This window comes from Ruditapes philippinarum, unplaced genomic scaffold (genome assembly GCF_026571515.1).
Source record: "Ruditapes philippinarum isolate M1 unplaced genomic scaffold, ASM2657151v2 ctg7911_1_1_1_1, whole genome shotgun sequence".
In the NCBI taxonomy this organism is placed as follows: Eukaryota; Metazoa; Mollusca; class Bivalvia; order Venerida; family Veneridae; genus Ruditapes; species Ruditapes philippinarum.
Window position 1 is genome coordinate 1 of NW_026864956.1, and position 108,846 is coordinate 108,846.

The following is a 108,846-nucleotide window of genomic DNA, read 5'->3' on the forward strand; positions in this document are numbered from 1 at the left end:
CTCAGATCTAAATCTTATATCATATTGTTTATATCTATAATCTATATCCCACTTCTAAATCTGTATCTTATAGTTTATATCTATATCCCACTTATAAATCTATATCTAATTGTTCATATCTATATCCCACTTCTTAACCTTATATCTAATTGTTTGTATCAAAATTCTTGCATATCAGACAGGATTATCTACTGTTTACACCGGTGCAAGAAAACCCTGTCCTACAGCCCCCCCCACCTCCCATGTTAAACAAGTCGCATGCTTTAAATGACATCATTGCTGCGCGCATTTTATGAATGAATTGCATTCTTAGGATGACGTCAACCGTTAGGAATGAAGTTCTAAGTTCAAGGCTACTATAAGAAACAAGAGGGCCATGATGGCCCTGAGGTCGCTCACCTGTATATAGGCCCCACACCCCCGGGCCAATTTTTACCCAAGGGCTTTTATTTGTTTAATTGAACAGACTTGGTAGACACCCAAGAAGATGTTTCATGCTAAACATCTAAGTTCTAGCTCATTGGCTTTTTTAAAAGAAGATTTTTAAAGTTTTTACTATACACATATAGTTAAAAACAATGACACCCCTGGGGCAGGGCCAGTTTTGACCCCCGGGCGTTTATTTTAACAAACTTTATAGATATTTACTTAAAGATGTTTCATGCTTATTATCTAAACTCTAGCTATTTGGGTTTTTCAAAGAGGTTTTTTAAGTTTTTGCTATACACATATAAGGAAAATCAATAACCCCCAGGGCTTTTATTTGAACAAACTTGGTAGACACCCATTAGAAGATGTTTCATGCTAAATATCTTAGCTCTAGCTCTTTGGGTTCTTTAAAAGAAGATTTTTTAAGTTTTTACTATATGCATATAGGGAAAATCAATGACCCCCTGAGGCGGGGCCAATTTTGACCCCAGGGCTTTTATTTGAACAAACTTGGAAGACACTCATTAGAAGATGTTTCATGCTAAATATCTTAGCTCTAGCTCTTTGGGTTCTTTAAAAGAAGATTTTTTAAGTTTTTACTATATGCATATAGGGAAAATCTGTGACCCCCTGGGGCGGGGTCAATTTTGACCCCAGGGCTTTTATTTGAACAAACTTGGTAGAAATTCACTAGAAGATGTTTCATGCCAAATATCTAAGCTCTAGCTCTTATGGTTCTTTAAAAGAAGATTTTTTTAAGTTTTTACTATACGCATATAGGGAAAATCAATGACCCCCGGGGCGGGGCCAATTTTGACCCCAGGGCTTTTATTTGAACAAACTTGGTAGAAATTCACTAGAAGATGTTTCATGCCAAATATCTAAGCTCTAGCTCTTACGGTTCTTTAAAAGAAGATTTTTTAAGTTTTTACTATATGCATATAGGGAAAATCAATGACCCCAGGGGCGGGGCCAATTTTGACCCCAGGGCTTTTATTTGAACAAACTTGGTAGACACCCATTAGAACATGTTTCATGCTAAATATCTTAGCTCTAGCTCTTATGGTTTTTTAAAAGAAGATATTTAAAGTTTTTTCTTTTGGTTGCCATGTCAACCAGAGTTCTGCATGGAATTAAATTCTTTGAACAATTTTTAAAGGTGACCACCAAAGGAACATTCCTGTGAAGTTTGGATGAAATTGGCTCAGTGGTTTATGAGGAGATGTCATTTAAAGCAAAAGTTTACGGACGGACGGACGGACGGACGACGGACGGACGACGGACGGACGCCGGACGGACGGACGCCGGACGAAAAGCGATCACAAAAGCTCACCCTGTCACTTTGTGACAGGTGAGCTAAAAAGTGCATAATGAGAATATCAGGTTTTGTAGTTTCTGTTCTGAAAATAATTGATATGTAATATGTAAGAAAAGAATCAAACACCGGCTGTCGGTGCAGACATGATTATCTAGCTCTCGGGTAACTGTTCAGCGAAAAAACTTGGCAGAGCCTTGTTACCGCCGTAAACTGTCACTCTCGAGCTAGATATTCCTGTCTGTACCGTTAGCCGGTGTAAGATTCATATAATCTATACCACATTTTCTAAATCTTTATCATATTATTTATATCTATATCCCACTTCTAAATCTTATCTGATTGTTTATATCTGTATCCTTACTTCTAAATCTTATTTCTTATTGTTTATATCTATATCCCACTTCTAAATCTATATCATATTTCTGCATCTTGTATATCACACTACAAAATCTTATTGTTTATATCTTATTGTTTATATCTGTATCCCCCTTCTAAATCATATCTTATTGTTTATATCTGTATCCCCCTTCTTAATCATATCTTATTGTTTATATCTGTATCCCCCTTCTTAATCATATCTTATTGTTTATATCTATATCCCACTTCTATATCTATCTCTTATTGTTTATATCTATATACCACTTCTAAATCTACATCTAATTTCTGAAATCTCATGTCTTCATCTTATATCTTACTGTTTATATCTATATCCCACTTCTAAATCTATATCTTATTACTTATATCTATATGTCACTTCTTGACGCATATATTAACAGAAATTAACAGATAAGCCTTCACTATAGACATTTACCTCACAATCTGTTCCCTCGTATCCACGGTTACATGTACATCTGTAGCCAGATCCAGGGACATTGGTGCAAGATCCATGTTGGCTGCAACTGTTAACATTACAGAAAGCTTTCGGACTGGCACAGTTTGTTCCTGAAAACATTAATGACATTATCACTTTAATATGTCCCTTCTTTCAATTGAAAATTTGATACTGGGGCTCTGACAATTTTTTTAATCTTGCCATTTTGCAGTTTGAGGGATTCCATCTTTCATAACATTTTTCTGATATTTTATATTTGTAACAGAGTTTTGTTAGTATATCATGATTCTTAGGGTGGAGCAAAGGCTTATAAACGTTACACTGAGATTAGCATAATATTGCGTGTTATAACAATGTAGCAGTGTAATTGTTGATAAACCCATCAGTGCAGTATTATTAAAAATTCATATCATGACTTTCCCATACAAATGTGACCTTTGAGCTAGAGATCTGATTCTTGTGCACAACACAAGGTCATCATGTCCAACACATTTATACATTGTTATTTCAAAATTCATCAGAACACTCAACACAAACATCAATGTACTTTTATGAAAAAGTGTGACCTTCACCTTTGAGCTACAGATCTGGTGGAACTTTTGGTGTGACACAATGTCCAAATGTGCTATACATTTATGCAAAAAATGTTTCAAAATTCATTATTAAATGAAAGATTTAGACTGGACAGCAAGTGTGGACAGACCAAAGGAAAGAAGCTGTAAATAACTATAGGCTTCTCCCATTTTTTTTTTTTTTTTTTTTTTTTTTTTTTTTTTTTTTGGTAAGGAGGAAAAACCAATACAAACACCTCACTGATCATTCATAATCATCTTTGGCTTAATCTGATAGATATGCTTTATTTATGTGTATTTGTACACAATATAATAAAATAAACTAACTCAACAAATCTCAATTACAAAAATGTATTGTATGTTTAGTTTTTCAGTGTAATTAGTCAGACAGACAGACAGACATACTGGTGGAAAGGGCAAAAGTTGCGATTGCCATTATAACACATTTATTCTTGAAAATTTCCAAATGTGCATTATTGCTACAACATATGGTTCTATATACATACATCCTAATAGATTTATTGTTAATAACGATATATTGTATAATAATTGAACAACAACAAAACTTGGAAAAACAGGCCAAGATAGTTTCCCTACCAAATTAACTTGTCACCAGAATATATTTATCCAAGACAATCAAGAGGTCAGATACTTTATAAACATGAAATGTTATGATCAAATTAAACCTTACCTTCATAGAATTCGGTACATTGGCACTCATAGCCAATAATTTGATCCACACATGTTCCACCATTTATACATGGGTTAGTTGCGCATGAGTTAATATTGGTCTGACAATTTTTGCCCGTGTAACCGGTTGTACAACTGCATCGATACCCACCGAACATGTCGGAACATGCCGCACCATGCTGGCACGGGGTAAGTGAAGCACAGTAATCGGTCTTCTGTTTACAAGTGAAAGACCTGAATACTGAAATATATTTCAAGGGTCAAAGGTCAAAATCTGAATTTATTAATGTAGGTAAATATCCATAGTATGCCTTAATCACAATGACTTTGAGCTTTGTTACTATTGCATAAAAAAAACACCATAATATAGATGATGAAACAACCTGATATTGACTTAATAATAAAGATACCCCTATGAGTATTGTAAAACTAGCCATAATTTTAAATTGGAACTAGATCTACTTGTTGTTAAAATCAGGTTTTATAACAAATTTTAACATTCAAAGAGTAGAAGGCATAAAATCATGACAGAATGTTGTCATTAACTTAATTATAAAAGGCTTAGCCACTAGTATATGTCAGACCAGCTTGTACACCCATGAAGTCTAACTAGGCTTTATACTGCTGATAGCTAGATCTTTTTGTATTCTGATATTGAAATCCCTCAACCTTTAAATGGACTGGCCCAAAATTCAAAGCAGGGTAAATCCATTACAAAAATTCTGGGAGTTAAGGATAAATTCTTAAGCTGGTATTTTGATGCTTAATGTACTCTTAAACAGCAAGTATCAGTAATTTATGTACCTCTGCTCACAGAACACTTAAACTGAATATCATAATCTTGATTTGCAAACGGATACGAGAGTGTTTTTAGTTCCTGGTTGCATGTAAGACCGCCTGGTAAGTTTCTATTATCCAAGCATGTAGCTCCAACTCGGCAACATCTCGTATATAAAGGTTCAGTGCCTCCACAAATATCTAGTCCGTACTGAAACAAAGTATCGCAAATACTATATGCTATATTCTAACAAACTTCATAATATTTTCCTAGTCAGAAGAGTATAATACTACATGAAATATGCATGACATAATAAAGAAATGTTAATGCATCATTTGATATCATATGTGATGACAATAGACAAAGTTTTAATACATGTAATGACACTTTTCTGCTTGGTAATAGTATGATACGTTTTTCTCAATTCTAGTTTCAGCAGCATTTTTAAATGGAAACATATAATATATCAATTTTCCCTACATTTTAATTCAATAATGCACAGTTTATTGCTTAAATATTTTGTTATCAATCACTCCCGCATATCAATCATCATGATTATAATATATTACAGCCCATTTGAACTCAAACACTGCATTATATTACAACAATGCACTCAAAATTGCTATGCATTTCCTACATAAAATTATCTTAGACATGTGTCAAATTAACATAAACTAAGACAAAAATGTAACAATGCCTATCAATTGTCCTTACTTTTCTGATATTTTTTGGTTTCATCAATGAAAGCCTTTTAAAAAATCACTTTTTTCACCGATGAAAATACACAAAATTATACAAATTCATTAAAAGCTACACATTCCTAAATATTTCATGATTTCACACACATTTTTGACATCACATAATCTTGACTTCACACACTTTATTTGCCATGATATTTCTTGACACCACACACTTTATTTGTCATGATATTTTTTGACATCATACACTTTATTTGCAATGATATTTTTTTATATTACATATTAAAAGTTTTTTGGTCTACATGTACTTACATCTCTCAGAGTTGCCAGGATATATTGAGGTATAATAAGATAGTTCATTAATTTCACAAACATTTTTTGCCATTACATAGTTTATTAGTCTACATGTACTTACATCATTCAGAGTTGCCAGGGTTTCAGAGTCAGCAGGGGATGAAGGAGTAGGTATTTTCAGACTATATCTTGGTGTATAGAAGTCATCTGGAATAAAGAAACCAACACAAAAATTTAACACCACATTTGGCAAAAGTCTTATCTTTTGTCTGGCTTGTAAAGTTTGTCTTTCAAATTACAGTCATGTTTTTGTTGTTTTTTTTAATGTTGTTGTATAGGCTTTATTACTTCTTTCTTAACAGAGATATATTCTGTTCATATTATATAAAAATTCAGTGACAATTTTTCACTTTGAGCATCCTGAGTACTGATCACTGTCAGTTGATTGTCAAGGGTTGAATGTAGTGGTGTCACATTTATCTGTTTAAACAGGTACAATTGGTTTTTAGCTAAAAACCAGTGAGAAAATTCAATAACCAGTAACTGAGGTTAGTATCTGGCAAAGGGGCGAAAAAGGCTTTGAATTGATTCTAAATATTACCTTAGTTTTCTTATAACAAGATTTGACAATAGTTTGTATCTTAGTTGTACTCAACAATTTTTTTTTTCCAGTCTGATCGAATACAGTACAACCATAGTGGAAAATAGTTACTCCATATTCGGATATGTATTGTAATCATTTTGAGTACAACAAAACATGAACAAAATGTCATATCTTGTCATAAAGAAACAATGTTTATGTTGAAAATCTAAGGATTTTATAAGTACAGCCGGTTAAACATTTAACACGGTTCTTACGTCGCGGTTTAAATGATTAGCATTTTTTCTAACCGTGACACGCCTAGTTGTATGGGATATCTCTTAAAAGGTAGCAGGCCCTCAGTGGGCTGTACTATTTCTTATAAAGTACCTACAATTAACTTTTTTTTTAAATATTCATACCAACATTTTGAGTGTCATATGATTATTTTCCAGCTTTACTGGTGGAAAGACTTCAGATGTCCCTTCGTGCATAATTTCAGGCACTATAGCGGGGGAACCTGAGGAATGCTTATTTTTCATTACATTAACATTTCAATACAAAGGCCGGTTGATGCAACATTTCCTTTGAAGGTTTAACTTCAGGAACATAGTTGCCATAGCATTTCTTTTTATAGCATGTGAAATTATCCTTTAAATTGCACAAAATTAGAGGTTTGTAAACTGAAAATGTGTCATATGTATCATACCAAGAATACTTGTTAATATGGAAAAAAATTTCTTATTTTTATGTCAGTTAAACTTTATTTTGATCATGAAATCGTTTCATTCACTCTAACAGACTTTATACAAAAAATATACCCAGACTACTGTACTAGCTACTTTCTGTGTTATGTCAAACATTGTCATACTCAAACATTAAGCTAACATGTGAATACACACAGTGTTAGTGAAGCCTTACCAGTTGGGTTGATGACATATTTTGTGTACAGATGCACATTTGAATTGGTGCCAAATGTTAGGGATGTGTCAGAGCTCCAAATGTAACATTTGTTGGTATTCCAATCAAATGCAAACAGGTTGCAGCGAGTTGTAATGCTAGTGCATCTTATCCTACATTCTGCTGCAGTGTCCACATCACTTACAGCAGTAAAGTCCTGAAGATTTGTGGGTGCTCTGTTTAGCTGTATCTGGTACTGAGCATAACTTCCCTCAGCATCTGAAAAATTGAAACAAACATAAAAATGGTTATAAAAACATCGATATATTGAAGGTTTATAACAAAACTGTTGTAAGTCCATCTTATTTCATATAAGTTACTGCAAATTTGCAATGAACTTGTAATGAATTAGTACTAGTAATCTGTTTTATGGGTTTAGCTTTTCAATGGGTTGTGAAATGTTTTGTTATCCCCCACCCCAAAATACTATAAAGATCATATGGCAATTATACTATTGAAGAAACAACTCAGATGCCATGTCCATGCATTGTTTTAAGCATATACATGCATCTTTGTAGAGCCACTGGCCTTCCGTATCCCTCCAATGAGACAATTATAAGTCCATGGAAGATTTGAACTTACAGCACTAAAAAACAAGTCACTTTAACCATATGGCCATGCAAGTAAAGTATCTTCCAAACTATAACGCTATATCACATAGCTAGGTTTGGAGTAATGGCCTTATGGTCTAGGTGTTAGCTTTTGAAACATCATGGGTTTGTGCTATTAGGTCTACTTTTGCTGTAACATCTACAAGTTATTTCTGGAAGGGGCTATTTCCTCATTTGACAACCAGTTATTTCTATAAAGGGATATTTCCTCATTTGACAACCAGATATTCTATAAAGGGATATTTCCTCATTTGACAACCAGTTATTTCTATAAAGGGATATTTCCTCATTTGACAACCAGATATTTCTATAAAGGGATATTTCCTCATTTGACAACCAGTTATTTCTATAAAGGGATATTTCCTCATTTGACAACCAGATATTTCTATAAAGGGATATTTCCTCATTTGACAACCAGATATTTCTATAAAGGGATATTTCCTCATTTGACAACCAGATATTCTATAAAGGGATATTTCCTCATTTGACAACCAGTTATTTCTATAAAGGGATATTTCCTCATTTGACAACCAGATATTTCTATAAAGGGATATTTCCTCATTTGACAACCAGTTATTTCTATAAAGGGATATTTCCTCATTTGACAACCAGATATTTCTATAAAGGGATATTTCCTCATTTGACAACCAGATATTTCTATAAAGGGATATTTCCTCATTTGACAACCAGATTTTTCTATAAAGGGATATTTCCTCATTTGACAACCAGATATTTCTATAAAGGGATATTTCCTCATTTGACAACCAGATATTCTATAAAGGGATATTTCTTCATTTGACAACCAGTTATTTCTGGAACAAGATATTTCCTCATTTGACAACCCATTATTTCTGGAACAGGGTATTTCCTCATTTGACAAACAGTTATTTCTGGAAGAGGATGAGAACAACATTTTTGAGTGCCTTTTATATAACAGATTAAACTGCTATTTTTTATACAAGAGCACTGCATGCGGTGTTAATTCTTGTCTGTTACAGTCAACAACATATCAATAACCAATTTTACAAAACATTTAAGTTAAAAAGGGGCATAACTCCAAACATATAGCTTTCAGAAATATGACCCTTATCTAACAATGCCACCTGGTCATGATAAGCATGTATTCCAAGTTTCATTTTAATAACTTTTAAGTTTGAATAATGGGCTACATAAAGATATTGGAGAACAATTACAAGTCAATTCTTTCTTTGAAACAGTGTAGCTAAAAGTGAATTTCCTAGACAGTTCCAGCTTCAGGCACAAGTATATTGTTTATGAAAGAAGTTAACAAATCCCAGAAATATTTCAGAACTAGAAAAGGTCAACTGATAAAGAATAAAGGGAACACTATTGGTGAATTTCATCAGCAAAACTTACCATAGGTATATTCTGAATTACAAATGCACATATGTTTATTTGCTTGATAATCATCAACGCAAGATGCCCCATTGTCTGACCTCCGACAATTGTTAGATGTACAAGTATCCTGACGCACTTCACAGAAAACTCCGCTGTAGCCAGATGGACAATTACACGAGAAAGAATTCAACTGATTATTACACACACCTCCATTGATGCATGGATTTGAGGCACATTCATCTGAAATTCAAAAATTTATTCATCATTAGTAAACTTTCAGCATTTATAGTGGTTGATAGGCCTGCTCATTATTAAACATTCTTATATAACATTCTTATTTATTTCATGCTTTCCAGTGTTTTATTGTAATATATCAGATGATTATATCCTGATAAACCACTAGTGAAATTTATAAAATATAATTTTCACTGTAGCCGGACTATATCTGAATGCGGATGAACTAAATGGAATAATTTAGGCAAAAATAAATGCCGTCGTACGTAAATTTTGCTTCTTTAGGAAAAGTAAGTCGAACTCACCATATATCATGTTAAACAAGAACTGTCGGAGGACAGTAACGCTCGACTATTCGAAAATTTGTCACAAGGGTGTTTCATTGAGTATAATAATGCTTACCTATATGAATACATAAAATTGTACGAAAAGGTACAAACCCTTCAAGTTTCAATACAATCACAGAGAACAAGTGTGTGAAGTTTCTATCCATTCCCTTCAGTAGTTATGGAGATACCAGCTTACACACAAAAACTTAACCAAGAATTTCTAAGATAAAAAGGGGCAAAATTATACAAAAAAGCAAATCAGAGTTATGGGACTTGTGCCAATCATCTTAGATAATCACAGAGACCAAGTGTGTGAAGTTTCAATCCATTCCCTTCAGTAGTTATGGAGATACCAGCTTACACGCAAAAACTTAACCAAGAATTACTAAGTCAAACAAGGGGCATAATTATGTAAAAAAGCAAATCAGAGTTATGGGACTTGTGCCAATCATCTTAGATAATCACAGATAAAGAGTGTGTGAAGTTTCAATCCATTCCCTTCAGTAGTTATGGAGATACCAGCTTACATACAAAAACTTAACCAAGAATGTCTAAGTCAAAAAAGGGGCATTTTTATGTAAAAAAGCAAATCAGAGTTATGGGACTTGTGCCAATCATGTTAGATAATCACAGAGAACGAATGTGTGAAGTTTCAATCCATTCCCTTCAGTAGTTATGGAGATATCAGCTTACACGCAAAAACTTAACCAAGAATTTCTAAGTCGAAAAAGGGGCATAATTATGTAAAAAAGCAAATCAGAGTTATGGGACTTGTGCCAATCATCTAAGATAATCACAGAGAACAAGTGTGTGAAGTTTCAATCCATTCCCTTCAGTAGTTATGGAGATACCAGCTTACATACAAAAACTTAACCAAGAATTTCTAAGTCAAAAAAGGGGCATAATTATGTAAAAAAGCAAATCAGAGTTATGGGACTTGTGCCAATCATCTTAGATAATCACAGAGAACAAGTGTTTGAAGTTTCAATCCATTCCCTTCAGTAGTTATGGAGATACCAGCTTACATACAAAAACTTAACCAAGAATTTCTAAGTCGAAAAAGGGGAATAATTATGTAAAAAAGCAAATAAGAGTTATGGGACTTGTGCCAATCATCTAAGATAATCACAGAGAACAAGTGTGTGAAGTTTCTATCCATTCCCTTCAGTAGTTATGGAGATACCAGCTTACACACAAAAACTTAACCAAGAATTTCTAAGTCGAAAAAGGGGCATAATTATGTAAAAAAGCAAATCAGAGTTATGGGACTTGTGCCAATCATCTTAGATAATCACAGAAAACAAGTGTGTGAAGTTTCAATCCATTCCCTTCAGTAGTTATGGAGATACCAGCTTACATACAAAAACTTAACCACAGGGACGCCGAGGCCGACGCCGACAAATGGGTGACTGCATTAGCTCGATTATTCTACGAATAGTCGAGCTAAAAAGTAACAAAATTAGAGAAATTTAACAGAACTGTATTTCAAAATTGATGATGTGACGTCATGATATGATGACGTCACAAAGGAGAATGCGCGACGTTACGCGGCAAAATCAGTAAAAAATACTGAAAATCACTTAAAAAGCATGAAATAAACAGAAAATTTATTTGTTTTTAATATAAGATTGAAATATATTTCATTCGTGAACACCAGCTATTATATTTTCACTCGTGGCTACGCCACTCATGAAAATATTGCATCTGGTGTTCACTCAGTGAAATTATATTTCAATCTTACATGCAAAACAAACAAATATCCTCTATATAACATTCTTATATAACATTCTTATATAAAAGAACTTCTATGTGCCAAAGTTTATTAAGTCAATCTTCTCACTGAGTCAAAGTAAAATGAAAGTTCAGATTTTTTTCGAAAATATTCATTATAAACCTATATGAGACAAATTTTGGTTAAGTTATTGCCCTTTCCTTTTGTGACACCTTTTGTAATTTACATGTAAATGCCAACAACTGGAAATATTGACATTAAGTTGAGGCAGATATCCTGATATTTCTTATTTTTTGCACAAATCCCTTCAACTTTGGACATACTGAAGTTCGATCGATATATCGATATACCTGCTAAATATTAATCCCTGCATGCTTCTGTATGTATATGAATAATATACTTAGCAACAAAATGGCAGATATCCTTGCTTCAATTTCTTACCAATCATTTACATTTCTCAATCTTTTTATTAGTCATTTTGGGATATCAACATTTCTAATATTTCTTGTTTAATTTGTACCAAAAAAAAGCTATTTGAAAATATCATATAATCAACTTTATCAGCTTGATTCCATAAAACCAACACTAGGAGCCTCAAAACTTACAGCCATGATGTCTTAATACAGAAGTTTGTCATCATTCCTATGTAAGCTGGAAACATTTATACTTGGTATGAAATTCCACATAGACATAAAACAATTTTTCATCATGGATGATAAATGTTCAAGAATCCAAAATGAAAAAGAAATATTTTACTAACCAACATCTTCTTGGCATTTTTCGCCTGTATATCCGGATCGACAAACACATCTGTATCGTAAATTGGAGTCTCGGCTCACGTCTTCACAACGGAGTGTTCCAACAGCATTGCATGGTGATGGGTTACATATTTCGGCACTCCTCTCGCAGCTTTAAAAATAAGTAACATGCAATCAATGTTAAAATATCACTCCTGATTTTTTTTATTATCATACAATCATGCAATTATACTGCGCAGGTTTCAATATTCATACTGTATTATCATTGTTTCTTTACCTGTAACATTTGTTTGTACATTTTATTATCTTTTATCGTATATCATAACCCTACTTTTGTCAATAACCCTATACAGACAGAAAATGAAGTTATCCATGCAACTAGTGCAGACCTAAACCAGTCTGCATATACAATATATGCTGTCTGAACATAGTCTGCAATATTTGTTACTGACACAGTCAAATTTTCCCTTCAAATAATCAGCGGTATAGTCCAGATTGAAATACGGCCAAGTCCATTTTTAGATATTTAGCATGGTAAGGTTAATATATAACTTGAAGCACTCTTCACTCATTAGTACAATTTTCAAGTTTTCATATAAGTTAACATGAATCTTGTGGTGTACAGCTTTAATCATTCATCTTCAATTATTCATTATAACACAGTATCTCCTCTTACACAGCATTACCTCTAAACATGCTGTGTACCATTAAAAAATTTTAAACATATCATGATTAAAACAATGTGCTATATCTATCTATGCAAATTTGAAGAATTTTCTTTTAATAAATCTTTAAGATAAAATTCTAAGGAATAAAAAACACAAAATCTTGTTTTGGCCATTTACAAGTTTAAAGTAGTTTCAGAATGACATACTTTAAAGTCATGCAAAATTTATTCACAGGGAAAGCAGTATTCGCTAAATTACATGTACATGTTAAAAAGCCACAGACATTTCATGCATTTTAAACAAAAAAATACACAAAAATCACGTCAGAGTGTTTAAGTACATCTGAAACAAAAGCTGGCATGACATGATATCTGATTATATACTAATTAGATTTTCTGTACAGAGGAAGAAAAAGGGTGCTGGATTCAATTCCTTTTATATACATTTTATATTTAAATACATTTTTCTCAATCAGTCATGTAGGGAGCAGTATCTTTTGTCAGTGGGGCAGCACTTTTTAACATCCAGTTGATTTTTACATCCACTTTAACGTATGTTTTTGGTTGTATTGCAGCGGCCAGTATATACTTTGATATAGCCAATATAACATAGAAAGACATTGACATTATTTTGAAACCAATCTGAGAGCTCCTAGAGTTATTTTTTCTTCAATGTACAGGTGTGAAGGTTTGATATAAAAACAAGATTGCATTTGAGAAAAATGCTATGCCACCGCATTAATACAACACTAAATAGTAGTGTCGGAACAGATTTTCTTTGTTTCTATACAATTTTGAAGATTGTCATAATGCATAGATCCCTGACCTATCTAATTCTTATTATCAGATTAGTGGTTAAATCTGTTGTTTAAACTCAATAAAAGATCAGAGTAGGAATATATCAATGCACTTGAGTCTAGTGAATTTGGTGGTGAAGGTCATATTTCACACAGCCTAAATTTCATGACTACATCAAAGGACAACATAGTAAGACACTTTGTCAAAATCTAGGTCAGCTGAAATCAAAGTTCACTTAACATCTTAATCTGTACACATGGTTCAAATTTCATAGCTGTACATCAAATGACAAGAAAGAAGGTCACATCATCAAAATCTAGTTCACCTGATATCAAAGTTCAATTTTACAACTAAAACTGTGCACATGGTCAAAATTTCATTGCTGTACATCAAAGGAACAAGAAAGTAGGTCACTGTCCCCCTTGGGCAAGGCAAAATTTTGGACCCAAGGGTTTAATTCAAAACAATCTTGATACAGGTCCACCAAAACAACATTTCAAGTCAAATATCTAAGCTGTAGCTTTCTCCTATTCAGAAAAGATTTGTTTATTTTCTGTTTTTTACTATGTGAACATAATGAGAATCACTGCCCCTGGGGCAGGGCCAATTTTAACACTAGGGCATAATTAAAACAACTTTAGTAGAGAACCCATAGAATTATATTATAGAGCAAACATCAAAGCTCTATGCCTTGTACCTTTCAGACAAAAAATATTTCTTTTTTTTTTTTTACTATATGTACATAGTGAAAATCAATGACTCCTGGGGGGGGCCAATTTTGACCCCTGGGCTATAATGTGTACAATCTTGCTAGAGGTTCACTACATAATGTTTTCATGCCAAATACTTAACTCTAGCCTTTGTAAATTTAGAGAAGATGATTTTTTTAAGTTTTTACTATATACATATAAGGAAAACCTATGGCCCATGGGGGGGGCTAATTTTGACACAAGCGCAAAATTTGAACACTTTGGTAGAGTACCTATAGATGATATCATTTAAAAATATTCAAGCTCTAAGCCTTGTACCTTAAGACAATAAGATTTTTTTACTTTTTACTATATGTATATATTTGAAAATCAATGACCCCGGGGCAGGGCAATTTTGACCCCAGGGCTATAATTTGAACAATCTTTGCTAGAAGTTCACTTCACAATGTTTCATGCAAAATATCTAACCTCTAGCATTTGCTAGAAGAAATTTTTTTTACTATAAAGTTTTTACTATATACATATAAGGAAAACCAATGACCCCCGGGGCAGGGACGATTTTGACCCCAGGGCTATAATTTGAACAATCTGAGTAGAGGTCTACCAGACAATGCCTTATGCAAAAATATCTAAGCTCTAGGCCTTTTGGGGTCTTTACAACAAGGTATTTTAAGTTTTTTACTATACCGGTATGTACATATAGTGAAAATCAATGACCCCCGGGCGGGGCCGATTTTGACCCCAGGGCTATAATTTGAACAATCTTGGTAAGGGTCTATCAGACAATGCCTTATGCAAAATATCTAAGCTCTAGGCCTTTTGGGTCTTTACAAGAAGTTATTTTAAGTTTTTTACTATATGTACATATAGTGAAAATCAATGACCCCCGGGGCGGGGCCGATTTTGACCCAGGGTTATAATTTGAATAATCTTGGTAGAGGTCTACCCAGACAATGCCTTATACAAAATATCTAAGCTCTAGGCCTTTTGGGTCTTTACAAGAAGTTATTTTAAGTTTTTACTATATGTACATATAGTGAAAATCAATGACCCCGGGCGGGGCCGATTTTGACACCCCAGGGTTATAATTTTGAATAATCTTGGTAGAGGTCTACCAGACAATGCCTTATACAAAATATCTAAGCTCTAGGCCTTTTGGGTCTTTACAAGAAGTTATTTTAAGTTTTTTTACTATATGTACATATAGTGAAAATCAATGACCCCCGGGGCGGGGCCGATTTTGACCCCAGGGTTATAATTTGAACAATCTTGGTAGAGGTCGACCAGACAATGCCTTATGCAAAATATCTAAGCTCTAGGCCTTTTGGGTCTTTACAAGAAGATTTTTTAAATTTATTCTTATAATTCCTATTGGTTGCCATGGCAACCAGATTTCTGCATGAAATGAAATTCTTTGAACAACTTTGGAAGCCCTTCACCCAAGGATCAATCCTGCCAAGTTTGGTTGAAATTGGACAAGTGGTTTTTCACAAGAAGATTTTTTAAGTTCACTATATAATCTATATAACACACACACACACAAACAAACACACACACAGGTGAATCGCTATATGCCACCGCATCGCAGATGCTGCGGTGGCATAAAAATCCCCTGTATCCAGCAATTTTGGTTACAAATATTCAGCAATTTTGGTTATAGTACTATGTAGATGGATGTTTTATGTAAAAACAAGTGCCAAGTTCCAATGAATATCAGCCATGCCCTGCGGAGTAACCTTGATTGACCCAGTGACCTATGACACCTGGTAGAATTTATCAAACTTCATTTGCCTGTGAAGACTTAATTCAAGAATAACCTGAAAATTTCACCAAATGAATACCAAAATTTAACTTTACCAAGAGCAAAAACATGGAAGTACTAGAAGCATTGTCCCGGTAGTTTTACAATGAGATTTGGGGCATCCGAGGGGACGAATTGCCCAAAGATGAGCAAGAGACATGTTTATATCGAGACTGAGCAAGAGAATTGTAACACCAGTATTCAGAATTCATGCATTATCACCTAAACACGTAAAGCCAATTTCTGCCATGCTCATTGCTTAATCATAAATTCCACCATTGCTTAATCATAAATTCCAAATGCCATTTACTGAATGATTATTGCAGCTCAAAGAGCAATGTACATTAATTGACAATTTAAAAAAAAAGTTCTGAAACAACAATTGTTTATAACAAGTGCCAAACTTAAAATTGCTAAATGCTTGGCATTTAGTATTAACCACTATAGCACAATACTTGGCTTTCAGCATATAATATCTGTTTAGGGTACATTATGATCAGCAGCAATCAAGTTAACAAACTAGTAGTGGATTACATATAAAAATATATATTTTCTCAACAACATGTACTCAATTATTGTAAGATATCAAGTGCTTCACCAAGTTATAAATTGCACCATCTGCAAAAACTGTGATAAACAGCAAACTGACTATCCATATTCACATAATTCTGGTAAAAAAAAATGACAATTAAATCTTAAGAGTAATATTACATTATGCTTTTTTACACTTTTGTGTGATATTGTTTCTCTCTGCCACCAGTATTTTTAGCTAGATCAGACAACACAGATGAGAATGCTGGCATGGCTATATATTGTAAACTGTTTAATTATAAATAAAAAAAAGAAAATCTCTAGAAACAGCAAGTCATATTCTCTCAAACATTGTTTGAGCCGGCGTCATGACAAAACCAAACATAGTGCGTTTGCGACCAGCATGGATTCAGACCAGCTTGCGGCAATTCCACGCAGTCTGATCAGGATCCATGCTGTTGGCTGTCAGTTTCTCCACTTGTAATAGAGTTGGTAAGCGAACAGCATGGATCCTGATCAGAGTGCGTGGAGGCACAGGCTGGGTCTGGATCCCAATGCTGGTCATAAACGCACTATGTTGGTTTGTGTCGTGACGAGGCTCATTTGTTCTTTTGCATCAAGAAGAAGAAAAAAGAAACCACTTAAAAATGGACTGTTATAAAGTTGGCAAATCAAGGAACACTTTCCACCATGTGGTATGCATCCTTTTTTCATGAATGTAGTTCTAAAGGGTAAAGAAAGCTGTCAAACATTAAATGTTTTGATACCCACTACTAGTTCATTACTTTAAAGGGACTCAACTGAGGTTTCATTACACAACCGGAATTGCAAAATAATTTTTTTTGAGACTAATGTTGATGTAATTTTAGACCAATACTTGAGTGCAAAATTTCAGATCGTCCCCTCACTCAGTTTTTCTAATTGTGAAAAATGATCAAAATTTGAAAAATGTTGCAAGGCTTTTTAATTATAATCAGACTATAATAGCACAATCATACTATTTTCAATTTATTCTGAATATATATCTTAAATATCTTTTGCAAATATTTCTGTTTTAATTGCCCAAGCTGATACATTTAAGAAATTCAAATTTTATGTTTTTGGGCTCTGAACCTCAGAAGAGTTTCCTTTAATAATGTTATGCTGTTTATAATTTTGTTTATTGTCTAAAACTCAAACCCACTTGTTGCTTTATTAAAGTAAAAGACAGAGTAAACAAAAAATTAAAAACAATCATTATATACATTACAATATTTCATTTTTATAAAGGTTTAAAATGTAGTGATTAAAACATTTCAATATAAATTGTATAACTTTGAAAAGTTTTGACAAAAATGAAATATGTAAATAACAAAGCAAAATTGACAGTCAGCATTACCTGACATTTAAAAGAAATGCAATTTCAAAATAAGGAGAGTAAACTTATAAGGAAAATTCTGTGGGTTATAAAAAATTCAACAGATTTATAAAAAATTCAATGGGCTATAAGATTCCATGAATCATCAAGAAATTTCATGGTCTATAAAGAAATTTAATAAGAGAGATCTTTCAAAATTGAACAAGTATTTCCAATTATGAACTGAATACCTTAAATGGTAAATGAGAAAAAGGAAACCTTTGCAAAAAAAAATTTTTTTGAAGTAAAAACAAAAATAATACATATTATCGCAGGATTATCATTCTGCTTTTGAAAATGTTTTTGAAGTAACTTTAAACAGTTTTTCTGTTGAAAATAGACATTAACAAAATGTTTAATCAGGGTAAAAAAATGAAAAAAGTGATTATGATTATCGGTCCTTCGGTCCTTTTTCAATAATGGCTTTTTTTATGATAATGAAAAGTGAGATTAAAGTACATGGATATTGCATCATCTGTAAAATATATAGACCATAACAAAAAGTTAACCCAATGCAAATGCCAACAAAATAGTCATAAAAACATCTCCACTTATTTTCTTTTTGAATATGCCTAGACATAAAAACTTAACCATTCATTCAAAAACCTGGTCACTTCAATTCAACTTTTGTTCAAATGTCATTGGCTGGTGTGTGGAGGTGGTAACTGCATTCTAAATCAAAGACTTAAACCTGGACCAGTGGCATATCATTCCACAGCTGAAGCTACCTGACCATTTCCTTTAAAAGCAATCAGTGCTATACTATAACACAGGGTTCCGCCACTCACCCATTATTTGAAACTAATCGTCAAATTTCTAACGAGTTGTCAGTCTGAGGGATAATTTGTAATGGCTTTTGATCGAAATGTACAACCATTTTTACTATTTATTCAGTGTCCAACACTTATATACTTACAAATCTCCAGTGAAACCTTCGGCACAGCAAACATTCAAAATGAATTGAGTCTATTAATACAATGGCCACCATTTTTACAACTTGGATTTGAACCTGTTTGGCATTTTTTCACCAAAGTTTCACATCTTGTTCCAGTGGCAAAACCTGAAAAATATATATACATGTACTAATATTAATATGTTAGATAGACCTTAATTGCTCTCCAAAATAAACGTAAAATCTAATCTGTTTATAAGTAACAGTAAGGGGTAACTTTACAAAACAAGATTGGGAAAATGTTTTCAAGCCGGTATTTTACATCTTCATTTTCACTTTAAAAATAAACATAGAAGTGTCTGGGGGGTGAGGTGTCTTGCTACCGAACATAAGTACCGTTATAGTACACATGTGAAAATAAAGAAATATGTAATGGTCATATTTACACAGAAAACGGCGAAATCATATGATAACGTAACAGAGGATATTGAACGAGTGTAGGTTCAATATTGAACTTTGAATGAGCTGTAATAAAATCATTTTAGGTGAGCCTCACCTCTGGCTTGCATTTTACCTTAGTCAATGAGTTGAATAATTCAGGAATGAAGCTACACCAATAGTATACTCAATTTATCACATACCCAAAATAAGAACTTTTTTCAGAAAAAAAAGAATCACTTTTTCATTAGCACGCTTAAAGTGTAACACTTACATTAAGCATGTCTTTGAAAATGCAATGTTTGTATAGTGTTAGTGCTATGTTTATATGGTACAAATGAAATCACATCAAATATATGCACTGATGTTTCATAACAATTTTAAGGGGTCATATATTTGTGATAAAACTAAAAAGGTGGCACTAACCTCTACAATCACAAGTGTAGGTATGTGATAAAAGGTGACACTAACCTCTACAATCACAAGTGACGGTATGTGATAAAAAGTGACACTAACCTCTACAATCACAGGTATGTGATAAAAGGTGACACTAACCTCTACAATCACAGGTATGTGATAAAAGGTGACACTAACCTCTACAATCACAAGTGACGGTATGTGATAAAAGGTGACACTAACCTCTACAATCACAGGTATGTGATAAAAGGTGACACCTCTTCAATCACAAGTGTAGGTATGTGATAAAGGTGACACTAACCTCTACAATCACAAGTGTAGATATGTGATAAAAGGTGACACTAACCTCTACAATCACAAGTGTAACCAGCAGCAGTGCTTGAACAAATTCCGTTGTTATAACAAGGATTTGATCTACAGTGATCAACTTGAGTCGAACATCTTGTTCCAAAGTATTGGCCTGTTTTAGATAAAAATAAACAAACATTTAAAGCTGAAAAGTCATTCCTGTCACAATACAATACAATATCTTATTAGCTTCATAGGCCACCAAACCAGAACAAAATATAGTTTTCAAGTAATTTGTTTACATAAGTACACAATTATATAGCAAAGTTTTGAATAAAATTTACTAAAGAAAATATAAAATAATACAAAATTTCCCTGCTATAATCATTATCATAAATAAACCTAACAGATATCAGACATTGATACCCAATGTATGTAAATACCTTTTTATCCATTTAGACATAATCATGCCATTAAGGATATTGGGGTACTAAGTTTTTCCTAGGAACAATAGACGTGCCATATTGTCATAAGGATTATATCAAAATCCCACAATTTATGACAATACCTCACTATTTCACTTTCTCAACCAACCTTGGACTATATCATATGACCTTAGCCAAATGGACCTAATTTTTTTTCCACATTTTTTTCACATAACACTATGTTTCACAATTTGGAACAATTGTAACTAGAACTGCCACTATCATGGCGTGAATACCCCCGCATACCACTTTGTCAGAATCAACAGTGGCCATTTAGAGCTCAAGGACAACCTCCCTGCCAAATCTGAGGTTACTAAGCCAGTGCATTGCTAAGTTATGTATTCTACATGCTTCAAATGTGAAAATGTCAAAATCAATACATTGCTGACAGGACATTCTTTAACAATTGAGAAGAAAAGCTTTTTTTTGTCAAGGTCCCTGTGACCTTGACCTTTGACCCAGTGACCTCAAAATCAAAAGGGGTCACCTTATAGTCATGATCAACATCCATGCCAAATATGAAGACTGTGGGTCAAAGGAATCTTAAGTTAATGGGTGGACAAACTTTTTGAAGTCAAAGTCCCTATGACCTTGACCTTTGACCCAGTGACCTCAAAATCAAAAGGGGTCATCTACTAATCATGATCAACATCCATGCCAAATATGAAGACTGTGGGTCAAAGGAATCTTAAGTTATTGGGCAGACAAGCTTTTTGAAGTCAAGGCCCCCTGTGACCTTGACCTTTGACCTGGTGACCCTCAAAATCAATAGGGGTCATCTACTAATCATGACTAACCCTCCATTCCAAATATGAAGACTGTGGGTCAAAGGAATCTTAAGTTATTGGGCAGACAAGCTTTTGGAGTCAAGGCCCCTGTGACCTTGACCTTTGACCTGGTGACCTCAAAATCAATAGGGGTCATCTACTAATCATGACTAACCTCCATGCCAAATATGAAGACTATCGGTCAAAGGAATCTGAAGTTATAGGGCGGACAAGCTTTTTAAAGTCAAGGCCCCTGTGACCTTGACCTTTGACCTGGTGACCTCAAAGTCAATAGGGGTCATCTACTGATCATGACTAACCTCCATGCCAAATATGAAGACTGTGGGTCAAAGGAATCTTAAGTTATTGGGCGGACAAGCTTTTTAAAGTCAAGGCCCTGTGACCTTGACCTTTGACCTGGTGACCTCAAATCAATAGGGGTCATCTACTAATCATGACTAACCTCCATGCCAAAATATGACGACTGTGGTCAAAGGAATCTTAAGTTATTGGGCGCGACAAGCTTTTTGAAGTCAAGGCCCCTGTGACCTTGACCTTTGACCTAGTGACCTCAAAATCAATAGGGGTCATCTACTAATCATGACTAACCTCCATGCCAAATATGAAGACTAAGGATCAAAGGAATCTGAAGTTATTGGGCGGACAAGAAAAAACCGACGGACAGCCGGACGGCCGGACGGACGGACAAGCTGATTCCAGTATACCCCCTTACAACTTTGTTGTGCGGGGGTATAATAAGTTACATGAAAAAATAACTCTCAATGCATACAGAAGTTTTGCTTTTGACAAGCATTTACGTCTGACCTCTGAATATGACCTTGTCTTTTAACCAAAGAGACACGGTTCATGGGTGGACACTATGTCTTATGGTGGTGATCATTTGTATCAAGTTAAAATGAAATCCATCCATCACAGTAGAAGATAATTATGATCCTGCAAAACCTGCTCATTTCTTCATGTCTGGTAAGTGACCTTGCATATATGAGCCGCGTCACAACAAAACCAACATAGTGTGTTTGCGACCAGCATGGATCCACACCAGCCTGCGCATCTGCCCAGTCTGATAAGGATCCATGCTGTTCGCTAAAAGACCCTATAACAAGTAAATAAACTGATGCGCAGGCTGGTCTGGAACCATATGCTGGTCGCAAACCAATTATGTTGGTTTTGTCTTGACGTGGTCCATATTTATTTGATTATGCTTGGAAGACCCAGTTTCATGACTGTGAACATTTCTTATAAAATGTAACACTACCAAACTTTCAGTACACACATTTTTATATTTTTTCCCAACTTTTACGCTCTAATTGCAATCTTGATCTTGACTGTATGGACTGAATTTTGCGCACAATACACTGGCTAACAATGGTGAACATTTGTGCCAACTTATATTAAAATCTCTCAATTCCTGTAGAAACTTTGACACAATATTCAACAAATTTGATTTTAACAATAAAATTGTTTACCTGGTGTGCAATCACATACTGGTTCATTGTTTCTAATGACACAGTTACCTCCATTTGAGCAGTAGTTATTACATAGGGTACCTGTAATATACACAATTATTGAAGCAATGGTGTATAATAAATTGTCCAATTCTGACAATCATTTAGACGTTAGTATTGTTTTATCCTTATTTACTTTTTTGGCATTTACCTCTACTTAGTGAATTAATTTAGACAATTTTTAGTTCGATATCTGATTGTGCAGAAAATTTGTAGCTTATTTGACAATATCTATTTCGATACATCATTACACAGAAAATTTATAGCTTATTTAAACTTCACTCCAGCGGGCTTCCTGGTTCTAAAAAGTATCATATGACATGACAGGGCCATGATCTGATTCGGGCTCAAACCCACAATCCCTGGGCTGAGAGGCATTTTTACAAACAGGCCAAAGCTCCACTATACTTTTTCAACTTCCGCTCCTCCTAAGCTCCCCAGGTGTATACATGCCTCTCAAATATAGCAAAGCCTCAAAAGCTAGTTAATAACCTTGCTGCCATAATATCCATGTAGTTAAACTAACTAGTCTATAATACTGCTGACTGAGCAAATTTTTAAAATATTCAAGATGATATCTCTTCAAATCAATAGATGTAATTGACAACTACAAGTCAGTTCAGTAAATTCAGCAGATCATACATCCAGTACTTACCAGCGGCAAGGCATTGGGTAGATGAAGTCAAACCAGTTTCTGTAGAATACGAGGAACTTGGTGTACATTGATTACAACTATCTTGCCCTTTCTGGGACTGATAGTGATTCCTGGGACACTGCCTACATGCTCCATTCTGATTATAACCATTGAATGAGAAATATCCTTCATCACATTTTCCTACAGAAAAAAATTTAAAAAAGAAGAAAATAAATAAACAGTAAACAGTAACAAATACAGGGCAGTTATAATAGATGGGTTTTTTTTTGTATCATCACACAAAGTAACTTCTCATATACATGTAGCAAGAGCTGTCCTTATGACAGTAGGCTTGACTATGGTCATTGCTTGACTGTTGAAAAAAGGGGCATTACTCTGCAGAATAAAGATAATTCAGAGTTATGGAACCTTTGCCCATATGTTAGAGAATCAGTGATAACAACCCATCACTTACAGTAGTTTTGAAGATGGGGGAGGGGCAGGGGAGGAAGAGAACAATAGCACACATTTCTCTTTGAATAGTAGACCTAGGACCAAAATGTCACGTTTCATATATATCAATTCAAAATCAATATATATATCCTCTATAAAAGGAATGTCACATTCTCCAGGTTACTAAAAATACTCATGTCCGCAACACTCTATAAAAGGAATGTCACTGTCTTGAAATTCTGCTGGTTCTTATTTACTATATATAACTATTTTGAATTTTTACAGCTTTACAATACAAAGATGTTACTTATACTTACTTATGCATTGTGAATCGAAAGTTGATGTAGTTGTGGCGGTTATCATATCATTATTTATACTGCAAGGCGTACAATCTGTGGCTCCGAATGTTGATGAATACCTGCCGATACCACAAGGAGTACACGGTGCCTTCCCGGTGCTTGAGTAGAATCCTGGCGGGCACTTGGCTGATTAAAAAAAATTCTTATTTATAAATATATATCACTGTTTGAAAGTAGGATAAATATAAAATAAGACAGTACAGTATTGATACATCACATTGTTGGCTTTGATAAATAATTTCGAAGCAGCAAACTTTAAGACTCGGTTATATGAAATCTTTTCAAATGGAAATATGTCAAAGGTGATCTCAACTGAGCCAAATGACCATCATTATAATACTTCATGATGTTAGTTAAGACAATATTCATTTGTCAATCATTACATTTACATTACCAGTATATACTTGGCCGAAGCAAAGTTACAAATAATTTTCAGTTTTGAAAAAAAAAAAATCAATTTGACAGGTTAGGCCTAAAAAAAATTGTTTTTGTTAGGGTTACACTACCCTACCAAAGAAAATAAGCCTGACCCTACCATTTTTATTTAGATCTGTTAAAAAAAAAAACTAGAAATGTGTCCATAGGACACGGGTGCCCCCACCGTGCCACTGTTCTGTCAATCTTATGACTCCAGGTCAAATATTTTTTGAAAGCTAAAAATCTTTACCTAAGTAAAGGGCAAGAACTTTACAAATACTGAATAAATCCACAAGCAAACCCCAAGGTGCACAAGTACACATGCTGACCAACATTCTTGTAAACTTTCAGGCCTACAAGTCAAATACTTTTTAAGCTGAGCAACCTTCCCGTAAGGTTTAATGACTCTATGTCAAATCCTTTTTGAGTTACATGCGACACAAGTTGAAAATTGAAAAAATTTTCAAAGTCAAGGGCAATAACTCTAAAAATACTAAATAAATCCAGACAAAAATACCCAGGTGCACAACTACATATGCTGATTAATATTCCTGTAAAGTTTCATGACTCTAGGTCAAATACTTTTTGAGTTAGGTGCGACACAAAAGAGAACGGGCGGACAGACGGACGAACGGACAATGGTAAATCTAAATGCCGCCACTGAAGTGGGGGCACAAAAAAATATTGCAAAATTAAAGTGTGTTTAGAAATCATGTTCTTGTACCATCAGGGGACATTATCGGAAGTTTCATTGCTAAGGTATAATTGAATATAATGAATAGTTAATCAGGCATAGTAACCACGAGTCTTCCTTTATGAAAATGAGCCAATTTTTAAATACCCAACACCATAACATAACATAACATAACATATTCTTTTTTTGGCATAAAATGACAATACACATTTATAGCCAAAACAGTAAACAATCATGTAATGTAAGAACATGATATAAAATATAAATACCTTAACGAATTTCAATGTTTTACAGAGAAAGTTCTTGTTGCTACAAAATTTGAAAAAATACCAAACACCAATCAATACCATACAAATCAGAAAATGAACATTTTCTCTGGATCAAGATGTTCAAAAAAATTCTACCTACCCTATTCTTTTAGAGCATGTTACCCTAACAACACAATTATTTTTTTTTGGCCTTATATGGAATAATTTCTATCCATTCTTGTGAAGTGGAAGGTAATACGAGACAATGACCACTTTCTCCTAGATGCCCCTCAATATTTCTACAGGATATAATTCATAATAAAAAAATTTCATGCAACTTTATTCAGACTACTATAAATGTACTTACATCTGCACATAGTTCTTGCTGTAGCACCAGCAAAGAAAGTTGTATCAGTAGCAGGACAGGAGGTACAAGAACCTTCCTCATTTGAGTTGTATGTTCCCTCAGCACAGTTTACACACTGGCTATTTATATCTCTTGAGGTACCTCTTGGGCACTTTACTAAAATCAAGAGATTAACAATATTATTATATATTTCCCTTAGCACAGTTTACACACTGGTTATTTATATCTTCTGAGGTACCTCTTGGGCACTTTACTAAAATCAAGAGATTAACAATATTATTATATATTTCCCTTAGTACAATTTACACACTGGCTATTTAGATCTTTTGAGGTACCTCTCGGGCACTTTACTAACATCAAGAGATTTATAATTTTATTATATATTTCCCTCAGCACAGTTTACACACTGGCTATTTATATCTCTTGAGGTACCTCACTGACAGTTCATATTAAAATTTTTTTCTAGTTTCTACCGCCACTCATGAAATATTTATTTTCATACCACTCGATGAAAATAAATCATGTATTTATAGAAAAACCTTGAATATCCTCTATATGTATACAATATTTTCGCTGTTAATTAACTAAAGGAAAATAAATGCTTGTAAAAATATAAAAAATTTATTTCAGTACAGATACATATATATTAGGCACACATTTGAATGGGAATAGCCCCAAGGGTTTATAAATTTATTAAGAATTACACTTATTTTGATTTCTTTCATTTTCTATTGGGTATAATGACTTGCACCAACAATTTAGTATACAGGTCATATGGCAACTTTCCAGCTTTAATAATGGAGGAAGACCTCAGGTGTCCCTCATGTGCCTCTCAGCTGCCCCTCTGTATATTAGCTTTAAAATGGAGGAAGACTTCCGGTGCCCCTCTGTGCATTATTTCAGGACTACACCTACTTATTTTTATTTTCCTGTTTTTTTAATATTTGTTAAATACTACTCACTTCTGAGTGAACTGATCTCGACACAAGGATACTGCCCGGCATATGTTGTTGTAAAACCTGTTGGACAGGTTTCACATTGTGTTGAACTTACAGAATACTGACCAATAGGACAGGCTGTACATGGAGCTAAACCTGTTGAAGATGTAAACCCTTGTCTACATGTTGCTGAAAATATAGAGAAAAGAAATATATCAGTACAGTAAACTCACAAGTTTACTTAAACTTTAAAGTAGAAATTCCCACTTCCACACCCCTAAGAATGAAAGGGGCGTTTCAGTATGTACAACTGATTAGCATATGACCACTCTTCCAAGCGCAATTTACTATCTTAATTCGTCTTCTTTATCATAAATTTAATATATCTAACCAACACTTTTATTCTCTACATTAGGCACTAACCAAGTACACCCAAAATTGTCTATTCTACACACTTTCAAAAGCACTTTCTTTAAACAGCATATAAACACACTTACCTTGAGCTTTTTTTACCAACAGGTAAATTATATATTTTAGACACTTACCATAGCATTGACTACTTGATGTTGCTCCTCTAATATAAGTACTTGTCCCAGCTACTGGACAAACTACACAGGTGTTGGATAATGTGTTTACACTTCTGTATGTACCTATTTGACATGGTTCACAGGTGTTGCCATTCAGCTGAGTCCCTATTGTGCATGGTACTGCAAAAATTGAAATCAAAGTAGCTACAAGTAACGTATCAAAATTATGTTAAAATACTTGATTTACATTTTTTGGTGTTACCTTTCAGTTGAACAGTATTGGAGTTTTATTCCTATGGGTAATTGTCTAACAAGTGTTCATGGGTTTCGTAACAATAATACTCAACTGTTTTTTTCTGAAATTAACTGCCAACAACTCCACATAAATCATTTTAAAAACCTATAGTAGATGAATTCCATTAGATGTACTGAAGTTTGTCCATCAAATTAGCATGGATACATGCACCCTTCCTTGGTTTATACACATAAAACTGACAAAAATAGACCTAAAGAATTTATTACTGAGCTTCTTTTTTTTTGGCTGGGCTTTACATCACACCAACACGGTATAGGTCCTTTGGCTACTTTTGCAGTTTTGCTGTAGGAGGAAGACCTTGGATGACCTATGTTTCATTATTTCAAACAATAACCGGTACTGGATTCTTACTCACAGCCATCAGAGGGGCAAGTGGTTTGTAGTCAATGACCTTAACTACTTGGCCACGGATGCATTACTACGCTAAATGGGCAAGTTTTCTCAATTTTTATACCCTAATCCAAATGTTGTTGTCTCAAAACATGGATTTCGTAATAACTACACATGCCTTTTATCTTTGATTTATACCTATAGCTGTCCCTAGTTTCTTCAGAATTATAACAAAAAACATACAAATGTGATGTCACATCAAAACTTCATCTCCTTTTCCAGCAAAATAAAACAAAATATAATTCATTGCTATATATAAATATATACAGAAATATGTAAAACTGACATAGAATAAAAACATTCTTTTTTAGGTATTAAGAACATCATTGGAAAAGAAAAATGTATACAAAATATTTACCATCATCGATAGTACTAGATACACAAGCATCTATGCTAGTGGCGCCATCTCCATTTGTCGTCTGCCCAAATCCACAAGACTGACATGTCAAACTGTCAGATCTGTAGCTACCTTTCTGGCAAGTTAAACAGGGACTAAATCCAGTTGTAGAAATTGATCCAGTACAAGGGGCTGTTAAAAAATGATAGGCATTTTATAAAATAAGTACTTGATGATTATGTTTAAAATCTAAATCAATGAAATGTTGATGGTTTGATTCTAAAAATGATAACAAATTCATAGGAATTTAAAAAGTTAAGAAAGGGGAATAATTCAGTAAAATTCTGGTACAGGGCAGAGTTATGGGTGTTGGTTCTCCATTTATGATAGTCAAGACATGCATGAAGTTTTTATTTAATATTTTTATTATTGTAGACCTAGAACTTACATTAAAAACCCTTGTTAGGAATTTGTATATTTCACAAGGGAGGGCAACTCTGTGAAGATTTAATCTCTTGCTACAGTTATAGGCTTAAAATTATTACCTAGAAGATATTCATGAAATTTCAAGGAGAAATTCCTGTGGTAAATAATATATGAAGTTGCAAGCAAAATCTTTAAAGCATGTCTCCCTTTCCAAGGTGAGTAAACATTTGTTGAGTTAAAGTCCAGTTGGAAATACTTGTTAGAAACTTATATAAAGTTTAAATAGCCCATAAAAACAATACTTTAAAATTGAAAATGGCAGAACATAAGCAGTACATACCGATACACGATCCACTATTTAAGGCACCGGGATATCTTGTTGTATAACCAGTGGGGCATTGAATGCATGAAGCATCTGCATAGTTCCTGTATGTACCTTTTGGGCATATTGAGCAAAATTCTCCGTTAGACTGCGTGCCAGATGGACATCGGACTGTAAACATTAGAAGATGTAACCAAGTTATCATACAAATGATGACAGGATTAAAAATGCAATGATTAACAATATTACCAAGAAGAATAATTAAGAATTCAATAATACAATTATTTGATAGAAAATCCAATAAAGTCAGTCTGGTATGGAAAACCAATAAAATAAGTCTTGGATAGAAAATCGAATAAATAAGTCTTGGATAGAAAAATCAAATTAAATAAGTCTCGGATAGAAAAAAACAATAAAATAACTGTTGGATAGAAAATCGAATAAATAAGTCTTGGATAGAAGAATCGAATCAAATAAGTCTCGGACAGAAAAAAAATATAATAAAATAAGTCTTGGATAGAAAAACCAACAACATAAATCTTAACACTTGTGTTAAACTTGTCAAATTAAGGGTTCCTGGCAAAACCAATCTGAGTTCTTTGTTTTAATTATACCCTGGAAATTTTAATGTCTATTTTTTGGGGAACTATTAACAAATTGCTAAAATTGGGAAAATGTATTTACAGACAAAACAAAGTTTTTAGAAAAAGTTTAACACTGAAAATGTTGAAAGTATGAAAGTATCAATAAAGGTTGATTACTAATAATGCAACAATAAATTGTTCCTCAAAAAACAAGCTATTGTAGTTAGCTGTATTTTTGTTTTTACATTTAAATCTTTCAAATTATTCACTCTTATGATATTATACAACACTTGAATGTGACTGTCCAATAATTAACTGTAGATCTCCTAAATTCTAAGTCAATTTATTCCAGATAGATCTATCAAAAGTTGTCAGCAGTCGTCATTTTTGCATTTCCTTTAGAAAAATTTTATAGCTATAATCTGAGAATTATTTTCTGAAATTTGGAAAAATTATCCATAACTCAACCATTGGCATATATATAATTACAAAAAATTTATTTTACACACAATGGTCTTGCGTTACTACACCTCAAGAGCTACTTACCACATTGTTCATTATTAGTAAGGGACGCAAAAAATGGTGCGGCACAGAATAACCCCCGGCCTGCGCCTTCAGCTACCTGATCCCATTTTAACTCCGGACAGTTTCCACTGGCTGGAATATTACCACTCAAAGGATAAGTGTTGCCGATTCCATCAATATCATTGAGGAATGAGGTCGCACACTTCTCATATATAGAAGTGTCGCTATAAACTATGGTGTAGGAAAAAATCATTTCAACCTACAAGGGAAAAAAAGATTCTATAACAAGTACATGTACCAGAATAAAAACAACTTTTAGGTGTGTCTTATAAGTGATTGTGTCTAAAAGTGAGTGTGTCTTATAAGTGAGTGTGTCTTATAAGTGAGTGTGTCTTATAAGTGAGTGTGTCTTATAAGTGGGTGTGTCTTATAAGTGAGTGCATCTTATAAGTGAGTGTGTCTTATAAGTGAGTGTGTCTTATAAGTGAGTGTGTCTTATAAGTGGGTGTGTCTTATAAGTGAGTGTGTCTTATAAGTGGGTGTGTCTTATAAGTGAGTGTGTCTTATAAGTGGGTGTGTCTTATAAGTGAGTGTGTCTTATAAGTGAGTGTGTCTTATAAGTGGGTGTGTCTTATAAGTGAGTGTGTCTTATAAGTGGGTGTGTCTTATAAGTGAGTGTGTCTTATAAGTGGGTGTGTCTTATAAGTGAGTGTGTCTTATAAGTGGGTGTGTCTTATAAGTGAGTGTGTCTTATAAGTGGGTGTGTCTTATAAGTGGGTGTGTCTTATAAGTGGGTGTGTCTTATAAGTGGGTGTGTCTTATAAGTGGGTGTGTCTTATAAGTGAGTGTGTCTTATAAGTGGGTGTGTCTTATAAGTGAGTGTGTCTTATATAAGTGAGTGTGTCTTATAAGTGGGTGTGTCTTATAAGTGAGTGGGTCTTATAAGTGAGTGGGTCTTATAAGTGAGTGTGTCTTATAAGTGAGTATGTCTAATAAGTGAGTATGTCTAATAAGTGAGTCCGTTTTATAAGTTGGTATATCTTATAAGTGAGTGCCTCTTATAAACAAGTGAGTCTTAAAAGCAAGTATATACAGTAATTTGTAATACACGTTACAATAAGCAGTTGTAACAAAATCTTCAGTTTAAGATAAACAAGAGGGCCATGATTGCCCTGAGGTCGCTCACCTGTATATAGGCCCCCCAACCCCCACCCCCAACGTTGCAGGGCCAATTTAACCCAAGGGCTTTCATTTGCACAAACTTGGTAGACACCCATAAGAAGATGTTTCATGCTAAACATCTAAGCTCTAGCTCATTGGGCTTTTTAAAAGAAGATTTTTTTTAAGTTTTTACTATACACATATAGTTAAAAACAATGACACCCCTGGGGCCGAGCCAGTTTTGACCCCAGGACTTTTATTTGAACAAACTTTGTAGACACTTACTAGAAGATGTTTCATGCTTAATATCTAAACTCTAGCTATTTGGGTTTTTTCAAAGAAGATTTTAAGTTTTTGCTATACACATATAAAGAAAATCAATGACCCCTGGGGCGGGGCCAATTTTGACCCCAGGTCTTTTATTTGAACAAACTTTGTAGACACTCACTAAAAGATGTTTCATGCTTAATACCTTAACTCTAGCTATTTGGGTTTTCTCAAAGAAGATTTTTTAAGTTTTTGCTATACACATATAAGGAAAATCAATGACCCCCGGGGCGGTGCCAATTTTGACCCCAGGGCTTTTATTTGAACAAACTTGGTAGACACCTATTAGAACATGTTTGATGCTAAATATCTTAGCCATTGCTCTTTGAGGTCTTTAAAAGAAGATTTTTTAAGTTTTTACTATATGCATACAGGGAAAATCAATGACCCCCCGGGGCGTGGCCAATTTTGACCCCAGGGCTTTTATTTGAACAAACTTGGTAGACACTTATTAGAACATGTTTCATGCTAAATATCTTAGCTCTAACTCTTTTGGTTCTTAAAAAGAAGATTTTTTAAGTTTTTACTATATGCATATAGGGAAAATCAATGACCCCCCGGGGCGGGGCCAATTTTGACCCTAGGGCTTTTATTTCAACAAACTTGATAGACACTTATTAGAACATGTTTCATGCTAAATATCTTAGCTCTAACTCTTTTGGTTCTTTAAAAGAAGATTTTTTAAGTTTTTACTTTATGCATATAGGGAAAATCAATGACCCCCCGGGGCGGGGCCAATTTTGACCCCAGGGCTTTTATTTGAACAAACTTGGTAGACACCCATTAGAACATGTTTGATGCTCAATATCTTAGCCATAGCTCTTTGAGTTCTTTAAAAGAAGATTTTTTAAGTTTTTACTATATGCATATAGGGAAAATCAATGACCCCCCAGGGCGGGGCCAATTTTGACCCCAGGGCTTTTATTTGAACAAATTTGGTAGACACTCACTAGAAGATGTTTCATGCCAAATATCTAAGCTCTAGCTCTTATGATTTTTTAAAAGAAGATATTTAAAGTTTTTTCTTTCGGTTGCCATGGCAACAAGAGTTCTGAATGGAATTAAATTCTTTGAACAATTTTAAAAGGTGACCACCAAAGGAACATTCCTGTGAAGTTTGGATGAAATTGGCTTAGTGGTTTATGAGGAGATGTCATTTAAAGTAAGAGTTTACGGACGGACGACGGCCGGACGCCGGACGAAAAGCGATCACAAAAGCTCACCCTATCACTTTGTGACAGGTGAGATAAAAATTGCCATTGGTTAAAAAATATGTTCATTTATGGGTAGAGCAGTAATTGTTAGTTCAAATCCCAGTAAGCAATGATGCATTTACCCAGCCTTTTCCTGGCCATTTTAAGAAAAACCACCTTGCCCAGTTTGGGAAATTTTGTGTTGTAAAATTGCTTAACTTAGAAAAAATATATGGTACTTTTTTTGCAACTTTTTCTTACTCAAGTACCTGCCAGTGCATAATATTATTAAATTCATAACAGAACACCCTAGTCCATCTGCCATGAGTAACACTGGAATGATGCCGTATGACATTTACATACAACCTATATACTAAAAACATTTGAAATATAGACGATATTGGATGGATGTAAATTTAACACTAAATTTATTGAACAAGTTGAATAAAATCATATTATGCAAGCCTCTGGCAAGCATAATATTGTTTAATTCAAAGCCAAGTTCAATGCTAATATAAGTGTGCTTTAATGCTATGTTTGTACATGTATATAGCAAATGACATCACATGAAAGTGTTATTTCAGTACTGTAATATTGATTTTATTAAATGGCTTTATTACACTCCTGGAGCTTGGTTTATGCGAAAAAACACATTAAGAGCACCGCTAGGCGGAGCATCATATGCCCGAAAGTGATTTTTTTTTTTAGTAAAGATGAAGCATTTGTAAGACAGGGGAGTAAAATAAAGTATTACCTCCTTCAAATAACAATCCTCCTTTGAAGTTTCAATATTTTAATCTTTGCTTAAATGACATCAGTTTAGATTCTCTATGATAATGAAAATATAATAAACTGATCTGATCTGAAATGAAACTTACCGTTCTTCCATTAGTTTGAATAGTCACGTCGGTGCTATCTGGTAGGAACGAAAGTACAAAGTCTGCATTGAATGGACCGTAATTGTTATCGCAAGAATTTTTCAGACGTGTTGTCATTCTGTCTAGGATTGAGGGTGCACCAGCCGACAATGTAGTTTTATAGCCTGTTATACATGATTGTGGAATGCTGGTAATTGAAGTGCTTTCTGGTACATATTCATACCTCATTTTCCCAATGAACTGTTTACTTGTAGTATCATCATCTGTATAACAAATATAACAATAATTACGACCAATGAGCACTCTGACAAGCATAGTCATCCATAGTTACAGATAAACTAAAAATATTTCCATTCCATTCAAAAATTCTTAAAGATAAAATTCGACATAAATCCTAAGATAGAACTTTCAAAATTATGACACTTGTCCAACCACTACACATTGTCATGATAAGCAAGTTTCATGTTGATACCTTTAGAAATGTTTGAACTAATGTGTCAAACAATGTGTTACATTAAAGTTTTTGAACAACCACAAAAACCATGGTGGTGGTGTTGTTAGTTTACCCTCCAGATCACCACAGGGAGCCACTCTGAATTTACCAGAGCACAGGTCAGCACTCGCATTGTTCTTGGGTAAGTTGTCAAGCCTTTTACCAGTGTTTGTTGCCTTCACAAGAAACTAATAACTTCTGTACATACCAGAGCAGAGGTACAGTGCAAATGACTGTAGAAAGGATTTCATGAACAATCACAATAAAGATTTCATGATCAATCACAACTAAAGTGACCTGGGACATCCAGGAATTGAACCCGGGTCACCCAATTCACATTCCAACGCTTTACCTAATGACCTAATCAAAAGGCTTCCACAAAGACGATGCCACAGCAATCATAATAGCTTAACTTTGTCTTGAAACAGGCACAAGCTAGAAATGAAAGCATGTAGGTAAATTTTTAATTCTCTACAAGTTTTGTAGTAAGTTGTATCTTTATTTATCAATTTATATATACAAACTTACCACGTGCACAATCAGGTATGTAAGTGTTAAAGTCTCCGCCATTTATACAGGATGATGTGATGGTATTTTGTGTTGTCGAGTAGAAGGAATAGTTAGGATTACAGGTGAGCTCGCATGACCATCCATTAAATGTTTCAGTGCAAGCTTTAGCTCCATTAGCTGGTGTAGGTAACGCCAATGGTGAGCATTCCTCAGCTTAAAAAAAAACAATGTTAGAATACATGTAATTGGTTAATGAGAAAATATATACATGTATATCCAATTATCGCACAATTCACAAGATTGACAAGGCAGAGCAAATTTCACAGAACACCCTCCCACCCCCAACAAGATCCAGTCTCACAGGACCACCTTAAAAAGTTTTCTGTAATTATATATTTTGTACAGTCAAATAAAATGAAATAAAGTCTGGTATATCACACTTAAAATTGGATTATATTGTATAATTTGCTAAGAAAACATGTTTCAAACTGAATATTTAAAACACCATAAAGCTTTTAGTATAGAATTACTAATAAAATGTTTAAAAAATTTAACTATTCAATTTGTTTGTAAATGACAACAAGATTAGAGTGCTTAATAACAGTCTACTGATTTAAGTTATTTATGTTAAAACTGGTGAAAGAAAACACCCACCGTTATCACATTGCATTACTTAAAGACCCCCCCCCCCTGCCATGCCAACATTCCTCAAACGAAAGTCCTTAAAGTAACTAACTAACAGCTAATTGCATGACAGAAATTGGCACTACAAAGTATTTTCTGAGTCCAATAAAAGCAGTGGTTATCAGAAACAATTATATGTGACAAAGATAACTAATAAATAACTTTCAAATAATTTTTTCAAATGTTTCATGGAGCATGAATTTTCATGTAACCTGAATTTGTAAAAAAGACTAAATAAATAAATTCTGACAATGTGTCTGTTTACCTATAATTGCCACCTGAAATGAACACACTGAAGGATTTCCTGCATTGTCAGTAACTGTAAGGGATATTTGTCTCACTGTATTTAGTGCATTAAAGTTAACATCAATGAAGGCCGGTTGATATGATCTGCTAGCAATACCACTGAGGTCAGTTGCAGTTCCAGCATATTTAGCATCATTAGCAAAAACAATCCTCCTTTCATCATCTCCTGTTGTAATTCTTTCATATGCAGAAGTTGGGCAAGCCAGAGTTGGTCCGGCATTATCTAAAAATAGAGCAAACAATGTTCATTTACACATGGCATAGTGACTTTATGCAGAGATAGTTTAACTAACAACCACTAAATGCTGCTAATGGCATAACTTAAAACCGCTAAATGCTAGTTATGGTTTAGCTTACAACCACTAAATGTTTGTGATGGTATAACTTAAAACCACTAAATGCTAGTGATGGTATAACTTAAAACCACTAAATGCTAGTGATGGTTTAACTTACAACCACTAAATGCTAGTGATGGGATAACTTAAAACCACTAAATGCTAGTGATGGTATAACTTACAACCACTAAATGCTAGTGATGGGATAACTTAAAACCACTAAATGCTAGTGATGGTATAACTTAAAACCACTAAATGCTAGTGATGGTATAACTTTTAACCACTAAATGCAAGTGATGGTATAACTTACAACCACTAAATGCTAGTGACGGTATAACTTACAACCACTAAATTCAAGTGATGGTTTAACTTACAACCACTAAATGCTAGTGATGGTATAACTTACAACCACTAAATACTAGTGATGGTATAACTTACAACCACTAAATGCTAGTGATGGTATAACTTACAACCACTAAATGCTAGTGATGGTAAAACTTACATTCACATAATGCTGGTAATGGTATAACTTACAATCACTAAATGCTAGTGATGGTATGGTTAACCAGCACTGAAAACTGGTGATGGTATTACTTTATACTAGTAAAAGCAATTGTGGCATAACTTTCCACCTTATTATGCTAGAGATGGTATGACTTACCACCACTAATTTACAACCATCATATGCTGGGAATGACTTAACCTACCACTTTGATTTGTTAGTGATGGAATGTATTACCAGAACTTCATACTTGTGATGGCATAACTTACCACCACTGAATGCTTTTTATCTGAATACCACTGAAGGCTAGTGATGATATGATTTACCATCAATGAAGGCTAGTGATGGTATGACTTATCACTAATGAAGGCTAGTGATGGTATGACTTATCACTAATGAAGGCTAGTGATGATATGACTTACCACTAATGAAGTTTAATGATGATATGATTTACCACAAATGAAGGCTAGTGATGGTATGACTTACCACTAATGAAGGCTAGTGATGATATGACTTACCACTAATGAAGTTTAATGATGATATAATTTACCACAAATGAAGGCTAGTGATGATATGACTTACCACTAATGAAGGCTAGTGATGGTATGACTTACCACTAATGAAGGCTAGTGATGATATGACTTACCACTAATGAAGTTTAATGATGATATGATTGCCACAAATGAAGCTAGTGATGATATGACTTACCACTAATGAAGCTAGTGATGGTATGACTTATCACTAATGAAGGCTAGTGATGATATGACTTACCACTAATGAAGGCTAGTGATGGTATGATTTACCAATAATGAAGGCTAGAGATGATATGATTTACCACTAATGAAGGCTTGTAATGATATGACTTACACTTATGATGGCTAGTGATGATATGACTTACCACTAATGAAGGCTAGTGATGGTATGACTACCACTAATGAAGGCTAGTGATGGTATGATATGATTTACCATCAATGAAAGCTACTTATGATATGACCCACCACTAATGAATGCAAGTGATGATATGACTTCAGTTACAATTAATGAAGGCTATAAATGATATAACTTACCACTAATAAAGGCTAGTGATGATATTACCATCAATGAAGATAAGATTTGATATGACTTGACATCATCAAAGGCTTGTGACCCTATCACTTACCATCAGTGAAGGCTAGTGATTAGAGTGAAATTTTATAAAACAGCAACTTTACTTATAATATCATAATACTATAATAATTATTATTCTAGTCCTGATGATTATCTAACCGAAACAAAAGATGATTCTTCTATTACTTAAATGCTATCAAGATCATAATATATCATCTAAAAATGTTTTGAGTTGTATACAAACCTGTTTTATCGGCTGCAGCCTATGATCTGAAGCATGTTATATTGATCATGTTAAAGAATGGTTAAAATGACAGGATAAGGACGATACAGTACGACAATACAGTCTGAACATCATACTGTCTAGAAATTTGAACTTACCATCAATACATATTGGAAATATGTCACTATTAGACCATGATTGTCCATCATTGCAGCTCACTGTTGTTGAAGCACCAACATTTCTTAGAATTTTACCAGAGTTACATGTAATTGTAACATCCCAACCAGCAGATCGTGTACTTGTTGCTGCACGTCTTGTACCAGAAATACTTCCATCGATAGGTGCAAGAAGAGACAGCTCAGAGCATACAGGGGCTGTTCAAATAAAAAGAAAAACTCAGAGCATACAGGGGCTGTTCAAATAAAAAAAAGAAAAACTCAGACCATACAGGGGCTGTTCAAATAAAAAAAGAAAAACTCAGAGCATACAGGGGCTGTTCTAATGTCACAGCAGACAGCCAAGCTCGACTAATAAAATACTGGACGCAGTAAGGAGGACAAAACTATGAAAGAAAAATCAATTATGTATAATTATGTATTAAGTTATAGTAAAAAAATAACATTTGTTAACATAAATTCCAAGATCAAGGGGAATAATTCTAGAAATAGTCATGCTAGAGTTATGGACCTTGCCACACAACATTTGTGTAATGATAAGAAATATATATTTGAAGTTTGAAGTAGATACCTTAAAAGGTAAAGAAGTTATTATATTTCTTAAAGAAAATCCTAAGTTCAAAGAGAGATAAATCTGTTAATATTGCTTCAAGAGTTATGAACATTGTCACATAAAATGTAATTGATGAGAAGGAATAAGTATTTGAAGTTAGAGGTAGATACCTTTAAAAATAAAAAAGTTATAATAAAAAATAACATTTTTCTAGTAAAAAAAAAAAGTTTATGGGGAGATAATTCTTGCAATATTGGTGCTAGAGTTATGAACCTTGTCACATAAGATGTGGATGATGATAACGTAAATATATTTGAAGTATGAAGTTGAACCCTTTAGAAATAAATAAGTAACAGTAAAAAATAATATTTTCTATGGAAAATTCTAAGTTCAAAGGGAGATAAATCTGAAAATATTGGTGCTAGAGTTATGAACCTTGTCACATTAGATGGGGATGATGATAAGGTAAATATATTTGAAGTATGAGGTTGATCCCTTAAGAAATAAAGAAGAAACAGTAAGAAATAGTATTTTTTGAGGAAAATTCTAAGTTCAAGGGGAGATAAATATGAAAATATTGGTGCTAGAGTTATGAACCTTGTCACATAAGATGGGGATGATGATAAGGTACATATATTTGAAGTATGAGGTTGATCCCTTAAGAAACAAAGAAGTAACAGTAAAAAATAGTATTTTTTAAGGAAAATTCTAAGTTCAAGGGGAGATAAATCTGAAAATATTGGTGCTAGAGTTATGAACCTTGTCACATAAGATGTGGTTGATGACAAGGATCATATATTTGAAGTTTGAAGTTGATACCTTAAGAAATGACAAAGTTATAGTGAAAAATATTTTACTGCACCAAAACTTTAATCTAAAATCTGGACGCGGACGTGGACGCCGACGCCGGGGCGAGTAGGACAGCTCTCCATATACTTCGTATAGTCAAGCTAAAAATTAGGTCAAACTTTTCAATGTCTAAAATTTCAAGTTTCTACATCAGTTTAAAAGTTATATGAAGATATGTTGACCTAACTGTACTATTTCAGTAAAAGAAACTAAAACCTTGATACATTCCAAAGTAAATATAATTTTTGTCAGATTTTAACTCACACTGACTCCTTAAAGGTGAAATGGCAAAGTTCTTGCTTTAATGCTGAAGGAAGTCATCAGAGGCCCCTCAGTGCAAAATTGCATTATTTCTGGTGAATTTAGGCTCTTTTAAGATGAACAACAAACCTTATGTAAGCTATCTAGTTCTTCACATAAAATGATGCAAATTTCAAAAAAGTATTCAAACTTAAAATAGTAAAAAATGTGAGGGATCTGAGATTCAAAGTTTGCATGTTTCAACACTCTGACAAAAAAGATTTTCATCTACATGTAATTCTATATTAAAAATGACTTGAAAACAGTTTAACTTATTTCCCTAAAACTTGAACTTCATGTCATTTATGGAAAATAAAGTTAACAGCTTCTTTTAGCTCCCATGCACCTTAAAATTTCCAATCTCCCTCACAGTAAACCATTCAAAATGTTTGTGGCAGGAATCAAACACACAATGTTGAGGTGCAAGAGGTATACTTAATTCAACAGCGCTAGCTACTCAAACATAAAGAACCTCTCGCACCCAACCCTTCACCCCTTTTTCACTCATACAACAAACCCAAACCCATACACATGCCCACAAACAAACCCATACATGTGCCCATACCCAAACCCATGCACATACACACAAACCCATGCACATGCCCACAAACAAACCCATACATGTAGGCATACCCAAACCCATGCACATACACACATACCCATGCACATATACAAACCAATGCACACACACAAGCCAATGCACATACACACACAAACCAATGCACATACACACACAAACCAATGCACATACACACACAAACCAATGCACATACACACACAAACCAATGCACATACATGCACACACAAACCATGTACATACATAACCACACAGGCACAAACACTTTACAAAGAAAAAATATGAAAGGTACTTACGAACAGCTGTATAATCAAAACTGCAGGACCCAGTGTTTCCTGCTGTATCTGTCACTTGAACTATTACCACCTTTGGTCTGTACAGATCTGTCTCAGTAAATGTATATTTCTCCGGAATAAATTGTGCATTACCATATGTGTTTAAATCATTTACACCAACTGAATTTCCAAGATTGGTCGCAAAATCAAATTCAAAAGTTTCACCTCTTTGGTCTAGATTAGAAATTGTGGATGACGATGGACAAGAAACAACCGGTGAAGTTACATCTGTGAAAAAACAAAAAGAATATGACATATAAGTAAAGTAGGCAATTCTGTCACGAGCTTAAATTTGTAGACTTATTATGACATGAATATAGCAATCATTATCACAATGTCTTTTCAAGTGGTGCAATAAATAGGGCTAACTTGTATTGAAATACATTGCAAAACAGTCATTGCAATACATTCAATTTGATTGTGATTAAAAAAAAACAACATTCTATTTATCTTTTGAATGATAAAAACTCTAAAAACAATCTTCCTCTTAAAACGTTTGACAGATAAATGTACAGAAATGTATTCAACACTTTGAAGTCTTTGTCTAACACAAAAATAAAGGAAATTTTGCAGTATAAAATAAGAATGAAATGGTAAATATGATAAACAGGTATTCAATCAATGATATACAAGTATTAAAACAATGGTATACCAGTATTCAAACAATGATATACCAGTGTTAAAACAATGGTATACCGGTATTCAAACAATGATATACCAGTGTTAAAACAATGGTATACCGGTATTCAAACAATGATATACCAGTGTTAAAACAATGGTATGCCGGTATTCAAACAATGATATACCAGTGTTAAAACAATGGTATACCAGTATTCAAACAATGATATACCAGTGTTAAAACAATGGTATACTGGTAATCAAACGATGATATACATGTATCAAACAATGATATACTGGTACCAGATTTAAAACAATGGTGTAACGTTATTCAAATGATGATATACAGGTATCAAACAATGATATACAAGTATTAAAACTATGGTATACCCGTATTCAAACAATGATATACCAGTGTTAAAACAATGGTATACTGGTATTCAAATGATGATATACATATATCAAACAATGATATACTGGTATTTAACAATGATATACTGGTATTCAAACAATGAAATACCAGTATTAAAACAATAGTATAAAAGTGTTAAAACATTGATGATATACCAGTATTTAAACAATGATATACCAGTATTCAAACAATGATATACTGGTATTCAAACAATGATATACCAGTGTTAAAACAATGATATACTGGTATTCAAACAATGATATATCAGTATTCAAACAATGATATACCAGTATTCAAACAATGATATACCAGTATTCAAACAATGATATACCAGTATTCAAACAATGATATACCAGTATTCAATCAATGATATACGGGTATTCAAACAATGATATACCGGTATTCAATCAATGATACACGGGTATTCAAACAATGATATACCAGTATTCAAACAATGATATACCAGTTTTCAATCAATGATATACAGGTATTCAAACAATAATATACCGGTACCAGTATTAAATCAATGGTGTAACGGTAATCAAATGATGATATACAGGTATCAAACAATGATATACAAGTATTAAAACAATGGTATACCGGTATTCAAACAATGTTATACCAGTGTTAAAACAATGGTATTCTGGTAATCAAATGATGATATACATGTAATAATTTTACATGATTATCATCATTTAATTAACAGAATACCATTGTTTTAACACTGGTATAACATTGTTTGAATACCCGTATACCATTGTTTTAATCAATGATATACTGGTATTCAAACAATGAAATACCAGTATTAAAACAATGGCATACCAGTGTTAAAACATTGATGATGTACCGGTATTTAAACAATGATATACCAGTATTCAAACAATGATATATGGTATTAAAACGTATAAAGAAAGAAGAATCATAGAACATTTGTACAATGAAACAAAATCAATACCTCTCACACATGCTGGTATCCAAGGAGTGTTGCCCCAACTTCCGCTAGAACATTGTACTGTTTTTGTCTTACCATCTTCAAATGTGTACAAATCATCACATGTTAATACACATGTCCTTGTATTTCCACTGAAAGTGCATTCCTTCTTAGCATTTAGAGGGGTGGGGTAAGAGATCTCACTACAAGGTCGTGCTGAAACACAAACAATTTTAATACTTAATCTATTTAAATGCAGACAGGATTTTCTGACAAAATATTTATATAATTATATGTTATTAAACATACATGTATATCCCAACCTTAGTGCAGTAGAAAATTAACTCCTTAAATAATTCAATAGACATAAACTTGTTATGGCTCTAATGTGACATGATGGCAACCTTTTCAAAAATGCTATTATAATCACAAAAATAAATTATTTTTATTTAATTTTTATTATCTTTTTTTAGGGGGGTCAATAAAGTTCATAGGAAAGGAACTTCCAAGCTTTACTGGTGGAAGAAGACCTCAGACACCCCTCTGAACATTATATCAGGCAGGAACACGCACCTGATTAAAATCCGACATTATTTTAGCTAATATACAAAAGAATCCAAAGTCCCCAGGAGGATTAGAACCCACAGCATTAGGAGCAAGTATAAGTTTAAAGTCAATGACCTTAACCACTCGGGAATTCACAACTATTCACGCTGATAGAACTATTTTTTTCAAATTATTAAAACTATAGTAGTGACATTATCAATTGTTGACAGACCTACTGTCCCCAGTTATTATGGAACCTTTATTTAATGTTGAAAAACTACCCTTTCCAGAGTTGTGTTGTTAGTCAAAAGTTATGTTGACAGACCTACTGTCCCCAGTTATTATGGAACCATTATTTAATGTTGAAAAACTTCCCTTTCCAGATTTGTGTTGTTAGTCAAAAGTTATGTTATATGTCAGTGAGACTAAAAATTTTTGGCAAAACGTTAAAAAAGATTCAAAGAAATCTTAACAACTTGCCAATTATAAGTGGTTTCCAGGACAGGAAAATAGTAAAAAATATAAATGTACGTTGACCTACCAAATGCGATAAACCTTAAAAAAAAGTATGTCAGCTTGAATTTTCGTGCAGTATAACTAGTCTCTATACTGTTGGTAGCTCAAATTTTTCAAATTAGATACTGAAATCACTAACATTTTAAATGAACTATTCCTAATGGATTTAACTCAATACAGGATTGGCACAGTACCTGTAGACGCTTGCAAAAATCATGATCACAATATAGATCAATACTGTTTTTTTCCCCGATTTTTACATTTTTCATTCATTATCAGACATAAATCGGTGTGAAAAGATGAATTAGACGTTTCAAAGTTCATTTAGGTGGGTGAAAAACAAGATTTTAGCATTTTATCATTCAAGCGCCTTGTCCGGTATATACCGAAATATGGTATTTAGTTTGTTGCTCCAGTCCTTTTTTTAGTCTCACTCATTCCTAATTCAAAGCTGGGCAAATCCATTATATAAATTCTGCAGGTAAAGGGTTAATTGTATTATCGAGGTCACTTACGCTGTACAAAAATTTGCTGCCTGCAAGATGCTTGATTTCCAGCCTGGTCTTCCACTTGAATAGTAAATGTGTATGTTCTGTACAAATCGTTAGTCCTCAGAATCTCTGGTTCACCAGTAACAAAAAATTGCTTGATTTGGTCCCGCTGATTTAGAGGTACAACATCTTCAATGCTTAGCTTATCATATTGTTTTTCTTCATTATCAGTGTCCATAAACACAATACGATCTGCTGGGCAATTTATCAGTGGAGGTTCCTCATCTTAAATACATATCGAGTCATTTGAATTTTTTTTATATATATGTTATAAATTTACCAATAAGGTCCTCAAAGTATCACATTTTCACCTAAATAAATAACATTACAATACATGTCTATGAACAGGACCATGATCAAAATGTTTTACACAGAGCTTTGGTGAAATTTCCTAAATTTTACAAAATTTGACCTGAAACAATTTGGTCATTTTGAGGTCAAGGACACAATAAAAAAATTCTTAGTCTGAAGCTTCAATCAAAAGTGAATAACAAACCGACCCTACTGAATTTTTTATCAATATGAGAGGCATGAAAATTGAAAAAGAGGGCAATGATGGCAGAATACTTGTTAATTATAAGATTTGTTTTATTTTTTGGTTTTTTTTTTACTATATGCATACAAGGAAAATCAATGACCCCCCAAGCGGGGCCAATTTTGACCCCAAGGTCTTTTTTTTAAAATAAATTGGTAGACACTCACTAGAAGATGTTTCATGCTTAATATCTAAGCTGTAGCTCTTTGGGTTTTTTTCAAAAGAAAATTTCTTTAGTTTTTACTATATACATATTAGGAAAATCATTAACCCTTCGGCAGGGTCAATTTTGACCCCAAGGCTTTTATTTGGACAAACTTAGTCACTTACTAGAAGATGTTTCATGCTCAATATCTAATCTCTAGTATTTGACTTTTTTAAAACAAGATTTTTTAAAGTTTTTACGATATACATATCAGAAAAATCAATAACCCTCTGGGGCGGAGCCAATATTGACCCTAGGACTGTTATGAGAACAAACTTGGTAGACAGTACTAGACACCCTCTAGAAGATGTTTTATGCCAAATATCTAAGTTCTAGCTCTTTGGGTTTTTTAAAAGAAGATATTTTAAGTTTTTCTTTATGTTGCCATGGCAGCAAGAGTTTTGCATGGAATTAAATTCTTTGAACAATTTTTAAAGGTGATAATCAAAGAAACATTCCTGTGAAGTTTGGATGAAATTGGCTAAATGATTTATGAGGAGATGTCGTTTAAAGTAAAAGTTTAAAGACTGATGTCGGACAGACGCCGCACAAAAAAAAAAAAAGATCACAAAAGCTCACCATGTCACTTTGTGACAGGTGAGCTAAAAACATAAAATTATCTCTGTATATTGTTCTTCTGGGGCATATATATATGTACATGTTTATGTATGGGGCATGTATAAGCAAAAATGATAACATGATAAAGCCAAAAATCTCTATCCAAAATATGAAACAATTTTTTACTTACAGTAATCCTATTATAGAATATGTAGTAAAAACAAACATTATAAAATGAAATTCCTTATTTAAAGGGGAAATAATTGATAAAATGCAAGTGCAAGAGTTATGGGCTGTGTCTTATATAATCTATGTGGGAATAAAGAACATGTGCTTCAGATTGAATGAAAATCCAATCTACAAACTTTTCTTAAATAACAATGCTGTGTATAATAATGTGGATGATGATGACTATACAGGACCTAGGCTTAAGGAAAGACCAAAACCAAATTACCTGTTACTTCAACATTTACTGTGCATGTTTCAACATTACCAGCAAAATCTGTTGCAGTATATACAACTTGTAAGTTATTGCTTACAAAATAAGTTGTATTAGCGTTGCTAGGAGATATGGTGAAGCTGCGGACGGCTGTGTTGTCACTGACTGTCAACTGAGGTAGCCTTGGTGGCAGAGCCTCGTATTTTCTTATCGATATTGGGGTTGTTGGACAATTGTTGATAACCGGTTTTTCTGTGTCTGTAAAAATATAAAACAACAATATCAGCTGTGAAAACAAGATATAAGAATATTTATATCATATGTAATGTACATTTAGTTATTTCTTGTTGTCATCCACTCTTTATAGAATTTAGTTTAGTAGCAATTTTTTTTTCTTTCCAATTTTTTTTTTGGTTGGGTTTTACACTGTAAAGTTCATATGGCAACTTTCCAGCTTTACTGGTGTAGAAAAACTTTAGGTGCTCCTCCATGAATCATTTCAGTTACAAACAGGCACCTGAGTAGAACCATCAACGTGATCCACAAGCTAGCTGGATAGCTCCAACACATGAAAGAATCCAAACTCCCTAGCAGGATTTCAACCAACAATGTTAAGGAGCTAGTGGTTTGAAGTCAACAACCATAACCACTCAGCTATGGATACCAACCGAAATTTTATCAACATACAGCTAAGATTTAGTTAGTGATATCGTATCAAAGATTTCAAAATCCCCATCAGGATTTTAACTTCCATATTCTAGTGAAGAGAAAAATGATTTGAAGTCAGCAATCGTATCCACCTGGCAACAGAGACCCATGGACAGGGTTAAACATATCTATTAATAACCTACTGTGTAACAAGCTCTAGCAACTTGTGTTAATCACAACAACCCTCTGAGTCTCTATATTCTGACACTACCCAGTACTGCATGGTGTCATAATAATGAAGCATGATCATGACTGATATAAGGCTCAAAACTATGATTCCTGGGTTTTAGAGACACACAGCGACATCTCTCCTTTCTTAAAGACTGATTGTAAGCATCTGAATATCAAGCTTTACAAAATAACATATTTTTACTGTCCATCACATTGGTCAAATGTTTCACAAGTAACAATAGTGTTTCATTTAACAGTTATTGAAGCAAAATGAAATTTATACAAACCTCTACATGTGGGCACTTGTTCATTATTAGAAAAGAAGTTGTCTCTATTACAGGTCAAGGTCACATCATTAGAGAGGCTGTATCCTTGCCTAAGACATTTAAAGCTAACGGTGCTTCTGTCTGCAAAACTATCAGCTATTATATCACCATCTGGTGGGTATGTGGGGTCCAAACACTTCTCTCCTGAAGAAAGATATACCAAACAATGTTAATGAATACAGCAAATTTTCATATACAAAAACATTGTAAAAAACAACCTCATTTTGTGTCAGTCTGGGATTATTTTACTCGGATGTGTTTATTAGTCATATAAACTCATTTTCTATCATGTAGATGCTTTAAGGCTTTAATGGTTGAACATTTTACACATAAATCATGAACAGTGTATGCTTGTAGTTACTAAAATGAGAGTATTTTTTAAATCCTTATAATGCAATATTAGTTTTGAGAGTAACTCAAAGTTCAGTCCTTAGAATACCGAAGCTAAGAGTAAATTTGCTTTGTTTTTTTTTCCTGTTTCTCTGTCTTTTCTCGGGAGATTTTGACAGGCGATATTACATGTTTGCCCTTACGTTAGAAACCAATTTTTAGTTTAACTTAGGGGCACCATTCTTAAAACACAAAATCTGAGTGTAACTTAGCTTTGTTCTTTGTGTGTATCTCTGTTCATCTCTTGGAAAACCAATTTTCATTATTGCCTTTTACTTATCATTGAAAAATGCCTTACGACTAGCCTCTGCAGTGTGTATAGGCTAGTCATACATAGCTAGAATTGTTGGCTAGCGGTAAGGACCTGTACGGCTAACAAATTCCATAAATATAGGGGTAGGGTGTTTGTGATAGACATCAGGCACCCATTAAATCTGATAACCGACCATACTTTTTGGGTCCCGATACCCTTAATTTACCATTGTGTATCTGACAAATCAAACATATGCCAATGCCATCATTATCATTTATCAATAAATAGATGCAGATAAATGATTATTCCCAATTCTCTGCCTTTTTGGGATTTTTGGGTGAGCACTTCTGATGATGGATTAAAATCTCAAAATGAAACTCAACTCATTTATCAATTGTGGTAAGAGTTACTAAAGAACTGACCCTCAATCCTTACACTGCTTGAACTTTTAGTGATCAGTCTTTGCCACCCATAGAGATCCTGCTCTGCATTATTTGTTCTGTCTATGGGGTGAATTACTAAACTTCCAAGCTTTTATATTCATATATCCCTAACATTGCTAATGAACAGATCCATAAATGGGAGCTGGGCAAGTCCATTTAAGAAATTTAACATGTTAAAAATAGTTTTAAATCTTACCAGTACACTGCAAGCTTCCAAAGTCCCAATATCCTTCTTTCAAACAAAAGACTCGACTGTCAGACCCTGCCTGAGTTTGCCCTTCACGTGTGTCAGATTGACAAGTAAAATCAAAGAAGCTTCCCAATGTTGTAACACTTGGCAAAGCATAGGAACTCCCTGGTGCCTGTTTTGGTGTACCACAATCAATCACTACAAAAATGAAAATAACAAAAAAAAATTTGTAAGTGATATAATAGTCAAACATGTGCCTACAGTCATCTTCAGACCAGAAAACCTGCTATAATTGCTAATGTATTTACCTTTTTGAACAATAGCAGCTCAAAGAGAGGCTAAATATCGATATGAAATTTTTTTCATTTGCCACAAACTGGTCGTATTTTTTTCCAAGAAGTTGACTTTGATATAACACTTCCTGCTTTGACAGGTCAAGCTTATAAATTTGATTATTTCATATAAAAAAAACTTCATTTGCATGAAAAAAACAAACATGCATCTGCATGAAAACAAAAACCTTGAATTTGCATGAAAAACAAAAACCTTGCATTTGCATGAAAACATAAACCTTGCTTTTCACAACAAATACATACCTCCACATTCATATTGTGATCCTTGCATTTCATAATCATCAGTATTAGGATTGTAGGTGCAGAACCTGTACTTGTCAAAAGTGTTATCCCCAACAGTACACTGTAGAGTAAGGCGCTGACCATAGTTATAAGGTCCGCTCTCAACAACAGGTGTTGTTTGGAGAAAATTCGGAACAGTCTCTGCACAGCTTGCAGCTAAAATATCAAAGACAATTTTATTACAGGTTTGATAAAACTGTATACTGGAATCATTGCGTACAGGTATTTTCGTAATGACACCTAAAATGATTAGCTTTTCTGACCAGTATAGAAGCAGGTCTATCTGAACATCCAGTCAGGTTAACCAACATCTATACTGTAAGTACATTAATTATTGTAGTTTAATGTTAAAATCACTTATACTTTAAATGGACTTTTTCTAATTCAAACAGGACAAGATCATTACAAAAATTCAACAGGAATAATAATTTATATACAGAACTTAAAAAAACTAAGGAGCTTAGACATTATGTTGTATTTCAAAGGAATGAGATTTTAAGCATAGTAAATAAATCGTAAATTTTTCGATGAAATTCTTTAATCATTAAAAAGTCTGCATTTTACATTTACAGTGTAACACTGACCTTGACATACTGGTTCGGTTCCAGTCCACTGTCCATCAAAACCGCAGAAACGTACGATTCTTCGAGGGGTGAAGCCTATGTTACAATTATACTCTACATGATCACTATATCGATGATATTCTCGTTTTGTAAGAATCTTTCCGTTTTCAATATTCTGGACAGGGGTATCACAACTCAACACTGGAAGAGAACATTAACGTCAGTTTTTATTAAATCAGTCTTTTACAATTTCATTCCTGAAAATCAAAATGACAAAACTTTCGCCACCAGTACACTGACACTCTTACTACGCTGTATCCTACATCTGTGCCTCTGACAAGAGCTCAATATTATTAGCAGACCGACTGTAAATTGTCATCATGATAATTATACGAACAAATGATAATAGACTGCTTTTAAATGAAAAGTTCAACAAGTCATTTCAGGAAGTTAGTAAGGTAAAGGTTAAGCAACTTCAAATAGTGATACTTAATGACATCCATGAATTAATTTTGTGGCAAATAGTATAATTTTATATCATCAATAAGTATTTCTTTGCTTTCAACAATAGTTGAATAGCATTTTTATTGGCTTTTTAAGTCTGACGGACCAACAATTACGTAAAATGCATATTTCTTCATCATAAGTGGCACCTTAATAAAAACCACAGATATTTACAAATTCGGATAGCATTCCTCCACATCCTTTACAAGGTGGTTTTCAGTAATTTACTAGTAAAAAAATGTGGTGTGGTATAAATTATAATGTTTGTTCTATACTTACAAACACAAGAATGACCAATATGATAAGTGTCAGTCGATAAATCTCCTCTTTCACCTGCTCCTCGTGGAATAGCGTAATTGGAGACCAAATCTGCTGTGTATAGCACATATGGAGCACTGCATTCACATCTGTATGATCCCTGCTCATTTATACACGTTCCGTCGCAATCGTGATTAGATGCACACTCATCTATATCTTAAAACAAAAATCAAAGAGCAAATGTCAGTGGGGATACAGTTGCAACTATATTAAGTGTAGAAATTCCGGCTTAAATAATTTGTTAGAACAAGGAGAAATAAAGAATTTTGTTCCTGAAAACTTGGAAATGACTAAATTTCAATAATGAATATAATATCAATGTCATTAAAATTTTGAGGACTTTCAAAATATCTTTTTGCCTGTTTTTTTTGTTTTTTTGTTTTTTTAATTACAAATACCAAGGTCTGCTATAACCAACTCAATAAAATACTCCTACATGGCAGTACAGTATATTTTTATAGGCACATATTTTTATAGGCACATACCATTACAACTTCTCCTGTCAGACGTTGATAAAGTATAACCTGCGTCACAAGAACAATAATAGCTTCCATCTGTATTATGACATTTGAATCCGCATATGTTTGTATCTGTACACTCGTCCTTGTCTGAAAAACAATTTTGAAAAAAAAAATTGTAGGATAAGTTTTTATATGGTCTAAATATAGTTATAACTATTATCAGGGAGATTATATTTAAGATAGGCAGTCAAAAACATCTCCTTATTTCTTGGCTTTCATTTTTTATACCCACAAAATTTGTACTCATGTGATACCACTATTTAAATAATACTTTACAAGTGTGTTCCTATAGGTTTCTAAAATGTTGGATTTTAATTGTTGGATTTTAAGACCACAGGACAATGTTAATGTTCAATGTCGAAAATGCAGATTTAACATTAGTAAAAATCAATGTATGTTCTTTTTTTTTCCAGAGATATCCAACAGTTTTTTATTAGTTTTGCTGAGTTAACGTCATCCATACTGTCATAATGTCATATGACAACTTTCCTATTTCACTGGCTGAAGAGCTTGGGTACACCTTCATGCATTATTTTAGGCCTGAGTCGGCACCTAAAAAGGTCATAACCTTACAACTGTAAGCTAGGTGGATAGAGTTCTAAAGTAAAAAAATCCAAAGTCCCCGATAGGATTTGGAGCCACAGCAGTGAGGGGCAAGTTATTTAAAGTTAGCAGTCTTAACCCAGCCTAAACCATTCACATACATGTGAACTCTCCCACTTTAAGCGGGAGACTCCCACTTTCTGCAGCCATACTTCCAAAGATATTTCTTAAAATAAGGGGTATTTTCACAAATCAAAGAAATCTCCCTATTTTTTATGTCAGAACTTCCTTCTTTGTTTATTGCAAATTCTAAAATCTCCCTCTTTTTGAAGAAAAATCTCCCACTTGATCATCCAAAAAAGTTCACATGTATGCATTCAGCCACCTTGGTCCCTAAATATGATATGTCCCCTGCAGGATTTGATCACCACAGATGTAAAACAACAAACTGATTAGCCAATAGGCTTTCAAAGACAAGTAAAACACAAACAGACCATCACTATAATCTAGAATTAGAATGTAAAGGTTTTGTTTATAATGATAATGTTTATAGTGTGCACATGTCACATTGGTTGAGTCTGTAGTCGCCAACAGGCTTAAGATTAAACCTAAAATAATACCTACCTACACACTGTGGCAAAGCTGACAAGGTTCTGTCATTGTTACATGTGACACTTTGCGGACTATCTGTTGCAAACTCATAACCATTGCTGCAAGTGACACCAACATTTATACCAACATTTACCAAGTTACCAGCAGTATACCCATTGTAAAGTGCATTCTTAATGCTTGGTAGGAGGCAGGTCAAAACTGAAAAATATATACAAAAAATGACTTTATTTGTACGCAAATAGCTGAATTACCAGGGTTAAGTCCCTTTATTAACCCCTAGATATCAGAGTAACCTCCCTCTAATGATCAATCAGCAACATTAGGCAGTAAAAAAAACTATTCACTCAAAGTTTCTAAAGTTACAGAGCACTACATTTACTTCCTTGAAGAACAGTTTTTAAAAAGGAATATTCTGTTGATGAAACAAATTTATAACATAAGAAAGAAAATAATAAAAAGAAAGTTAGCAATAAAGAGATTTATCTCAAATGTGAATATATTCAGTGAACAAAAAGAGTCAGTTTTGTAATTTTTGTTATAAATACATTGATTTATTTATAAATGAGGGTTTATTGTATATAATGTCACTTTGGGAGTTAAACATCTTGGTTTTAACTATCTTGAGTGTGAATGAACTTTGGAGAGAAGCAATGACTCTGTCAATCTTCTGCACTGATATTAGTACATGACAAGGTGTATTGTTGCATCTGTTCTTATACATATTCATTGTGAAAATTAACAGCAGATGCTGATATTTCTCAACTATGACCGTTTAATAGAACCTTAATAAAAAAATAAAGAAGAGTAAAAGATAAAGTACCACTGCTTCTCTGACAGAATCGGACACCAATTTGATAACTTTCTTGAAATAGTAAAAAATTTTGAAAATGTAAAATTAACAGTATCAGTCTGGTAAGTGTATTTTCCAAATTACAAAAAAATGAACATCAGGCTTCATCGGAAAATGATCAAAATATTGCATCAAACCCTTTTGTTGGTCAGTAACATCTTATATTACATAACATTCTGCTGGAAATTACAATATGTACGTAAAAAATAAATCTTACGTCTGCATGTGGGTGCACCATTCTGAGACCAAGTGGCATCATCCTTACATATAACATATGGTTGCCCTACAAACTCATAACCAGCATTACATGTGTACTCATATATTGTACCAATTGATGTTCCATCTCCAAATTTACGTTCACCTTGCCCGTTTGCGATTGTTTCACTAACAACGCCATTTGGACATCCTCCGGCTGTATAAACAAAAAAATACAATTCAACTTAATATACAATTCAATTCAATATATGACAGGTAACAAGAAAATTACAAGAAAAATAGGACAAGTCAATATCTATGCATTCCTTCTAGCAGTTACATACTGACAAATTTTATCATATACCTTATAGTAATTCAATATGTTTACCTTATAGTAATTCAATGTGTTTACCTTATAGTAATTCAATGTGTTACCTGATACTAATTCAATGTGTTACCTTATAGTAATTAAATATGACACCTTATAGTAATTCAATATGATACCTTATAGTAATTCAATGTGCTACCTTATAGTAATTCAATATGATACCTTATAGTAATTCAATGTGTTTACCTTATAGTAATTCAATGTGTAACCTTATAGTAATTCAATGTGATACCTTAAAGTAATTCAATGTGTTTACCTTATAGTAATTCAATGTGATACCTTATAGTAATTCAATGTGTTACCTTATAGTAATTCAATATGATACCTTATAGTAATTCAATGTGTTTACCTTATAGTAATTCAATGTGTAACCTTATAGTAATTCAATGTGATACCTTATAGTAATTCAATGTGATACCTTATAGTAATTCAATGTGATACCTTATAGTAATTCAATGTGTTACCTTATAGTAATTCAATATGATACCTTATAGTAATTCAATCGGATACCTTATAGTAATTCAATGTGTTTACCTTATAGTAATTCAGTGTGATACCTTATAGTAATTCAATGTGATACCTTATAGTAATTCAATGTGTTACCTTATAGTAATTCAATGTGATACCTTATAGTAATTCAATGTGTTTACCTTATAGTAATTCAGTGTGATACCTTATAGTAATTCAATGTGATACCTTATAGTAATTCAGTGTGATACCTTATAGTAATTCAATGTGATACCTTATAGTAATTCAATGTGATACCTTATAGTAATTCAATATGATACCTTATAGTAATTCAATGTGATACCTTATAGTAATTCAATGTGATACCTTATACTAATTCAATGTGATACCTTATACTAATTCAATGTGATACCTTACAGTAATTCAATGTGTTACCTTATAGTAATTAAATATGATACCTTATAGTAATTCAATGTGATACCTTATAGTAATTCAATGTGATACCTTACAGTAATTCAATGTGATACCTTATAGTAATTCAATGTGATACCTTATAGTAATTCAATGTGATACCTTATAGTAATTCAATGTGATACCTTATAGTAATTCAATGTGATACCTTATAGTAATTCAATATGATACCTTATAGTAATTCAATGTGATACCTTATAGTAATTCAATATGATACCTTATAGTAATTCAATGTGATACCTTATAGTAATTCAATGTGATACCTTATACATGTAGTAATTAGCTATGATACCTTATGGTAATTCAATACAATACCTTACATTCATTCATATGATACCTTACAGTAATTCAACCTGGAGTAACACAACAGAATAACTCATAAAAGAAGGATTTCCTTTGGTATGGTTATTTCTTTTGTCATAGGTTGATTTTCGAGCATTATTTCACACACAAGCTGGCACCAAAGTAGAACCACCAATCTTTTGTAAACTTACAAGTTAGATCTGTCAAGATTTGAAGAAAAGCAGTTAGTGACAAATGCATGGTAACAAGTCCGGGACCTGAACCATTTCACCACTGAAGTCTTAAATCTATTTATTTCATATTACACCATGCAAAATTATCTTTGAGTTAAGAAATCTTAATCATATATTCCATCAGATATCAAAGCTATCTAAATGGATCTACATTCATTACAGGCTAAACCATATCAATAATTACCTCTACAAATAGGAGGACTTTCCCAGGTACCATCTGATCTACATGTTATTTCCAAGTTGCCACTAGCAACTGTACCAGGATTGCATTCATAAGTAACCTTACTTCCATACACTGTCCCCGTTGATGACACTATGTAACCGTTAGTGCTGACTGGAACATCTCCACAGTATCTTGCTGTATAAATAAAAAGAATTGTGGCAATTCATTCATTCTGTTCACAATGATAGACTTAAACCCCTCAATTTTCTTATTTTGCAAATAGATTTGTCCTTGACTTTTAATGCATAATCTGTGAACTGGCTTTGCCTTGCATTGAATTTGTATGTGTAATGGCTTTGCCCTGCCTTGAATTTGTATGTGTCATGTATATTCCCTGCTTTGAATTTGTATGTGATTTTCAGTTCTAGGAGGTTAAGGGTTAAAATAACTGCAATATGGTATAGATATTTTTTAATAAAATAAAACAAGATACCTAAAAATGAAGCAAATTATCATATTGTTTGATGCAATCAATAAACATAAAGCCAGAAATTTAGAAAATATTGAAGTCTGACATTCCATAAATCCTCATGTAAATATGGAACAGCTATTATGAGTTAGAAATTACCTAAATAAGAGGCAAAAGTATTGAAATCAGATTTTATATTTTTATGGTACAACTGTAATTGTCTTGAAAACTTACGTGTACATCTTGGAACTTGTCTGTAATTCTTCCATACACCTTTGTATCCACATTCAATATCTAACGATGTTTGTCCCGCAGGTATCTGTTCCTGCTGAAAAGCGTACCCGAGTTTACACGAGACAGTAGTGACAGCTCGGTAGTTTCTGTTTAGTGGCGGTGGATTCACAATCGTATTTTCATCATAATTAGGGTCAGGACAAGCTGAAAGGGGAAAAAGTTTCAGAGATAATAATAATAGTAATGTATCAGAGAAAAAGGCTTTAGATAAAAAGTTTACCATTTGCCAGTGGGCATTCATATAATATGTCATAACTTCAACCATAGCTAATATGTAATGTGCTCTGAGAACAACAGCCCATCCAATACTGATAGCTTCGTTATTCAATTGAATCATCTCTCACATTGTCAGTGTTATGTGTGGAACAATCTTTCATATTAACAGTGTTATGTGTTGAATCATATCTCATATTACCAACATTATGTGTTGAATCATTTTGCATATTGTCAGTGTTATGTGTGGAACAATCTTTCATATTAACAGTGTTATGTGTTGAATCATATCTCATATTACCAACATTATGTGTTGAATCATTTCTCATATTGTCAGTGTTATATGTTTAATCATATCTCATATTACCAACATCATGTATTGAATGTATTGAATCATATCTCATACTAACAGTGTCATGTGTGGAACCATCTTTCATATTAATTATTTCTCATACTGACTATATTCCAAACATTAATAGTAAATACCTGGTGACCAAGTTGCTTTAAATCCTTTTTCTGATCTTGTGACAGATGAATCCAGGTGAATTGTGGTTACACCACTATCCAAATTGAACACTTTACCAGCAAATTCATTAGTTGAATATCCTCTGCTTGGTGATCCTTCGTACATTTGCCCATTTTCATATATCTTTTGAATGAAAAAAAACATCAAATCCATTTCATTTTTTTATATTGCTCATGTACTGGTTGTTTTTCTTTAACCATATAAAATGTGAAACAAATAAAAAGACACATTTCCAATCTTAAAGAATTAGCTTAAATGGTTGTGGCAGTACTCCTATGTGCACAAACAGGCACCCAAGTAGCACCACTGACCTTGTAAAATCTAACTGGATAGCTCGCTCACATAGAAAATGAAAGGTGCTTAGTGGGACTTGTACTAACAGCAGTGTGTGGCAAGCGTCTCAAAATTCAGCAACCACAACCACTCAGCCCTGTTATAATAAGTGATTAATGTAAAGTAGAAAACCATTTTTTAAATTGCCTAAAATCATGCTAAAATTTTATTTATTTGAATTTTTGCATGCTACAATGTCATTCCAAAGTCCATTACACTTCGAAATAACCATCTTAAGTTTTTTTGGTTTTTTTATTTTCTAAATTTAATTTTGATACGTCTTACACTTTACTTCATTTGCTATTGCATAATTATGTTTTAATTTCAAATGATAGAATGAATCAAGAAAATCCTGTATCTAAAAATAATCTTCAATTCTCAGAATATACAGTCCTTGAAATAAAATAGAATTTCATCATCACCTTTAAGAAGTCACCATTTACGTCCCGGTTGTAGTCATTGGACTGTAGTCTAGAATTGCTGTCAAAATAAAATGTAACTGGTACATTTGTAGTAATTTTCCACTCACAGCTTACAGAGCTTGGATAGTTAATATTTCCAGTATATCCAGGTGTGTAAATTGTTCCCCAAACATCAGTAGTCTCATAATAACATCCTGTTAAAATAAGATAAAAAATAATTTTGATCATGCTAGGCAAAAAAAAACAACATTTATACAAAATTGATGTATTTGACAAGGGTGGGTGGAGAGTTTGAGTGTTGAATGATGGCCATAATAAGGTAATTCTATATCTATAATCTATTTACCCTTTGCAGTTCAACATGTGAAGAATTTTAAAGTTTTGATTGAAAACCCATGACCCAAGAACAAGGCCAAATTTGACCCAAGGGCTTATGTTTAAAAAATCTTTGTATATGTTTTTATGGCAATGTTTCTTGCTCTAAATCAAAGCTCTAGCTTTATGGGCCAAATATGACCCAAGGACTAAAGTTTGGAAAATCTTTGTATAGGTTTCTAAGACAAAGTTTCTTGCATTATATATCAAAGCTCTAGCCTTCTTTGTTTCTGAAGAAAAACACTAAGATTTTGCTATATGTACATTAGGAAAAGCAATGATTCACAGGGCAAAGCCGTTTTGACTCTAAGGACTAAAATATGAACTGTTTTGTAAAAGTTTACTTGACAGTGTTCCATGCCAACATCTTATCTCTAGTCTTTGCAGCTTCAGAGGAGCACCAGTTTCAATTTTTCCCCTAATTTTGAACCAAGGGCAGCAGTTTTCATAAACTTTGTAGAAGTTCAATAAACAAAACTACAAACAATCTAGGCTAAAGGCCTTGTGCGTTTTTGAAAAAAAGGTTTTTAAAGACATTGTTCATATTGGTTGCCATAGCAATAAGAATTTTTAATGAAATTTTACTTTTTGAACAAATTAAGAAGGGAACCAACCAAGGATCATGTTGCAATTTGGCAGGAGGGGATAACAATAAACAACTGCGACAGGGCAAGAGTCAAAGATCACCTTGAGCATACTGCATTTAAATAAGCTAAAAACAAACCCATATCAGCCAATCAGCTGATAGTTTACCTTGTCTGTACCGGAACCTGAAGGCCATATCTTTATTGACCATTTTATTTGTTCTCAGAAGAATGGACAACTTTTTATCTGTCGAGTAAATTACTTTGTTGTTTTGACAAAGCTCCTCGTCGTTACAACTTGTAGACAGCAGAATATTATCTCGTGGAGTTTCATCATCAAAGAACATAACCATGTCACCATCACTTAGCTTGAGGTCCAGAATCTAAAAGAACATAGAGTGGTAAAAGTTAGACTCAACGTTTAAGAGATTTTGAAAAAGTATAAAATTCATTCTTAAAGTTATTACGTCATATAGATATTTATATTTATACGATATGATGATATTATCCATTCCAAACCTTAAAATATAAATGGACAAAATGAAATTTTACTTACCTCTAACGTTATCATTTGACCGAACTGAAAGTTATTTTCTGTACTTATGACAATTATATAATCTCTTTGTCCGAGGAAGGTGTTGGTGTTTTCAACATCAAATGTTTTAATAGTATACTCTTTTGGATTATCCTGAGCCACTAAATTTACTTTTTGGCCTGAATCATCTTTCACTGAAATTTAAAATAAATTGAATAGCAAATGATCACTTTATCCCTTCAAAGTGAGATGTTTGTCCTGATTTTAAGAAATCAAAGAAAATATTTCAAAACTATCATTTTTTACTGAGATACATTCCAAATTCATAATTTTACAAGGTACAAAATATTCCCATACCATATTAATATTGATACTCACTGTCACCACTTTGTGCATTGTTTCAGTTAAAAACTGGTACTTTAGATATTCTATCTCAAATTTGATATTAGAAAATATAAATAATTGCTACACAGTCTCTTTGTAAATATAAAATAAACATGTTTTAAATTCACACAAAGAAGATATGTTATAATGTTTAAAATTCTACCCACTATAGGTGGTCACACTATGAATATAGTTATAGTGTCATTAAAAAGAAACTGGCAGTTTTTTCAGTTTTTTAAGAAAGGACCAACTTTTCTTAACCTGTAATAGGGAATGCAATTTCCCATACATTGTACATAGTTTTTTTCAATCTTTTATTCAAATTAGACATATTCAGTAAGAATTTGATAGATATCAATAAATTTCTTTGAAAAAAAAAAACAACGTTTTACTCAATGATGAGCATAGTATATCTTTAAGCATCAATTCACCATCACATTCTGTAAGCTAGCTGCATAACTTCCTCACATGGAAGAAATCCAAACATCCGGGCATGTTTCGAACCCAGAGCAGTGTCAGGTATGTGATTAACACTGAGAGACCTTAACCATTTCAGCAAATAATTCAAGATCAAGTCCACTTACAGGTTCCGTATGTTCCGGTAAAGCCAGTCATTGAGCCAGTGTTGCTGACAGAGGAGTCCGAGAAGAACTTGACGAAGATTTTATTGTTGTAGCTACGGAACGTTTTTCTCCCGATATTTCCAGATATACGGCCAACAATCATTGCCCTGCTTTCATCAAAGCTACCAGTCATCACTGTCACAAAGTCTGCATTATACTCAGTGTTGAAGTTATCAAACTGCAAAAAAACAAAATCATTGGCCATCAAGAGCTGCGGCGTGACCAAGTGGTTAATGTGTCTGACTAGTACATGTAATCTAAGTATTCTTGGTTGCGTGGGTTCAGACCATGTCAGGGGCTTGCCCTTGTTTGCTTGAGCAAGAAATTTTACATTCATTGCTCAGTACTGGTTGGTTCAAGGAACAGATTCTCGAGTGTTTCAATAAGCTTTACATGTAGCTTTCAACACAACTGAACTAAAATAAATTAGCTGTATAAACTTAAAACTTGCATAAATGTGTAAAAATAGTTGATCTATTTCACAAGTAGATGTGACAAATGGGTTGGTACTCAGTTGTCACGTCTAAACTCACATCTTCATGAGACTGGCATATTTCCTGGTTTCCATATGGTCAGTGTTCACCTTGATCAAAGTTGACCTATTTCCAAAAATATGTCAAATCTGTGTTAACCTGTTGGCCTTGCTGTCTCTTTGACTAGCAATTGCCACCACATTCTAGTTATATGAGGTTTAATACTGCAAGTTAAGATATAAACATCTAAACTACTATATTTCGTTTCAGCAGAGGGAGTTAATGACCTGATAAATGTCCCCCACATTGTAATAACTGGGCAGGTTAGGTAACTTAGTCCTACAAATTCTCAAATTACTAAAATCAAGCTAACCTGTACAAGAGCATTTGTTCCTGGAGGAGTCTCAATTGCCCAAGTGCATGTTGTAGCATCTCTGTAAATCAACGGTCCCAGAATTCCCTGTTCCCCAGTATGATGATATCGACATCTGGAAGCTGTAAAATAAAATCCATTTTAACCCTGGACCTGCTAAATTTGTATAATGGATGAGCCCTGATTTAAATTTGGAACAGTCCATCAGAAGTTTCAGGGATTTCTTTATCTAAAAACAAATATTGAGCTACCAACAGTTTAGAGCCTGATCATACTGCACAGATCTACAGGCTGGTCTGGTTCTACTCTGATGGCAAAGATTGATCACTTTTGGTTACGGTAAGGATTCCTTAGCATGTACAATGGAAGTCTTTCCATCTTAATTTTGAGAGCTGTGGGCTGCAACTACAGCAAACTCTGGACAATATTTTTATCATTACGGTAAAATTTATGAGAACGTTATTACAATTGACAGCTGTGCAGAGTTTTACAGGACACCATTCGACAGCTAATTGTAACAATTAAACATAAAAGCTATAAATTTCATCTGCAGTTTTTTACCAGTGACTGAATTGTAATGAAATTGTAAAGCCTCAACAAAAACATCAAGCCAATTTGTTAAGATTAAAGCACGCCCAAAAACCCTTGAAATAAAAAACTTACTACAGTTCATTTCATCGGAACCATCCTCGCAATCAGTTTTACCATCACATACATTATTGCCGTTAATGTAGCCTTTACCCATACAGAAGAAACTGCCTGAAATGTACGAAAAAAAATATGACTTTTTAAAATTAAAAAATGTTATACATGTACATGTATATAAAATTTTTGTCTGTCCTTTACTAATTATTTTTAACTTTACGGTTTTACCATGTTGATAAATGTTATTTACCTCCTAATCTTCTGGTCCACCTGGCTTTAAGAACTTTTAATATTTCTCTTATTAGGGTATAATTAACGAAAAGCAATTTTCATTCCTAGTTTAAAATACAGGTGGGATCACTTCCTACTGTTTGATTATATCCCCACTAGCATGCAAAATTCATACCTGAAAGAATGTCTCTATATCTTAATAACTGTTCTCTGATGAAAAAAATTGAGTAAGACAGAGGAAACATCTACTGAAAAGCATTTACCTTTACTAAAAACTTATAAAGCATACCAGATATGGTTTAAATTAGCAGAAGACTTAAGTCATTGATCTCCACATGAAACCAGAAAAAAAAATCTGACGAAAACCTTTTGGCATTATTGCACAAACACCCTAAATTTATTATTAAAGTTGACCAGTAAAACAGAGAAAAAAATTATAAAAAATATCTTGCCTTCAGGTGCTGCCATTTTTTCACAGATAAATGCACGGAGGATCATACAGTTGCTATAGGAAAATGTGTATGGTCGGTCATATACATAATCCTCACTGTTCTTGTGTGCAAAAACGCATCCCCCGTTAGAGTCGTCAGGTTGGTCATCGGACCAGAAGCCCTCGGTTTCCGTCGCTTCCATGCCATTACTCCATCTTAGTTCTGTACATGTAGCACAAGCATCCGACTTCTTTTTAGCCAAACCTTGAAAAGAGAAAATAAAATTTGTAAGAAAATTTCACTTAAAACTTATGGTTTTGCAAAAGTTTTTGACTGGATTTCAGTTAAAATTATCATTATACCAGAGTGTGGCTGCATTCATTTCCTAGCACTTAATCAATAACCTGCTGTTTCAGAAAAGTAATTGGCCAGCTATCCATCTTTGTACTGAAATTATCAATTTATGTGAAAATATTCACTTATGATAAATAAATCTCTCTATCTAGTGATCATTTATCACAACCGTGCCGTTTTGCGACTCCTAAATATGGTATTCAGCACGGCCGTGCATTTTTTCGAGTATGTTATTTGCCTCATACAACAACGTGTAAGACCGTTCACTGTCTCCCTCTTATATAGGAGATCATGAATGACGCCTTTCCTTTCGCTCTCTCTCTCTCTTCGCGCTATGTTGACTCTGAATTAAATTTATTTTAAGTTCATTACCAAATTTTTTCGAATTTCTTGAATAAAAATTCATGCTGCAGAGGCTTGCATAATGTACTCTCTCTCATTGATTGTTAATAATTCAGTATTGAACTTTGTCATTTCAATTCCTCTATAGACTGTTGGTGGCAACTGAATCTCCCGCTGGGACCGTGCAGACTATCTGTGCATTGTTATGATTATTATAAGTGTTTGTAAAAATTCAGTCAGTACTTTTTGAAAATTTCCATTTTTTAAGCGCCGCCAAACAGACAAAAAAATATTTTCAGAGACTCGTTCTAGATAGAGTAGGTTCTGTTGTTAACTGAGATATTATACTATAATGTGACTCCGGCGGGGGATTTAAAAATCCGATATTTCAACACTGGATCCCGTTCCGATATTTACAGTTTGAATTCCTGATTTAAAAAAAACAGAGCGGCCATCGATGCCTGGGGCGCTCACTGACTAGGCCTCAGGGCCGGGCCGTTTTAAACAAAAGGGGCTTTTATTTTGACAAACTTTGAGAACACCCATTTAGAAGTATTTCATGAATGTTAAGATTTTACTATACACAAATTTATGAATAACATGACTTTTGACCCCCCCTCCCCTGGCAGGGCAATTTGACCCAAGGGCTTTTATTTTGAACAAACTTGGTAGACATCCATTAGACATGTTTTCATGCTAAATATCTCAGCTCTAGCTCTTTGCTTCTTTAATAGAAGATTTTTAACTTTTTCTCTATGTATATAGGAAAATCAATGACCCTGGGACGGGCCAATTTTGACCCCAGGGCTTTTATTTGAACAAATTTTGTAGACACCCATTAGAACATGTTTTATGCCTAAAATCTATTAGCTCTAGCTCTCTTTGGTTCTTTGAAAGAATTTTTTTTAAAGTATCTTTTACTTATATGCATATAGGGAAAATCAATGAACCCCCTGGGGCGGGGCGCCAATTTTGACCAAGAGGCTTTTATTGAACAAACTTGGTAGACACTGATAAGAAGATGTTTCATGCTTATATTTAGCTCTAGCTCTTTGGGTTCTTTAAGAGAAGATTTTTTTAAGTTTTTACTATTGCATATAGGGAAAATCAATGAACCTGGGGCGGGGCCAATTTTGACCCAGGGCTTTTATTGAACAAACTTGGTAGACATCTTAGAAACAGTTTTACACCAAATATCTAGCTCTAGCTTTTTGGTTTTGTAGAAGAAGATTTTTTAAAGTTTTTACTATATGCATATAGGGCAAAATCATGACCCCTGGGGCGGGGCCATTTTGACCCCAGGGCTTTTATTTGAACAATCGTGTGGTAGGACACTTATTAGAAGATGTTCATGTTAATATCTCAGTCCTAGCTCTTTGGGTTCTTTAATAGATGATTTTTTAAAGTTTTTACTATATGCATATAGGGAAAATCAATGACCCCCTCGCGGGCCCGGCCAATTTTGACCCCAGGGGCTTTTATTTGAACAAACTGGTAGACATCATTAGAAACTGCTTTAATGCGCAAATATCTAAGCTCTAGCTCTTTGGGTTTCGTAGAGAAGATTTTTTTTAAGTTTTTTACTATTGCATATAAGGAATCAATGACCCCCTGGGGCAGGGCCAATTTTGACCCCAGGCTTTTATTTTTTGAACAATCTTTGGTAGACACTTATTAGAAGATGTTTAATGCTTAATATCTTAGGTCTTGCTCTTTGGGTTCATTAAAGAAGATTTTTTTAAGTTTACTATATGACAGTATAGGGAAAATCAATGACCCCCTGGGCGGGGTGCCAATTTTGACCCAGGGCTTTTTATTTTGAAACAAACTTGGTTAGACATCCATTAGAACATGTTTTATGCAATATCTAGCTCTAGCTCTTTGGGTTTTTTAGAAGAAGATTTTTTTAAGTTTTTACTATATGCATATAAGGGAAAATCAATGACCCCCTGGGGCGGGGCAATTTTGACCCAGGGCTTTTATTTGAACATCTTGGTAGACACCTCTTAGAAGATGTTTCATGCTTAATATCTTAGGTCATAGCTCTTTGGGTTCTTTAAAAGAAGATTTTTTTAGTTTTACTATATGCCTATAGGGAAAATCAGGACCCCTGGGGCGGGGCAATTTTGACCCCAGGGCTTTTATTTGAACAATCTTTGGTAGACACTCACTAGAAGATGTTTCATGCCAATATCTAAGCTCTAGCTCTTTGGGTTATCTAGAAGAAGATGTTTAAAGTTTTTTCTTTTTGGTTGCCATGGCAACCAGATTCTTGCATGGAATGGATTCTTTGAAAAACTTTGTTAAGGCTTACACAAGGAACATCCCTGTGAAGTTTCATTATGATTCTGCCTTATGGTTTCAGAGGAGATGTCGTTTGAAAAGTGTGAACGGACAACGGACGATGTACGACGGACGACAGACGACGGACGAAGAGTGATCCTAATAGCTCACCCTGAGCATGTGCTCAGATGAGCTAAAAACAACATAAAAAAAAATCAAACACAGCACCTGTATCTAAAATGTAAACCGTGCCTCCGGGCATTGATTGTTATCTGTCCTTTCCTAAATTATAGCAGATTAAATGTTGAGTCGCTAATTGACAGCAAAGTGACGTAATAAACAGTTCCTATACCCAATTAACTTATCACGTGTCGTGTGTCAGTCAATTGTCCTCTTTTGTAATTTGGCAGTTAGGAAATTACACGCTACGTCATCAAAACTACCCTGTAAATTTACATGTTATGGGAATTCGGCGCTCAACCTTTGATTTTCTTTGATTAGTTGCCGCCATGATAAAGATAAAAGGTGAGCGAGAATCATTTAAAGTGGATCATTCAAAAACCTGTTTGAGATGTCTAATTAACCTATTTTTAAGCGTGGAGTGGGTTATTTTTTGTTTTGTTTAGGAATTACACAATCAATCGAGGGAAAAATGTGGATTTAATTAACGGAACGATTCTTTAACTTATGTTACGTTATTTAACTGTCATAGTCTTATGTTTTGCACGTTTTCAAATTGCTTGTGTTTAATTATTGAATGACTGAAAAGACATATATTCTTCAAACTGAAAATAATGAAATGTGAACAGGAAGTGTGACTGTTTTAGAAATAGCCTGTATGACTACACTTATTTATTTATCTATTTATTTTTTTGGTGAAATAAATTAATATTGATCAACAAAAAATCATAAAAAGTATAATCATTTAATGATTTTGAGGGTAAACTAGATTCTTTGAACCAAATGTGCCAAACACGCATTGAAATTTGAGTCGATAAAAAAATCCAGTTTTGAGCCTCAAAATCCAGCTGAAAATCCAGATTTGGCCCATTTCATTTGTCACATGTATGTATACTAATTAAAAAATCTCCGAGCTAATTAAAACAAAATGATCTCAAAGTTGTGTAAATAACATCTGATTGTATTGGCTTTCACTTTGGCCGCATAGTTTCCATTTTATTATTTTATTTAAGATATACTGGGCAGAAACCAGTTTCCGGACAGAATTCGAGTTTTTTTAATTGTCTATTTTCTAATAATAAACATGCATTAATAAAACTAACATACCAAAAACCTGAGCTCTAACTACGTCCGATAACACAATTAATACTGCTTGGTGACGTAAGCAATGTACGAACTGAAGGGTTAAATTAGGTCATCGAAAGTGTAAATTGTTCACTCTTGCAGAACCAGTTTCCGGACATATATTCATATCTGTTTTTAACTGATAATTATTCTAATATAACAAAAAAATTCTTCTCACATATTAGCTTTCTAATATAATTAAGCTGATTTACTGAAAAATGTTTATGATAGGAAAAAAAAACGATCTCTGAATGACTGAAAATTGAAATGGATATTTTTTGTGTGTACGGCAGCAACGAAGTGCGAAAGTGGAGTAAACCTAGCTATACACCGTTTTCCGATACATTACAGATTTAGCTCTGGGGAATTACACCCAATGAACTTCGAATGAAGTACATTGTGCATTAATTGCTACCCCAAATTATATCCCAAAATCAACAAAATATTGCGCATGCGCAGAACAAATTACATGCCCCAAAGGGATATAAGGCTGTTTTTAAAACTCAGGTAAGATATCCTCACGAAATTTTAATGATGTATCAACTTGGAAGGAAGTTTATTTTCTCAAACAATCAAACCAAGCATCTTCATGACATATAATAACGATCGTCATCGATAAAGCCAAAATTAAGCCGTTATAATACTTGTCCGGAAACTGGTATTGTCCGGAAACTGGTTCCTGCCCAGTAAAGTAAATGTCATTTTGCCTTTTTTCAAAGAAAAACAAAGCGGTGAACTAACCAATATAGTAAGAATCTTCTGATGCACGAATTTCAGTAAATTTTCTACCAATGAGATCATTCTCTGGCTGGTCTTTGATTGTAACTAGACGAGATCCATAACTGAAACGAAAACAAAATTTGATCACAATAATCATGTTGGTATATGATATTGCATTAATTAAAATCACTACAAAGTTTGGTCAGTAGATGTAGATGGTACTTCAGAGAAGAAAAATATCGCTTTTCCACTGTTTCTTGCTTTTTTCATTGTGATCTTTATAAATTGATTTTGGATGACGTCTTCAAATGCATTTTGGTAGGTGAAAAGTCGAGATTTTAGCATTTAATCAAGCACCTTGTCCGGTATTTATACCGAAATACGGTATTTAGTGTGTTTCTCCAACGTTTTGTTGTTGGTTTTTTAGTAGACTACAGTGCAGAAAATTCAGTAGATAACGAAGATCCATGCAGTATTCTATAAAACCTTATTTTTTAAGGATATTCTAAAAAAAAAATGGGCATAAACCCCAATGATATTGTAAAAAGTATTCATTTTTGCAGGCGTTGATCGTTTAATGCAAATGGCGCAGTGAATAAGAAGGGGAGTAACTGTATAAATTTTTTTACCTATCACACATTTCTTCTGCTCTTGCGTAGGACCTTATGTGATCTCCATGAAATATTTTGTAACACTTGTCCCAACCTTTAAACCATCCTTTACTTTCCTCACATTCCAACTGAAAGAGAGAATAAATAACCTTGTAATTATGACACTAATTAGGCAATCTTAGAGTAAAATATTCAATTGATACAGTAATTAGCGGTTATATGCAGATCAGAAAATAAACCCTTGGGATCTTTTCGATCGTTCAGCAAAGTTTTGTGACATTTCAGAGATGCAGTATAGTTTTTTTCAACTCCTAACTATAATACCTTATATTGTACGTAAAGAAAAGGATCATGAATTGCATGTTTTGTACAAAAAAGAACAACATGTACTGTATGTATATATATACAAAACGGTTTGCCAACCTGTGCATTTATATAATCTCCCACTGTTATGAGAACTCCAAAAAATATAATATATTTCTCCATTATTTCTTTATTTCATAGCTTTATTAGCAATATCAAGACAACAAGAAACGTTAAAAAGCAAAACCCATTTCTGGTAAAGCAAGATACAAAATGTGTTTTATCACTAAAAAAACATTACATAAATTTTTTCATGAGAAGGATCTTAAAATTGTCTCTTTTATAATAACTTGTGTTATGAAATCTTATTTTCTCCATCCTCAAAACCCCACCCGAAATTTGTCACGAAATTTTATTTATATAATTTTATTTGCGCATGTGTTTTGCCAAGACTTCATGCTCTGGTGCGTTTTCGTTCGTATCAACCGGGTATCAATCGCGGGTACCAAGATCATTGGTGCGCGGACAACCAGTCAAAATCACAAGGTTATATTTTAATTACATTGTAAACTGATCACGTAAATGATATATAAGTTACCTTCAGATTTGAAAGGATGTATAGCCATTATAATGGCACATTTTTGCCCTGACGTATTAAACACAATACAAGTTTAAATCTTTTGGAATTTTTGTACATAAATGTAGCCTACATACGAAGAACTTATACAACAGGGTTATGCATGCAATCTGACGAAAGTTTTCTTACTACATGTATATAAACGTTATTAAGAAAGGAGCTGCTTCTTATCAAATTTGGGTGATATATACATGTACCCTGTAACACGGGGACACAAACTATACCCAGGTGAAACTACTGAACAATAGTGTTTGAAAGCTAACTTATGAAATGGTAGACATTATTATTTCACATATGTCCACATATTTGAGTATTATTAAAGTCAGTGACAAATAAAGTATATGCGCAATAAGTAAGATAATTTAGAAAATAAATCTATATTTAAGATTGCATATGTTCAAGGATTTTCAAATTCTGTTCGAACTGATATGGAAGTAAAATGTTGAATTCACGTCAAGAGTACGTATCATCCACCCAATTTTACGCTATTTGACGGAAATTGTCGAAGGATGACCACAAGTCTCTTTCAATGTGATTGATCATGAAATCCTCTCTACGGTCACTGGCACTGTACCTCAGCCCTGGCATGTACAGAAGTTACCAGTTCCCGGTGAAAGCGAAGTCAACTAGTACTGGAAAGCTGCTTGACAGTCTGCAAAGGAACGATGAGGTGGCTGAACTGTGCTCTAGTGAATTCAAAGTCATTTATTGCCGTAATCCGGAAGGAAAACAACAATACCACCAAAGTCCTTACCAAGCACTGTCCGGTTAGCACAATTTTGGGAGTTTTGGACTGTGAATCGGGCGACCCATGTTCGATTCCCGGGCAGTGCATGTCACTTTCATTGTGATTGGTCATGAAATCCTTTCTTTAATCATTCACACTTTAACACAGATCTGGCATGGATAGAAATGATTAGTACTTGTAAACTGCTTGAAGCATGTTCAGGAACAAGTAACGCGGTGGCTGAACTTCGCTCTGATGAACTCAACAAGACTTACTGCCGTGATCCGGAAGATCAAAAATCACAAACAGCAAAGCTCAAACCCTTCCTATTATACCAAAGGGAATAGACACATTAATAGTCAAGAGCAACGCATTTAGTATTGATAAATCTATATCAAATCATAATTAAGTCACTAATAGAACGATCCAAAATTTATTATAAAACGCATAAAAGTTTTATATTAATATTTACACCAAAAGTTCAGCAAGGTCAAAGTTCACTGTGGTTTATACAGATTTACCCTGCTTTGGTAATACCCGGATATTGAACGTTACGCTTCAAGTTATTTTTAGTCGGGTATATATATACATTATATTTATATTGATTTATCATTTAAACGAAGTATTGCATGGGACGAAGATCAAGTATACATAAATTTAGAAATTTTTCTAATACTTACAAACATAAAATGTCAAGAGATATACAAATGTACCCGAGTACAGAGACACTTGGGGTGTGGAGTTCCAAACGCCTTAAAATCCAAATAAATTGTTTATTTGTCAGTCCCAGCACATAAAATTTATAAATACTTGTATATCAATAAAACCTAATGTTTGTGTCTTGAAAAAGGAATACGAAAAATTTATACGTCTACAATATGTGTATACATAGTATTTCAAATTCTATTTGAAATATTTTTTTTTTGAAAGATCCGGGTGTATGTTATAAACGCTGATTTTTTTTCTCATAATAGAGTACATGTATATTAGGATTATTATATTAGTTCTAAACAATGCTGCATATATAACACATAAGAAGATCTCAGCAAGTCAGATTGCAATAGCTTGAATATGAGAAATCATAGCTTAATCATTTTTTGATAGTCTAAGGGATCAGGGCGCATGCTCATTGGACGAAGACTGGTAGACAGTTTGGATGAATGCAGTAAGAAATTCAAAAACTTAAACCGGTCGGTCACAGAGGTCCCTCAAGCTGTCCAAACTGTTGAAAAAGACCAACATATGGTATATATAACTTACCAAGCTTATATATAAATGTATAGCCATATAACCCCCCTAGTATTATACGTGTAGTTGATAATCGATTTCAAGCACCCGAATAAGAAGCCATCAAACACACTCTCGGTTTCTTGAATACAGCAAAACCTGTGTCAAGAGGCACTCTCCATGCACCGACCACCAATTTATAGACCTGATAAATCATGATTCACTGTGACTATGCCATAATTTCTGTTGACTTCCGGCTTGAAATGTATTTAATGCAGATATATACAGACAAACGTTAATCTATACAGCAGTGTCTACCAATCAATACCGTTAACAAACACAACGAAATATTGAATATTAATGAATCATATTAAACCATTATGAAACAAGTACACTTTGAATAACTAAACATTAAAAAATAGGGAAGAGAATTTAAGATATTTAGTTTAATCAGATATCTCAACCTTGAAAACATATGCTTGTCTGAGGAACGTGGTGGATTACAGGCACCACAGGGGTGACAATAATGTGCTATTTGAAGTACAAAGCCACTTAGACATTCAGTAAACACGTTTATGCTCAGTAATAAATGTACACTGTAGATATAAAGTCAGTGTTAACACGATTTGTGAAGAGATAAATCACTCCCGGGTCCGCCCCCACCCCTGGGACTGACTAGTGTTGTTATCATATGAAGAAACACGGTGGTAATCGCAGTAGGGTTCGAAACCATGAACCCCTGTGTTGACAGGTATATTCCTTTAAAACTAGGTGACCTGCGATATACCGACGTCTACTGCACATTTGAGCCGTTTCACGACAAAACCAACATAGTGGGTTTGCGACCAGCATGGATCCAGACCAGCCTGCGCATCCGCGCAGTCTGTTCAGGATCTATGCTTTTCGCTATCAGTTTCTCTACTTGTTGAAGGGTTTGTAAGCAAACAGCATGGATCCTGATCAGACTGCACGGATGCGCAGGCTGGTCTGGATCCATAGGCTGGTCGCAAACGCTCTATGTTGGTTTTGTCGTGACACGGCACATTTATAATTTCAAACAGCAACATAACAAATTGTCATAACTCAAATTATCACGAAAAAATAAGTGCCGCTCCAAGGACTCGAACTTGCTGGTCCGAGGACCGTAGACCCTGTGACATCCAAGGTAGCTCTAACACTGTGACTTATTTTATTGGGTGGGTGTTAGCAGGCGACTTTAACCACTTTTAAAAGAAACATGTATTAAAGAAAAAAAACTAGCTAAGGCAAAAATGAAAAAAAAATATCTGAGACAAAAAAAAAATGGTAACTTTTACGGATACACGATGTTATCGGTCGCAACATGTCGGCATACGGTTAAGACCTAAATAGCTCCCGTATAAAGAAAGGCGTATACGTTTTATATGCTTCCGTATAAAGCTTCCGTATGAAGACCTGCGTGCATTTCCACGTATTTCATTTCCTGCGATTTCATTCCAAAATTACTACCTTTCATTATATACACGTCAAAAGAGCATAATTAAAGTTTCATATATCTTATCTGAAGTTGGTTCGTCTATACAAATATATAATATATATACGCAACACTGGTTAATGATAAAGCATAACGTACGTTTAAAAATGTTGCAAAAAGAGTTCAAAAACCGGTTATTGACCTTTCGAAATCTTTTTATTCTCTCAATTTTTCATAATTAATTGTCATTTGAGAATGACATTTTAACAGCATTCATTGGTCTGAAACATTTTCAGTCAGATAAAATATCACAAGGGTAGTCTTATTTTTTATATATACATTATATAGGTTCATTATTATATCGACTTGTTTGGAGAAAAGCACTTGCAACACCATACAATAGACCTTCAAATTGAACACGAAGTTAAAATTTTTACATGGGTTAATACAACGGAATTTACAAGTTTTCCGAAGGAGGTTAAGAGTAAAATTTTTCCAAATTTTCACTAAAAAACAGCAACACATAAGTTGATATCCAAAACCAAATCCCAGGAAGTGTCATGACCCCAACCCTCTGAATCCTGGTACGACACTAAGATTCCTATATCCAAATGTACTGATACTGTGTCACGCTGACACGGTAAAGCTAGGTCAGATGGGGGTAAAGGTCATAAGGGACTACGAGCAATTCAAGTGGATGAAGATCTCGGATGCCTCTCTTTGCATTTTTACGAGGCGCATACAGGTTCCTAAGTAGAGCCAAAGGTCATAAGGGAGTTCGAGCTTTTTATCAACTGGATGAGGACATCTGATGCCTAAGTTGGTGTATTATGTCAGGCATTAGAAGGTTTCTTAGAAACGCCACAGACCTTCGGTAAGGAATAGCTTATTAATATGAAGAAGTTTAAAATTCCTGCATGGTGGGAATCGAACCCATAGAAGCGAGGTGCAGGTCCTTCGATGTCCGCGACTATAACTACTCCTCATGCAGGATTAAATATTTTGAACAACATCTTAAAAATGTTTTCAACAACATAACTATAAACCGCATCTAGGTACGATACGAATTGTACATAATTTATATATCAGTAAAAATCAATGTAGCTTTAAAAGGAAATGCAGTTTGCAATTATTGTCTATTTCATTTAATAGACATATAAAATGAACTTACTGCGGTTTTCCAGGGAGACGTCAACGTGTGAACAGGAATTTAAAAATGAAATAGCTACACCCTCGTTTAATATTAACTGCATACAGCGACGTGGTGCACAGTGGCACTTAATTCGCACCGTCGAAGATGTTATTTGCGACTGGACGACTCACTAGATATTTGTTTAACTCATATTTTTCATCGGGCGGTGAAGGGGTGGGGGAGTAGTGCAGCTGATAAATAAATTACTTTGTTAAGAAACAAGAGCTTTCGGTATATAGGACACGTGCTCGACTATTCTCAGTGTTTCAAAGTGCATGTATATATCACGAGCCTCGACAATGTAGAAATGTAAAAAGGGTCATAATTCTATCAAAATCCATCTTTGAGTTATGCGCTTTGAACAGTGACCTCTTATTATGCACGATCAACTCATTCCTTTCTGCAGTTTTCGCACGTAAAAACTTAACCAAAGTGTGACACCAACGCCTGGGCGAGTACATAAGCTCTTCCTATTTTTCGGATAGTTAAAAATATAAATTGGTTTATTATCAAAATCAAATATTTACCCTTGTTGTCACTGTAGTAACTAGAACTGCCACTATCATGGCGTGAATACCCCCGCATACCACTTTGTCAGAATCAACAGTGGCCATTTAGAGCTCAAGGACAACCTCCCTGCCAAATCTGAGGTTACTAAGCCAGTGCATTGCTAAGTTATGTATTCTACATGCTTCAAATGTGAAAATGTCAAAATCAATACATTGCGGACAGGACATTCTTTAGCAATTAAGAAGAAAAGCTTTTTTTTGTGACCTTGACCTTTGACCTCAAAATCAATAGGGGACACCTTATAGTCATGATCAGCATCCATGCCAAATATGAAGACTGTGGGTCAAAGGAATCTTAAGTTAATGGGTGGACAAACTTTTTGAAGTCAAAGTCCCTATGACCTTGACCATTGATCCAGTGACCTCAAAATCAATAGGGGTCATCTACTAATCATGACTAACCTCCATGCCAAATATGAAGACTGTGGGTCAAAGGAATCTTAAGTTATAGGGCGGACAAGCTTTTTGAAGTCAAGGCCCCTGTGACCTTGACCTTTGACCTGTTGACCTCAAAGTCAATAGGGGTCATCTACTAATCATGACTAACCTCCATGCCAAATATGAAGACTGTGGGTCAAAGGAATCTTAAGTTATTGGGCGGACAAGCTGTTTGAAGTCAAGGCCCCTGTGACCTTGACCTTTGACCTGGTGACCTCAAAATCAATAGGGGTCATCTACTAATCAGGACTAACCTCCATGCCAAATATGAAGACTGTGGGTCAAAGGAATCTTAAGTTATTGGGCGGACAAGCTTTTTGAAGTCAAGGCCCCTGTGACCTTGACCTTTGACCTAGTGACCTCAAAATCAATAGGGGTCATCTACTAATCATGACTAACCTCCATGCCAAATATGACGACTGTAGGTCAAAGGAATCTTACATTATTGGGCGGACAAGCTTTTTGAAGTCAAGGCCCCTGTGACCTTGACCTTTGACCTAGTGACCTCAATATCAATAGGGGTCATCTACTAATCATGACTAACCTCCATGCCAAATATGAAGACTAAGGGTCAAAGGAATCTTTAGTTATTGGGCGGGCAAGAAAAAACCGACGGACGGCCGGACAGCCGGACGGCCGGACAAGCTGATTCCAGTACACCCCCTTACAACTTTGTTGTGCGGGGGTATAAAAATACCTTCATTACAGAATTGCATTTTTAATGAATTTTTTAAAATATAAAATGACATAAACTAGAAACACGCGAATTTCAGCATGATATCTTAATTAATCACGTGTACAATATGCATGGCCAAGCAAGCATGGATTGTCAAACATAAATTTGCCATGATTCACTTTTCATCATCGTCTTTTCTCTTTCAACGTCTTTTTTTCTTTGTTATTTATATTTTTTTTTCCAAAAATTGAGTTTTATAACATTTATACAAATGACATTTACCTGTCATTTCATGTGATGAATTTATATTGTTAGCATTACATCTATTTTTTTCATGATAATTAATTTCACAAAGGTTTTACGCGAGCGTAATAATGAGTTTACATAATTATAAATAATTCAAAGCTCTCGTCCGTGGTGCACAGTATGTGATCTAAGTTACCGTCTCCAAAAACACGTTCGCATTATAACGTTAAAAATAAACATTTAATTTCAAAGCCAATAGAATGTTAACCGAACTCGAATAATTTGGAACATCGCCGCCTTAATACTGATGATATGTCAAAACACAACAGTGTGAGGAAAAAATAAGTTTAACCATACAATTTATAAAATACACATGTCTAGTTTTGCTTTCCTATTAAAGAAAATAGGTTTTCCGACTCCTAACTAATGTGTCGTGCATCGTCGGGATTTTTTCGGAATTATTTTTAAATGTAAATCACATCGAGGGTTTCACGGAAGCGTCAGTCAAATCTCTGTAAGAATTGATTGACTATAGTTCTCAGCAACGTTTAAGAAATTATTTTAATCGTAGTAATAATTAATTAAGCGGCGCATTGAAATTTGGTGCAGTTTTATTATATAGAGGACCCGAAATAGATTATATATATAAAAAAAACAGCAAAAAAAAAAACAACAACAATGAACACTAAAATACGAGTATTTGACCTGTATGTGACACGACATAGTTCATATTTATTAAAACACAGTCTCTTTTTTTTCAAAAGACGTTAGTACAAACAATTTCAAAATTCCGGAGTTTTTTCCGTCACATGAATAAATTATAATCGACAAATGAACTCAAGCTCTCTTCAAGAATGCTTTTTCCCAAGAATACAATATCAAAGAATTTTCTAAGCTGCAACCAGAGTCTTTCAAATAGAGCCTGCTGCGACAGAGAAATTGGCCGAGGTTCCAAATGTTTCCTTTTTGTTGTATTCAGTTAGCATAAATATTTTTTTCTTCTTATCTATTTTAGTGAAAGAAAAGGGTATCATTTTACGTGCTTTACGATACATTTAGGCCCAATATAAATAAATAAGGGTGTAGTCCGTGTCAAACCACGATGACTGTAATAACATTTCGAAATAATTTTCAAATTTTCTATTACTCACTGATATACAAGAAACACCCCTAACTCAATGATTTTGTTATTACTGGCGAAACATGCCCATCATAGTTTGTGGTATGGGCATAAACAGTATCAATAAGATATGAGCCGCGTCACGACAAAACCAACATAATGGGTTTGCGACCAGCATGGATCCAGACCAGCCTGCGCATCCGCGCAGTCTGATCAGGATCCATGCTGTTCGCTTACAAACTCTATAACAAGTAGAGAAACTGATAGCGAACAGCATGGATCCTGATCAGACTGCGCGGATGCGCAGGCTGGTCTGGATCCATGCTGGTCGCAAACCCATTATGTTGGTTTTGTCGTGACGCGGCTCATATTAAGATATTAAGAAAAATATTAAGATGTCCTGAATTAAGAATCCCGCCAATTCAGATTAATCTAGTAATGTGTCCGTAAGGCTCGAATGTCCCTACGTTCCACTGTTTGATCAGTCTACAGACGGACAGCGTAACTCCGGGACGGACGAACATGAGCATATTTATGTGTCCCCTGCCCCACCCTACTCGAACTTTAAAAAAAAAAGATTGTTTCAATTGAATATCGTAGCTTATTACCATATAGACTCCGACTAAAAGGGCTCCCTAAATAATGAATATGTGCAAATAACTTTGAATTTATCGCCATTGTGCCTTGAAAAATTAAAATTTGAAAACAAATTTGAAAACGGTCTATACTGTACAGCACAAAAAAGATAGGGATTTTATCACCATTTTAATCGATCATTATGTGGTTCAGAGTCTAAATCTGCATACCAAAAGGTGTGTCCCCTGACTTATATAAAAATCTCAAGTTCATCCGACAATTTATTCTGTTCAGTTCTATTCCTGACAAAATATCCTAGCACGTTACATACATAAAAGTTTAATGTAGACATGTCCATGCTTCAGTTACAGTGAATAACATTCCGGCATCAAATCAAAATCTCCGAATTTAATCACCCGTACAATTTAAATAACTTAATAAGCCTTACTGGACCGTAGAGAAGTCAGTTAATACGGCGACCCGAAACTACGCATACATTTATAAATTTGAAATTCAAATATTGTTATCCGAGTGGACCGTCTCCTCTTTTTAATTTTACCGTCTTTATTCTATTAATGATTAATTGTTCAAATTATTCCGAATGTATAAAGAAGAGTATCATGATTTACCTTCTCATTTTAACGAAAAAATAACACTGTAAATTATTTTGTTATTTGATATACCAAAATTGAAACCTTGGGTATGTATATATGCATGTTCTATGCATTTTAAAAGTGAAATTTAATGGCTAACAGTTGAAATATATGATGACAATCATATGAGAACAGCCGATATCGAGAATCTGTGGTTACCATTCAACCACGTGCTGTACCATTAGAACTATAAAGCGTCTCCACCACAAGTCATTTACGTTTTCATAAGAAGTGCTTTTCAACAGTTGTAGTTAGACTTGGTGTTAGACACAGTGACATCTGCCGCGAAACTAGGGTCCTAACTCTAGAAAAGTACAACGGTTACGAAAGAGACAAAAAGGAATGTTACGAATTTTTTGCTTGAAAGATTTTGAATGAAGTCTGTCATTATTTCAAGTTAACTTAAGTTTTATATTTCATGAATTTGCTCGGGTATGAAATGTCCTGTGGATGAAGACGAAACACCTATCTTCTAGATATTCAACGTCTGTTGGAGGTCACATAGTCTGAGTTATAAAGGAAATTTTATATTCCTCTTCAAAGACAAAAAAAAATGAAGAGGGAACTTTATTATCCCGTTCGCAAAAAGAGAAGGGGGGCTTTCTTTTAACAAAAAGAGTAAGTATATTTAGTGTTTGTATAATTCTACACTGTGTGCATTGTAAAAAATATGATAATCATCATCATCAGCAGCAGCAGCTGCAGCACCAATATCATCATCAAAACTAACATCATCGTCATCATTGTTTTCATTATCATTACCACTGCCATCACCACCAACATTATTATCATCATCATGCCGTCATAATTTTCAAAAAATTGAATGATTACAACGGAAAGGAGCGTCCAAAACAGATCAAATCAGAAAAACGCGATTAACGTCCGTGTATGTAAAACTAGAACTCCGCGAGTCGGATGTGTCGCCTTGTGAACAATGTAGTTTAGGGGAAATGGCCAGGACAAAAATGAAATATGAAAAATAACAAAGGGCAATAACTAAAAAAATAATAAGTGCAGAGCAGCAGTTTCTGTACACTGCACTTCTTATCAATAAGATCTATCATTCTATGATGTTTCAAGTCCATAGCTTTCATAAATGATTACAACGGAAAGGAGCGTCCAAAACAGATCAAATCAGAAAAACGCGATTAACGTCCGTGTATGTAAAACAAAATTGTGTCTATAAAGAGAAACCTTTTGGAGGTGCTACAATGTAATATCATCTTGTTTAAGGTATTTAAGATGTTACATAATACCCATCTTCTCGAAATGAATAAACACTGATGATTCGGTCTTCTCATATGTAAGTCTATCTCTTCAGTTCAACCAGTAATAAGGAAAACATTTTGTTAGTGAAACTTAACGATCAATAGAAACTATACAATGAGTATGTACAAATCTGGGATCTAGCACTTCAGTATTTTGTGTACGTGCATATTCTAGATACGATCTTTATTTGACTTTTCATTCCTTTGATATTTATCTCTAATGTTTCTACGTAGAGAACCCACACCCTTACCATCTAGAATGCCATTAGAATGAGTTTTTAAAAATTCCAAATTTTACCATTTTATGTTAAATGTTAAAAACTGCTAAAGCCCGTGATAGGGGCGCGTGGACAGTAACATGCACTTTCCATTACCTCCCTTGAACAGGCGCAATAAAACCGAGCCTGCAACATTTTCAATTTTGTCATAGGGATTCTTTATTTCCCTCTATATTTTTAGTTCAATATAATATCGGATCAATATCCTGAAACTGAAAATCAAGGAATTATTACGTTATCCACAATTTAAATAAAGTTATATTACATGAAAGGAATGAATTTAATACTAAATGTCTTATTGTTCTTTAGACTGGGTTTAATTTATAACCATATCGTTACTTCGACTTTGCAGCTTTATTGGCGGAGTTAGGCATCAGGTTTCCCTCCTTGCATTTTTTTCAAACATGAAAAACCATATGCGGCCTTAACAGAAATTTTCCTCCCAGGAAACTTATTCAAAGTCGCTAGCGTAATCCGAACCCACAATGTGAGGGTAAATGATTTCAGTTAGGGGTCCGGTAGTCACACAAATCATCACGGTGACACCTCGTGAAACATTCAGCATGTTTTGACAATTATTCGCCTATTTTTACTTAGTCGAAAAAAGAGAAATAGATGTGCCAAAGACATGTAGTTTAGTAACTTTCCATTTTCTAACGGTTTTCTCATTTGATGGTGAAACAAAGTGTTTAAATTGAAGAGAACATCTTTATTTGATTTGATATGGCAAAGGTTCGCAAAAGCCGATGCCAACCAGACCGAGCTATTATATAGTATACTTTTATTTTCAAATAGTCGAGCTTTCACTTCAGAGTGGGTCTCAGATGTACCGTCCACTTTTAAAATACATCGAGCCAATTAAGGAAGGGGTTATTCGAGCAAATGAAGTTTAACTGTATGATTAGTTTTTCATACAACACCACTTTTCGCCCAAGAGTAATCTGCGGGATGTCCTGAGTGGTGCACTGCGCGTTAATCAGATGGTAAAAAATCAAGCCACGTGACTTTTTCAATATGTCAAACCAAAACGATAAAACACATGTTAAAATTAAGATTATATCTGTGCATGTTCGGGATTTTAAAAATGATTGAAATTGTTTTCCTTTAAAACTGTTTAAATAGTTCGGCGTATCTCAAAATCAGCAATGTTGTAACTAAAGTCAGCCGCGGGGCATTGTGGGGCAAGTGGTTCAGCATGGCTGCGTGAGAAGCAGTCCTGTATGTTATTTATATAAACACATATGTAACTGATATTGGTTTTCGCTTTGCATGATAAATACGAATTTGCATGCCTATTAAATATTTTGAAAAGCTTTCCAGAAATTGAATGACCGTTGGCGCTGTTTTTGCACCGTCAGCTAAAGACAGCGTTTCTCGACTTAAAAGACACTTCGCGACGTACTTGTCATTTTTCATTTCATTGTGACAAGATCGAATAAATGATATGAATATGAAATAATTGAGAGCTTGTTACTTCACACACATTCGAACTTACATAAATTCTATAATGTATAAATATGTTTCCTACAGTTTCTTATATACATGTTTATTTTAATAGTTAAGGACAGGTTTCTTGAGATTAGACAGTATTTTATTATGAACAAATAAACCCGTTTAGTATATTATCCCTTTTATTGGCATGATACCTCTGTCTTAAATATATTTTTTTGTTTTTATATAAGAAAAGGAAAACCTACTTAAACTGACATTATTACTTTTTAGCAATTATCAAATGTTGTTATTACATATATTACTACATGTATAATGAAAATAACAACCGTACACATTTCTTATTACATACAATGGGTTTTGAAGGTATTAAAATCGACCTTCAAAATTGACCAATAACAACAAAACATAAAATAAGTCTGGTAAATGTACAGACATGTAAAAAAAACCATAAATTATCTTGAAAAATTCTGTATCCGCTCCTTAGTGAATATCTCGAATAGTATGTGTTGGATATAGTTTCGTACTGACCGCACCCATATCAAATTAAATGAATGAAAAAAACTTGTTTCTAATGATTGATTATGAAATAAATTGTTCTCAAAACACCTCATTATCGGAGTAGACGAGACGAAACCTTTATGATCATACAAAATAAAATGCCATAAAAATAAAACTTTTTATAACCTCCCTTTATACTACATCAGAGAACGATTTTTCAGCTTTTTAACCATAACTTTCATAGCAAATTTCATAAAGATTCTAATATATTGAGTAACTACCATATTTGAAAATTTTTACAACGTATTTTTTTCTTTTATTTTTATTTTTTACGATAAAAATACTACTATTCCATTTCATGTGTTTTTCTTTATCTCTTTGTGGTTGCGTTATTTTATAGTGAAATATGAGGAAAAATGGTATAAATAAATACAGAGTAAAAATTTTTCCTTTCGAAAATGAAAATTGTCTGCCCTTCAGAAACGCAATTTCATTGCAGTATATTGTAAATGAAATTTCAAAATTATATACAAACTTGTGAAATACTACTCCACGGTATCATATTTTATGGGTGTCTTTTTTGTCCTTCAAAAATAACGACGCGCACGCAGCATTAACTTCAAATGTGGCTCAAAAATATTTTCCTTTATTCTTTATGAATGCTATAATTTAAAAGGCAGTCGTTCGGATATTTTAGTTTTAAAAAAGTTAATATAATTTACCATTGACTTTTAAGCTACTTATACTCATATGATAATTTTTGTTTTGATGCGTATATATGTGATACATATGTTGGGTTTTGCCATTTTGGACGTACTTTAAGGATTTTTTCCTCTGTTTTAATTTGCAGCTGTGAGTCTGTAAACGAGTTATGGATGATTTATTTCTCTTTTTTTTGTGTACGAGTCCAATAGAATTAGTATTGTTCTCACCAATGTATAATCTCATTTTACTCATTTGCGACAATTTGAGAAAACTTGTTACTTCAAGTACACAAAAAGGAATTGATATGATTGTTGTTACCCTGAAATGGGACTAGACGGAGTAGGATATGCATCTAATATAGACAGTTTGAACTCTGAAATGAAAAACGAGGCATAGAGTCGTCAACCTCGCGATGTCATGGCACAGTTGGTACATCGGGTGGTTAAAGAATGCTCTATTCAAATCTACATAACTTAGTCATTATTTATATGGGCATGAAATCAAAATCTTAAACGTTTGCATAAGCACCTGCTGTCACGTGTTACAGCTGACTAACCATGCATGGACTTTTGCTACTGATAAATCTAGGAAGTTATAACTATACATTTATAATGTAATGCTTAAAGAATACGCATGAAATAAAAACAAATTCCAATTTCAGAGCACTAGCTCAGTAATTTCTGGACACCTAAGAATAAAAAATAGCCAACCCCTTTCTTTCATTTTTACCAACTGTAAAGTAATAAACTTTCATAAGTCATGTCGGGTCTTTAAAAAGACATTAATTGAAATGCAGAAGTCAAAATACTTTCTTTCAGTTTTGAACACTTATTTTACTTCAAGGATTCTTTTCAATGCGTATGCACACGAATATTCCAAAATTAATACCACTTTGTCCGTTTACCTTAGGCAAACACAAAGAAATCTTATAGATCTATCGCTGAATTTGAAAAACGATCATTCATATTGATCAACGATAAATAATAGATGACCAAAACCCTCATATTACACCGATTGTTATTATCTGAAACACAAATATCTCTCAGAAATTGTCTCTTTTATCATTCATGTTTATTAACCGTCAGGGCTATTCATGCATTTAAACACCGGTATCTACTTCCCAATTCTTAAAAGAAAAATCAAAAATGTTGAATTGAAATTATAGACACGTAATAAAAGAAGGAAGAAAAACGTGGTAAACATATAATAGATGCTGGGTGCATGATTACAGAATAAAACTCAAATAAACACGAAACTGGTAAAAAAATGTCTATAATTATATGGCATACGATATAGCCTAAGGTAAAACCATTTCGGCGTACAAAAAGAATTGAAATAATTTGAGGATCCTTATTTTAAAGATTTTACAATGTTGTTTCCAACTGCTTTATCGTTTTATGAATCTCGTAAAATATCGTTTCTCGCGTTACACATATCAAGTTATGGGCGAGGGGTTTCGATTGATAATATAAATGTAAAGCCCAAGTAGAAAATGCAGGTGAAATTTTCCTATTGGTACTTTTGGGAATGTATGGGATGAGTTCTCGAAGCTTTGATTATAACAGACGTGTTAGTAAAAAGGGTTATATTCATACAGCCAGAATATACATGTATACTGGGATAATTATATTCCCTCAGAACGTTTTAGGAACAATGCAGACGACAACCCTCCCCAACGATATCTTTCATTATTTTTACGTACTGAATTCAACATTTTTACGAAGATTTATTCTTAATCTCATGTTTCCTTTGGAGAGAGACAGATATCGAAATCTCATTTTCTAGGTTTAACGAGTTGAAAACAAAAACTTGTTTTTTTTAAAAAAAAACAATGTATGGAAAAGGTTTTCATGACATGATATAACATTATATGTGACTGGTGATAATAGGAGGTAAAACACTAAATTAGGTTTATAAATAAGCGCTCGTTTGTTACAAATTAATCAATCATTTCACGACTACATTGTTTCAATTTTTTTTTTGGTTCAGTAGTAGTAAATAAAGCAGTCTAATAAATAACACAATACATACAATATATGATCAATGAATAATGGCATAATGTTTGTTTTACTCCATACGTATTCAGTTTTATAAATACATTATTATCTAACTTGATCTAAAGGGGAACGCTTAATTTTGTTAACACATACATATGTATGATTTATATCTAAAAAATGTTGTTGTTTCTTTTTAGCTTCTAAAGATGCACATGTATTTTAAATTCTACCAAGCACCCGGGTATAATCACGTCACATGTATAAGCAGACGACAATTTGTATTAATGATCAATAATGGAGTGACTGAATATGCTTGTTTGTAACTGGACTCCCAAAACACAGTTCCGAATATTTTTAATATCATATCTTATAAACAATTTTTTACAACATGCATATATACATGTATATATATATATAAACTTACGGCGAGATTTGTATACTTGTATTTACAGGGGAAATGCTTGAAAAACACGATTTAGAATATGCATGTACAAAAAAACTGTAACAGAAAGGTGACAACTTGCAGACGAACAAAATAAATAAACATAAAACAAGACTTACCCCATGTCCATCTGCAGTACATGTTGTAATTATGGCAAAAACTGCTGCAGCAAAAGCTGGCAGGTACATCTTCATGTTGTTTTTTCAAGTTTTCTAAAATTGCCGTCAGTTTTTATAGTTCCATTGAACTTTTGTTAAGAATAAACGTCCTAAAATCTTCACAGGTGAGACATACGCTTCCGTGTCGAAAGGCGTGGTCCTTTGATGTTTTACTATGAATAAGTCTTACACATTAGTATTATGAAACGAAATATCCAAGTCACTGATTAAAATGAAACGCTCTTGGAGAAAAAAAAAACTAAATAAGTTCCAAAATGAACACACCAGTGTGGGTCAACACACCAAACAACTTTTTTACCCCTCCCCAGTAGTGGAATGTCAACCGACGTTAAAAACCACTACACGCAGACTGGTCTATTTTTAAAGCTCGAATACTGAAAAACCATTAAAATCATGGTTGAATGCATGGTTAGGCCCGTCTCAATGAATTAAAATAGTAATAGTGTCAACCGAAGTGTGTTTATACACCTTGTTTAACAAGTATATTGCAAGTGGGACAGTGGTTAATCGATTGCAATTATACATTCTTTCCCCGTGTTTCCGAAGTCTAAAATAACCTGTAGATCGATCTAAGCCTGCTGGAGTTGTCCAGTCAATTTATGTGATTATTATTGTTGTTTTTTTTTGTTTGTTTTTATTTTGTAGAAAATACTTAGCGAGATTTTGTATTTTTTCTCTCATTAATTTGAGTTATAATTATTTTTTCAGATAAAGTTAAACTTTATCATTGCCAGGTCAATTAGTTAAATATTAGCCAGATCTATTGTTACATGCTCTATCCCATTTTTATTAGATTGTCATAAATTTAAGGTGTTTCATCCACGAATAGTAAATAACAGGTCGATTCGCTACTTCTGCAACTTGTATTAGGTATAATAAGATAGTGGCCATTGATCGTAATCCTTGTGTCCGCATCAAGCTATTGATGATGAATTTTACTACTTTTTTGAATGTATGTATTTTAATGACATTTGACTAAAAATTAAAAAAAAAAACTCTTCTTTCCAGTTTTTATATTCATCCCAATATTTTTAAACATGACAGATTAATGATAAGTTGTGATAAAACAATACTACTTAAACTATCTCTATTTATTATATAATACTTCTCATTCTCCGTTTCTTTTTCTTGTTTGTTTCATTGTAAATTAATATAAATCTCTTATTGTTGTTTATTTTACCTTGTCATAATTGTATTCTTTTACACTGCGGATGATCACGTGACCAAAATCGTACAATGGGCTCATAAAATGGCGGCCTAAACGCTCGGTAAAAGCAGTGAAATTGAGGAAAGCATACAGTTAACGTTAAATATATATGTAAAACTAGGCCGCACGGAACCCCTGTATAAAAGCACGTACTGTTCTGTTATTGGTTACTTTGTAGCTCTCTCGGTTTAGGCTTGAAAGTCGAAAAAGTTGTTTTGGGTCATGAGTACAATGGCCGAACAGGTACTAAAATACGTTGTTTTCAGTAGAAAAAAACGCATTTTGAGCAAAATTAGCAATGACATCTTGTGCACAAGTGGAAGTTTGCCTGTCAAGAACAATTTCCATCCTTTGTAACGTTGCATAACGAAGTTGTGCATCTTTTTAAAAACGAGTACAATGGCCGAACCAAATTCAATGCGTACAATGGCCGAACGATTTTATTGCCTGTCCTATTTCGTCAAATTTTTCATTGAATTATGCTTGTTTCTCGCTTCCTGTCTTTGAAATCATACATATGATATTTGAATGTGAACAGTAGGAAGAAGTATTAAATTAAATGAATTAGTTTGCTTGCTATAAATTCTCATTTTAATAGTATTTTGCTTTGATAACACACGTGTACATCAGCGTAAAACTATTTAAAATAAAAAAATAAATAAAATACAAACATGTACATTATATAGAATTTATTTCACCAGCAAAATATATGTTTCAATTACATAAATAAAATTGTCAATTATTTTGGAAATAAAGTCAAGTTTTTGTTGTTGTTGTTGTTGTTGCTTTATTTTTGTATTTCATACGCAGAAAAAGTGGTCGCTTTAAATGAAAAGCATGTTTACGTATATCTTTGGAATATATACATATAATGTATATATTAGATTTTTAAATTGTGCTTATATTATCGTTAAATACTTCATCCATTACACACCCATTGTACGATTTTGGTAACGTGATCATCCGCAGTGTTTTATATGTGATATAAGTTGATTTTCTTTTATGAAGGTTTTTTTCTGTTTAATTGTAACCAGTTGCATATTACATTACATACATTGGTTTAATAAAACCGAAACTAAAAACCGGTGAGTTGTCCATACTATTTGTTGCTTCTTTAGGAGCATTAAATCTAATATTTTCCCAGATGATTTAAAAAGAGCTCGAGTTATACCTATTTTCGGTGTTCCATAAGGCTCAATATTAGGACCTTTATTATTTCTAATATACATAAATGACATAGCTTTCATAGGTAATGATATAAAAATTGATTTATACGCAGATGATTCTACACTTTATGAGTCCGGAGAAAATATATCAAAAGTAGAAATAAAACTTCAAGATCATTTAAATAACATTGACAAATGGTGCAAAATAAATAATATGGCCTTAAATCCAGATAAATCAAAATGTATAGTAATAGGAACAAGACAAAAAGTAAATATTATGAGAAAATTAATTCTTAAGATAAATGAAATAGCTCTTGAAAATGTAACTGATCAAAAAGTCTTGGGTATTTGCATAGATAACAACTTAAAATGGCACTTGCAAATTGACAATGTTTGTAAAAAACTTAACGGAAAAATTGCCTTATTGAAAAAAATATCGTATTTTTTGCACTTTGATATGAAATTATTGTTTTACAATGCATCTATATTGCCCATTATGGACTATTGTTGTATTATATGGGGTAAAGGAAACACAAACTACATAAATAATGTTTGTAAGTTACAAAAACGAATTGCTAAAATCATTTTACAGCAACCTCAAAGATCTCCGTCAATAAATCTATTCGAAACTCTTAATTGGTTACCGTTCCTTGACAGATGTAAATACCACACGGCAGTGCTTGTTTTTAAAACTTTAAATAACATGGCACCGACTTATATGACAGAACGGATGACTTTATCCGACAACAAAATATATAACTTAAGATCTAGGTCACGAAAAGATATTGTATTATGGACAAGACCTAAAACAAATTATATTAAACACATTTTCTTATTATGGCATGAACATTTGGAACAATATACCTTTAAATATTCGTAATGTTAATAACCTTAAATGTTTTAAAGAAAAATACAAAGCATATCTTGATGTTCATATGAGTGAATGAATGAGTGAATGAATGAATGAATGAATGAATACATATATGAACGAACGAACGAATGATGCAATATACGTATATGTTTAAACAAATTGTTGAGTGTCTGTCGAAAGTATATGAGTTGTATTATTCTAAAAATTACATATTATACATTCATTTTTCTACCTATGCATATCCTGTTGTTGTTGTTGTTGTTGTTGTTGTTGTTTTCTATTTCAGAAGGCCACATTGGAAATAAGATATATATGATTGTTATTGTATGTTCTTAATGTGTAACCTTCTTTAAATAAAGATATTATTATTATTATTATTATTATTATGAAACAAGGGGGTCATTGGCACCAAAGCGCTCACCTGAGGACAGACTTTTATTTGTGTAGAAGCAGTGAACGTTAGTGTTTATTACAAGATGAACGATGTTTGTCACTAGACCATACTTCATGTGAAATATATTTTTGGTTACTATATACATTGTCCTAATTTCATAGATGAACATCAATATATAGGCCATCTGATTTCAATTCTGCACATCGACAATATGTCATAGTTGTACGTTAAAAAGCATGAAAGTAATTCGCTAGTTTAAAATCAAAGTTCAATTTTAAATCTAAAACTGTACACAATTTGTATTAGGAAAATCTATGATCCCCGGGGCAGGGCAAAATTTTGACTCAAGGGCTATAATTCGGACAAACTAGGAAGAAGTCAACTACAAAATTTTTCACCTAAAGCCTTTGTCATTTCACAGGAAGCAAAACATATGATCCGTCTGGACAGAGGCATAATTTGAGCTGAACATGGGTGTAACATCTTAAAGTATTGTGCAAGCGTTCAGCATTTGTGTCACGTGTGTGCACTTTTTTGTAATACATATTATCAAACAAATGCAAAATGATTTTTATAAAGTAATGTGTTCCTTCGTTTTTATTTATCGCAGGTTTTTATGTCTTAAAAGGTCATTATTACTTTGTACTGAGAACTACGAAATCGGATAAAGAAAGCATTTATTTAGGAGGAAATAAGCACAAATTTATTCGAGATCGGCAGAATTGTGCCCCCTGATTAGGCAAAAAAGAATATTTTTTAGACTTGACATGTGTCGCGAAAAATTGCAAACCCTTGAAACTTTATGAGCGTAGTTAGTATGCAGCCGAGTACTATTAGTATTTTGACTTTTGATGCAATTTATTTTAATATCTGCATGACCAATGTACACATGTACACATGTTTAGTGTTTTTAATTTCAGTACTTACGCAAAACATGTAAAATGACAAATACTTTTTAAAGCTGCATGTCTTGTTATACTTACATTTGATTTCTAATTATGTTTTGAAAAATAAGTTTAAACTGATGCCAATTAAAATGTAGTTTATACAATCGTAGGAAATTAGATTTAAAAGACAATGATATATAAAATCTAAAAAATCATATCCGTTTGTTGCCAAGAGATATCTAGTAAAACTCATCGGGTTTACGTCACCATATTTGTAATATTTTAACCATGTATAAGCTACATCGTTATATAAATTGTTATTTAAATTGCACAGAAAAATACATCTACAGTGACAGTTGACATACAGAGAAAAACATGTACACATGCTGTTTGATATTTATTTGATAATTTACACATTTTCTCTCAGGATGTTAGTTAGTAGATATCTAACTCATCAAGTCAGAATCAGCTTTAATCCCGATCTCTCTCGGGAAAGTTCACACTTACCGTGATAAGTCCATGCACAGTGTAACCCAGGACACAGTCGTCCCTCTTTGCTTCGCAAAGCCCATCTACTCACTGATGTGACTCAAACTTCTAGCAGTGGTCCCCCTTTACTTCGCTACATCAAGATTTTTTCTTCAAAATTTTCAAAAATTTAATACAGAAAATGTATCTGAATGTTAACTTTCGCTAAAAGATAGCTTCTATTAAATAAATTTGACTGTGAGGAGTTTGGTGAGGACCAGCAACAATTAGCCTGGGTTACCTGCCCTTACCATTTCATTATCGGGCCTGGCACACGCTGGAAATGGCTGCCTCCTGTGCATTCCTTATCTTATAGGTAAAAACATATTTTGTGGACCGTCTATTTATAACTCTGTAGGTATTTCACTTTTATATATTTGTTGTATTGATTCCTATCGTTTTAGGTAAGTTTGGTTAGCTTTGGTTTGTTTGGAAATCGTGATTTTACGTTAGTTGTATAGGTTTCGGACAATTGAACGGAATATATACTCAACATCAGTAATTCCGCGTCAAATTGTAATCTCACGGTAATGCCATATTTTTCATGTGACCATTGTTATAATTGTCAGAATTTACATATTTTATTCAAAAACCTTAACAACAAAGCTTTTTTTGCAAAATAATTTAAATCTATAGATTTTTACATAAAACTGAACAACATTTTACAAACTTTGCAAAAAACAACAATATTCATTAAAATTTGTGCATACTCTGAAAAGCAAATCATAAATCTAAAATGTTCCTAGTTTGTCAAAAAAAAAATAGATTTTTGGTTACAATGTAAAAATACTTTTAATTTTTATAATTATGCAAAATAACTTAAAGAAAATTTTAACTGAAACATGAAAAAACTGAAATAAAACACCATTCGCGAGGTAAATGATGACAAATAATGTTTTCAAATGGCCGACAGGACGGTTTTACATCTGAAAATTAAAACTAATTTTGATTGAATAATTGTTGTTTACTTGTGCCATATAAGCAGAAAAAAGACTAAATGATACAGTTTTGACAGTTTTTGTGGTGTAAATTTATTGTTTGTGTTCTTTACTGTTTTTTAAAGTGTTAAGTACCGGTGAACTAGAGGAGCACAGTATAGGTATTTTCGGCTAGTAAAATCTGGTAATAAAATTCACCTTTTTTTGTGTGTTCCCTTTTTTTCAGAAAATAGTTTGTGTTTACTTATGATTTTGAATACACATAATGTAACTAGTCAGAATTTAAGTGTTCTGAGTTGGATTAATATATACAAATATTCTTAAAGCAGGGAAACAATATTTACAATGGCCAACATATCCGGGTTTGATCCAAAAGAAAGTCTGCCAAAAATTGTGAGAGACAGTATTGACACTCTATGTAAGTCACCATCAAAGCTCAAAAACAAACGCCAAAAAATCCAAAGGAAACGAGAGAGCGCACACCAACAGGCAAAACTCCAGTTCAGGTGTCTAAACGCACATATTGTGTGAGGTAAACTTCTGATTTTGTATATTCTGAAATACCCCGGTATAACTGTTGCTTTTTAATACAAACCATTGATCTCCTTTTTTTTGAAAAATCCTATAGCAATTTTGGACTTATTTTCTAAGAAAAGAAAATATATATATATTAAAAAGGTAAGAAAAAAAATGGGGAGAGATGGTATGTATTTGATGTTTCGAAAATAGTTTTCCTAACATAAATGCTAAACTTTAAAAATGAAAAACACAAAAAATAATAATTTTTTATTACAGGACCGTGTGGCCAACATTGCCCCCTTGGTCGATCAAGAAAAGAGTTTCCTTCACCAGTATGTAAAGATGTAAGAGCAACATGGAAAGATACTATGTACTGGACAAAATGTGCCGAGGCAATGAATGTCCAAATTTCCTGTAATCAAGGCAGGTAAGATAAACATATTAGAGTTTTAAGAGAAATTTTTCAGGTTTTTTTTTAACACAGGCGCTCGCATATTGCCTGAATCATATTTTTTTATTTTTATATTTTTTTTAATATTTTTTAATTTTATTATTTATATTTTTTGGTCAAGATGTGATTCAATGTCATATTTATAAAAAAATATTTCCAACAATTTTTTTCATGAAAAAAAATAAGTGTATAATAAATTTTGTTGCAGAAGTACGCGGGAAAACCAATTTAGCAGCAACAATCCAACCACTGCGGCCTTTCCGTCAGTCTTCGGTTATTAATAGATATAGCCGGGAGTTCGAATGGACCAGCCAACAGCTCGTAATACATTCTGCAGACGAACGTAACTTTCCGTGTTTCATATACATGTAGAAATAGTTCATGTTGGAAAAATTGGATCTTAGGTGCGAAACTCCCTTTTCCCAGATAAGGGTGTATTATTCACATTGTAAAATGGCAGTTTAAATAAAACGGAAAAAGATTCTGCTTGACCTTATATAAAGTTGAAAGAAAATTATGAAAACAATTAATTTTGTTTACAATTTTACGCCAAAAATTAATGCAAATGGTCAACTAGTGCAACTAATGTACATGCACCATACTTCAATTTTGAGCTGGCGATTTATCGTTACAACGCAAACTTGTTGGAAGCTTAATATCAGCACACGAATAAGCAAATAGTTTCAATATATAGAATAGAGAAAATAAGAATCTCTAAAGAAAGTCAAAAACGGCAAAATTGAAAACGTTGAAGACTCGGTGTGAGTGAGCCTATTCATGGACGGTACTGTCCAATGCAAACAACCGTCAACGCCCACCAACACATACTAAAGTAGAAATGAAGATTTGAAAATGAAAATAGTTAAATCTTGAATTTAGGAAACAACCGCAGATGTGTTCATACAGCGGTTGTCATGGAATATTCAATATGACACATTCGTGTCATTCCATGAAAAAAAAAACAAATAAAAAACAAACAAACAAACAAAGAAAACAACAAAAACAACGGCGTATGGTCCCAAAGTAAAAGAAAGCATATGCCCTATGGCGACGGTATATGTCGCAACACCGCTGAATGTCGCACCATTGCCGCCGCCGCTGAATTATCGCAAACCATATGCTTTAAAAATGTCGCAAGGAAAACCGAAAAATGTCAACAGTTTTCCTTCCCGTTTAAATGTCGAAACACTACCGATTAATGTCGCAAGATGCCATTTTATGAAAAAAATTAAAGTTAGCTAGTCTGTAGCTTTAAAAATTGCAAAAAACATTGAGTAAATGTTTGTAATATTTAAAAAATTTTGGGACATAAAAAATGTCCCGATTCTGCCGACATAAGATAAAAAAAAATTTTTTTTAAAGTTTAATTTGGGCTACAAAGGGGATATTTTCAAAAAATATTTAATAGAATTGTATCATTTGGAAAAATTCTTACAAATTTTCTTGAACCAAAAAATGTCTATCTTTTCTACAGAATTTAATATGACATTTTTTGATGAATTACCCAAATTTTCAAATCCACAATAATTCTTTCATGGGTTGTTTTATCACACACGATACTTTATACAATGTACTATCAAAAAATAAACAATTATGGGATTGCCATGATTTCCCTCATATACCAATTATTTTATATTGCTTTATAAAACTAGTTCCATCTACTTGCACCTTACCTCTGTGGGTTCGAAAATCGCCAGGGCCTTAGATTCTTTCATTGGGAAGCTATACAGTTAGCTTTCGAAAAAGTGGGGTTTTCTACGCAAGTTTCCCCTTGTGCACTGAGAGGGGACCAGAGCTTTTTCCTAACCGGGACTGGAAAGTCGCAATGTATATGACCATACTGTTTGGTGTGAGTTTTTATATAATGTTTAAACTAATAAGGAGATTTATATCCCCATTAGAATTTTTTGACTTATTAGGAGAAATAATTCTGGGTTTTTTCTTCTAATGCCTAATTAGAATTTACAAAGTTTTTATAAAAGGTTTTTTTTTTATTTTAGGGCTTTTGAACTCCTCATAATTAAGTTTTGTTTTTCAGTCCTTTTGTATTTATTTTTCTCCCAGAAATCAGGCTTATAAAACTTCTTATTTAAAGTTACAAAATTGTAATTTTGGTCTTTTTCTTCCTAATTATGAGTAAAATTTCCAACTAGTTATAATGGGTGTAATATTTGAAAAGGTTTTTTTTTTTTCTCTATTTAAAAGTATCAAAGACGTAAATTTGGGTTTATAATCCTAAAAAAGAAATAAAATTTTGTCATAAAAAGGCTTTTAAAACTCATTAAAGAAAAAAAAGTTTTTTAAAGAAATTTAGATTTTGCATTGTTGTATTTTTTTGATTTTTTTCGCCCATGTACCACATACATGATCGGGGACATATTTGGGGAAAACCAGCGACCACATACACGCATCAAAAAGGTTTCCCCCTTCTATGGGAGAAAGGAAAAAACTGCCCCCCCTTTAAATTTAAAAGGTTACACTTACATATTTGCAAGCCTTTTATTAACCTGTGACTTTTAAAACCTTCCATCTCTATTTTAAAATGTCTTTAAATCTTGGAATATAAAAAAATTTTCTAAAGTTAGCTAAAAGAAGAGCCGGTTTTTTTTTTGTAGGAGTTAGCCTGGCTTATATGTTCTCTATAGGTAATTAAAACATAATAGAACATGATTTCTTTTTTTTAGATTTGAGCATTTGTTTTCTCATCCATAACATAATTTTACATTATTGTGTCAATCAAACAATATCATGATTAATACAATTTTTGTATCTCAAAGGGTTGATTAATGCATTGTTTTTCCGACATCTTTTATTTTAAGAAATCCCCCAAAAACCCTACCAAAAATTGAGTATTCATGCTCAAGCTGTGATTGGTCAAAATGAGGATATGCATGGTCTTGTTATATGGGTGGACCCCAAAACTTTCACAGAATTTTAAACTTTCACCCAATCACCTGTTTTCCCCATTAAATCTTAGGGTTTCCCTCACTTTTTTAATAATCGCTTGCCTTTTACAATGCGTAATCTGACCTATACTGGTAAAAAAAATTTCGGTTCCAACAGTGTAAAATGCGTGATTTTAACAGTTCCCATTTTACAAAATTGCTTCTAAATCGAAGTTTTTAAAAGTCTAAAAAATTTCTATTATACAGTTTAAAACTGTTTTTTACTACGTAACATACTTTAAAAATTCATTTTTAATTTTCTCACGATCGAAAATTTATCAATGCGATAGGTGCATAAAAGAAACACTTTTTAGAGTTTAAATTTTTTTTTTTGTTCAATAAGATTGCAGTATTTCAATGAATCGAAAAACACATTAAATTTGGAAATCGACAAGCTATGAATAGTCTAGAAAATAAAACTGTTTTTTAAAGAAAAACTTGAGCCGCGTCATGAAAAAACCAAATAATGGGTTTTTGCGCCAGCATGGACCCAGACCACCCTGCGCATGCGTATCGCATTATTTTTTTATAAAAAGGAAAAAAACTATCTCATTTTTTGTCAAAATTTTGTAAATTACGAACTAATAAATTTAAACCTTTATTTTAATGGCACCAAAAACGTAATTCAAATAAATTCCATTAATTAATGCCAAATAAAAAAACTTTTAAAAACAAAGAAAAAAAATCAATAATGAGTGACAAAAACTATATCAACATACAAAAAAGGAATTTGGGTTGTAGTAAGTAATTTGTAACTGCGTGTAATAAAATTTTTTTTTCCGAAACCTTTGCTTAACATCTTTTCATCACGAGAAAAATATTTATAATTGAAACCCCAATTGTGGATAAAGGTAAGATAACGAATAAAAGAAGTAATTAAAAGGTGAGCTTATTTTCCGTCAGACCCATATATGTGTCATTTTCGGAGAATTTTCCCTCATAAATGGCAGTTTTAAAACCCAACAACGGCAGCAATTTTCCTTCGGAAGCCTGTACATTCTCAGGAAAACTCACACTGGTTTGAAATTTTGCGTATTTTCGTCGGGCAAACATACTGGGAGGTGACCGCAAACACAAAAATAAAAATTGATCTGAGTTAAATTTTTAAATTTAAATTTTTAGAATAAAACTCGATTGTTAGATCCTTCAGGCTGATGGTTCGAAACAAAGAATCTGCGTTGCTAAATGAAAAATTTCCAAGAGACTCTTTGGGATCAATTGTGATCTCAATTTTGATACCTATAAGATGACTTTAATTTTAAACCAAAAACTTTGTACATCACAGCAAATCCTTTTTCCCCGAGCTGTCCCGATTCATATCCAGTCCCAGATAACGTTACATGACCATCGCGTTTTCATCATGACAATGCGTTTTCACCCCTCGTACCATGGTTTTTATCATCGTACAATCACGTTTTCATCAACGTACCATCGCGTTTTCACCCTTACCCTCGCGTTTTACCTCGTACCATCGCGTTTTTTCATTTTACCCTGCGTATTCACACGTACCATCGCGTTTTATCATCGTATCATCCGTTTTCAAAACCCTCGTGCCATCGTGTATGCATTTTTACCCTCATGCCATCGTGCATCGCGTATACGACTAAATAACAAATCGCGATTGTCCCCAAAAGGAACACCGTATCATTGCGACATTTAACGGCAAAATAGTTTTGGGACATTTAGTGGGGGGTTAAATATTAATGTGGTAAAAGCGCGACATTTTTCGGCAAATTGCGATTATATCGGCGCCGCATGCGCGGAACTAAACAAAAAAGTAATTTTGAAAGGGTAATGATGCCCCCCTTTACAGAAATATTGGTGGAGTTCACCAGTACATAAAAAATGTTCGCTTTTAAAAAATCTATTTGCTATGGTAATGTCGTGAAAAATTAAAAAAGATATTAATCCATTCCCTTTATCTTCCTAAAAAACGGGATTAAATTGAAAAACAAAAGCTGTGGGGAGACAGCATGCTCGAAAATTCTAAGTGCTTGAAGAAAAGAGCTTTTATAATGTTAAATTTTTTTTAAGTTCACAAAGGGCTAATTTTTTTTATAAATTCAAAGTTTTAGGCCTTAGAGAGAGTCTAATTTCAGTATTGGCTTTACTATCGGAAGGTAATGTCACAGGGTGTTTTATTGAGTAAATAATACTAATTCCCCCTTGAAAACGTAAATTTGACAGAAAAGGTACAAAGGTTTTGTTTTTAAAGATGTTTTATAAATTTTAAATCATGCTTTTTTATTAGAATGATCAAATTGTAAAAAACCCAAAAAACCCCTTCCTAGTTATGGAGAAAAACAGTTACAAGCAAAACTTTACCATAAATTTCTAAGTTAAAAAAGGGGAGAAAACCGCCTAAATGAAAGTAAATTATGGATCTTTGTCAGTGACCTACAATTATGCCCCAAAAATGCATATGTAAGTTTAAATAAATATCTTTAATAGTTATTGAGATATGTAAAATTGCATGTAAACTTAACAAAGAGACTAAGTAGAAAGGGGATAGAATCAGTTAAGCAAGATAATTAGGAATTTGGGTCAGTGACATACAATTATGACCTCAAATTATGACCCACGTAATGTGTAAAGTTTAAGTAAATATCTTTGAAGACCATTAACTTTAACCAAAATTTCTAAAATTTTAAAGGGGGGAAAAAATTCTGCAAAAATTACGGCAAAGTTATGCAATTTTGAAAAAATGATGTACATTTTTACTATAAAAAAATATTTTAAATTTCATTGAATATCTCAAGCAATATTTAGATTTTGACTTTAAAAAAAAAACTTTAACCAAAAATTTTTAAGTTCCAAAGGGGCATAATTCGTCAATATTGTAGGGAAAAGTTATCCAACTTTCAATCTGTGTACCTTGTTACATAAATAAGTATTTTTTAAATTTCAATTGATATTCAAACAATAATTGAGATATTTGACTTTACAAAAACTTTAAAACCAAAAATTTTTAATTTAAAAAGGGGGATAATTCTGTCAATTGTAGGCAGAGTTTTCCAACTTGTCAATGTGAATGTACCTTGTTCTATAAAAAAGTATTGTAAGTTCAATTGAATATCTCAAGCAAAAATTGAGAATTTGATTTTCAAAAACTTTAACCCAAAGAGACGCCGACCCGGGGGACACAAATGCTCTCATATATTCTTCGAAAAGTCGAGCTAAAAAAAAGAAATTTTGGGTGAATGGCTGATTTCGTTATTTATTAGGGTTTTTCAAAATTTTTTTTGAATGATCCGTTGAAAAGATCCCGTTGAATTTCCTGTTGATTTATATAGACTAATTAAAACTTTTTTTTTCATTTAAAAAAGCTTTTGCTGTTTCTCTATATATTAGCGTAAAAAAAAATTACAACTCTCTCTATAGACAAACTTGTCTTTTGCCAATAACACGAAACACTTGCTGGGATAGATTTAAAAAGCTAACTGTGGTTTTTTGTTCATTTTTTTTTTCAACAAAATGTAGAATTTGTCAAATTTCCCTTTATTGGATTCGTCACAAAAATAAATAAATTAGTTTTGCACTCTGTTTTTTTCCGCAGTCAATTTATACATTCATCATGTATGTATTATTATTGAAAAAAAAACCGGGCTGATTCTCCAAATCTTGTTATCAAAAAAAGAATTTCATAAAAGAAATAAATTATAAAAAATTCATTACATGTTTCAAATAACATTTATTGCATTTAATTTAAACTGATATCTTAAAAAAATTTTTTATCGGTTATTTAAAAAGATCGCACATTTTGCCTTTCATTTTTTTTACAACATTTTAGATTTTTAAATGTCTCTACTAAACAAATTATATCGTTGGTGTTTTTTTCAAATACTAACATGCGTAATTGAATCAGTGAAGCATGAGTATATATACCCCCCTTCTGTATTCCGTATTTTTATTTTACTCGTATTAGTTTCTATAGCAGCCATTTAACTGCAAAAAAAGTTCGAATTACTGGAGCTTATGTTGTCTTGCTCCTGCAGGTCAGTTATTTTTGAACTCTGCTGTTGCTTTTTGTTAGTTATTTCCCCCAGGGTTGCCAAAAATAATCCTTCCCGTTTCAACGCCCTTTTGACTTAAATTTTGTTGGGACGCCGTAAAAACCAAAAAAATTCAAAATACAAAATGTTTAAGTTTATAGATAGGAATACTATATAAATTTAATACATGTAAAAAGGCTTTCTTCGAATCAGTCATTAATAATCCGCTGGACATTAAAAGTTGCATTTATTTTTTCTTCTTAATTAAAAAGTTCTATGAGTTTTCTGCTGTTGAATCCCCTGACCCCGTGCTCCATGTGTACACCCTTTAGTAAACGCTTCTCCGCAAAAAAATAACGGGTCCACCAGAGGGCGTCGTGATCGTTAAATAGTATCGTCTGCTCCCCTGGAATCATTCTTTTCTTTTGGTGAAAATACGATCCCACACATACGGATTACTAACACCATCTTGAAACCAAAACCGCCTTTGGTTTTGGGATATTTCTTTGCCCCCAAAAATTTTCGAGAAGCTCTCGCAAAAATTTTACCAATTTCCCTCATTTGCAGCGTTTCCTGTACTCTGCAGCGTCACCAGAAACCCCCCAAAAAAGAGTGTTTTCTTTTGAATTTTGATCAAAACCAATTTTACGCTTTTTACCCAAACTTCTGAAATTTTTAATGGGTGTGTCATCCCCAAACAAATGCTATACTGGATAAAGTGGTGCTAATTTGGTTCGTCAAACTGCAAAAATATTTTATTCATCGCCCCAGTTTTGCGAAATTTAGTACATCAATTTTTTATTGAGGAGTTTCGGTTTGAAAAAGGGTTTCGTGATGCCTTTTTAAGTAATAATTGATGAGTCAAAAATAAATGATCTGCTTGAAAGTTGATCACTTGGGTTTTAATTTTGATTGATTTTTCATCTCTATTTTTCCATAGTTTTAATCATTTTCCTTTTGCAAATGAGTAAAATTTCTTTAATGACTTCATCAGATTTTTAATATCTGACATATCCCCCTGGATGGGAAACATCCCCCCCCTTCCGGTAATTTTTACTCGTCCCTTATTTTCCCCTTGATTGTTCCAGTTCATCGCCATCATAGAAACGTACAAAATTCAGCATGGATTCCCCTACTCTTTTCGTGTCCTTTTGCAACTTTTCTCGCCTTATTTCTCTCTATTTTTTTAGCCCTTTGTTCATGTAAAGAGTAGAACAGTGAATATCCGACCTGAGAATTTTGTTCATTCGGCAGTATTTTTTAAAAAATCGTTGCAACTTTATTGAAAAAATGAACAGCATCTTTTTTCGATATTTTTTGTATCTCCTCCCTCTTCAGTTATAAATCTAAGATTTGAGGAAAAGAGAAAAATATTTGAATTTCGGCGCCCAAAACCCAACAATTTTTTTCTTTTAGCGAAGCATCCTTTTTGGGGTAAAAATTATTGAAAAATTTTTTAAAAATAATAATGATTTAAAGTAATAAAAATAAGTTAAAAATTTTCTTCTCCCCAAAAAAGTTATAAAAGAAATATAAGCATCGTAACAAAGCAAATGTCAAAATTCGACTAACCCGGGTTTTTTAGAATGTCTTTTTTATTTTACAACCCAAACCCAAAGTCAGGCTTTAAAAAATAAATTATCTTTTAATGCAATTCAATTTAAAAACATGATCGAAACCGAAAAATGTACTAAATTTTTAAATTTTTTAAATACATGTCTTTTTCAAAAGTCTTTAAATATCGACCTATTTTTAAAAACCTGGTAGGTTTTAAAGCCCCAATTGCGTTTTGGGTTTTCCGGAAAAAATGAATTTTTTTCCCCTTGGGGGCCCCTGTTTCCAAATTTGGCCCCCCAAATTCAACAGGGAATTTAAAAAATCACCGAACGGGACGTGTAAATCCCGGCCACCTTCTGAAAGAAAAAAAACGGGGGATGGGGGGGGCCCAACCCCTTTTTTTCCGCCCTTTAAAATTTTTCTGTTACATATTTTTTACAAAAAATTTGCCAAAGTTTAAAAAATTTTGAACAGTTTTTTTAAATTTTTCCTAAAAATGTCTTATGGGAAAAATCCCGAAAAAAGTCCTTTAAAACGTTTTTAAACTTTTTTCTTTTTTCTTAAAACCCTATGTCTTGAAATATATATTTTCAGAAGCGTAAAATCAGTTTTCGAGTTTCAAAGTTAGCTTGCTTGAACAAATGAAAATTTTTTTAAGATAACATATACATTGTAAATTTAATGTTTTCGTCGTGTTTCAGTTAAACTAGTTAAGTGTTGCAGTTCTTCATGAAATTGTTTCTGATAACGGCATTGGCCGAGGTACCCCGTGAGATATTTTTTTAAATGCGAATGTACATGTTTTTTGGACAGTAAGCTAATCACTTGAAATAGATTTTTTTTTTTTTTTTTTTTTTACCAGCACGTGGGAGGTCTATGTTTTGTAATGAATATTTTCATGTTTATAAATAGTGAAAAAGAAACAAAACAACACTGCAGCAATTATTTTCGGAGGTGCGATACAGAAGTTGGGATTGCTGATTGTAGTAAGATAATGTTTATCGTTAGGCGGGAACTGCATTTTATTTCTTGCTCGTGATTACAGATAAGTTTTTTAATCTGAAGGGTCATTGGTTTGTCGAGAATCTATGGCTTCCTTTGAAAAATTTATTTTGTGAACAATTATTAACAAATGAAAATATAATGTATAAAAATAAACGGCATTTTTCGTAAAATCTTTAGGTTCGTGCTCACAATTTTATTATGAGTTTAGATACTGTATAAATCTCGAAAATTAGCAGCAATTGCCATAATTGTTTAAAAGTGATTTCATAATGTCTCTGTCATAAACCAGCCATGTTAACCGTTGTGCCTGCATCATTACACCAAATTCGACTGTCAATCGGCAGTTTACACAAAAAAAACTGAAATCATACTCTACTTTTATTTACACTTATGATGATGTACGGTTTATGGTGCAGATGGTTTGTAAACTAAACACCAGGGCTATGACCTTCTCTAGCTACTGCTGGTGCTAAATGCGTGTAAGTATTACACGATGATGCACTCCGACATAATATTGTTCCCTGCAAGTTCTTGTGATGAAATATCAATGGCACAAATAAGATAAAACACGCTTTCGGCAGCTTCAACTCTAAGAACTCTTTTAATCGACATCAAAACCAAACGTCTTGCTGCAGAATATTCCGCAATGCCTGCACAATAAATGAAATAATCCTCGGCTGCTCTTCAAGACGATATTGCGTAACTCTCGTGTTAAAAAAGCTTTATATTCTTATGTATCAACATGTATATCATCACATTTTAGGAGTCTATTAAAACATGCATGATCTTGATCTTACAAATGTAGATTTATTGCAAACGCTCCATTTGCAGACGTGTCACAGGTAAATATGAGTTACTTTAACGCGCTCAAAATACTCAAAGACATTATTATAGGTTAACAAAGAGCTGTTAGTTAGAAAGCGCGCCCGAATATTTTTAGTTATTGACAAATAAGAATCTGTTCTATTTGCATGATTATTTAATGACAATACAATGATAAAAATCTGATAAATAAATCAAAATGAATAATTTTTAGACAACTTAAAAGCGGAGTCATAAATCATTACATCAGAATATAAGTGAAATTGCATGGTATTGCATTCATAATAATACCTATAAATTGTGATTTAAACGACAAGTCTAGGTAGGGTTCGGGGCGATATTGTCGCAATAGTGTGACTGGGCATCGCGAAAACATACTATGGTTAGCCTATACGTTACGCATTTACTCTAATTGGACCTTCATAATATGATACCCAACTATATCACCTAAAGTGTTTTCACACCTGGATAAAAGACTGATTAAAGAACACATGTTTTTTATGCTTTATTTGATGAATAATTAAAACAGAATATCTCGTACGTTGAAAACAATTACCGTTTGCAGAATGAACGAGAGTAATAAAAACACAGTACTTTTTGTTTTAGTTGGATTTTAAGTCGCACCAACACAGTTGAGGTAACATGCGGCCTTTCCAGCTTTACGTGTGGATGGATATGCATTAATTCAGACAAGAGCACACATGAAAAAGAACTACCGACGTTCCATAAGCTAGCTGGATAACTTCCTCACATGAACGAATCAAAAGTCCCTTTCGGGACATTAATCCTCATTGATGAGGGACCAGTGGTTTGATGTCAACGACCTAAACCACATACAACAAACTATGCAATACACGGTCAGTTATTGATGAACCAATGGGGTAGGTTAAGCGTTTATTATCATCTGAGACCTTGTAAGTTTGGGGCGAACTAGTGTTTGTGTATCTTCTTTCTCTAATGTGATAAGCGGAGATTCTCGGATTCCGTGTGTTGACGTACACGCCTGGTAAACAACATAACTATCTCTATAGGAGGTATACGATAAATCACCCTGTCTCTTCTTCCAAGCAAGTGCATTTCGCCGAACATCAATGTTAACAAAGGTAAATTATTTTCTTATTATATATTGTAGGTAAAATCTACATAGAATTTTAAAAAATCGAAGATTACTATAGATTAGAATAAATGAATTTATGTTTAAACTGTAGTCGAAGCGGCGTTTCCTTGTTTGCGAGTTTAGAATCGAAATGAACTGTTTCATCACCAATGAAATGCTTTTCCTCATATTTTAATTTAAACAGCAATCAAGTTAAAAACAATATTTTTACAAACAATGTATAATAAGACAATAGTTTACCTTTACTGACACTAGCACTAGCTTCCAGGGAGTGACACAGCAATTTATCTTCGAAAAAGGTAGCTCTGTTGTTTACCAGACGTGACTGAAGTATGAATTGACTTACGCGTAATAGGTTTGGGAGGTGATATTTGGACTTCTGGACTTCTTTGCTTCAAGGGATGCTCTGACATAGTAGATATATTGGTGAAAGAATTATACATTAAGTAACGTTATCCGTATTCGCATCCATCGGCAAAAACCACAAATTGATCATATTGAATACTTCTATGTCACAGCCGGTTTTGTCCCATTTAAGAGAGTGGGTTCCTGTCTGATTCTGATTTCGAACATGCGCATCAATAGAAAGACGCTTTATGTGTTTAATTAGTCTCAGCATACCGCTTATGTCTATTTCTAAGAGGCTAATCTCTTCTTACATATGTCGCATGCCATGTATCAGGAATTTTATATTTAAATCATTGATTAGTCTGCTAAATAAAGACATAACTGGAGACGATTTCTTATTGCGATCTGATGTGTTTTGATATCGCAGCATTGCACTTGGCCGCTTGACATAAAGCTCCACTGACTTAGTGGTGTTTTCTATCAAAAGGCGTTCACATTTCACTCCAAGTTCAGCCTAGCAATTACTATATTGAAAGCTACAGAGGACAAACAGCGGCAATCTCCCCAGTCATAAAGGAATTGACGAGTGACTGTAGCAGTAAACTGTGTCAACAATTCGAGGAAAATTAGCCGACTGTCACAAAGCTTCTCTTGAATCACGAAATTAGCCTCTTCGAAACGTCCCTGTCTGATCTCTCAACGATTTGCCAGTTTTGAGAACCAATGAAAGGCGTCGTAGACCTCATATCTAACGGTTGCAGGTACTGATATAACATTGCGGTCTTTATTGAGAATAACACATCATAGGAACTTGGCAGATCATCCCGAAATTAAAAAAAAAATCCTTCAATGTGTCAGGCATCTCGGCGTCAGAGGCAGACATGCTAGATCCATCACAAGTATCATTTTCTCGTCACTTGCTGTCAATGTCCTGACTTGTTCCCATGTGACATATTAGAGATTAGTGAGGATAAACCATGTTATCAGTTGGAAGTTCGATAACAGAGTTAACAACCCAGACTTCTTAAGGGAGTCAACCACAGCCAGTGCTTCTCCCTTTATTGGTGTATACCGTGATTCTGTATCATGGATAAACCTGCTACCGTAGAGAATAGCCTTTCATGCTACTTGTTAACAAAATGATTTAATTGACTCAGAAGAACCGTGATTCTATAATAATCAGAAAATAATACCTGTTTCGAGCCAGTGTCGGGTCAAAGACTCGATACCTCGTTCGACCTCACATGCAATAACCTGCTGTGACTCATCAAATTTTATGAAGGTCATTGGGCTGTTTCACGAAAAGAAAACATTTACTTGTATATCGTTAAATTGGGATATTATCAATAAATGATGAAGGCACCACGATAAACCTTTTCGAACGTGTCAACACTGTCTATATATAGACTCGTAGTGTAAAATTCCCGGCACACTTATTGCCGACCTCTCATTAAAGCATTGGATGAAATTTTCAAGTCAAATCACAGTATTAAAGAAGTACTAGTATGGACGTAATGGAATTTCCGTATAGTAACGCTAGTATGGACTTAATGGAATTTCCGCGTAGTAATTAAAGCTTCCTCGTTTTTTTGTTTTTTTTTGTTTTTTTTTGTTTTTTTTTTTTTTTTTTTTTTTTTTTATTTCAATTTTCACAACTACGCGGAACTAAAACAGACAGTCATAAAGGTAGCTCATTCATTCAGCTCAGTGCATAGCTGACCATTCCTTCGCAGTCATTTTATGCGTGCGTAAACATCGCTTGTGGATTATTAAACACCCGTTAATCATGTTAATTACATTACGACAGATGAATTCTTTGAAACGTAAGAAAAATGATATTTTGTTTTCGCACAATGTTGGGGAAAAACTGATTCCAGTTCGTATCATTTATTATGAATAATCGTGTCAGACCCTCCTAATGCTTTTCCTCCACACATTTTTGCATAGATCAATGATCAAAGTTACTCATTTTCATGCACGGTTTTCTCTATATAACTGTTAGAATCGTTTACTTTGCCTTGATTTTGAGTATAATATTATAACAATTAAAACACAAATTATCACGCCTAGAAAATAACAAAAAACTAAATACCACATCCAAGGACACAGCGAGACGCTACCCAACCTTGTCTTACTTAAAATAGACCGATGAATTTGCATGACAGTGTGTGCAAATATTTCCAACCGTGTTTACTGTCTCTTAACACCATTTTCCTTTACAAGAAATGTTTTAATTATATTAGATGTAAATATTCAGTTTACTCTATCTGTTCAATTATTATTCAAGATAAAAGGGACATTGGAAAATTTGTAAATACTTTTATTGAGAATCTGGTAAGTTTATTTTGTTTTAACTAACCCATAACTAGCTGAATTTATTACAAGTAATGTAAATACATTTACCATGATTTGAATTTGCAACAACCCATTAAAAGTGTTAGGAAATTCAATATCAAAATACCATAAAAAATGAAGCTACCAACAATAAAAACCAAAGTTAGATTGCCAAGCTGAGCTTGTGGCAAGGCGTATCACCCGCCAATTTCTTACATGCTCCTCCGTGCAGTATTTCAGGCACAAATGGGCACATTAGTTAAAACAACCATGGTCCTGTAAGCTAGCTAGATAGCTTCCTCCCGAAAACTCAAAATCGAGAATTTGAGCCCACGGCCGTAGGGGCAAGTAGAATGAAGTCAACGATTAAAACAAACTCGGCCACCGACACCCCAGTTAAAAAATGGTAAAATATATTATACATGTAGATTCTGCATTATGGCTTTTAAGTAAAGAATTCCACAAAAAATGAATATGTTAAAAATAAAAGGAAAAAAAAGAATCCCCAAAGAACGCACACAAAGAAAAAAACAGAAAAATGCCGCAGGGCTCGATCACAACGAGCCTGCTTCACGGACGGCAACGGTAAAGCGCAAAGCCACCGTCCACGCCCCCAGCACCGGCCAAAAGCATAAAACCCAAAACTCAACCACGGCAAATGTTGAAACCAACTTGTTTTGTTTACAGTTTAGACACAAGGGAAGGCTAAGGTGTTGGAAGGTTTTTCCAGATTTTCACGATTCAAATACTTGAGTCTGTATTGCGCAGCATTTTAACTTGCACGTCCGTGGCATTTAATTAATATGTAATGTTTAAACTGGTGAAAGATAGAGGAAACGGGGCAAAAATGAATGAAACAGAGCTCCTTGAATCACGTATACCATGATGAAATGACAGAAAATACGACATTATGTGATGCTTGAAATTTGATTCATGTTACAAAATACAAGCTTAACTTAATAAGGTTTATGTTCTCTTCATCGATATACACTACAAAATCATTATATATAAGGCATATTAATCACTTCATAACTATTTCATAATTATTAAATTTTGTTTTTACGTGTTTACTTATGAGTTGTAAATCCTATAAAGTTAGCTAGCTTGTATTCATCCGTATTAGCAAGGTGATATCTACAATGTCCTTATCCACATGGTTAAGTGAGCTACAAATCTTAGAATAACTGGTCAATCATATAAAATTCTTTGTGTAGTTTTTGACGCCGAATTTAACACAACTAATCAATCGGCTTTCCTAAATGACTAACTAAGGGACAACTGACATTCAATCCGAGATCAGTTGTCACAACGAATGATTGCACATTGCCCGTGGATCGAATCAGCAGCCTCCAGAAGTACACATCCAATGTTCTGTGAGCGAAATTTCATAAAAAGGAGTTTCATTTCCATCCTCATTAGCTTATACTAACTTACTTTAATATTTATACAGTTTTTCAGGCGGTGTGACTTGTTACATGTCGTTGGGGGCCCTTAATTAAATGGGCCCTTAATTAAATGGGCCCTTGATTAAAATCTCAACAAACATTTTTTTTTTAAAATGGTTTAGACATTTAGGACCTATAGAAAACAATACCTTACTAAAAGAAAACTGCAGCAGTCATTCCCATGTTTCCAATCCAAGTTTTTATTTTCTGATGACAAGCCCACATAATTTGACAAGGCTCTAAAATTTCCTAAAAATTTAAAGTTATTCAACTTTAAAAAATTATCGTCAGAACAAGCAACTAAGATAAGTTTCTATTGTTTAATTCTAATCCTGCTAAAATTTCTAAATTGTCTTTCCCAACTTTCATTTTTGACAAAAAGACTTTACTACTTTTACTTTCCAGCAGGTTCATGGTGAAATGATACCCTACCAATATAAAGGGGGGGGGGGCAATACTTGGAATTGCTTTAGCGCGTCCGTGGGTCCTCACAACACGAGGATAGATTTTTCTTCAAACTTTAACTCGAACGTTCAAACCTCAACTAGCCCATATCAACGCTGTGCAGGACCTAGTTCAAGGTCACGTTGAATATCAAACATTGTTTTTTTAATTCCTAATGGCCAAATGACAATGTAAGTCTTGTCATTTTTCTTTTTTATACGAAATGAAATAAAAGATGGACCAACTGTAGCTATTTTTCGGCTGAAGACCTTTTTTCTAAGAACAACATACCTTTGGCCTTTTTGCGTCTATGGACAAAGGGAAACAACTCGTATTTTTTTCTCGACTGTCCTCTTTATAAAACATAAGACCTTAGTTGATAAACTGTATAAGCACATACTGTTCATTGTTTCACTAAATACTATTCTGTTTGTAACACGGCACTTACAGACTTCCGATTAATGAGAAAATATTCCTTGACCAGATCATAAATATATTGAACAATCGAATCGCTTTGACTCTCCGACAATTTTCAACTATCATTAAGGGTTAAATCACAGGTCTTTTTTCTGTTGTTTTCTTCTTCTTTTTCTTCTTTCTATATCATTTTTCTTTCTATCTGAACTTACCAAACTATTATCATTATTTAGCGGCCATTAATTCAAAAATTGACGATATAACTTCTGCTGTAAATGCTTTAAAATCAGAAAATCAGGCACTTAGACAAGAAAATCAAGATATGAAAAAAACAATTGCAGAAAACTATTTATTAAAGTTGACCAATTTAGGGGTTTCAATCCCGTTCGAAATAAATCTTAAAAGATTCCATGGAATACATGGCAGGGAAACTAGGTGAAAAAATGGGGAGGACACCGAGGTAAAAGGTTCGGGAATTTATCAAAAATGACTTGGGGTCTACCAGAAATTGGAAAATGTGCATATCGAAAGAGCCCATCGTGTTGGCAGTTAGGTTTACAGAAACATGCCCGATTGTAGCTAAATTCGCCAACTTTAAGGATCGCGAAAAATATTATCCAAAAAGCGAGACAAGTTTTGGAATAGAGGGTCTCCTTTTTCAGTAAGGGAAGATTTCACAGAACGTGTTCAGTTACAAAGGCCGTTGCAATTAGGTCAAAAAACTAGTACAGGCTTAGAAATAGTGGACAATACGCGTCACTACGCTATGATAAACTTATTGTTGACAATAGTGTTACAAATA

At 33.5% G+C, this 108,846-nt stretch overlaps 2 protein-coding genes across 2 annotated transcripts; both read right to left on the minus strand.

Moving 5' to 3' along the window:
- Window positions 1-2,558: 2,558 nt before the first annotated feature.
- LOC132727392 (uncharacterized) lies at window positions 2,559-19,013 on the minus strand (the record flags this gene model as incomplete). The annotated part of the gene is given in 8 exon segments (XM_060712849.1): window positions 2,559-2,689; window positions 3,843-4,082; window positions 4,646-4,829; window positions 5,733-5,818; window positions 7,113-7,370; window positions 9,140-9,361; window positions 12,177-12,325; window positions 18,994-19,013. Coding segments are annotated over 6 exon segments (930 nt in total), but the record flags the coding sequence as incomplete, so codon positions are not given.
- A 14-nt stretch (window positions 19,014-19,027) lies between these two features.
- On the minus strand, window positions 19,028-85,050 carry LOC132727393 (uncharacterized). The gene is made up of 40 exons (XM_060712850.1): window positions 84,598-85,050; window positions 68,040-68,149; window positions 67,432-67,532; window positions 62,428-62,670; window positions 61,763-61,858; window positions 61,100-61,221; window positions 60,215-60,431; window positions 59,268-59,440; window positions 58,881-59,094; window positions 57,753-57,946; window positions 56,958-57,120; window positions 56,199-56,402; window positions 55,517-55,690; window positions 53,492-53,686; window positions 52,437-52,622; window positions 51,234-51,356; window positions 50,710-50,904; window positions 49,948-50,127; window positions 49,325-49,519; window positions 48,735-48,926; window positions 47,414-47,596; window positions 46,263-46,505; window positions 44,475-44,735; window positions 42,922-43,113; window positions 40,898-41,164; window positions 38,305-38,520; window positions 35,939-36,202; window positions 35,008-35,202; window positions 33,987-34,249; window positions 30,449-30,686; window positions 29,337-29,489; window positions 28,592-28,762; window positions 27,546-27,707; window positions 27,025-27,189; window positions 26,063-26,218; window positions 24,295-24,462; window positions 23,546-23,725; window positions 22,852-22,932; window positions 20,171-20,284; window positions 19,028-19,137 (listed from the first exon to the last, which is right to left on the minus strand). The coding sequence occupies exons 1-40, from the start codon at window positions 84,670-84,672 to the stop codon at window positions 19,028-19,030; spliced, it is 7,134 nt and encodes a 2,377-aa protein (XP_060568833.1). The 5' UTR covers window positions 84,673-85,050.
- Between the last annotated feature and the right edge of the window lie 23,796 nt (window positions 85,051-108,846).

What these genes read in the sequence shown, in the direction of transcription:
- LOC132727393 (XM_060712850.1), bottom strand. Translation starts at nt 84,672, where the DNA reads ATGAAGATGTACCTGCCAGCTTTTGCTGCAGCAGTTTTTGCCATAATT. An exon ending in GATACCAGCATGTGTGAGAG is followed by an intron (nt 41,165 to 42,921) that starts GTATTGATTTTG and finishes GTTTTTTCACAG; the next exon opens with ATGTAACTTCACCGGTTGTT. An exon ending in TACTAATAATGAACAATGTG is followed by an intron (nt 29,490 to 30,448) that starts GTAAGTAGCTCT and finishes TAATGTTTACAG; the next exon opens with TCCGATGTCCATCTGGCACG.